This window comes from Pipistrellus kuhlii, unplaced genomic scaffold (assembly GCF_014108245.1).
Source record: "Pipistrellus kuhlii isolate mPipKuh1 unplaced genomic scaffold, mPipKuh1.p scaffold_m20_p_59, whole genome shotgun sequence".
Lineage (NCBI taxonomy): Eukaryota > Metazoa > Chordata > Mammalia > Chiroptera > Vespertilionidae > Pipistrellus > Pipistrellus kuhlii.
In genome coordinates this window covers 1,385,804-1,527,184 of record NW_023425561.1, presented here as the reverse complement: position 1 = coordinate 1,527,184, position 141,381 = coordinate 1,385,804, and the positions used below count along the sequence as shown (strand labels likewise).

Below are 141,381 nucleotides of genomic sequence, written 5' to 3'. Positions count from 1 at the left end.
ACCAGGTCAGGGTGTCCTCTCTAACCAGAGGGCCAGCTGACAATGGCAGCACTAGCCACAGACTCGGCCAGAGGGACGGTGGTCAGCACCCGAGCCAGTGGCTCCGGGCAGCTAGGCCTCTGCAGCAGGCCGCCGACGCTGGCCCTGGCCCTGCACAGCCCCTGAACCCCGAATCCCCCCGACTCAGCAAGCTGGGACTGCTCTGGGCTGGGCTGTGCCGTGGGCACTCAGCCTTAGCAGCAGGAGGACGTTTCCGTGGGGGTGTTCCCGGGCTGGCGGAGGAGGTCAGCGGAAGAGGTGAGGATGTCCCTTCTCTAGCCGGCCCGGGGGGGGAACACGATCCACCCGCCGGCCACCTGTGCTCCCCTCCAGCTTCCCCTTTCTAGCAACGGATCAGCCACCACTCCCTCACCTTCCTGAGAAACTGAAGGTAGTGAGTCCAGCTTAGAAACTAAGCGACTGGCTTAGAAACAAGGGATATTGTGCTGCAGGAGAGTCTAAGAATAGACTCCGACCACCCACCGCTCCTCGGAAGGGCAGGAGTATTTGGAAGCGCTTTCCATTTCTCCAGTCTGAAAGAACAAGGCGGCCTCAGGCACACACACACCTGGGCCACCATCTCCCGGCCAGAGCCCGGTCTCCCTGCCGCCAGACAAGCACACCTGCCCGGAGCTGCGGGCAGAGGTGCAATGGCGCCCTGTTCACATACTCACAAGCCCATTAATCTTCCTCCAGATCGCTGCTGCCATGCAGAGCAGTGAGGCGGGCCGAGTCCAGAGTCGGCTCCAGAGCCAGTCCCTCCAGTTTGCTGGCAGTGTTGGAGGGGTGGGGAGGGGTGGGGAGGGGAGGAGGGGAAGAGGAGGAAGGAGATTATGATTCTGTCTTCAAACCCCGCCCCTAAGTCCAGGGAGGACAGCAGCCGGGTCCCTTTCGGGAGAGCTCCAATCTCCGGGCACCACACCAGCCAGCGGCGCGGGCTCCGGGGAATGCGCACCTCTGACAGGCTGGGGAGCAGAGCCAGCGGGCAGCGGCTGGTCTCCCGCCAACAGCTCTCAATGGCGCGCCTATCAGCACGGGAACAACAGGAGGTGGGCAGCTTAACGGTCTCCGGGGAGAGGCAGGAGGGGAAACAGTGCAAGCCGGGCTAGCATGGGAACAGGCCTCTCTGGCAGGAGGGGCCCGCCAGCTGTCCGCGGCAACATCTGTGTGCAGGGGAGGGACACACTCCCGCACACCGAGCCGCTGCGCCGCGGTGCCCTGGTGCCCAAACCTGCAGTGTGGAGCTCAGTCATGTCTGCACACCGCTGGCTCAGGTCTGACTGCCGCTGGCAGGAGCGGAGGGCACTCTCACTGGCTGTGTGTGCCATCCAGCCAGTGGCCAAGGGCAGAGAAGCCACAGATGGCCCCGCCCACGGGGAGGGGCAGTCCTGTGAGCGCAGCGCCGGAGGCGGCCACTGAGAGGTGCTGTTAGAGAGGACTGTTCGTCCGTCCGCAGGCAGGGCATGGCCGCCCGGTCCTTCCTCTTTCTCCCCAGGTGCTCCCTCTGAAAAGCCTGCAGAGCCCCCTCCCCATGAAAAGAAGTGAAGTGGAGCAGACCCTGGGCCTAACGGAGTCCCACAGGCTCCCAGCCAGCCTGCTCCAAACTAAACCCAAAGCCAGGACAGACACCTAGAACAGCCTGCTCTCTCCCACCCACTCCCAGCCCCTTCACTCCACACCACATGGTTAGGGGTGGGGGGACACCAACAGTCACCCCGCAGGGCACCCAGCACTGGACCAGGAAGTGATGGCTCCATATTCAAAGCACCACTTCTCACTCACACACACACACACACACACACACACGATTTACATATCCATGTGTGTATATGTACACGTGTATGGACATCTCTGTGTGTGTGTATATAAGCAGACATGTAAAACTAATTTCACACCCACATGGCTCCTTTTCCTGTAGCTCCAGCCTCACCCTGGCCCCTTCCCACTCCAGGCAGAAAGTTCTCAGGCCTCCAGGCCTCTGCCATACAGCCTCCTATCCCCCCACCACACCCGCACACTGTCTCCCCCAATCTGCTCACAGCCTCTGAGCAGCAGGAATGCCTGTGAAGTGGAAGCAATGGGGGGGGGGGGGGGGGGTGGAGACAGTGCCAAGGTCCCCAAAGGAGTGCACCTCTAGACCCAGCTCCGCCCAAGCGAGTTATATAACCTTAGCAAGTCACTCGCCCTCCTGGGCCCGGCGTCTCCCCACTGGCAGAGTGCGGGGCTGGAGGGTCTGCCATGTGGATGTGGGCTCTCAGTGCCTCCGTACTCACAGGCCGCCAGACCTGTGTGCCCTGAGAACGGAGCAGGAAGTAGGCACAGCCTCAGGTCCTGAAGACCACATCGTGACTGGTTTATCAGTTCAACCTGCCAAAAAGTCTGGCCCCAGAGTTAGCCTCACCTGACATGCCTGGACACTAGGCTCACCACTGGAAAGTTTCTTCTGCCTGGGGTGAAAAATTACCCGCCATGACTCTCGCGCTGAGCAGCATGACTATCCTGAACCTCGTGTGCCCCGGGGAAGGATCCTTCCTCCCCAGACTTCGATTCCCCAGTTTACAAGCTCCTTGCCCTTCCCAGCTCCCTGCGCCGTGATGTGGCCACAAGGCGCGGGAAAGGCAATGACAGTCCATTTCCAGGAGCCCCGAGGCGCTCGGCCCGCGGGCCGCTCTGAGCGGGCAGCCAGGCCTGTGGCACACCAAGCACCTGCCCCGCCCGAGGCACGGCTCCACAGCCGGCTCCTCGGGGCTCCCGGTGGGAGCTGGGCCTGCGCACCGCCCGCGGCCAGGTGAGCCAGCCGGGAGGAGAAACGGACTTGGCAAGGCCCAGCAGCAGCAGCAGCTCAGCAGTTTCAGTCTCCCGGGGGAGGGGGGAATGGGGTGCGGGCGGGTCCAAGCAGACCAGTCCAACAGGTCCTCTTCCACCGCCCTGCGCGGCGGTGCCTCCTGCGCCAGCTCAGAAACAGGAGAGTCCAAAGTCAGGTGGCGCTTTCACACCCTGAGTCACAAAGGCAGGGAATCAGGAAGGAGAAAATGGTTCTCTCTCTCACTCTTGCCCTTTTCACAAACGTGGTCCCTGGTCTCCTCACAACTGGTGGCCAATTCAGAAAAGCAAGTGACCTCCCTGAGCCGCTCAACACGCACCGGGCCCTCACCCAGCGGCGCCGGGCCGGGACTGCTTCCGGTCCATGGCCGAGCTTCCTCCCGCCAGAACGCCCGCCTCTGACACGCCACACGATCTCCCAACTCAGACAAATCCCCACCACGCAGTGCACTTCTCACCCACCCTCCGGAAGGGGCAGGATGAGGCCGATCCAACAGCAGCCAGAGGCGCCGGGGGTCGGGCAGGAAGAGAACTCGCAAAACCGGGGCTTGGCTTTCTGGCTCTGGCCCCTCTTTGAGAGCCAGCCATGGTTTTCTCAGCCGTGTCTTCTCCTCTGGTTCTTACCCCAGTGACAGCGTAGACCTTCCCCGCACCCTGAAAAGGTCACCCATGTACCTACTGAGACACTGTGACTCACACGGACAAAGCCTGGACAGATACGAGTCAGCATGGACACACTTCCCCAGTGCGGCTGCAAGTGGAGAATGATGCCATGCCACAGTTTATCTTATTCCACAAGTAACTGGAAGGTGACCACACAACGCCCTCTGAAGACTCGGGAAGGAAGGGGCCCAGAGAAGGGTTAAGTACAGTCCAGCCTTCAAAAGAGTCCATTAGCTAGCAGGGGACACGAGCACAAATCCCAGTCCGATGTGGGACCCAATCCAGGAAGTGAAGTTACCATCCACATGTTCTGCCAACTTGCTACCAATCTGCGGCTTCTGCTGTTTTTCAGAGGAGCCATGCACAGGCCGAGGTCTGACGACCCCAGTCCCGCTTCTCGCGAGGACCTGCGTGCGGCCAGGCTGTCTGACCCTGGGGCTTCATGAGTGGGGCTGCCCACCCACAGTGTCGGCCCTGGTGAGAGCTGTGCCATGCTGACACAGAGAAAGCTTAGCCAAGGAGACGCACTGAAGAAGCAATCACTTAGCTTTCCTTATCTCACCAATCTGGAAACCAGGGACAAGCCCAGTATGCAAGCAAAGATGACATGGGAACATAAACACAGTCACAAAAGTTGCTCAGGACTTAAAGTTATGGAAATAAAGTCAGAGAGAGGGGGGAAGAGTTGGAAGAAATTTCTGTTGTTGTTAATTCTCACGCAAGGGTATTTTCCCATTGACTTTTAGAGAGTTGGGGGTTGAGAGAAACATTGAGGTGGGAGAGACACATCAACTGGCTGCCTCCCACATGTGTCCCGACCCGGGCCGGGGATCAAACCTGCAACCCAGGTACATGCCCTTGGCCGGGAACTGAACCCAAGGCCCTTCTCTACGAGGTTTGACACTACAACCACTTAGCCACACCACCCAGGGCTGGGAGGAATTCCTGAAGCTTTGCATCCAGAACCACCATATCTCAACGCTGGCTGTGACCAGGCAGGCACGTTTATGTAGTTCTCCTTAATTCCCTTTCAATCAGGGCTGGAGCTCGGGGCACATGGCTACAAGTTAAACTGTGCCTCACCCACCAGGCTGCCAGCAGTGTCAGAACGCTTCTGGAAGGCAGAAGGAACAACTACCAGTACTCATTCCTGGAAGAGCCTGGGAAGACATAAAATTCTCTAGACAGAAGGTTCCAGGCCATCTTAAAAGAAAGAGTCAGTTAATTCAGAGCCCAGCGATTGAGGCTCAGGTGTCCTCCATTGGGGGGAAAACAATTCTGAAGCTAGCCCCATCTTAAAAATGGGAAAAGCTGGCGAGAGACTTGGTTCAAATATCACCTCGAAAAGAAACCACTTTCTAAAAAAATTTTTAAGTAAGTATAGGGGACTGGGAATTGGTTTGTTTAAAACCCTTCCTGTATAATCGACAGCAGATTAGCTTCACAACTCTTCTGGAATGGGTTTAGCATGAAGCATTGCACAATGCGGGGATATGAATGTGATGCTGGGAGCTCAGCACCTGAACATTTATTGTGAGACTCCTCCTCACACCCAATCATCAGGAAGGCTCACAGCAGTGGCTGCCGTCCTGTCGCCGAGGATCAGTCTGAACACTGTGGCTTTGGCAACTTGCCCTCTCGGCTGTTTCACAAGCAGTTTCTGTAGTTTTAAGAAAGGCAGGGTGTTTGCTTTTAAACACTATCTGAAAAATGGATTTCAAAACAGAGTTCAACCGTTCCACGACAGAAAGGAGGGAAGGAAAACAAACCACAAAAGGAATCGGGTGTACTGGGCAGAGAGGGAGCACACCGGAGGAGCCAGGGAGGAGAATGATGCCCCGATTACTCCTCACCTGCACCAAAATGGCCACCAAAGCTAACCGAGTGCCCCTAACTACTAAGTTAGAAAATAAAGACACAGAACCCTGGCCAGTGTGCTCATCGTTGGAGCTCTGGCCTGTGCACTGAAGGGTCAAGGGCTCGATTCTCAGTCAAGAGCATGTATCTGGGTTGCAGGTGCAACCCCCAGCCCCAGTCAGGGCACATGTGGGAGAAAAATGATCTATGTGTCCCTCTCACGTCAATATTTCACTCTCTATCTTCCTCTCTCCCTCCCATCCCTCTAACCAAGTTTTTAAAAAAATCAATGGAGCCGAAACCGGTTTGGCTCAGCGGTAGGCATCGGTCTGCGGACTGAAAGGTCCCAGGTTCGATTCCGGTCCAGGGCATGTACATTGGTTGTGGGCACATCCCCGGTGGGGGGTGTGCAGGAGGCAGCTGGTCGATGTTTCTCTCTCATCGATGTTTCTAGCTCTCTATCTCTCTCCCTTCCTCTCTGTAAGAAAATCAGATATTTTTTTTAAAAAAATCAATGGAAAAAATGTCCTCGGTGAGAATTGACAAAAAATAAATAAAAGAAGGATATATCGAAATGGCATTAAAGACATAAGACTAGTAAATGGAAATCCTAATAGACATCTTCATCTCTCCAAAATAAACTTACCTGGCTCAAATCTGTTCATTTAAAAACAAAACAACCCCAAGAGCTCCGCACCAATGCCAAGGACTGTCACATCTAATCAATTAGCAGCCGCACCTCCCTGCCGGAGAGGTGGTAATTAAGGGAGCGGCTGGCCTCGCTGGGAATACAGTACAGAGGGCAGAGCCCCCGTGGGCCCAGCCGATTGCACGGCCTTTTCATTAGCAGGAAGCCGCGCTCTGAGGAAGCAGCGGCGGCAGCACACCTGTGTGACAGCAGCTGCCTCCGGAGATAAACGTGCGGATGGGAGGCGGGAGAGGAAGCATCACTCCGAGAAAGCTGTGCTTGTCAGAGTGGTTTATGCGGACCTTGGTTTTCCACGGTAACAAAAAGCTGGGTTCTGAAGTCATTTAGACATGACACGTAACCGCGATCTGGGAGAAATGAACCAGGTTTGAACACAAATACAATCACACAAACTCCCTCGCGCTCTGCGAGGGCAGCAGAGGGCTTAAGTGCATAAATAATGCTTAAACCAAGGGCAGCAGCTCACCCCTTTATCCTTGTAGCTGAAAATGGGCTTGAAATTTTAGGACTTTGTGAATAAATGAAAACTTCTAACAGGATCAAAGAAAAGGCACTGCTGCCAGGGTGAGACGAGCACGGAAATCAAACCATAAACTCATGAGCTCAGTTCACGGAGCCTCCCGAGGCGCCCTCTCCCTAAGAACCAGCACGGCCTCTGGGATGACCACCTGATGGCCAGGGGGACGAGCTTCAGGAGAGAAGGGAGCCCAGTGAAGACCCAACAAAGGCAAACAGGACCGGTGGCAGGCTACACGGCCACGGGGAAGAGACACACAGCAAGACAGTTCCGCTCCAGGACAGCGGGCGGGTCCCAATGCACACGGAGGTGCATCCAGCCTCGGTGCTCCGGGCCCCACAGTCCAGGCAGAGCGAGCAGCCGGCCTCCCGTGTGGCAGGGCCCAGGAGGGCTGTACAGAGAACATTCGTTTCGTTAAGGATAAAGCGTCTCCAGTTAAGATACACAGACAAAAGCTTTCTCTTTTTGTCCTTTTTTTTGTGGGGAAAAGGGAAGTGCTTTTGAAACGAGCTCTGGAATCCCAGCATTTACAGGTGCTACAGCGCAGGACAGTCACCTCCAGCCTCCCAGCTGTCCTCTTCAGGGGCACTAGCTTGTTCGTTACCAATTTTAGGTCTCAGGACGCTTTTCTAAAGGGGTTCTTAAAACTCCAGGTGAAAAGAACTAGCGAAGAGTGAGAGCCAGGATTAGGTAAATTTGTGAGTTCCCACGGCTCTGAATGGTACAGCCAAGGCCCGGGGGGTAAGCCAGAGCAGCAGCACCGCACCTCCACACCTGCGCCACCTGGGCACCGGCCACCGGGGCAGAAAGAACCAGCCGGGCAGAGGAGCCCGTGCCCGACTCTAAAGCCAACGAGGGCGCCGTCTTACCCAGCACCGACTGGGAGCTGATGCTGAAGAGTCAGTCTCTGTCCTACTGTCTGGGCACAACTGAAGCCAGAGCCGAAGTTCACCACAGTCAGGGTTTGGTTTGACACCTACATACATGCCAGACCACTTGGGTTTTTTACCTTAAACAAGTTACTCAACATTTCTGGGACCTGTTTTCCCATCTGTAAAGTGGGGAAACGGTAAGACTACTATTTCACAAAGATTGAATGAGTTAATGAGGTAAAACAGCTAAGCAAGCAGCGGGGGCAAAGTAAGTGCTCAATAAATGTTGGCTATTTCGTTTACAGCTAAAGACACAGCGATAAGCACTCCAGGCACACACCGTGCCCTGGGAGAGAGGATGGGCTGGGTCACTGTCTACCCTTAAAGTACCCAACCACTTAGGGAACGTCATTGCCTGAGCCAAGAGTGAACAAATGCTTTTTGAAAGCAAGAGTCTATCTTCTGTACAGACCAACGGCCGAAGAGAGAAAAAGCACATCAAGTTCAATTCTGGAATTGAAATGAAAGCCACATATGAATTCAAAAAGAAATATGCTTTGTGGGGCTTGCCGAGTGACAGGAAATACGAGTAGAGCTATAATCCGGCAGGTCTATATGTAACTCAAACTGATATAATTGAATCCCTAGATCAGTGTTTCCCAAAGTGTGGTACGCGTACTCCCAGGGTACGGGAAGAGTTTGGTGGGGGTACGCGTTGCACCGGAGTTTGGTGGAGTTATGCACTGTACCGTGCTTAACTGCGCCTAATTCTACGTCCTCATAAGTACGAGGGGTACTCAGCGTTACGGAAATTATAGAAGGGGTACACATATGTTAAAAGTTTGGGGAACACTGCACTAGATTAAACAGTTTCTTTAATGAGTCTGATGAGAAGTGATTCTGAACAAATGAGATCATTTTTATTTTTTTTAAATATATTTTATTGCTTTTGTACAGAGAGGGAGAGAGATAGTTAGAAACATCAATGAGAGAGAGTCATCGATCAGCTGCCTCTTGCACACCCCCCACTGGGGATATGCCCGCAACCAAGGCACATGCCCTTAACCAGAATCGAACCCGGGACCCTTCAGTCCCCAAGCCGACGCTCTATCCAATGAGCCAAACCAGTCTTGGCCAAATGAGATCATTTTTAAAAGATCTGCTTAAAGCTGGTCCAAGTGACTACAAGAGTGAGGCCCAAAGGTACAGGGCTAAGGGAAGCTTTGGTAAGTCAGAGGTACTGCAGAAATCAGAGGATGAGGACAAGCAGAAGGACAAGATGGAGAGTGATAATATATCCGATGTAACTTTACCTGTCTCTTGAAAGATCAAGTTCACACGCTGTCACACACACCCAATCCGCTCCCCTCTCTCAGGAGACAATAATATGTACCCACAGAAGCGTGGGCTTTGGCACGCATTACCAACAAGGCTAGCCAGGAGTGAAGTACAGGAGAAAGAGCAACACAGTGTGTTGGCCCTACAGCCACCGGGGACTGTCGGGGTGCTGGCCTCAGGCAGTGGCTGGAGCCTCCCGGCCCTCCGCTATTGTGGGCACAAGGTTCTTCAAGGTGAGAGGCGAAGCAAGCTCTGCAGTTTTCAACTTTGGAATTGGCCAACAGCCAATTTATAAGCTTAAAAAAAATCTTCTGTCATAATGAAATCCAAGTAAGCCAAATGATCTTTTTAATGGAATAAAAAAAGCCAATACAGTACTCTGTATTGAAGGAGGAAACAAGCCAACTTTGGTCAAAGTCCCTGAGAACCAGCCTCCTCAGCTGGAAGCACTGAGACCGAAGCGGAGTGCCTGCCAGCGGCCTGCAGGGCCCGCCAGGACGCCGGGATTGCAAAACAAAGGCTCCCTATGAGGTCACTGCAAGCAGCCAGCCAATGAGGCCCATCAACCGCACACCTGTCCGCAGAGGGCTCTCCCGGCTGGAAACCTTTACACTCCTATTACAAGGACCGCAAACAGCTTGTTTATGTGGGTTATAGCTACTGTATTATAATTAAAACAGAGAAAATGTTCAACTATTAACTAATCTAAAATACTACTAAACCCATTACAACATCTTAATAATTATTTTTCAACATATCAACTTAATACATATCATCATCATCATCACCAAATCTAAGTTAACCATTTTTTAATCCTCACCAAAGGACATGCTTAGAGAGGAAAGGAGAGGGGGGCGGGGAGGGAGGGAGATCAATGTGAGAGAGAAACATCAATCAGTTGCCTTGGGGGGGGGGGTGAGGACATGAGGGGGGGGCACTGGGGGGATAAGAACACATATGTAATACCTTAATAAAGAAATTTTAAATAAATAAAAATTAAAAATACATTTAAAAAATCAGTTGCCTTCCATACACACCCTGACTGAGAATTGAACCCGCAACCCCAGGTATGTGCCTCGACCAGGAATCAAACTGGCAATTTTTCTCAGTGCCTGGAAAACATCAACTGAACCTCTCTGGCTGGGCAAATCCAAGTTAACTTTTTTTTTTTTAATATATTTTATTGATTTTGTACAGAGAGGAAGGGAGAGAGATAGAGAGTTAGAATCATCGCTGAGAGTCATCGATCAGCTGCCTCTTGCACACCCCCTACAGGGGATATGCCCATAACCAAGGTACATGCCCTTGAGCGAAATCGAACCCGAGACCTTCCAGTCCCCAAGCCGACGCTCTATCCATTGAGCCAAACCAGTTTCGGCCCAAGTTAACTTTTAAAAGGGATTAAAGCTAAAACATGTGGATGAGCCTTGAAAACATTATGCTAAGTAATTGAGCCAGACACAAAACAAGTATTGTATGATTTCATTTACATGAGCTATCTAGAATAGGAAAAATTATACATAAAGTATAATAGAGGCTTCCAGAGGCTGGGGGCAGGGTAGACGGGGAGTGATTATTTAACTGATAGAGAGTTTCTGTTTGGAATGATGAAAAAGTTCTAGAAATAGTAGTGATGGTTACATAACATTGTGAATGTACTTAATGCCACTGGACTAAACTACACTTACAAAATTAGTAAAATAAATTATATGGCCCAGCTCGTGTGGCTCAGTGGTGAATGTCGACTTATGAGCCAGGTCATGGTTTGATTTGGGTCAGGGCACTTCCCCCGGTTGCAGGATCTTTGAACAGAAAAAGCACATCAGTGGAAAAACTGATGAAATCTAAATGAGTTCTGTACTTGGGTTAATAGCATTGCACCAAGAATAATTTTTAGTTTTGATACATGCTCTATGGCGACCTAAGATGTTAACATAGAGGGAAACTGGGCGAAGAATGCACAGGAATTCTTCGGACTATTTTTGCAACTCTTCTAAGTTTAAAATTAACTCAAAATTTAAAAAATAAAATTGTTTTAGCAGTTAAAAGAAAATCCCAAGGCCAATGCTATGTACTCAAAGGAAGAAATGAGCCAAGTTTGGTCAATTCCCTTGGGTCGCTGAGAGCCAGCTCCCTCAGCTGGCCAGGACGGCAAGCCAAGGCAGCAATGGCTGCCTGAGAGCCAGTCCGGACTAAGTAGGGGCTGGGAATTGCAAAATGATTTTTTATGAAATTGCCAAGAAATTGACCAACCAAAGCCAGAGAGAATTAACCATGATTCTTACACTTTTTGCTTCCAGAAACCCTTTGTACTATTAAAAATGACTGAGTCCCCCAAAAACTTTGCTTATATAGACTGCATCCATTAATTATTTAATAAATGGAAATTAATATGACTTACATATGTATCCATTAATTTAAGAGAACATTCATAAACCCATTACATGTAAACCTGAGTGTGTTTTTAAATACAGGGAGCTTATTTTTTTTTAATATATTTTTACTGATTTCAGAGAGGAAGGAAAAGGGAGAAAGAGATAAACATCAATGATGAGAGAGAATCATTGATTGGCTGCCCCCTATACGCCCCCTACTGGAGATCGAGCCCGTAATCCAGGCATGTGCCCTTGGCCAAAATCGAACCCAGAACCCTTCAGTCCACAGGCCAACACTCTATCCACTGAGCCAAGCTAGCCTGAGTCACTTATTTTTAATGAAAAAACTATGTTTTCCCAACCACAACTTCACACACACCAAAGGAAGTCTGCCTAAGGAACTGATCTTATAATGCAATCAAAAACACAATGCCAGACCAAAAAACTAAAATCCAAATATTAACAAACTAAAACAACAGAAACAAAAAAGAGGTAAAATTAATGGAATATGATTTTTTTTTATTTTGTGTGAAATGCCAAAGAAAAAAAGAGGGAAAAAGTGAAAAAATTAAACCAAAAAAATGAGAAAAATTAAAAATAAAGGAATAAAGAGAAAATAAGAAAAAAGGAAAGAAATTCAGGAATAAAGAAAACAGAGAGAGGAGCCGGGTAGCTCAGCTGGTTGTAGCACAGTCCCAGCACACCAGGTTCGATCCCTGTCAGGGCACACACTCAACCAATGAATGCATAAATAAGTGGAACAACAAACTGATGTTTCTCTCTCCGCCTTCCTCCCCCCCCTCCTTTTTTTGAGAAAGGGAAAAGAAACAAATCAACAAACGAGATAAAGCAACAAACACCTTATGAGGCGGGTTATATGTACTAAAAGAGGGAAATTAACATGGGTCAGTCTCAGGCTTATGCAGATTATATGCGGCTGGTAATTATAAACTAGCGCTCTTTATGAGGTCATCACAAGTAACCAACCTAAGAGGAACCATCAACTCGGGTTTTGTCTACAACAGAGGTTTTCTCACTTTTTAGTTTCAAAATAACCTATAACCAAATAACCTATTCTTTTTTAAAATATATTTTATTGATTTTTTTTACAGAGAGGAAGGGAGAAGGATAGAGTTAGAAACGTTGATGAGAGAGAAACATCAAATCAGCTGCCTCCTGCACACCTCCTCCTGGAGATGTGCCCACAACCAAGGTACATGCCCTTGACTGGAACTGAACCTGGGACCTTTCAGTTCTCAGGCCAATGCTTAATCTACTGAGCCAAACCGGTTAGGGCCAAATAACTTATACTTAATAAAGAAACTGTATTATTTCAAGGAAAATGAGCCCTAGACTGTTTGGCTCAGTGGACAGTGTCAGTCATCTAACTGAAGGGTCTCAGGTTCAATTCCGGTCAAGGGCACATGCCCGGGTTGCGAGTTCGATCCCCAGTTGGGGAGTGCAGAAGCCAGCCAGTGATTCTCTCGCATCATTGATGTTTCTATCTCTCTCTCTCTTCCTCTCTGAAATCAATAAAAATATATTTAAAGAAATAAAATGAAATTCATGACAAGAGTTGCATTTTTTACATTCTTGTATACTCCTTAATGTCTGGATTAATGAATGAGAACCAACTTCTCACATCTGCTTCTGCATTCAATGTGTTTCAAAATATTGTTTTCGTTCAAAGGTATGAAGAAAATCTCACTTCACTCAGACCTGTGGTTGAAAAATGGAGTTTAATAGCCACTCAGATACTGCAGGTTTTCTTCTTTGATATTAGACCAAAACTCTTCAAGTGGTCTGTTTATGCTGTTTTTATCCTCACGCGAGGGGAGAAAGGAAGTGAGAAACCATGATAGGCCGCCTCCCGTAGGGGTCCCCCAGAAATAGAACCTGACACCTAGGCATGAGCCCACACCGTGATCTGAACCCCAACATCTTTGGTATAAGGACGGCGCTTTTTTTTTTTTTTCAAAAAAAAAATTTTTTTTAATGCTGGGTTTTCTTATACTGCATTTCTTTTTCTTTCTTTCTTTCTTTCTTTTTTAAATATATTTTATTGATTCTTTACAGAGAGGAAGGGAGAGAGATAGAGAGCTAGAAACATCGGCCAGCTGCCTCTTGCACACCCCCTACTGGGGATGTGCCCGCAACCAACGTAGACGCCCTTGCCTGGAATCGAACCTGGGATCTTTCAGTCCGCAGACCAACGTCCTACCACTGAGCCAAACCCGGCTTCGGCTTCGGCTACAGGACAAAGCTTTGACCAACCAAGCCATCCAGCTGAGGCAACAAGTGGTAGGTCTTTGGGCTTTTAAATAATGTTTTTGTTTGTTTGTTTGTTTGTTTGTTAATCCTCACCTGCGGCTATTTTTTCCCATTGATTTTGAGAGCGAGAAGGGAAGGAGGAAGAGAGAAACCTGGATCGACTGCCTCCTGTATGCCCCCTACTGGAGATCAAACCCGTAATTGGGCCTGTGCCCTGACTGGGAATCAAACTGGCAACCTTTAGGTGCAGGAGGCGAGGCTCAACCTAGTGAGCCACACCAGCCAGGGTAACAGTGGTAGTTTTTCAAGGCTGGTTCAAATGTGCAATCTGAAATTTTATCAGTGACCCTTTGTGTACTTTTACATTAAAATCCATTGGTCATCTTGCGCTCTGAATGGCTCTTTTATCCACTGGCGATTTGGAAAATATTCCGTTGTTGACTCATGCAGAATTTCCAAATATTGGCAATGCATACAACATCAGAAGATCATATTCCATTAATTTTACCACTGATCTCATAAAACAAGTTCTTTGACAAATACAAATTTTCCAAAATTCTGATTTTCACTTGAACACTGGAGTTGTGTCCCTGGCAATGGTGACAGACTCGCTTTGTTCAATTTCAAGAAAATGCATTTCACGAAGCACTCCAGTATGAAGAACTAGAGTTTGTCCATCAGCTGTTCTTTCAAGTAAAAACGATGACCCACGCAGCTGGTTCCGCTCCAACACGCAAGCACGTTTCCCAAGCCGGGCACTGTTCTCCGCGGACCCTGCTTCTCACTCGGACCCCAGAAGCCTTTGCTTGAGGACTGGGATTGCACAGACGTTCCTGATTGTGGTGCTTTCTCCAGGACATTCGGTGAAAACGGCTCGCAGAGCAGGAACAAAGTCCGGGACTCCGGCCGCCAGGAGGTGGTGTCCCTGCCTGGGCATGCCGGGTGCCAGCAGACCCCTCTGCACGGCCGTGCACCCACGGAGCCAGTGGAGAGGAAGTTGTCCCGGGAGAAGCAATCAGAGTCAAAAGATTATCCAACCCTGGGCATACTCATCATCTCTGTGTCTGCCGCTGAGCATTCATGTAATAATGTTTTTTGAAGTGTAGCTGATGCGGATACAAGCTGAGCCATGTCTATAAAGGTGCTCATTTGTAAGGCGAAAGTGAAATTCTGTACACAAAATATTAATCGTCATGTTTGCAGCTAAATCTTTAGTTTGACCAGTCAATGCCCTGAGTTTGCTAACTTTCCATCCAGCAGGCATACAGGAACGTCAGCAGTTCAAGACTTCACTGGTCTTTGGCTACTGGTGCCGTTCCCGCCAAAGCAATGTGGTGACTTATCCTGAGGCTTCAGTGACTTTTTCACCTCTAGGTTGAAAAGCTGGAGCAAGTTTTGGCTCTGAAAGAACTCATGGTGTGTACAGTTAGAATAGTCAATTCCTTTTCCTCCAAACTCTGACTGATGGGTCTTGAACTGGCACTATAATACTACACAATAGAGTGCTGTTGCTTAAGACACAATAAGGTACATTATTAACATCTATAAAGCTGAGAAGAAAACTTTTCCTGTTTTAATTATTATCATCATTTTGCATTTCTTACAGTTTTGCCCCGTCTCTTTGGAGTCATTCCTCCCTTTCACTTGTGTATACGTCCATTTCAGTAAACAGACACTGCAGTTATGTGTGTGAGAAAGCAAGTCTCCTACTCTCCCTTTTTTAAGCCAACAATCCATCCTTAAATATAAGAGAAATATTATAAGCTTTCTTCTACTTCAGAATAAAATAGAATTAAGCACTAATATAACTTGAAAATAAAATTTTAAAAAATTACAAGCTGCCCCAAAAGTGAGTTGTACTTACTTCTGTTGTGTTTTCTCAAAGATGCTGGGAAGATACTGGGATTTCAAAATAATGATTTATTGAACAACTAGAGGCCCAATGCACGAACTTCGTGCGGGCACAGGCCTTCCTTCCCCTGCCTGCGGCACCGCTTCCCGCCGGCAGGCACCCGGGACCTGGGCTTCCCTTTCAGCCCTGACTCCATCCGGAAGGATGTCAGTCTAATTAGCATATTACGCTTTTATTAATATAGATTATTATAGATAATGAGGTTTACAGAAATTATAGCAGACACAACTAAAGAAAGTTAGTAAGGACACAGAAGTACTGAGAACAACCTGAGTTCATCATTGAAAACTTCCACATTTATACCTTAAAGCATTACCTTAAAAATTGTAGAAAACAAGAATACAGAATACATGTTTCATTAGCCAAGAGTGATGATGTCAACACATCATTCAGCCTCTGGAAAACTCCACGGTATACTGGTGAGAGAGTGAGAGTGAAACAAACTGCAAAGACTGCATTGTAACACTGAAAATACATTGTTTAAATTAATCCTCACCCAAAGGTATTTCTTCCAATAATTTTTAGGAGAGTGGAAGGGAGGAGGGGCAGGAAGAGAGAGATGTGAGAGAGACATATAAATTTGCCTTCCGCACACACCCTGACTGGGGCAAGGGATGGAACCTGCAACCCAGGTACATGCCTGCACCTTCGCTAGGAACCAAACCTGTGACCCTTCGGTCTGCAGGCAGATGCTCTAACCATTGAGCAACCTAGCCGAGGCTGTGCTACCAAAATTAACAAGTGCTTCCTCGGATTTCTCCTAAGACAGGGTCTAGATTATGGCATTCCTGATAGGCCAGAGGAAGCGGCTTAGACCCTGTCACCAGGGAAACTGGGAAGCTGTCCCTAATAAGTTGTCAGGCTGCCAAGCCTAGCTTTACTGAGGTAGGTGGCTCTGGAGACATAAAAAGAAAACGTTTCTAAAGAAGTAAATCCTTAACTTTACAGAAATCAGAGCAACAGGAGAATGAAAGGACTGGGTGGTGCTGGGATTCTATACATCAAGGAGATCTCAGACTATCAAAATTCCTCTCCGAGCCACGCCACAAAGAGCACAGAAGCAGGTGAGGCAGAGTGGAACGTGGAGAAGAAAACCTGAGCCGGACAGTAATCATGAAGGAACGGGGTTCAAAGAGGCCAAACAGGAGGAAGAAAAAAAGAAAAGGAAGTGAGACAAGTCAGCGGAGGGTCAAAAGGAAGAGGAAAGCGCAGTGACAGAAACAGTCCCCGAGACGACACTGTTACCTTCCTCCCCGCAACAGTTGCAACGTGAGAAAAACAAGCAAAAGAACGAGCAAGGCAACCTGCTGCTCTGACAAGGCAGAGGCCCTAGAAGAGCAAGTCGGGGAGACAACCAGGAACTGAGGTCTAACCCCGGCCAGAGTCCAAGCCCGCAGACCCACAGGGAGAGCTGGGCGATGGCGGGACCTCCGGCCTCACCCGAAGGCTTTCTAGTCACATCGGGAGCCACCAGCAGCGGCACAGGAACCCGCAGTGAACAAGGAACCTGAAACCCTCAGCGCTCAGGCCCACACGGTCTTCAGAGAAACAGGGTGGACGCTGCCCTTGGGAAGGCCGTGGCGGGAGGAACCCCGCACTTGCTGGCCCTTCCTCACCTCAGGAAGCCCTCGCTCCGGGGTCTGGGTTGGCTTTCCAGCCGCTGATGAGGCAGCACAGAGACACGGCAGGCAGAGGGCAGTGGGTTTCCCTTTAATCAGTATGATGGCCTAATACCGATACATGAAAATAAGTGAACTTTAAAAAAGTGCTCTTAGAAGAACTAAGCCTTCCCAATAACATTCGACTTCTTTTAGATCGCTGGTTGGTAAAAATATATATATAATAATAATAATAATAATAATAATAGAAAATAAATTTAAAACAAACAAACAGAAATGCTAGAAAAAGCACCTTTGGGACCCCAAGAGGCCAAATTCTTTTTTTTCTTCCTTTTTTTTTTCTTCTCTCTTTTCTTTTTTCTATCCCTCTGGCTATAACCTTGGGGCCAGAGGGTACATAAAAAGTCAAGTGAGGCCAATTTTTTTAATCAATTGCAGAGAAATTCCCAGGGCCCAGATCTAAAGTTCTGAGATACTCAGAGGAAATGTAAGCTGCTCATTTAAACAGTGATGATTCCATCCTGCCACGACCTATTGTAGTGCTTTATATCCATTAACTCTCCTAACAGCCACAACGACACCTCAAAGACAGCTGCTGCTGTTCCTCCTCTTTCACCAGGAGCGGGCAGGCCGAGGCCAATGAAGTAAGCCCCAGGTCACAGGGGTCTAACCCAAGATTCCAGCACAGGGCACCACGCTGTACCTGCTCCAACCACAACCAAACCCCCGCCTGCAGCCTCAGTGCTGGGCGCTCCTTTCCCCTCTGCCACAGGCTCCCGCACCCAGAAGCTGTGCGAGCCGAGGGCCCCGTGACCGGAGAAGCAGTAGCTCAAACTCCGTGGGCAAAACAAAGCCCAGGACTTCCAACACCGCTGCGCAACCGGCCCAGGACGGCCACTGGGAGGAAGTGGGGAGTGACAGGGTAGGGGAAGGCCAGCCAACCCCCGAGTCCAAAGGAGATGGTGGAAAAGGGGGCCACCCCCCCAACAGGATTATCAGCAACCCAAAAAAACCTCAGCGAAATGCTGCTGGGGAGAAGATCGCCATAGAGGCCACAGGCGCAGCCGCCCTCCGGCCCAGGGCCCAGGGCCCAGGCGGGAGCGCTCGCAGGCAGCCTCGCTCCTTCATTCCCTGACTTCCAGGCCTGGGCCTTCTGCGGTGAGAGGCGGAAGGGCTGCGGCATTACCTGCAGGTGGATGGGTGCCGAGAAGACCCGTCACATGGCGCCTCAGAGCCCGGTACGCCCTCCCCCTCCCGCTGTTCACACAGGGCCAACATGCGGCTGAGGGCTCCCACCTCCCTCAGGTGCCTGCCCAGCTGTCCCTCCGCCCAGTACCTGTCGCCAACGACCCAAACGGCTCTCCCCGGTCCCTCCCCAGCAGCCCGGACAGGCAGCCCACCGCACCGAGGCAAGGGGGCTGGGGTCTCACTGGATTTAGCAGTCAGATCCCGACCGCCAGGAGTTAAGAGTCCACATTTCCTTCCAGATCAACAAATGGGGAGCCAAGCACAGACCCAGTCCCTCCCTCTGGCCAGGCTGAGGCCCTTTGCCAAGCGGTGAACTGCAAAGGGGCCCAGGAAAAGGAGCTGTACCTTCGAGCTTCCCGAGCTTGCCGGGACCACACTGCCTGCAGGTGGATGGGTGCCGAGCAGGCCCACTCCCGTGGAGCCTCAGCTCGGAGGCCCACGCAGTGTCAGGGGGAGAGGGTGTTTACAGACATGGTCCCCGCTCACGCCTCACTGAGCAGAGCAGAGGAGACAGACCTTCGTATTGCCAACTTCCCAAAGAACAGAGGAAAATAGGCCGAGGCTGCCCCAAACCAGCCTGACTGGTTCCACAGCAAAGCCTCTGGTCTGCTCTGCCTTCCTCATGTGAAAGAGAGAAAGATGGCTTGGAGCCAGCCATTGAACACACACACCCCTCCTCACCGCCCTCCCCACCCCCACTGTCCCACAGGATTCAGCTAGCCACCAACATCCGTGTCCATTTCACCCTCCGCCTACCCAACCTGCCACTACGTAGCTTTTAAGTCTAAAATTAATTGTTTGGTTCAGAAAAAGAAATCCATGGAAGTAGGGGGAAATGAGCACCAACCCAAAGACAGACATCTGTGCGAAGAATTACCCACAGGGACCAAGAAACTTCAGATGCTCTAGACAAAACCCCACAATTCCGATGAAGCGATCAGCCTGATCCCCGAAAGGAGCAGGTCCAGTGGGCAGAGAAGGAGCTGGGTCCCTCCCCCTCGGAGGGAGAGCTGGGAGCCAGGAGGCCCGATTCTCGCTGGCGTTTCAGGATCAGGTGTGCCTCTCAGCGTCTGAGACGGTGGGCAGGGAGGGACATTCTGCTCAGAGCGGGAGCCCGCAGGGTTGACACGGGGACAGAGGGCCTCTTCCCCAGCCCCGGTGGGAAACGGGTGGTTCCTCCCCACCAGGTTTGTAAAGGCTTCTCTTCCCTCTGCGAGACACAGGGGAAAGCGCAGATAACACTTCAGTGACTCACTGGTGTCTGATGAAGGCGGGGAGAAAGCCTGGAAAATCCAAGCTTCAAGTGAAAAATGTACAAACGCTGGAATCTCCCCCCAAGAGAAGCAGACTCGCCACCTAACTGGTTTGTCATTCCGCTGAGCTTCGCGGAAGGAGGAAGGGCCGTGTTTAAACTCCACCCACCTGTCCACATCCCTCTCGATGTGTGTTCTGACAGGACAGGGGCACCCCTGGCAGCACCCCACAGCTAACAGAAAAGGCGCCCTCCCCACCGCGCCTCTCCAAGCGGAGGGCTGAGCCCGTCTCCGCCGGCCACCGGAGGAAGCCGCGCAGGCGGTCGGGGCAGGAAGGCGGCCACCCTCCTCGCCCTCTCCATTTGCTGAGGTAGCTGCCTCCCCGTCCATTAATGGGCTTCAAAGTGCTGCGAGGGGAGTCCATTTGGTGGAGACACAATCATCAGGCCAAAGGTGGCGCCCAGCCCCCCGCCGACTCGTCGGTAATGGCCACAAAGTCTGAAGCGTGGCTGCACTCTAGGCATAAAATATTCATTCAGGACGGCATAATGTATACATGTAGGCAAGGCATGGGAGCTCCTGGGGGAGAGATGCCAGCCAGGTGGCTAAGTGCTCATGAGAGAGAGTGCATGAAGGCATGGCTGAGTCCTGGTCAGATGCCGACGGGGAATTAGGCTGTTCTGGCCAAAGAGAAAGCGGTCTGGTCTGAGCAGCTTCTGATTCTCAGATCTAACCAGGCAAATCTCTCAGGTACACAGATTCTCAATCTCTTCCTCCCTCAGAGGCATCAACGCTGCTTAAGACACGTACAACGAAAAAACCTGTGCGCCCAGCCTCTGGGCTCCATCAGAAAGCCCAGCATCCCTCCGCATGCCTGAGTTTAAGCAGCCACGCTGAATGATTGCCTTGTATCCGTCTGCTTAGCCACTTCCCCAAACCCACAGATCAGAGAGATTATTAGAACTTACTAGCAGTTACCTTCACTGGGGTCAAAGGTCACGGGATGGCAATTCTATGAACTCCAGGGACTCCAAAGCCCTAGTTCTCAGAACACCTGATTGTGAGGGCCAACCATGAAATGAGAACCTACGGCCTGACGTTTACCCGCAGCCCTGACTACAAAGCAGCACCAAGGGGTCAAAGGGCAGAGGGCAGAGGTGGCGCCCAGAGCGGGCTGCGGGGAAATGGGGTCTGACGGAGCTCGCTACTCGATGCCACCAGAACCAAACTATTCAGGCAACGTTCTGCCAGAACCAGCCCTGGGAGCCAGGGGATATGTATTTGAAGTGGTTCCGTTGGTCTTTTCACGATCCTATGCTGGATTTGCTCTCTTCACCCAGATTTCCAAATGCCTCTTCCCAGACTGAGAATGAGCAATGCCCCTCCCTCCCCAGAATGACAGCTCACCTCCCCTGCCCCTGCAGCAGAGGGGGCGCAGGGAAAGGCTCCCGTCTTCTCCCAGGGGCCCCCTCTCGGGGCTCCACAGGCCCAGAGGTGGAGCAGCGGGGCCAGGCAGCCTCCGCAGGTGTTACCGGGAGCTCCAGCAGCGCAGGTCGGCTCTGGAGGCTGGGCCCTCTCCACACCGTCCCGCTCCTGCTGCTGCTGGCTGGGAAGGCAAGCAGTCATCTTGCTGATTGCTCCCACCACTGCCAAGCCTGCAGGCCAGAGGAGCCATTTGGAAAAGTGAACAGAAAGCTCGGCTCACAGACCAAGAATCCCCCAAACTCCCAGCCCAGGAGGCCACAGCCCTCCTGCCAGAGGAAGAGGCTGTGACTGTGAAGCACATCCGAAGTCACATGTCACCACCAGCACGCTAAGGCAGGGCTTGACTTGCTGTTATCTCCTCCTTTCTCTATTAGCAGCAGAGCTGACAGCAAACGGGCACTATTCCTACAACGCAAGGTTTGTTCTCATGCTCTAACATCTTCTCTGTGTGTGTGTTTAATTTGTGTGTTTAATTCAGGTGGGATCAAACAGCTTCTCATCAGCCACAGGTTTAAAGACGGGGAGAGGAAGACAAGAGACTGGAACTTGAGGACAACCAGGGGAGTCTGTTTACCAGTTCCTGGTGAAGCCAGTTTAAATCATTTAAATCTAAATAAGGTGATAGAGGACTGTGGGGGGAAGAAATCAGCCCAACCAAATCCCTTGCTTTCTGGTTCACGGCATTTCGGCTTATTGCAGACTGAGCCCCCTGACTACTTCAGCCAGGACGGCAACGGGACCAGAGAGCGTCCTTGCTCCCCGCGCGGCACGGATTCTGAAGGAGCCACTGCTTCCAGCGGCTCATCTTGTGGCCTCCTTTCTTGCTTTAAACAGTACAGGTACCTGCCTGTGATGGTGGACCCAAGGTTTTCCAAAGTCTGTGCTTTTAATAGGATGAGACTTAACATCAAGTTACCAGTAAGACTGGCTGCCATGAGCAGAAGCCATGAAGCGGCTCAGGAGAACCTAAGACCATACAGAGCAGGAACCGGATGAGTGACTGGGAATTTGGGACAGGATGACAATGTGCGCAGCCACTGCTCCGCACAAGGTTATCGAAGAGCAGCTTCTATTGCCAAAAGGTGCCCTGATTACTGCTATCATACAATCAATGGGTGTGCACCAAGTGCCTACTATGCGCTCAGCACTTACGGAGGAGAAGAAATTAACACACGCATCACAAGAAAAGGCCATGGCAAGAATACCTTTACAGTTTGTAGACTGGCACCAAGGCAGCCAGGTGCCCTCCACTGCAGGGCACAATGCCCCCCACAGCCTCCCTGGGAGCAGGCACTCATCGCCACTCCCCAAATGCCTGAGGGTGCCGTCAGTCACCTGGCCTCCTCCTACCAGCTCCTAATCAACAGCCTGGGAAAGTCCTCTGGTTGAGCAGGGTTTACCTGCTGGACCACGATGGCGAGAGGGAAAGGAATGGAAGAGGCAGCTTCGGGAGGGCCTAGAACAAGTGGTTCCATCAGGAGGGAAACAGCAGGCCAGCGAGGGAGACCAGGGCCAGCAGACCACACTCCTGCTTCCAGACCCGCCCCGTGCAGACCCCACAGCGGCCACGTGGAGATCAGCCATCCCTCTCAACCTCCGCAACCAAAGGGCCCACGGCCGCACAAGGAGAACCAGGGCCAGCCCTCTCCGGAGTTCCCGCCTGCCCGGGGCCAGAGAGTGAGGGCAACCAGAAAAAATGTAGGGAGGGTGAAAAGAGGGAATATTTTTCAGAGAAACATGTTAACATGCAAGAGAATACAGCAAGGGTCCCGATGGCATAAAGGAGGAAACAAGAGGAAAATATAAAGAACGCAATGAGGCAAAGGATGCAAAAAGCACTGCGGCCCCAGGGGAGGGCTCCTTTTTCAAGTTCAGGTTTTTTTCAAAGCCCGCAAGGGAAGGTGTGACAGGCAGGGAGCACTCAGCAAGGGACACCGGAGATGGTGACAGAAAGGGGAGGGGCTCTCAGCGGAGGTGAGATGACACAGAAAAGCCAAGGCCTGGGTGGGAAGCCACAGTCGTGACTGTCAGCACCACGGGGAGAGAGCAGCTCAAGAGACTAGTGTGCAAAATGCCTGCACGGCGGGCTGCAACGCAAGAGAGAGGGTAGGAGCGTATGTGGGGAAATAAATACGTGAAGAAGGCAGGAGACTAATATGGACAGGGAAGGGCGATCCTGATGAAGAGGCACAGTAAGGCAGAGGGGGTGAGAGCAGAGAAACGAAGGCAGCAGGCCAGGAGAACGAGACCAGGAAAAGTGGCAGATCCAGGAGGGAAGAGGCAGGGGGAGGGAGAAAGGCCAGGGCAGTGCTGAGGCAAGGGAGGAGGAGAGCTGAGCAACAGGTTGTGTGCATGGAGTGGCTGAAAGAGCATCTCTCCCCTGCCAGGGGCTGGCAAAGCACTGGCAGCGAGACCCAGGGGGCCTGGAGGTTTAAAAGCCAAACCCCAGGGGAAGGGAGCACCAGGGACCCAAAGACGGGCGGGAGTGATGACTGGAACCCCAAAGGCAACCTGTGGGAAAAGTACGCGCATGACAGCTGCAGGGGAAACGCGGAAGCAACACATGCCAGTGCCAGGCAGGCACGGGGAGCTGCTGGGGAGAAGGAGGGAAAGTGATGAGCGAAGAGTAGGCGAAGGATTTGGAAAGGTGATGAGGGTGGAGCTGGTGGGTTGCAAGCAAGAGGGGGAGCACCATTTGGAGATGGAAGAAGCTGGGCAGAAACAAAACAACTGGGGAACTGGAAGGGGGGGAAAGGGGCCGAGAACACATTCCGGGGCAGGGACCCCGAGGGTGACAACCAGGGGCCGGGAGGACCTGCGCGGGCGGAGGGGACACCAGGCTCGAGAGGCAGAGGAAGAGGTGGAGCACGACCTGCAGCAAATCGCTGGGTGCTACCCGCTGAGCAGAGGGAGGGTGGCTGCTGTGAGCGTGGGTGGAGGGAGACCAGAAGGGCCCCTGAGAAAAAAGGGAAGAGAAGAGGAAGCTGGGGAGGTAACACGGAAGAGCGCGGGAGGGCGGGGAGGGGACGAGGGGGGGTCAGCAGAAAGACAAGTGTGCAGCTTGCAGCCCGGATGAGGTGGGTCCCAGGACGGGGCTCGGAGGGGGATGTGCGGGGCCGGAAGACGGATGACAGGGCAGCTGGGGCTTGCAGGTTGGCAGCAGGGGCATGAGGAGAGCAGAGGGGGGAGAAGGCTCGGCAAGGTGCAGGGGCCCAGCCGGAGAATCCCGGGAGCCCTCGGAGCTCCTTACCTGCTCCGTGTCCCTCTCGTTCAGCGTGGGCAGGGGGGTCCGGGCGCTGGACATGGCGCCGGTACCTCAGGGGAGGGAACCGAGAAGCTTGAAGGGAGGGAAGGGAAGGCGCGGAGCCCGGCCGGGCGGGGCTTCTCACAGCAGAGGCACCCGCCGCATGGGCCCCGGCCGGGGGTGCGGGGAGGCCGGGCAGCGGTTCACGCCAGCCCGGGGATGCGCCGCTCGGGCTAGGCCGCGCCGGCTCCGAGCGGCTCCGGGCCGCACCCCCCCGACCCCCGGCTGGGCTGTGCCGCCTTTCGGCCGGGCCGCGCCGCTCCGCCTACTCTCAGCCGCCGCAGCCGGCCGCCCGCCTCGCTCCTCCCCTGCCCTCAGCGGCACTGCTCCGCGCCCGGCACACAGGCAGCCGCCGCCGGACCTGCTGCTCCCAACATGGCCGCCGCCACCGCCGGCCCTCGGCTCTTTCCGCCGGCGGCAGCCGGAAACATCCGAATCGGCCTGGGACGGGAGGGCGGCCGGCCTCCTGCTCCCGGCCACCGACTACGGGCGGATTCCGGAAACGCCGAAGAAGGCAACCCCCGGGGGCGCGCGCGCCTCCGCGACCCCGAGGACCGGGCTTCGGCTCTGTTTTCGGAAATGCACGAAGCGACTCCGGGTGCCCTGGCCCCGCCCACAGGCCTGGCCCCGCCCACTCCGGCTGGCTCTCGGCAGTTTCCGGAAACACCCGAAGCCGCCCGCGTGCGGAGAGCCGGCCCCGCCCACGCCCCGCCCCGCAGCCGGCGGCGTCGGCCATTTCCGGCAACACCCGAGGCCCGGCGAGCCCCGGGTCATTCCCTCGAGTGGAGCCGAGTCCAACTCTTCGCTTCTTTCCGTCAGTTGTCGGGTATTTTCAGACCTTGAACGGGGAGCGGGGAACTCCTGTGCGTGCTGCTCTTTGACTAAATAGAAAATGAGGCTGTTGGGCGTCCCCGCGATTCTAAAGCAGTTTCCCATCGCGTGTCCGTTTGTGGTGGGGTCAGCTCATAAAACCCGTCTCGGTTGTCACCCAACCTATCAATATGTCTGTCACCTGTCAAGTACAGCATTATTCCATCACCTGTCTCCCTTCCCTTGATCACCCTCCATCTGCTATCCTGGCTTCTCGTCCCAGACCAGCACCCGCTCAGCGTCCTTGGCTCCCAGCTGCGAAAGGCTGCAGAGGTGGCCCAGCCCCGTGGAGAGAAAATGCTGGGTGATCTTGGGAAAATCACATATTGTGTCTGAGTTTAGCCTCCTCGACGTCCCTATATTGACAGAATCACATTCTAAATAACATCTTTGAATTCCAGTTACCTTCCCCCACGCCCCCAAAAAGTCTTTAAATTTTTTCAAAATAGCACAAAACATCACACTATAGTCATATTATCCTGCCAGCTACCTTTTCATTTATTTTTAAAGTACTAGTTATTTTTTAAAGTATATTTTTATTGACTTTTGAGAGGAAGAGAGAGAGAAACATGGACGATGAGAGGATCATTGATCATCTGCCTCCTGCTAGGGATCCTGCTAGGGAGGCCCTGCTAGGGATCAAGCAGGAAACACAGGCATGTGCCCTGCCCAGGAGTCAAACTGTGATCTCCTGGCTCATAGATCTATGCTCAACCAGAGCCACACCACTGGGCTCCAGGTACTTTTTTAAACTCTCCTGCAAAAGTCGAAGGCGGTTTGGCTCAGTGGATAGAGCATCGCCCTGCGGACTGAGAGGTCCCGGGTTCGATTCCGGTCAAGGGTATGTACCTTGGTTGCGGGCACATCCCCAATAGGGGTGTGCAAGAGGCAGCTGGTCGATGATTCTCTCTCATCGATGTTTCTAACTCTCTATCCCTCTCTCTTCCCCTCTGTGAAAAATCAATAAAATATATTAAAAAAAAAAAAAAAAGTCGAAGCCAGTTTGGCTTAGTGCACATGTGTCAAACACAAGGCCCGCGGGCCAAATTCGTCCCGCCAGGCCTTGCAATGTGGCCCGCACCGCACTGTCATCACTGCACTCCGCTGCATTTCCATCACAATGACAGTTTATGATTGTTCAGTAAACCATTCGGCCCGCGATTTAGGCTGGATTTTAGATTTTGGCCCCTTCTCTGATTGAGTTCGACACCCCTAGCTTAGTGGATAGAGCATAGTCCTGCGGACTAAGAGGTCCCAGGTTCGATTCCGGTCAAGGACATGTACCTTGGTTGCTAACTCTCTATCCCTCTCTCTTCCACTCTGTAAAAAATCAATAAAAATATATTTTAAATAAATAAATAAATACTCCTGCAAAGTAAGATAAGGGAGACATTCTCATCTTAATTCACATTTCAGTTCCAAGACAAAGAAACTCCAGGAAAAGAAAATAGAAACGGGTTGAAAATGAGAGTTCCGCGGGATGGCACTAAGAAGGGCACCTGGAGGAGTTCCTTTCTTCTCCTGGGCCTCGTGTTCCCATCCAGAAAGCCGGGAGGCTGCATTCATGATCTGAGCCCCGCTCCCCTTTGGAGAGCCCTGACTCCAACGGAAGTCTGTGTGGCAGCCTGGGCCCCCTCTTCCCTCCCGCTAGACTGGCTCACCGGGGAGGGCCGCAGGCCAGTCTGATTCCTCTGGCTCCAAGCTGCCCCCACCCAGAGGGCTCCAGACATGTTAGAACTTGCCCCCCTTTCCCGGGCGCAAAGGCAGCTTAAGGTGGGCAGAAGCCAGAATCCCCACGGGAGCCAGGTTCAGCCACCGAATTCACAAAGGGGCAGGGATGGGGGGGGGGGGTGCTGGCTGGACCTCTGACCTTTGACTTCCAACTCCGGGCTACAGTGTGTTGAGCTGAGCCCTTGGCCAAGTCAACCAGAGAAAGAGGCAGCGGGCAGCTACCATGGGAGGGTGGTATGAAAGTACTTCCTAAGGCAACAGCTACCCCCTACAGTCTTAGCGAGCGCACCCGGACCCAGGACACTCCCCCTTCCCCGTGCCCACCCAGCCCTTCAGGCTCCCGGCCGTGCGGGAGAAGTTGGGGAGAGATGCAGAGGAGTTGAGAGAGAAGAAAGGGAAGAGGTGAGAACAGAGGCTATTCTACCACCTCCCCCTTCCCCCCAACCCCAAATTCATCTTGAAAAAATCCGTGAGAATGATCTGCCCCCTGGTGGCCAAAGGGAGCGGCACTGCCGATGTCTGGCGAGAAGGGGAAGAGGAAGGGGTTGGAGAGCAGAGGTAGGTGCTCAGGAGTCTCCCTGGCCCACGCTCTGTCTAAGGACACTCTGCTTCCACCATGCTCTGTCACACAGGTTCCCACCCTGCGCTCTGGCCCCCGGCCCGCCTTACCCCATCCCGCCTGTCCCCTCGTCTCCCTCACTCTGCGCACAAGCCTGCCTCAGTGGTCTCTCTGCTTAGCCGCCCTCTGACCTGCCCCACCAGACACGCCAGAACCATCTTCCTAAGTCCAGCTTCGATGGCATGTCTGTCCTGCTGGAGGCTCTCACCGCTCCCTCACGGCACAGGCAGGCTGGCTTCATGGGCCTCTAACCTGTGCAGCCACCCAGAGAAGGGCCCTGAGCTTGATTTAATGCTCACACTCTGCTGTCATTCCGAAGTTTTTACCAAGGGGCCCTGCGTTTTCACTGGCATGGTGCCCCGTACGTTTTGTAGCTGGTCCTGGCAGTCGGAAAAGCCTGTGTGTGCCTTCATCCAAAGCTGGGCACAGTCTGGCCTCAACTAGCGCCCTCTCCACTAGGTGTCACCGGCCACACCTCCCCCAGCTCCTGCCCTGCCGCCAACTCTCCCCACCCCATGCTTTTCAACTGCCAGTCCCCTGCCTCAACTTCCAGGTGTACCCGAGGTCCAGTTCAGTTATTACCTTCTCACATCCGTGACACCACCTACTTCTCCTCAAAGATTGATTACACGTTACCTCAAAATCTGTCCATCCACAAACCTCTACTGAGCGCCTACGACGCGCAAGGCTTTGTCCTAGGCTCTTCAGGTGTAGATAAGTGAGGACCTCTGCTATCAGGGAATTACATCTCAATGTCTCCTCCCCTTACCCCCCCTCTTTTACCCCCCCGCCCCCCCCCTCCCCGCCCACCAGGTGGAGACAGACAACACACATAATAGTAAGAATTCAATGCGGTGGGGAAGTAGAGCTAGCTATAAGGGGGGTCGGCATTGCAGGGCAAGGTGGGTGGAAAGGGAGTCACAGTACTAAGGTGGTCAACGTAGGCCTCACTGAGAAGGTGACCTTTGAGCACAGGCTTGAAAGAGGAAAGGGAGTGAGCTCTGCAGATCAGGGAAGAACATTCCAGAAAGAAGTGACAGCCAGAGCAAAGGCCCTGGGGCGGGAGCAGACCTGGCTGTTTAAAGAATAAGGAGGCTGCCCAGGTGGGCCTGCTCAGTGGTTGATCTATGAACCAGGAGGTCACGGTTGAATTCCTGATTCCCAGTTCAGGGCGCATGCCGCGGGGGGGGGGGGGGGGGGGGGGGGGGAGTGTGCAGGCTGTATTCCCAGTGTGGGACATCCAATCAATGATTCTCTTTCATCATTGATGTGTCTCCCTCTCCCTTCCTCTCTGAAATCAATAAAAATGTATTTGAATAAAGAAAGGAAGACTAAGGAGGCCAATGAGACTGGAGCAGAGTGAGCAGGAGGAGCAGCAGGAGGACAGGGCAGGAAGGCTACGGGGAGCCAAGCGGGGCCCTTGCGGTGCCCTTCCTGGGAGGGAGGGGACCTGCCGGGCTGCTGGGCTGACAGCAGAGTGAAGGGGCCGGAGTGCAGGCAGGAGGCTGTCATGATAAATCAAGTGAGAGACGACAGAGGCTTAGAGAAGGCAGCAGCAGAGGAAGTGGTCGGATTTGAGGTATACAGGGGTACGCAAAAGTACGTTTACAGTGCGAGTACACAGAACACAGAATTTATTCTTGCATTACTATTTATATATATATATATATATATATATATATATATATATATATATATATATTTTTATTGATTTCAGAGAGGAAGGGAGAGAGAGAATCATTGATTGGCTGCCTCCTGCATGCCCCCTACTGGGGATCAAGCCTGCAACCTGGGCATGTGCCCCTGACTGGAATCGAACCCAGGACCCTTCAGTCCACAGGCCGACGCTCTATCCACTGAGCCAAACCAGCTAGGGCCTATTTTTTTAATAAATTCATTTTTAATACATTTTTATTGATTTCAGAGAGAAAGGGAGAAGGAGGAAGAGATAAAACATCAATGATGAGGGAGAATCATTGATCGACTGCCTCCCGCATGCCCCCCACTGGGGATCGAGTCCGCAATCTGGGCCTGTGCCCTGACCAGGAATCGAACCATGACCTCCTGGTTCATAGGTTGACGCCCAACCACTGAGCCACGCCGCCCGAGCTTTTTATTAATTATCATATTATTTTTCATTCAAACGACACAGGGCCAGTGCTCCCGGGCAGCCGTGATGCCCATGGGAGCCGGAGAAGGCAAACGTGTGGGACTCCCCACCCAGCAGGCACAGGGGCCTTCAAGCAGCCACCCCTCCGGGGCGGGCAGGGAGGAAAGTAAAGGGAGGGGAGGGTGCTGGAGGGGAAGACACCCTTATTCTCACGCCTCCGCGACGTGGCAGTTCTTCCCACCCCTCCCAGCCACGGAGCCAGCGGGCAGGCCACTTGGAGGGTGTGAGTGGCCCAGAAACTGGTCTCGGAGGGCAAGGCCCACTGCGGCCCTCTCACTCCTCAGAGCCCCCCGCCCCCCAATCCTGCAGAGTTTTACCTTTCTTCCTCGGTGTCTCTGAATGTCCACCACGCGCTCTGCCACTATTGCCACGAACCACATTGAACCGAGAACATTTTGGAGATGGCAGCGTGTGAAAGAAGCGTGCCCCTTAGAAGTGATGAGCTGGGAATGTTCATTATCGGTGCTCCTGTCCAACCACCCCAGGACAGCCAGGCCGCGAGCTGCCCAAGGACAGGAACTGCCCGTCTCGGCCCCCGCCCTGGTTTTGCTGACACTGAGAGCCGTGCCCGGTGTGGGTGTCAGGGCGGGCACAGGGCGCAGGGCACTGCTGCTACTCAATCTACTAACAAGGAAGGCGCAGCCTAGGGAAGCTCGGGCCCTCGCCAGGGGGTGGGCATCGGGCAGTCAGCCTGAGAGGCGCTGTGTGGGCAGAGGGCCAATACACGGCTTCCACATCTGCTGCTCCTCAGTCGCATGTGTTTTCAGGCAAGCCTCACCTCTGTCGACTTCATCTTCCTGTATTTTATTTTATTATTATTTTTTAAAATATATTTTATTGATTTTTTACAGAAAGGAAGTGAGAGGGATAGAGTTAGAAACATCGATGAGAGAGAATCATCGATCAGCTGCCTCCTGCACACCCCCTACTGGGGATGTGCCTGCAACCAAGGTACATGCCCTTGACTGGAATCGAACCTGGGACCTTTCAGTCCGCAGGCCGTTGCTCTATCCACTGAGCCAAACCGGTCTTGGCCATCTTCCCGTCTCTTATTTTATTTATTTTATTTTTCCCCCCCTAACATTGACAGACTTTATTGGGGAGGTTCCCCCCTGGGATCCCACCTCTTAAATAAAAAAGTGCACAGAAAAGAAGGGACTTAGAAACCTTTGTACAATTTCTACATTCAGGGCCCCCAGGGCAAGAAGGGGGCAATTGCTGAACGGGCTGGAGGGGTAGGGGCAGGGCCCTTGCCACCTGCATGCCCAGATTCACCTTGGACATGAGGGTCATCTGCCCGTCTTTCAAACGCGGACAGTGAGCGCACCGCGCGAGGGAGGGCGGAGCTGCGAGGCTGCAGTGAGTTACACATTAAGGTGCGTACTCGGGGCGGGCAGGCCAGCGCTGGCTGTGGGTGCTGTTGTGACTAGCACCCTCTAGCGGTCTAGCCCGGCTCCCGGGGCCTCATGTTTCTCGGCTACATCCTCCCCGTTTCCCGGAAGGACAACAGTGGACCAGAAGTCAGAGCCCACTCTGTCCCAGCTCTGTCCTGAATGGATCACGTGAGCCATTAGGTAGATCTCCCCCCACCTGGCAGGGTCCCAGGCCCCTTGTCTGTACAATGAGTGGGAGCTGAACCCCTTGCTCTTGGGGGCCTTCTAGAATACAATATATATATATATATATATATATATATTTTTTAATTCATTTTATTTTATTTATTTTTAAGTATATTTTATTGATTTTTCACAGAGAGGAAGGGAGAGGGATAGAGTCAGAACCATCGATGAGAGAGAATCATCCATCAGCTGCCTCTTGCACACCCCACACTGGGGATATGCCAGCAACCCAGGTTACATGCCCTTGACCGGAATTGAACCCGGGACCCTTCAGTCTGCAGACCGATGCTCTATCCACTGAGCCAAACCAGTTTCGGCTAGAATACTATAGATAGAATGTGTGTGTGTGTCTCCCCTGCCCCTCTTCCTCCCCGCAAGATTCCTACGTTGAAACCCTACCCCCCCCCCCCCCCCGCGGTGGGTGATGGTATTAGAAGGCGGGGCCTTTGGGAGGTGATTAGGCCATAGGGCTCCATGTACCCAATGGGCATCATGGGATTCGAACCCTTAGAAAAGCGATTTCACCCTGGCCGGTTTGGCTCAGCGGATAGAGCGTCGGACTGCAGACTGAGGGGTCCCGGGTTCAATTCCATTCAAGGGCACATGCCCAGGTTGTGGGCTCGGTCCCCAGTGGGGGGGGGGATGCAGGAGGCAGCCTATCAATGATTCTCTCTCATCATTGATCTTTCTGTCTCTCTCTCCCTCTCCCTTTCTCTCTGAAATAAATAAAAATGTATATTAAAAAGAAAGGAAGGAAGGAAGGAAGGAAGGAAGGAAGGATGAAGGAAGGAAGGAAGGAAGGAAGGAAGAAGGAAGGAAGGAAGGAAGGCTATTTCCCAGAGCTCTTTGCTCCTTCCCCGTGTGAGGACGCAGCGAGAGGACCGCCTTCTGTAAAGCAGGAAGCGGGCCCTGGCCAGACACCGACGGGCCAGCGCTTTGATCCTGGGCTCCCAGCTCCGGAACAGGAGAAGCACGTTTGTTGTTTGGAAGCCACGGGTCTGTGGTATTTGGTGGCAGCGGCCCGAATGGGCTAAGACTTTCTCCGAAACCCTAACCCGGCAACCACACTCGGCTAGCCCTGCCTCACCCCTGACCTGGACTCGTGCCTGGCACCGAGGGACGACGCCCCGGCCAGCCTGGCTCACGTGTTTCCTGCACAAGAAAGGTCCAGCTGCTCCCAGAGGCCGCTGCCCCCAGCCCCGGGGAGGGCACCTTCACAGCCGGCTCCCTGGGAGGAGGTGCCTTCGGGCCAAGCCACACCCCCGCCCGGTCACGCACGGGCTGTGCAGCCTCCGCTGCCAACTCTCCCGGGTGGGGCCAGGCTGGTTTTGGCTGAGCCCCGTGAGAAGCACAGGAGAAAGCAGAAGGGGCAGCTTCTCATGGGGCGCAGAGGGATCCCCAAAGTCAACGACCATCCCGTGTACTCTCGGAAGCTGGGTTTCCCGTTTCAGCGCGTGCTGGCTTTACTGTAACTCGTGAAAAAAAATGAGGTTTTTTGTTTGTACGTTTCAAGTAAGTGCTCTTTCCAGAGGAAAACGATGTTTTTGGTTTGAAGGTAAGAAAGAGGAGAAAGCCGCTCAGAGGAGGTGACCCTGAGTCTGATGCCAAGGACATGCAAAGGGCCGCCGGGAAGGACTGGCAGGAGTGGGAGGGCCCAGAGCAAGAAAGAACCAGCCTCAGGGGCTCCCATCTGGGGAGGACGTCAGAGAAGCCGGCAGCAGCCTCCGGCTCGGAGCTGGCAGAGGGGAGTTGGTGCCAACTGGTGTCCAGGGCTCCACCTGGCTTCCTGGAGGAGGAGGGCAGGGAGGCACCGATGCGCCAGTCTGCCAAGATGACCCCGCAGCCCTGCAGCTCCCAGGTCTCCGGCCCCGAGGAGAGCAAAACGGGGTGCTTGGGGGGGAGGGGCCTCTACCACTGAGCCAAACCGGTTTCGGCTAATTTTTATTATTATTTTTTTAGATTTGACTGGTGATAGATATGTATTTGTATTTGTTGCCATTTTATTGTACATATTTTTTACCCCTCTTCCTCCTCCTTTTTCTTTCTCTTTTTAAAGAATACCCTTCAACGTTTCATGTAATACTGGTTTAGCGGTGATGTATTCCTTTAGCTTTTTCTTGTCTGTGAAGCTCTTTATCTGACCTTCAATTCTAAATGAGAGCGTTGCCGGGTAGAGTAATCTTGGTTGTAGGTTCTCGCTGTTCATCGCTTTGAATATTTCTTGCCACTCCCTTCTGGCCTGCATGGTTTCTGTTGAGAAATCAGCTGACAGTCCCACGAGTTTTCCCTTGTAGGGCCTCTCTTGTTCGGGGCTGTATGTGCACGGCCGTATCCGCAGCACCTGGAGCAGCGCTGTGGGCAGCTGTGGGCGGGGATCTGCGTGGCCTCTCGCGCCGGAGCCCCGGGCTGCACACAGCTGTCTCCCCCAGTTCTGACCTCAGAGAGCCAGGGCGAGTCTCTGAGGCAAACTGCTCCCCACGAAGAGTGGGTGCCATGGTGGGCAAGAGGACTTGCCTCATGTCAGGGAAAGGAAGTGAGGGGAAATAGGGTCTGGCTAGGAGAAGCACGCCCCCCCGCCTTCCCCCATGCTCTGCCCCTTAGAGGCCCAAGCTCAGGTGGACATCACTGCACCAGCCACTGCTTTTGTAGCCTCCAAATACCAAGCCCAGTCTGAGCCGGGGTCACAGGCCCCGGGGTGAGGCCAGGGTCAGCAGGCAGGGCCCTCCCAGGGGCCCAGGAACCAACTTCTGGAGAAAAGGGGCAGGTGAGCAGCAGGCCTGCCTCCACCCTCAAAGCCCTCAGCTTGGTTCCCAGGCTCTGTCAGCAGGACAGGCGAGAGGAGCACGCTTCCATGTGGGGCGCGGCCACAGCGTTTGCACAGGTTCAAGCCTCGGACTAAGGAGAGGGCACAGTCCTCTCGTGGCCACGTGCAAGTCCCAGCCTGGAGGGCAGAGCCCCGGGCACAATGACAGCCAACAGCTGCGGTTGTGAGCTTGAACCTGTGGTCCAAACACGTGGCCCCACGTGCCTGAGTGCTATAGGCTGCAAGTAAACAAAGCTTGATCCGGTGCAGGTAATTGAGTGGGACTGAAACCCAGGAGAACGTTGTAAACATCTTGGCCACCCCTTCCTTTGCCTCGCGGCATCGGCTGTAAAATAAAGACGCGGCTGGTAGTCCGTGGCGCTGCCGCTAGCTCTCCTTCAGAGAGGACAGCGTCCCACCCAGACCCAGCTTCCTCCTCTCGGCTGTCTTTTCTCCCTCCTCCCCCGCCCCCGCTCAGGCTCACCCCTGGCCGTGCTGGCACGGCACACTCCCACATCTGCAGTGAGCCTCTCTGGTTGGCACTGCCGGGCACAGGGCACGATCGCAGCAGAGCCAGGACCTGGGGGACTCTGCAAATTGGGGTGACGAGGACACTGGACACCACCATCAGTGCGAGGGGACGGGTGCTGCTGCTGAGGTTTGTCACTGTGAGTGACCTTCCTGTCTGCCGCCTGGGCTCTCGGGGGAAGATGGCGGCCTTCCTAAAGCCGACACAGGCCGCACAGTGTGGGAGACAGCAGCTCTGGGGCCGACCAGGCTCCGCACCTCAGACAAGTCCCCTGGGCCATCGGCAGCCTCAGCTTCCTCAGCCATACAACGGGCACCGCGTGGGTGACCAGGCTGCTCACCGGATCCTCATTCGTGTTTGTGGAACCTGAGCCCACGGGTGGTCGCCCCCGTCCCCTCGCTGCTCCTGCTTCTTGGGCGACGTGGGGCCTGAGGATCCTGGGGCTTGGACACGGTGTTGGGGAGCCCAAAAGGCCTGCTCTTCCCCCTCCCCCAGAGGCGGGTGTATCCGTGGGAGGGATATTCTGTGCGAATTCCTCCAGGGAAGGGCCTGGGCGAGGCACCTGGCTCCCAGGAGGGGCAAACAAGACGCACTGGCTGCAGTGGAACTGCCCTCCTGTCACCACAGCTGCAGGCAGCTGCCCCTCCCTGCCTGTGCCCCCTGGGCAGGTCAGCTGGGCATTCCCTTCCCAACAGACCCGGTGGGGGAGACAGAGGGTCTGGAACCCCACCAGAGACGCCCCCCTTTCCCAGCCCCAGCCTCTACCCCCCTCAGGGGTGTGCAGGGCTTTGCAATTTACGAAGGGCCCAGAATGCCATCTCCTTTGAGCTACATAGTAGCTCAGGGATGGGCCAGACCGGTGACCCAAAGGGGGTGCTGCCCAGGCCCAGCCGGCCCCTCCCTAACTGTACCCTCACACACTGGTTTTTCTTCAAGGCGGGGAGGGCTGCTTCTTCCCTCGTCTCAGACCGGCTTTGCCCACAGGCCATGGCTGGCATCCAGAAAGATCTCCTCGATCCAGGAGGGCAACGGGGCCGGGCAGCAGGTGGCCAGCTCCGGAGCTCGAAAGAATACTAGGGGCTGGGAGGGTGGGTGGCAGGAGTCGGGGCAGTGGCACCCTCTTCCCCCCAAGCCGTGGTTGGTTCCCGTCACCCAGCCCTGGGAGGCACTGGTGTTTGCGAGGCTGTCCTGGTGTTCCGGGAGGGGGGGCTCCAGTCCCGGTGGGGGACCCTGAGCCATCAGCCCCACATTCAGAAACCTCCCTCTGTATCCCGGTGGGGTCATGCCCTTGGCTCCGTGCTCTCTTCCTCCTTCTCCCCGGAGCCCAGAGGTGCCCAGGGGCAGGCAGCTCCCAGTCCCTCCGGTCCTGGCCGAACCCCTGCCAGCTGGGATGTGGGGCTGCCGTCACCGTGGCAGCTGCCCCATGCGGAGAACTGTACCCCAGGGACCAGCTTACACTGAAAAAATGTCACAAATACAAGCCAAGAGGGCACTTGACAAACATTTATTGAGCACCTACTATGTGCCAGGCCCTATGCAGGGCTCTAAGGAAACAAAGTCACTGCAAACTAGCCCCTGCCCCGAAGGGGCTCACAGCCTAGTGGGTCAAACCACGAATCACGTCAACAGTGGTGAAGGCGCACTTAGCTCCACGATTCTACAATGAGCTCGTATCTACGTTTTCTCGATTGCGAACATCCAGCAACACAGCCACGTTGTGTAAAAGCACGTCGGCATAATGTAAACAGTCACATGAGTGAAAGGATGAAGAGGAATCAACTGCAATAATTCACATCCCGGCTTCAGAGCCTGATTTCCAGCATCATTCCTTCCTTCCTGTCAGGGAGGACACCAGTTTTGCCAACCTGCGCAAATGGTGGCAGACACCGAGACCCCATGGCCCGCCTGACGCCACACTGTGGGATGGGAACACACAGTGGGTCAGGAATCTTTGCCTGCGGACTTCTCTCCACAATCTCCCCCGCACAAGGCCCCAGACGCCCTGGGGCTCCAGGTGAGTCAGATGGGGAGGAAGGACACGTCCCATGAGTGAGATCACAGTAAGATTCCTCACATCCGGTCTGGATCAAGTGTCACCAGCTCAGCGACTGTGATCGCAGGCCCAGATCCTTCCAAATCAGGTCCTCCCCGATGTGGGGGCTGGCTTTCTGGATGGTCTCAAACCGGGCTGAGTCGGTGCCGTAAGGGGACGCTGCCCTGGGCCCTCGCCACGCCCTCTCCCTGAACACTCAGTACGTATCAGGAGCAGAAGGGGGGCTCCCCCTTTATCCCACGCGCCCCTGAACTCCAAACGGGGCAGTGCTGTGTGGGATCCGGGGGAAGCTCTGGGCCTTTCAATGGGAAAAACCAGTCCTCACATCACTGCCTGTGATGGTGGTTTCGGAGGGGAAGGAATCTGGAGACCCGAGGTGGACTCCTGGTCTGGGGAACGGGAAACAGGACAAAGGCTCGGGTTCAATCAAACCAAAGTGTTCAGCTGAGCAGAGCTGGACTGCTGAAGGCAGGGCTGCATTTAGGACCCGCGGGCCCACCCTCCATTGCGGGCAGGGGAGGGGACGCATCTCTCCCGCTGCGGGCTGGCCACCAGCACTGCCCTTTGAAAAGGTCAGGATAGGACCCTGGGGTGGCTTCTCTCAGACGGGGGCTCACGTCCAGGACAGGGGAGGGAGGGGGGCTTCTCTGTGACTGACACCATGGCAGACCTAGGCCTCTGGACCAGCAAAGCCCTGCCCGGGTCCTGCCCGGACAACCTCTCAGCCCTCCTGCCCTCAAGGTCACCCAGGAGGCCAGCTATCCTCCTAGCAAGCCCCTCCCCCAATGATGGCCCAGACGGAACTCTCTTAATAAAAAAAAATAATTTATTGCCAACAGGAGATGTATGTACCACCAGAAAACAGGAGTGGGAGTGAATGAAGACCAGGTCACTGCTTGGCCTCCTGCAGGGATGGAGCGGGAAGAGGTAATGGAGGCCTCCTGGATGAGTGACTTGAACAGGGGATGGAGAGGCGTCCTCTGAGGTAGTGGGACTCAGCTCAAACCCCGTGGTGCCCTCCTCTTTCTGGTGTAAGGCACTGTGCCAAGGGAGAATGGTGAGCGGCTGAGGGGACGGGAGGTGGGACAGAGGTGTGGGTCAGAGAAGGATCGAGCGTGGTTCTCCCAGGCCCAGTGCCCTACCCACACAGCCTCATCACGCCCCCACTTGCTGTGGGCACTCCTCCGTGCCCCCGCCCCACAGCGGATGCTGCCCCTCCCCGCCTCCCCTGCCTTGGTACTCTTCACCAGGCGCAGCGCTGAAGCTCTGAGAAGCAGAGACATGGCCTCCTCCACTCTCTCCCAGGAATCAGGACCTATACCACCCCCTGCTTCCCGCCACCCCCTGTGGTGCTGATCCAACAAAGCCTCGTGCTGACCAGGGTGTCATCTACTCCCACAGCCCTGGTGCCCTGGGGATGCTTGGACCAATCCTGTAGGCAGCTGACTGCCGGGGACTCCTCCTTCCACGCGGATGACCTGGAGATCCAGCGTCCCGCGAAGGCCGGAAGGGGGACCTGGGCAGGGATGGGAGCAGAGAGCAGGGTCAGGGCCTCCAGACACCCCACCATGAGGATGTTCCTGACGGTCTCCGCACACCCCCCGTTTCCAGAGCTCAGTGCCCGGGGGGCCGGAAGCCCAATTGAGCACATTCTGTTTTGTACTCAGAAGCTGGTCCGTCTCCTGATAAACTAGAAGCTCCTTGAGGACAGGCTGAATCCCGCTCATTCTCTCTTGATCAACAATAACTTGTTAGGCCACCACGCTCTGCCCCGGGGTTCCCGTTGCCAGGGGAACAGCATTGCAGGGAGCAGAGCAAGTGGCTTCTTGGAATTTGTGTTGCAGTGATGAGAACCAATCAGTGAGAATAAATAAGAGGTGCAGTAGGATCTATGCACAGATGCAAAGGAAAAAACGTATGCCAGGGAAGGGGATGGGAGCGTCTCGGGATGCTGACTGTGAGCAGAGATGGACAGGAAGTGAGGGGCCAGCTCAGCGGAGAACTGGGGAGCAGCTCCGGCGGGAGGAACTCAGTGCAGGTGCCGCTGCAGGAACAGGAAGGTCCTGGGTGAGGAGCACGTCACCGGGACAAGACTTGGTGTTCGACAGGGACACTGGCTGCTCCGAGGCCAGGCCCCAGTGGGCAAAGGCAAGAAGCCAGAGACTCGCCAGGAACCAGGCGAGCGACGCTGGGACAGAGGAGCCGCAGTGGCGGTGCTCACAGGAGGAGGGGCTGACATTTGTCGATGGTCTGATGTGGTTTTGAGACAAGAGGATGAAGCAAACGGAAGAATGAGGTGGCCAGTTCCTCAGGGAGAAAAGCCTGAGAAGACCAGATTGACGGGGCGAGGGGGAGGGACTGGGCTCCGCTCTGCATGGGGAGCTGGAGGGAACGCTTAGCCCCAGGGGCTTGTCCCTGGGCAATTCAGAGAGCCGGGACGAGGGGAGAGGCCTGGCCTGGAGGGTCAAGGCCGGAGCTGTGAGCACAAGAATGGCATTTAGAGCTGCGATCCAGGGAGTGGGTCTCCGCCCTGACCCACGGCTGGGGCACTTACTCACCAGCACCGATTGGGCTGGGCACCGGGAAGAGATAGCACACAGTGAGACAGGCAAGCACCCTGACCTGAAGGAGCGGACATTCCACAAAGCAGATGGAAGTGTACGGACAAATGGGACAGTGGCTGGGGGAGGAGTAAGAAGGGCGAGATAAGAGCTTTGTGTAGGCTGCTGGGCAAAATCTAATGGACAACAGAAATGTCCAGTGGGGAGAGATAGGCCCGGTGATGAGTCTAAGGACCGGCCTTTGCAGGAGCGTAGTTACGGGAGAAGGGGGGAAGCAAACGCAGTGGATGTGGCCTGAGGGAGGGAGGGAGGGAGGCAGGGGGTGGGCTCTGGGCCCTGTGGGGGGGCTCAGTGGCAGCACAGCCCGTGTGTGGGGCCTGAGCGAGGTGCCTTACCTCCCCAGCTCAGTCCTCTTTGGTAAAACAGGAGCCGGGCCCTCTGTGGCCTGGGCACCCTCCCACCTTCATCCTAAAGGCCCTCGGAAAGCCCCAGAAAGCCTCTCCTGACTGCTTCACGCTCTGGCCTGACCAGAGAACTTTCCCAACTTCTAAAACCTTGATCTTTAAACTTTTTTTTTTTTAATATATTTTATTGATTTTGTACAGAGAGGAAGGGAGAGAGATAGAGAGTTAGAAACATCGATGAGAGAGATCATCGATCAGCTGCCTCTTGCACACCCCCTACTGGGGATATGCCCGCAACCAAGGTACATGCCCTTGACCGGAATCGAACCCGGGACCCTTCAGTCCCCAAGCCGACGCTCTATCCACTGAGCCAAACCGGTCTCGGCTGATCTTTAAACTTTTGAAAGTGGTGTCTTTATTAAATAAAATCTTCAGCGAACTTTAATACGTAAAACAACTCTGAGGCGAAACTGGTTTGGCTCAGTGGATTGAGCATCGGCCTGCAGACTGAAAGGTCCCAGGTTCGATTTCGGTCAAGGGCATGTACCTTGGTTGCAGGCACATCCCCAGTGGGGGGTGTGCAATAGGCAGCTTGATTGATGTGTCTCTCTCATCGATGTTTCTAACTCTCTATCCCTTTCCCTTTCTCTCTGTAAAAAACCAGTAAAATATATATATTTAAAACAACTCCGAGCAGAGACGTTCGGCTGAAGCCTGTTTCCGAGAATCCAGCCCAGCTCGGAGGTCCTGGGGGAGCCTCTGCTCTGCCCGGGCCAGCATGGCCCTGTGCTCCTCACTGCCTCCACCTGTCCCTCCGGCCGCAGCTGCCGGGACAAGGGCTGCCTCGCACGTGCCGTTTTCCACCGGCTCCGCTGGGGGCTGGGCTGCGGGACACTTGCTGTTGGTCGTTTAGTGTCTTCGGTGGCTTCCAGCCGAGTCCGAACTCCACCGACCCTGCCACTGCGGGGACACCTGCAGCCCCTCCCCCCTCCCCCCTCCCATCACTCACTCCGTTTGTTGAGCCTCCAGTCTTTCCCCACTCACCGCGAAGGGACCCAGGGCTCAGGGGCTCCTTCTCAGCTACCCACCCCTCCGGGGAGGTGGAGCTGGGCACAGCGGGCCTCTGAGAATGAGAGCAGACCGCTGGGCAGAGAGGAGGCGGCCACTGCGCGCCGTGACCCAAGACAACAGGAGACTCAGAGACGTTCAAGTCCAAGCAGTCTCGGGAGGCAGGGCTGGAATGTGACTCAAGCTGAAACCTGAGCCGGTTAAAACCAGACCTACGTGAAGGGACGCCTGCTGGGATGGGGAGGGAGCACGCACACGGCACACGCAGAGCTCTGGGGGAGCCTGAGGATACAACTATTACGAGCGGTCACCGCTGAGGGATGTGGCCGGCCGGCGAGGGGCACGCTTGCTTTTCCTCGAGAGCCATCCCCCTGGGCTCTAACTCCACAGGCACAGCAGACAGGCTGGGACAGGCGCTCCCTGCGTCACTCGCTCCTGCGAGGACCATCCCGAGCCAGAGGTGCTGCGAGCAGGGCCGGCATGGCGGAGCGGAGGAAGCAGGCTCAGCCTCCGCGCTGCTGAGATGTGCTCTGCTCTCACGGGAGCCTGCCTCTGCCTGGTGCCATGACTGCGTTCAGGCGGAACACCGGCCCCCAAGGTGCCCCTGTCCCCACCCCCAGGACGTGTGAACATGGTAAGTTCCAGGCAAAGGAGAAGGCAGGCTGCATGGCCGGAAGGGACGGTGCCAGCCGGCTGACTTTAAGCTACAGATTCAGCGGGACCCTCTGGCGGACTCAGTGTGGTCAGAAGCTCCTTAAGCGGGGAGGGAGGCGGCAGAAGAGTCAGGCCAAAGATGGCATCCCGAGAAAAGGCCTTGAAGATGGAAGAGGAGGGGAAGCAGGCGGCCTCTAGAACCCTGAAAAGGCAAGATGCAGGCTCCCCAAGCCTCCAGAGGAGACGCGGTGACTTTCTCGCCAGGAGCCTCTGGCCTCCAGAACGGAGAAGGAACATCTGTGCTGCTGGAAGCACTGAGCGGGCGGCAGCTGTTACCGCGGCCACAGGGACGGACAGGCCTGGGAAGAAGGACCGTCTGAGACTCCCAGGGAAGGCACTTTGGTAAGGGCCCAGCGAACTGCCTACAGAAGTTTCTCACCACCAGGAGGCTGTGCTACAACACGCGCTCCCTGCTGTCATGGCAACTCACTGAGCTGCTCGGCCCAGAGGTTCTGCCACGCGGTCCCTGGTCTAGTCTGTCAACGGGCCCAGATGGCACCTCAGTCAGGCTCCAGCCCACTTCCGGGAGGACTGGCCTCGTCCAACCTACCGGCCGCTTCCAGGACACGCCAAGGGCCTGGCAGGGAGCTCAGCCAGAGCCAGCCCATCCTTCAGACCCGCCGGCCGGCCCCATCGCCCAGGGCCCAAATGCCGCCTCCAGGGGCCTGGCCTCCCTCGGAGCTCACCTGGAGAGGGGCTCTCCAGCGGGGGGAGGCCTCCTTCGGCCGCCGGCCCCGCCCCGGGGCCCGTGCCGCCCGCGGCCCTCAGCTGGGTGTGGGAGAAGAGCTGCAGGACGAAGCCGGGAGGGAAGCTGCCGTCGGTGAAGTGCCGGACCTCGGGGGGCGCCGTGAAAGCCTCTGTGGGCGAGTCAGGCGACAAGGGGTCTGCAGGGGAGAGAGGGGCACTGAGTCCGGGAGGGCGGGCAGCCTCCCCCACGAGGCCAGAACCGAGGCCTGAGCCCCCGCAGCGAGGTGCGGGAGCCCTGGGACGGCCCGGCCGCCCTCACTGGCTCGGACTGCAGCGCCCCAGCCAGAGCCCCCAATGCCCCGATGGGCTCCCCTTCACCTGAGTCCGAGTCCGGGTCCGGGTCCGGGTCTGGGTTTTTGGTCACGGATCTGCTTCTCTTCTTTCTGGCTGGCTCTTCCTCAGGGGGCTCCTTCCACCTCTGACTCCGAGACTTCTTACTTACTGGCTCTGTGGCAGGGGCGACTGCAAAAAAGGGAATATGCCTGAACCCCGCTGCTGAAGCTCTGTGCCCACTGCCTCTCCACCGCCAGAACACACCCTGTGCCTCCCCACACCCCCAGCCTCACTGGCTCCCCGTGGCTGACCTGGAAGCTCAAGCGGGCGGAGTCCCCGGGGCCGGGTCCTTCTGGGGAGGACGGTGCTGTCCTCCGAGTCGAGGAGAACGACAATCTCTGCTGGCACTCGGGCAGGGTCCGGGGCAGGGTCCGGGTCTGCACGGACATCCTGGGCCGAGTCTGAAGGGGGCACATGCCCGTGAGCGCCACACGCGTGTCCCCACGGGCCTGCTTTTCTCCCGCCCCCACCCCGGCCCAGCTACCTGAGTCGGGTGGGGATGGCTGCTCAGCGCTGACGTCTTGCAAAAGGGCCACCCCCTCGCTCCAGGCCTCCAGGATGTTGCTCTTCTCCGAAGGGCTCAGGTCCAGGGTGTGCGGGTGCTGGTCCAGGATGTGCGCGCGCGCCGTGTCCGCCGAGGGGAACGGGATCTCGGCCCCGCACACCATGCACAGCGCCCGCCCGCTGCCTTCCGGGCTGCTCCCCACCAGGAACTCCTGCTCCCACGTCATCTGCAGCCTGGGCTCCTCACAGCCACCGCCGCCCGCGTCCAGCAGGCAGGGCCTGGGCGGCGGGGTCTTCTCCTGCTGAGCCACTGCGGGAGGAGGAGGGGTGGTGTGATCAGCCAAGGTGCCCATGGCCAATACTAGCCAGGACACAAGTCCCCACACTGGGTGGCATGCTCCTCTGTGAAAAAATAAACAGCCCGGCTGGTGTGGCTCCATGGTTGAGCACAACGGACCAGAGGTCACAGTTCAATTTCCGGGCAGGGCACATGCCCAGGTTGTGGGCTCAATCTCTAGCGGGGGCCGTGCAGGAGGCAGCCAATCAACGACTCTCTTCATCATTGATGTTTCTATCTCTCTCCCTCTCCCTCTCTAAAATCAATAAAAAATTTTTCATCCTAGAAAGAGGAGGAAAAAAATAAAAAATAAAAGAATAAATGGAGCTGGAGCTGTCACCCCAGAGGAACTACCTTGCACATCTTATGCCTCAAATCTTTGGGATGTTAAAAGGGCAAAATAACCTTTGGACCAGGCCTAAAGCTACGTGTCCTAAAGAGTTGACTGCAAGGATAAGAAGAAAGCAGACAAGATGAGCACTGAACTGAAAATTAAAAACACTCTTTAGAACTGGCCCCACTGTTTCGGCTACTGCACCATCAGAAATGCCTTCCTGTACTGACACACTGTCCCTCCCCTTCTCACCAACAGCCCTGCCTGTCTCCTAGGAACACCACAGGGAAGGGCAAGAGTTAGGTAACAACAATACAAGAATACACTGTTTGGCCCTACCCGTTTGGCTTAGTGCAGTGGTCGGCAAACTCATGAGTCCGCAGAGCCAAATATCAACAGGACAACGATTGAAATTTCTTCTGAGAGCCAAAATTTTTAAACTTAACTTCTTCTAACGCCACTTCTTCAAAATAGATTCGCCCAGGCCGTGGTATTTTGAGAAAGAACCACACTTAAAGGGCCAAAGAGCCGCATGTGGCTCGTGAGCCGCAGTTTGCCGATCACGTGTTTAGTGGATAGAGCATCCGCCTGTAGACTGAAGGGTCCCAGGTTCGATTCCGGTCAAGAGTGCATGCCTAGGTTTCGGGCTCGATCCCCAGTATGGGGTATGTAGGAGGCAGCCCATCAAGGATTCTCTCTCATCATTGATGTTTCTCTCTCTCTCTCCCTCTAAAATCAATAAAAATATATTTTTAAAAATAAACTGTTTGTTTTTAAACAAACTAATAGGTCTTCAGTCTCGCACATCCACCCAGAATCCCGTCAGTCTGGCAAATCCCTCCACTCCCTTGGTGGACATGCTCAGAGTCTCACACCTGGAGCCTTCCTGGCTTCCCAGCCCTGGCAGTTATTACATCCACGTCTGGCATCAGGTCACACTTTCTTGAGGTCAAAGAGGGTAATTTAGCATCGTATCCACAGGGCAGGCACACAGGAGATGCTCACGGAGCCTTCGGTCAGTGAATGAGCCACGTGCCTGCTCCTCCACCTGGGAGGCCCCCTCAGAAGGCCGCTCACGCTCCTGAGCCTCTGCAGGGGTCACCTCATCCCCCAGGCTGCCTGGCGCCTGCCCTCCAGGCACAAGGACTTTAGTGCCAGGGCAGGCAGCTCAGGGCTGTGGGAGTGAGTGCACAAGACCCTCATGGGTACAGCTCGTTCCCACCCAAGAGGCCGGGCACCTGGGCGGCATGGGAGAGGTGGCATTTGAAATGAAGGGGAACGGGCTGTATCTCAGAAGATCCAGGTCCAACGTGGGGTTGTACACAACTCCCATCTGACCACGGTAGGAACCTGGACCCTGAGTTGCAATCCTTGCAATCCGGCTTTCTTTCCTACTGCTCGTCCAAAGCAGCTCCCAAGGTCCCCGTGCTGAACCAGCAGGCAGCTCTTAGACCTCATCCGACTGATCACTCCCACCACTGGACCTGTCCCTCAGCTCCCAGGTACCACCTTCCCGTGGCTCCTCTTCCTCAGTCACCTACGCCCGTTCCTCATTTCATGTCCGTCCTCACCATCTCTTTCCAGGGACCTGCACGGCTCCCTCCCCTCTGCCAGGTCGCCAGAGAAACACATTCCCACCGTGGCCCGCCCTGCCAGTCAGAAAGCTGCCGCCAAGCCACCTGGCACTCCTCTGCCCCTCCATTTCCTTCCCCACAGCACACATCGCACCGGGCACACATCGCACCGGGCACGGGGTGTTCCTGGTGCACACTGCAGGCTCCAGGACCCATGGACTGCCGACCCTTCACGCCTGTTATCGACAGCATCACTGTGCCCGCAGAGAGCGGCGCTCAGAACCGTCTGATGAGGGACCGACTCCAGCTCCCACCTGGATCCGTCTACCCGCTTCCTCTCACGCTCTCGTCCCACTGCCCGCCTGCTGGCACTTTCCGTGTTTATACCCCCAGCCAGATCTCCCATGAAATCTAGTCTCGCGTGTCTAACTTCCCACCTGACCTCACCCCTCCCATGTGCCAACCCCAACTCCCACCCTCCCAAGCCTGCAAAAGCTTCCCACCTCAGTTAGCGGGAGGCGCATCCTTCTCCTCGCTCAGGCCCCAAACCTGGAGTTCACCCTCCCCCTCCCACCGCGAACCTCTCCAAGAAGCTTCTTGCCTCAGGTCCTGTGCACTTGCGAGTCCCTCGGCCTGAAAGGCTTCCCCTGCGTCTCTGTGGGGTTCACCCCTTTGGGCCCGGGCTCCAATCTCACCTCCCTAGAGGACGGACCACTCCACATTGCAATAAAACCCCGACCCCCCTCTTTCCCCCTCGCTCTGCTCTAGTGTTCTCGGAACCACCTGACTTACTCATGTCTGTCTGGGTTCGGTCCTTAGGATGTGCGTGCGTATGCTCCAGAAAGGCAGTTTATGGCCCTTAGCATGTCCAGCCTAACAGTGCCTGGCACATCGTAGGTGTCCCATGATCAGCTTCTCTGGGCTCCTAGTTCCTCACCCCTAACCGCCTGGCACGGAGCACCCTGAGTACCAGGAGAAGCAGGGAGACCATCTCTGTTGGACCAAAAGCTCTGAGGATGGTACCTTTATCCCCCACTCATCCTGGAACCCTCCAGATCCCCAGAAGAGGCAGCCATTCCATCATCCCATCCCTCATCCCATCCCGGAGGCAAAGCCAATGGCTTTCCCCTCAGCCTCCCCAGGGCACTTCCCTCCAAAAAGAGGGGTCCGGGTCAGGCCATTTGCATTTCCATGACCAGTGCTTCTCCCATTAAGAGGGCCCTTTGTCTCCCGTCCGGAGGCCTGGAGACTTTGCGGAAAGGGGGGGGGGGGGGTCCCCAGACCTTCCAGAGTCCCCCTCCCTCGGCCAATCTCCTCCCGGGGAGGCTGAGGGCGCCCCCCCCCTCCACTCCCAGGCAAGGACGGGTCCGAAACACGGTGCCGCAAGCACCCCCCCACCCCCGGAGCTGTGGAGCGGGACACCTGTGGCTCCCTGCGGCGGAGGGCCTAGGAGTGGAGGGGGGCGCCGGGGCGCTCCAGGGCCCGTACGGTCCTCCGGGCCGGGGCGGCGGCGCCCGCCTCCATCCTCCGAACCGCTCGGGACCCCCGGGGGCCGCGCCCCGGCCCGGACCCTCGCCTGCCGCCCTGGGCCCATCGCACAGCCGGCCCCGGGCCTGAGTCCGCTCCGCGGGGGCAGACCGGGCCGCGGGCAGCAGGCGGCTCCGGGGGCCGATGGCCGCTGGGCTCGGGGAGGGGGCGCTCGGGCACCGGAAGCCGCAGAGCGCGGCGGGCGCGCGGGGATCGCAGGCTCCAGACCCCGGGCGGCGGGGGGTGGGGGCCGGAGGCCAGGGGTTCCGAGCCCGGGAGGGGGCGGGGCGGCGCGGGCCGGGCGGAGGGGCAGGGCGCCGGGCCCGGACCCCAGTGGGGCCCAGGGGCCGGGGTGCGCGGGGGGCCCCGGGGCGGCGGCGGAAGTGAGTGCCTCCCCCCTCACCTCGCAGCATCGGCTCGGGCCGCGGGATCACGGCCACCACCACGGCCTCGTCCTCGTCCTCCGCCTCCTCGCATTTGAGCGTCACCTCGAAGCAGTCCAGCGCGGCGCCCTCGGCCTTGAGCGCCATGGCGCGGCCGGGCTCCGCAGGACGGCCCGCCGCCCCTCCCCGCCGCCGCCGGGCCCGCGCCGGCCGCGCCCGGGCCTCCCCGCGACCAGGAGCGAAGGGACCCCGGCGGGGAGGGCTCAATCCGGGGCCCCGGCCCCCCGCCGCTCCCTTTTATGGAGCCTCATTGTCGGCGCCCGCCGGCCGCCCGGCGCGCGCCCGCCCCCCGCCCGGCGCGGCCAATCAGGCGCGGCGCCGCCCCGCGCACGCGGCCCGTTAGACCCGGCGCCGCGGGAAGGGTCGGGCGCCGCAGCCCCGGGGCCCCCGGCCCGTCCGCGGAGATGCCGCGCTCCGGGGTGGCGCCGCCGCCGGACGCGTTCCGCGGGCACGAGGGGCACCGGCCTCCGGGGGAAGAAGCCGGGCGGGAAGGAGTGGGGCGGGTGGAGGGGCCCCGGCGTGGGGAGGATGGAGACGGAATGACTTCCCGGCCTGCCAGCTCTTGCTGACCTTGGGCACCTTCTCTGTTTCCCCAGATACGTACTACTTTCTCCGAAAAAACGCGGTGGAACCTTCTGGACCAGGGCACCCCACGAGGAAGAGCCAAGTAGGGTGTGGGCAGCTGCGACCATCTCTCATGTTTAGGATTTCCAGTTATTTTATTTTAAAAAAATATATTTTATTGATTTTTTTTACAGAGAGGAAGGGAGAGAGAGAGAGAGAGAGCTAGAAACGTCGATGAGAGAGAAACATCGACCAGCTGCCAATGTACATGCCCTTGACCGGAATCGAACCCGGGACCCCTCAGTCCGCAGACCGACGCTCTACCACCCAGCCAAACCGGCTTCGGCAGGATTTCCAGTTATTTTAATTATTTTTTGAATTTTTGTAAGAATCTATTTGAGCCAGAAGATACACCTGGAAGCAAGATCTCAAGAAACTGAGACAGCCGAAACCGGTTTGGATCAGTGGATAGAGCATCAGCCTGTGGACTGAAGGGTCCCAGGTTCAATTCTGGTCAAGGGCATGTACCTGGGTTGTGGGCACATCCCCAGTGGAGGGTGTGCAGGAGGCAGTTGGTCTATGTTTCCAGCTCTCTATCACTCACCCTTCCTCTCTGTAAAAAGTCAATAAAATGTATATTAAAAAAAACAAACTGAGATCAGTGCTTCCTATGTAGGATTTCCACCTTTTAGAACATGAGTCTAGGGACTCCCCAAGGTCACAGAAATCCTTAAGGGCCCCAAAACCAGAGCCCCGCGGCCATGGCGGCCATGGCATGACGGCGTTACTGCCCGGCTGAGCGTCTCCCCTGTGACTTAGCGAGCACCTCCCTGTGCCATGGAACCCTCCCTGAGACTTTGGTGGAGAAAATGTCTGATGCTGAAATCAATAAAAATATTTTTAAAAAGTAAATATAGTAATTTCTATGAAGGAAAACAAGGTCTTTTTAAAAAATATGTATTTTATTGATTTTTTTACAGAGAGGAAAGGAGAGAGAGAGAAACATCAATGAGAGAGAAGCATGGATCAGCTGCCTCCTGCACACTCACTCCCTACTGGGCATGTGCCCGCAACCAAGGTACATGCCCTTGACCGGAATCAAAGCTGGGACCTTTCAGTCCACAGGCCGACACTCTAGCCACTGAGCCAAACCGATCAGGGCAGAAAACAAGATCTTTTTTTTTTTTTTTTTTTTTAAATATACAATATTTTATTGATTTTTTTACAGAGAGGAAGGGAGAGGGATAGAGAGAAACATCGATGAGAGAGAGTCATCGATCAGCTGCCTCTTGCACACCCCCTACTGGGGATGTGCCAGCAACCAAGGTACATGCCTTTGACCGGAATTGAACGCCTTCAGTCCGCAAGCTGATGCTCTATCCACTGAGCCAAACCGGTTTCGGCAAAAACAAGGTCTTAATGCAGCAGACATTAGGCACATGTCTCCTAGAGCAGGTGTGGCCAGTATGTGGCCCAGCTGCTATGGTAGGTGGGCTTATTTCTAACTGGATGCTCCTTGACTTACAGTCGCGTTACTTTCCGACAAACCCTGCATACGTTGGAAATGCATTTATTTATTTATTTATTTATTTATTTTTAATATATTTTATTGATTTTGTACAGAGAGGAACGGAGAGAGATAGAGAGTAAGAAACATCGATGAGAGAGTCATCGATCAGCTGCCTCTTGCACACCCCCTACTGGGGATATGCCCGCAACCAAGGTACATGCCCTTGACTGGAATCGAACCCTGGTCCTTTCAGTCCCCAAGCCGACGCTCTATCCATTGAGCCAAACCGGTCCCGGCAATACGTTGGAAATGCATTTAATCCATCTCGCCTATCAAACGTCAGAGCCTAGCCTAGACCAGTGTTTCCCAACCTTCTCTCATGATGAGAATCACCTGGTGGAGTTGTTAAACCACAGATTCCCAGATCCCAACTAAGAAGTGCTAAACTAGAATTTTTGGGAACATATAGGTAAAATTGTATACTTAACTAGTGCTCTAAGACAGATTTTATATACAGAGCACTAAGTTAGGTATGCAATTTTACCTATATGTTCTCAAAAATTCTAGTTTAGCACTTCTTAGTTGGGATTCAGGAATCTGTGTTTTAACAACTCCACCAGGTGATTCTCATCATGAGAGAAGGTTGGGAAACACTGGCCTAGACCACCTTCTACGTGCTCACACACATTAGCCCACTGGTGGGCAGGTGTCTTGAGTGTTATGTCAAGAGCCAATGCCTTCTCCTCGGAAGCTGGAGCCACCGATGGTCGTTTGTAGACATCCTGGGATGGGAGAACACAAAACATCGTGTCCCCAACCACTGGCGACCCCGTGCACTGTAGGGAGTGGGTGGTTTTGTCCGGAAGCCGTGACCCAGGGCCGCTGTCCAGCATCACGGGAGTATCGTGCTGAATATCTCCAGCCCAGGGAAAGACCGAAATCCAAAGTAAGGCCGAAACCAGTTTGGCTCAGTGGATAGAGCGTCAGCCTGCGGACTGAAGGGTCCCAGGTTTGATTCCAGTCAAGGGCATGTACCTTGGTTGCGGGCATATTCCCAGTAGGAGGTGTGCAGGAAACAGCTGGTTGATGTTTCTCTCTCATCGATGTTTCTAGCTCTCTCTCCCTCTCTCTTTCTCTCTGTAAAAAATCAATAAAATATATTTTAAAAAAAATTTTCAAATTAAGGTTTCTACTGAATGCTGCATGTTCACACCACCGGAAAGCTGAGCCATCGTAGGTCGGAATGGCTGTTTTCCACTGCCTCCTCTGATCAGATTTCTTGCCCAGCCCCGTAACCTTGAGACTTTCCAGTTCCTCTCATTAGGCAGTGAATGTTTTCCCACGCCATTGACTTCGGGCTTGGCCATGTGACTTGTTGGCCAGTGGAGTGTGAGCAGCTATGAAATAAGCTATGTCTTCTTGAGGCTTTTGCGTATTTGTGTGGTGTTGCTTGGCTCCTGCTTGTGCATCTCGGTGAGGAGAGAATGCCCCAGGGAATGCTGCTGCTTCAGCCGTGGTCTAGACTCTAGAGTGAGACACACACAAGTCCAGCTGGCCCCGCTGGCCAGGAGAAGCACAGTTGACCCACAGAACTTTGAGCAAGAAATCAATGTTTGCTTTTATTTGTTTTTATAAATGACTGTGTTTCAGGGTTCTTTGTTACGCAGCATTGCCACAGCAAAAAGCTGATTGACACTCGGGATCCTGCATTTTTCCACATCCCCTTTGCTCCTTCTTTGGGAAAATAATTTTATGTGGGTGAGGCAGATCAACCTTCCTAGTTTGCCCAAATGATTGAGGGGTTTCCTGGGACATGCAGCCTTCAGGTTTATGGAGATATAATTTACTTTCTATACACGTCACTCATTTAAAATGTACAACTTAGTTTAAAAAAATATTTTTTTATTGATTTCAGAAAGGAAGGGAGAGGAAGAGAGAGATAGAAACATCAATGATGAGAAAGAATCATTGATTGGCTGCTTCCTGCACACCCCACACTGGGGGTGGAGCCTGCAACTTGGGCATGTGCCCTTGACCGGAATCAAACCTGGGACCCTTCAGTCCACAGGCTGACGCTCTATCCACTGAGCCAAACCAGCTAGGGCACAATTCAAAGTTTTTTAGTATATTCCTAGAGGTGAACAGTAATCACTACAATCTATCCTTCCTAAAAGAAACCCCATACCTATTAGCAGTCACTCCCATTGTGCCCACCCCCCTGGCAAAGCAACCACTAATCTAGTTTCTGACTGTAAATTTCCATATTCTGGACATCTCAGATAAATGGAATCACAATTTGGCCTTTTGTGATTGGTTTCTCTTAGCACAATGTTTCCCAGTTCATCCTTATTGTAACAGGTGTAAGTACTTCACTTATTTTCTTTTGCTTAATCCCAATCCTCACCTGAGGATGTACTTTACAGAGAGAGAGAGAGAGAGAGACAGACAGACAGACAGACAGACAGACAATGACTGGTTGCCTTTGGTGTGAGCATCAACTGGGGATCCAATCCAAAACCCAGGTAGGCCGAAACCAGTTTGGCTCAGTGGATAGAGCGTCGGCCTGCGGATTGAAGGGTCCTGGGTTCGATTCCGGTCAAAGGCATGTACCTTGGTTGCGGGCACATCCCCAGTGGGGGGTGTGCAAGAGGCAGCTGATTGATGTCTCTCTCTCATCGATGTTTCTAAATCTATCTCTCTCTCTTTCTTTCTGTAAAAAATCAATAAAATATATTATAAAACAACAACAACAACAACAGGTAGGTGCCCTGACCAGGAATCAAACCTTCTTTGGTGCATGGGACGACACTCCAGCCAACTGAGTGACACACCATGGCCTTCATTTCTCTTTATTGTCGGACAATATTCAGTTGTTGTAAGTGCCACATTTTATTTATTCACTCCTCAGTGATGGGCATACGGGTGGTTTCCACCTTTTGGCTACCGTGAATAGTGCTGCTATGAACATTTATGTATAAGTCTTTGTTTGGACATCTGTTTTCCATTATTTGGGGTAAATGCCTCAGAGTGGAATTGCTGAGTGATATCGTAATTCTATGTTTAACTGATGGAGGAACTGCCAAACTGTTTTCTGCAGCTGCCACACTGTACACTCCCACCGGCAGTGTGAGAGAGATCCAATTTCTCCACGTCCTTGCCAACACTTGTTATTGTCCATCTTTTCTATTACAGCTCTCCTGGTGGGTGTCCTGTGGTATCTCATGGTGGTTTTGATTTACATTTTCCTAATGACTAAAGATATTGAACATCTTTTTGTGTGTTCTTTCGTGATTTGTAGATCTTCCTTGGAAAAACACCTATTAAATCTTTTTAAAAAAATGTAAGTATATATATATTATTGATTTTTTACAGAGAAGGCTAGAGAGTTAGAAACATCAATGAGAGAGAAACATTGATTAGCTGCCTCTTGCATGCCCCCCACTGGGGATATGCCTGCAACCAAGGCACATACCCTTGGCCGGAATTGAACCTGGGACCCTTCAGTCTGCAGACCAACGCTTTATCCACTGAGCCAAACCAGCTAGGGTAGTCATGTGTGCTTTCAGTGGTGTGAATCTCCCAGCCTTCTCGTTCACGGTGGACATGTCTAAGCAGTTATGGCATTTTTTTCTCATGGACTCTGGATGCCCCCAGGTTGAACGTTTCCAAAGCTCTGCGCTATCGGCATTGCAGTTGTTAAAAAGCCCACGCTCTCTGCCCTAGCTGATTTGGCTCAGTGGATAGAGCGTTGGCCTATGGACTGAAGGGTCCCAGGTTCGATTCCAGCCAAGGGCACATGTGTGGGTTGCGGGCTCATCCCCAGTGGAGGGCGTGCAGGGGGCAGCCGATCCCAGATTCTCTCTCATCATGGATGTTTCTATCTCTCCCTCCCTCTCCCTTCCTCTCTGAAATCAATAAAAATATAATTTAGAAGAAAAGGAAAAAAAAAAGCCCAAGCTCTGGAGACAAACTGTATGGGTTCAACCCCCTACCAGGCTATAACGCTCAATGGTGGTGTTCACGTTACCTCGGGGTCCCTTCCAGATGGGCAAAATGCTGGGCACACATGAGAAAAATGGTGAATGGGGTAGAGGAGGAAGATAGGAATATTCCACGCATCGTCTTGGATTGGATCGGACTTAATAGAGGGCCTGCACAGATCTGACCGTTCAAGAAGCCGACTGTCCGGGAAAGTACATCCCTGCCCACCCTCCCAGCCACGCCTCCCTTCAGGCTCCTCCACACCTGTTCCATGCCGGCTTTGCCAACTTCGTGTAGGTACCACCTGGTTCCTCTTGCCTCCCCTTGTACCCTGGCCTCCTGCTCTGGGGCTTCTCTGATCCCTCAGCATGGGACATGGTGGCAACCTGCTCAGCACTAACAGGTGCAGCCTACGAGTGGGTGGAACTGATGGCTTTGGGGCCGCCCTTGACCCATGGGGACAGGAGCTAATGAGTCAAATGCTTATGCATTTCATCTTCCGCCTTGTTTCCCCTAAGGATACCGAAAGAAGGGGTGAAGGATGCTGACCAGGTATAAGCAACGGCTGTCAACTTTTCCCACTAAGTCAGAATCGAGGGAATCCCAGGTATCCATGTTTGTTACAAGTCCTGCGGGCTATTTCTATGCTAAAAACTTTGCCAACTGCTGAGCCAAGGCATTTTCAGAAAGAATTTCCGTGCTAAGAGGAGCAGGGGTTACAGTTCTGGCTAACCCAAACATCCCCTTGTCTGGCACAGAAAACAGGGTACACCTTGCACCCTCTCCCCATCTTCACGTATGCTCCTCCTCTTCCGCTCTGCTCTCTGTCCTCAGGGTCACCCTGCATGTTACATGAACTTCCCTCGTAGTTTCTAAGTGAGACAACGTCTCTCTCTCTCTCTCTCTCTTTTAAATATATTTTATTGATTTTTTTTTTTTTTTTTTACAGAGAGGAAGGGAGAGAGATAGAGAGCTAGAAACGTCGATGAGAGAAAAACATCGACCAGCTGCCTCTTGCACACCCCCTACCAGGAATGTGCCCGCAACCAATGTACATGCCCTTGACTGGAATCGAACCTGGGACCTTTCAGTCCACAGACCGACGCTCTACCACTGAGCCAAACCGGTTTCGGCGACAACGTCTCTCTTAAGATTCCATCCCTTTCCACAGGAGGAGGTGTCACGGCTGGGCTCCTTCCTGCATCCTGTCCTGGCTTCAGCGGGAAGCACCATCCCGTTCGCTTCCGACCAGCCCTGCAGGCTCTAAGCGATGAACTGCCTCCAGACCGACTGCGAAGGACCCACCAGTTTTAGCTCAGCTCCAAGAGTGAAAGCTGCGGGACCTGCTTGTTCCCTCATTAGGTTTTGTTTTGAGTAAGCACATCTTTCAAAAACCACAAGCAAGTTTCTGAAAGTTATGACGTGTAACATGTGTCTAACAAGACATTGCCCCCCCCCCCTCCTGTGTATGCATGTTTCCCGGTGTTAATTTTAAATCGAGTGTTCGGAGCAGGTGAATAGGGTGTGACATCCCAAGAGGCACAGTCACAGACCAGAAAATAAGTCATTTTCCAAAACTCAGCTAGTAATTGGTGAGATGAAGACTTAACCCCCAGCCTAACTATCTCCAAATCCTGACGCTTAGAAACACGGTCAACTAGGGCCAGGGCTTAGATCTAAGAGGGACTTACCTGTGACCTTCAGATCAGGGAGAAGCAATGGGCTCAAGGGAATCAGCAACTTGGCCAACTGCATGCTGCTCCTGTGGCTTTGTTTTGGTGTCCCACTTCTGACACCAAAACTGTTCAAAGAGAAGTTGAGGCATATAACATTTTAGGAATTTATTTCAGCAAAAATCCATTGGAATTAGGCAGTACCAAAGCAGAAATGGTTAGCGTAATCCCTCTTATCCATGGTCTCACTTTGTGTGGTTTCAGTTATCTGACGTCAACTGTGGTCCAAAATTATTAAATGGAAAATTCCAGAAATAAGTAATTTATGAGTTTTAAATTGCCTCTTTTTCTGAGTAGTGTGATAAAATTTTGCACTGTCCAACTCCACCATACCTGGGATTTGAATCATCCCTTTTGTCCAGTGTATTCATGCTGTACATATAGTACAATAAGATTAAGCCATAGCCGGTTTTGCTCAGTGGATAGAGCATCAGCCTATGGACTGAAGGGTCCCAGGTTCAATACCCGTCAAGAACACATATCCGGGTTTTGGGCTCGATCCCCAGTAGGGGGCGTACAGGAGGCAGCTGATCAATGATTTCTTTCATCATTGGTGTTTCTCTCTCTCCTTCACCCTTCTATCACTTCCTCTCTGAAGTCAATAAATATATATATAAAAAAAGATAGTTTAAGAGAGAGAGAGAGAGAGACTGCATTCACATAACTTTTATAGCAATATATGTTATAATTGTTCTATTTTATTAGTTATTGTTGTTGTTCTCTTAATGTGCCTAATTTCTCAATTAAACTTTATCATGGTGTGTATGTACAAGAAAAGCATAGTATAGGAAGGGGTTGGTCCTCCCCACTGTTTCAGGCATCTGCCTGGAGTGTTGGAACACATTCCTGTGGATGAGGGGGACTACTGCACGGACATGATTGATTGGCTAAGCATAAACCAGTTGGCTGACTGTGATTGGTTGTCCTTAGGTTTCACTTTGGTAGCTACAAGCTTTAGATTTTGGTTAGCTTAGTAGGAACCTGGGCATTAGTGCCATCTCAGTCTTGTGGCTTCCTTATTTAATTGAACAAGTGATGGCTTTAAAAAAAATATTTTATTGATTTTTCACAGAGAGGAAGAGAGAGAGATAGAGAGCTAGAAACATCGATGAGAGAGAAACATCGACCAGCTGCCTCTTGCACACCCCCTACGGGGATGTGCCCGCAACCAAGGTACATGCCCTTGACCGGAATCGAACCCGGAACCTTTCAGTCCGCAGACCGACACTCTACCACTGAGCCAAACCGTTTCCGGCACAAGTGATGGCTTTTATTTAAAATTAAAGAACATGAAAGTCCTTGAATTATTGTTAAAAAGCCATGGTTTATATTGTTTATGGCTACATGGGCAGAGAAATACCAGAACTTGGTGGGAATGATCACCATCTCCGGGAGCATGCATTTGGGGGCGGGGAGGGAGGAATAGAGCAAAGGCTTGCGTAGGAGCTGCATCTGCCTGCGATATTTTATTTCTTAAGAAACGTCATGTAGCCGAAACCGGTTTGGCTCAGCGGTAGAGGGTCGGTCCGCGGACTGAAAGGTCCCAGGTTCGATTCCGGTCAAGGGCATGTACCTTGGTTGCAAGCACATCCCCGGTAGGGAGTGTGCAAGAGGCAGCTGGTCGATGTTTCTCTCTTGACGTTTCTAGCTTTCTATCTCTCTCCCTTCCTCTCTGTAAAAAATCAATAAAATAGCCGAAACTGGTTTGGCTCAGTGGTAGAGCGTCGGTCTGCGGACTGAAAGGTCCCAGGTTCGATTCCGGTCAAGGGCATGTACATTGGTTGCGGGCACATCCCCGGTAGGGGGTGTGCAAGAGGCAGCTGGTCAGTGTTTCTCTCTCATCGACGTTTCTAGCTCTCTATCTCTTTCCCTTCCTCTCTGTAAAAAAATCAATAAAATATATTAAAAAAAAAAAGTCATGTAGCAAATGTGTCAAAATGTTGGAATTTGCTAAAACGGAGACGTCTGAGTACGTATGCGTACACATATAATAGGTTTCTTTTCGGTAATATTTTGATCCTGTTTCTAAGTGTCAGAATTTGGAGATAGGTAGGCTGGGGATTAAGACTTCGTTTCACCAATTACTAGCTGAGTTTTGGACAAATGGCTTCTTTTCCTGTCTGTGACTGTGCCTCTTGGGATGCCACATCCTATTCACCTGCTCTGAACACTCGATTTAAGATTAACACCGGGAAACAGCTTGCCAGTTTTCTCTTTTCTAAAAACAGATATTGTCCTGGCTGGTGTGGCTCAGTTGGCTGAGCATCATCCTGGGCAGCAAGAGGTTGCCAGTTCGATTCCCCGGTCAGGGCACAAGCCTGGGTTGCAGGCTTGATCCCCGGAGCAGGGTGTGCAGGAGGCAGCCAATAGAGGTTTCTCTCTCTCGCTTCCTCTCTCTCAAATCAATAAAAAACACACATTTAGAAAAATAAATATGACACTGGCTGCTTTACTTTCAAACTGGAGTGACTGGGGGCCGAAATTCCTCCACACCCTTTCCCCTCCACACACACATACAGAGTTTGGAGTTGTACAATAGCTTATGCCTGGGATAACCTAGGTTTGGAATTCCTATGGAATTGTTCACCGGATGACTTAATTTGCAATCTACATGCACAGTCCCTTTGACATTCATGGGCTCTGTGGCTAATTGACTTTTGTTCTTCCAGAGAGTTGAGGTCTTCCCTCTGGGAACGCCGAAAGGCTACTTTTCAGAGCCAGTTTCTTGGTTCTGGGCTGCACTGAGAAGTGGGATCCAGAACCCGCGGCTTCTTTAGGTCTAGTTTGTATTTACTCTGCCCTAAGAGCTTCCTTGAGGGACACTACTCACAGCTCCTCCATTCCGCATCTACGCGAGGCCCTTCCGCCCCTGGGGCTGCGGAGGAGCGTGGGAGCAGGGGGGACAGCTCTGATGCCGCGCGGGAGACTGGGGCCTTGCAGGGTGGGGACCCCAAGGAGCCCACGCTGCTGGAGACCGGACAGCGGACTGGGAATCGGAGTCGGAGAACGGAGGGGAAGAGGCAGGGTGCACAAACGAAGGGTTCTGGGTTTGATATGGGCTCCAAAGCTTCCAGCTTGTCACCTCATTCTGTCTCCACCCCCAGATGTATATATTTTATATCCCTTGTCCCTCCTTTCCAGGTTATTAGCGTCAGCCTGGCCTTTCTCTGATCATCATATTCCATCAGGCACCATCTCCTGTGATTCCACCCTCTTCATATGGCTAACCTAGGACCGCAGCAGGCTTTCCTAGACACGTGGTCCGCAAACTGCGGCTCGCGAGCCACATGTGGCTCTTTGGCCCCTTGAGTGTGGCTTTCCCACAAAATACCACGGCCTGGGCGAGTCTATTTTGAAGAAGAGGCGTTAGAAGAAGCTTAAAAAATTTGGCTCTCAAAAGAAATTTCAATCGCTGTCCTGTTGATATTTGGCTCTGTGGACTGATGAGTTTGCCCATCACTGTCCTAGACTAATTAGTTAGAAATTAGTTAAAAGGGTCCCGTCTGGGCTAGGGAATAACGAAGAGATGCCCCTTGAGTAGAAGCAGCTTTCAGTACACGTTTGGCTAATACATAGCTCACTGGCGAGGTGTCCTTTCCGCCTGGCAATGCCAGAGAGCGGGGCTCAGGTGGCCCTTCACCGCCCCTGCCCTCTGGCGCCCCTGGTGTCCAGTGCGGGTACCACGGTGGGTGGCGCCGCTCCAATCTTGGGTTTCCTCTCGGTGGGCCCGCGGCCGCCGCCGTAACGTGATTCCTGATGGTGCGGAGCCTCCCCTCCCGGCCCCTGCGCTCAGGGCGGCCGCCGGGTGCTCTGAACACCGACCACCACCGGCACTCCACGGCCTCCGGGACACACAGGCGCTCCGCGGGGCACCCAGGGCTCCCGCCCCGTTCGTTTCTCTCTCCTCTTCTGCCTCTCCCAGCGGAAACCTGCCTTCACCCGATTGTGATCCAGGCCAGGGAACCCACAGGAACAGGGCAATGCCTAGAGCCCACCATACTTCTATCTAGGGGCTCATGAAAACATCTTTGAAAACTTACTTTGAAATCAGAAGTCCAAAACGAACTCTTAAAGGGTCAAAGAAGATGTGTGCTTTTTCTCACAACGGGAAAAATAAAGCAATTTGCAGGGCTCTCAAAAATTATTAAATCACTTTAAAATATATTTTATCGATTTCAGAGAGGAAGGGAGAGGGAGAGAAAGAAGAAGCAACGATGAGAGAGAATCACTGATCAGCTGCTCCTTGCACACCCCACACTGGGGAATGAGCCCACAACCTGGGCCTGGGCCCTGACTGGGAATCGAACCGTGACCTCCTGGTTCATAGGTTGGCGCTCACCCACTGAGCCAGTTGGGCTCACTTTTTTTTTTAAAGGAAGATGTCCATGGAGGTAAAAGTACCCAGGATCCATGAAGATCAAGATAAGGCCCTGGCTGTCACCGTTTCTCCCTGTCCCACAGCAGACTCAGTAGGTGGAGAGCTTTTAGGGTGTGTGTGTGTGGGAGGGAGGAATGAGCTCCCTCCGGGCTGTTGTATATTTTATTATTATTTTTTAAATATATATTTTATTGATTTTTTTACAGAGAGGAAGGGGCAGAGATAGAGAGCTAAGAAAGGTCCATGAGAGAGAAACATCGACCAGCTGCCTCTTGCACACCCCCTACCAGGGATGTGCCTGCAACCAAGGTACATGCCCTTGACTGGAATCGAACCCGGGACTCTTCAGTCCGCAGACCAATGCTCTACCACTGAGCCAAACCGGTTTCGGCCGGGCTGTTATTTCTTTTTAAACCTTTATATCCCCACCCCAGGGCTAGGCACTCAGGACCGGCTCAGTCAATGTTTTCTGAAGGGGGGGGAGGGGGAGAAAGTGAACGGATGGCTTGGGGTGAGACTCTAGAACCGGATCCCCCCTTTCTTCATATGCAAAGCGAAGCTTCCCTTGGGTGGGCGGCGGTCAGCTGTGAGCGGGAAAGGCTTGGGGGACTGTGGAGCCTGGAGCCGGTCTGGGCTCTGCAGGATGTGGGCAGAGAGAGGCTCGCCGGAGGCCGTTACAAACGGCTCCTGGTGGAGCCTTCTTCTGGTGAAGAATAAAATCACCCGCTCATGCCGAAACCGGTTTGGCTCAGTGGCTAGAGCGTCGGTATGCGGACTGAAAGGTTCCAGGTTCGATTCCGGTCAAGGGCATGTACGTTGGTTGTGGGCACATCCCTGGTAGGCAGCTGGTAGATGTTTCTCTCTCATCGACATTTCTACAATAGCTTTCTAACTTTCTCCCTTCCTCTCTGTAAAAAATCAATAAAACATATTTAAAAAAAATAAAAATAAATAAAATCACCCGCTCAAGGACGTTTACCGAATCAACGAGGGTAGCCCCAAGCGTGTTACCCTCCTAATTAAAAACACACACAAACATACTCAGGCGCCCCGGAGGCCAGGCGTGTGTCTGTCTTACTTTCTCTTTGTGTCCCGGGGCCTGGCACCGAGGGAAAGTGAAGAACATAATGAGCGAAGGAGCCCCCACTCCCCCCTCCTCTGGCACCCCATCAGCAGGGGCCGGGGACCACTGGGAAAAGGGGCTCTGATCACTGGGGAAAGGGGCTCTGATCCCACGCTGGTAAGAGGAAGTGCAGCTCCACCCTGAGAGCGAGGCCAGCAGCAGAGAGTGCATGGCTGCAGGAGACTCAGTTTACCCAAGGTGACGTCTCATAAACACTCAGGGGACCAGGCAGAGAAGAGACATCTCCCGTGGTGACAGACACCTTTAGGCACTTAACCAAGGACTTGTACACATAACCCACGGACACAGACAATAGGGTGGCGAGGGCCTGAGGGGTTTTGGGGTGGGGCTGGGTAGAAGGGGCCAATGGGGAGGGGAGAAGGGGGACACACATATGTAATAGTTTCAATAATATTTTTTTAAAAAAGAAAATTTAAGCACACCCTGGCCGGGTGACGTGGTTGGCTGGGGCATTGCCCATGTACCAAAAGGTTGTGGGTTTGATCCCAGGTTGGGGCACATCCGGGAGGCAACCCATATGTTTCTCTCTCACATCGATGTTTCTCTCTCTCGCCCTCTGCCAGCAGGGACCGCCCCAGCGAAGAGAGGAACCCCCCTCTGGACAGTAAGATCCCGCATGGACTCCCGCCCCGTCCTCTGGCCCTGCAGGGATCGCCTTTGTGTGGGGGACCAGTGCCTGCGACCCCAGCGGGTCCCGAGGAAGAACCCCAGCAGCCACGCCCCCGGCTGCCTCTCCGAATCCCTTCTCTCCGATTCCCGGGGCTGGGGCTGGGGCGTCCCGGGCTCAAAGCCAGCGTCCCCAGCGCCCCCAGCCTTTGCGGCGCGTCCTCGGGGGACCGGCGCCCCGCCCGCCGCGGCGTCCTTCGCCTCCCCGGCCGGGCGCGGGGTCCGGGCTGCACCGAGGGCCTCCTCCCGCACCCCGGGCCAGCGCGCGCCCCCTCCGCCCGGCGTCCATCCCGGCCCCCTCCGCCCGGTGTCCATCCCGGCCCCCTCCGCCCGGCGTCCATCCCGGCCCCCTCCGCCCGGCGTCCATCCCGGCGCCCATCCTGCCGCCCCCTCCGCCCGGCGCCCATCCTGCCGTCCCCTCCGCCCGGCGTCCATCCCGGTCCCCTCCGCCCGGCGTCCATCCCGGTCCCCTCCGCCCGGCGTCCATCCCGGCCCCCTCCGCCCGGTAGAGTGCAGCCGGGGAGAGCGGCTGCGGCTCCCGCGCTCCGCTCCCGGCCGGAGCCTCCGCGCCGCGGTCCCGCCCCGCCGGCTCCGCGGAGGGAGCTGCGCCGCCCGCTCCTCCCATGGAGCAGCCCGCGCCCCGGCGCTCCCGGGCGGCTCCCGCGGGAGGGGGCGCGGCCGCCCCCGCGGCTCCACCCTCTCGGCGGGGCCGCGGCCATCTGGGGCCCCTGCCAGCCGCGTCCGCTCCGGGGCCGCGCCGGGCGTGCGGGAGGCCGTCTCCCCGCGACCCCCGCCGGCGCCGCCCGCGATGCCCCGAGGGTGCAGCGGCCGTGAGCCCAGCCGCGCGGGAAGCGCGTCGCAGCGGCCGCGGCGCCCCTCGCCAGCTCGGTGACCCTTCGGGCGCCGGGACCGGAGCCCCGGAGCCCAGCCCCGGCGGGGCCCGCGCGGGTGGCCAGGTCCGTCTCCTGACGCCCGGGGCGGGCGCCGGCCGCGGAGCCTCGGCCTGACGCGTCGCCTCCCGCCTCTCCCCCCGAGCCCCCCGCGAGCTGGCAGGAGGAAATAGCGCGCGGCCCCTTTAAATTTACCCAGGAGCCCTTAAAGGAGCCCCAGGGGCCCCCAGACAGGAATCCCCACCCCGGTCCAGCCCGCGCCGCCGAGCGAGCAGCCAGCCGTCCGTGCGGCCGCTGCCCCTGCATGCGCCCCGCGCCCCGGCGCCCCGCGCCCCGAGTGCCCGCGCGGGCCGCCGCCGGCGCCGCGCCCCGCCGCCCGGGGGCCCCGCTCCACGGCGCGGCGCATGGAACCCGGCGGGGACCACCGGAGCCGGAGCGGCGGCGGCAGGGGCGGCCCCGGGCCAGCAGCGGCCTCGGCACGGGGCCGACGGCTGCCGCCCGCGGGACTGAGCGGCGGCGCGGAGCCCGAGGACGACGACGGCGGTAAGCGCTGGGGCCGGCGGCGGGGTGGGGGCCCCGGCGTGGGGGATGGGAGGGCAGCGGCTCCGGGCTCCGGGCCCCTCTGCGCCGCCGAACAAAGGGGGGGACACGGGCCGGCGGCCGGGGGCGCCACCTGGCGGGCGCAGGTCGCGGCTGCAGGGCCGGCGGGGGAGCCCCCCGCCCAGCTCCCGGGGTCGGCCCACGGGGCGCGGGCGGATCCCCAGCCCCTTAAAGGGGCCCGTGGCCCCCGCCCTGGAGGCGCGGTCCGAGGGCCCCGAAGGGCCGGGCCGGGCCGGGCCGGGCGCGGCGGGTCGCGCGCTCCGGGCTGTGGATTGGGCCCCCGCCCGCCCTCTGTCTCAGCCTCCCAGGTGGGCTCCCTCATCGCTGTCCCTTAAAAGTGTGCCCGGACTGTGGGTCCCTCTGGGGATTCCCCCGGGTTGAGCGGAGCTGTAGGGGCGGCCCCTCTCCCTTTGCTTAGGGACGGAACCCTTTTTCTTTAACCCCGCGTTCTCCTAGGAGAGAGGGCAGCCTGCGCCTCGGGGGGCCGCCCCTGCCTTCCTCGCCGTGGGCAGTTGTACAGGGATGGGCTCACCCACAAAGGCTGACATGCCCTCCTGTCCGCGGATCTCCCGTCTTTTCAGAAAAATTTGCCACAATTTGTCAGCTGTAGTGGGATCAGCCAGCCAGTCCTCCCCATTTGCTCTCAGAGGGGACCGCTTCCTCACGTCCCTGCTGCAAGGTCAACGCCTTCAGACCCGCGAGGGCTGTCAGGGGCAGGGAGATGGCCCTAACCTCGGAGCTACCCCCTCCCCCAAACTCTCCCCATCCCCTTTTGTTTTTAAAAAATCTCGGCTCCTCCCCTTTTTTCGGCTCTTAAAGGGCCAGTTCGCCGTGGACTATCCTAGATCCAGCGCTGGAAGGATGCTTGAGAGACCAGCTAGCTATCCAGGGCCTCTGCAGACAAAGAGCTTAGGCCCAGAGAGCGACATGGCCTATGAAAGGTCGCAGAGCAAGTTACCAGTGGAGGCAGGACTCGAACTCGGGCCTCTTCCTCGGAAGCCTGTATTTTTTCCTTTGGAGCTATTTAAACAAAACACAGTGGCGACGGGAGCCCTCTCTGATCCTGTCTTTTGTCGTGTCTCTCTCCCCCAACCCCCCAGCCCTGAGATCCTCCATTTGGATAATAACCACACCGGGTCTGTTCAGCTTAAATAAAATCTGGGTCCAAACTGTCGTTAGCGTGGGGGACTGTTCTGGATCTCTGTCTGTCTGGCAAAGGGGAACGTGGCTGGGTTACTGGGCTCATTCCTGGCTGCTCTGGTGCCCGCCCTCTGACTGCTGGGCAGTGGCCAGCTCGCTGCCAGAGCAAATAACAAATCACTAGGAAGACTGAACGGGCTGAAGCTCCCCGTGGGCGGGGGCCGCTCCTTGCTGCAGAATTTTCAGTAGCCACGCTGGTGGCCCTCCTGCCGCCCCTTTCAACGTCTCCAGGGAAGCCAGGGTCCTTTCCCTGGAGGTGCTGGCAGCTTTGTCATGGGGATCGCTTCTGCGGCTGCCTCTGGGGGGAACTGACAATGCTCAGCACCCCTGAAACGGGACACGTGGGAAGACGCTCCGTGGGTGGGGCCCTCCTGGCCGGGGCCTCTGGCGGGTGGGTCCGGTGCGCAGCCCTGGACACAGACAGATGCCCCCTTTGTTCTCGCCCGGCTGCCCGCTCTGCTCAGCTGTAACCGCCCAGCCTGCTGCTCTCCTGGCTTCACCCCTGCAGCTCCCGTGTCCAAAAAGGGTGCTTAAGGCGCCGGCTGCTTCCCTGGGCTTCACCTTATTTTAAAAAAAGTCAAAGCTAGTCCCTCATAGCGCCCTGCATCCTTTTGTTCTTGATCCTCTCTTAAAGGGCCCTCACCCTCTCTAAAGGGCCCCTGCTTTGACTCCCTGCTCTCCCATATTCCTGTTGTTCCTGCCCCTGAACGACCCCTCCCTCCTCCTCCTCTTGGGCTACAGAACACCAAAGCCTGTCTCCCTTTCCCCCTCCTCAGGGCAAGATCTTCATCTGGAAGGGGGGACCTTGGGGACCTGGGGGAGCGCCCCCCTACCCTCCTCCAGGTCCAGGGGACCACCATCTTCAGGCAGGAAATACTCAGACCACAGCGAGGCCCGGGCCTCCAGGCCCGGCAAGAGCCGCATCCCAGGCCGCGACCACAGGCGGTACTACCATGACCACTGGCGGCTGGAGTACCTGATGGACTTCAACCCCGCCCGGCACGGCATGGTGTGCATGGTGTGCGGCAGCTCCCTGGCCACGCTCAAGCTCAGCACCATCAAGCGGCACATCCGCCAAAAGCACCCCTACTCCCTGCACTGGAGCCCCCGGGAGAAGGAAGTGATCAGCAACAGCTGGGATGCTCACTTGGGGCTGGGAGCCTGTGGCGAGGCTGAGGGCCTGGGGGTCCAGGGGCCTGAGGAGGAGGAGGAGGAAGAAGAGGAAGAGGAAGAAGAGGGGTCTCACCTCCAAGCTTGCCCGTCCAAGGGCCCAGGTAATGTGGGCAGGGGCCGGGGGGCAGGTGGGGCCAACCCCGGCTTCTCGGCCAGCTGCCTGGCTTCCTTTGGGCGGGGCCTGCTCACCGCCCTTAGTGCACAGTCTCGGGGGGGGGGGGGGGGGGGGGAGATAGTGGGACCGGGGAGCCTCCAGCACCCCGACAGCTGTGACTTTGGGTGGCGTTTGGAGGATTAAGGGGAGTGGGGGCTGGGGCTAGGCAGGGGAAGGGCTGGGAACTGAGGGTGCACAGTGGAGTCCAGAGAAGGTGCTCGCATCTGGGTCCGGGGGAGGAGTGGGTGGGCCTCGGGGTTTGTGTGCAGGAGGCTTAGAAGCGGGGGGACTGAAGACATGAGGGGAGAAGAGGACAGCAGCGTGGCCAGGGCTCAGAGTCCGTGAGAAGAGGCTCGCGGAGGACCTGGCTGTGGTGGGGGCTCCCCGGAGGGCAGCATCTCAGTTCCTTCCCTCCCTCCAACCTTCCAGGCAAAGCCCCAGCTGGCGGGGCCGGCAGGCGCCCGCGACGAGGGGGCCCAGGGGCAGCCCGGGCTCGGCGCCAGCGCCACGCGGCCTCCCGGAGGGCCAGGGGCAGCAGGGGGCTGGGGGCTCGGCGCCTGGAGCGGAGGCTGAAGGAGTCCCTGCAGAACTGGTTCCGGGCAGAGTGTCTCATGGACTATGACCCTCGGGGGAACCGGCTGGTGTGCATGGCATGTGGCCGGGCACTGCCCAGCCTGCATCTGGATGACATCCGTGCCCACGTGCTGGAGGTGCACCCCAGCTCCCTGGGGCTCAGCGGCCCCCAGCGCAGCGCCCTGCTGCAGGCCTGGGGTGGCCAAGCCGAGACCCTGTCTGAGCTCACTCAGCCCCCACCAGGTGCGAGGACCGTCCAGGGCCCAGGTGGCCCTGCAGAGTGGGTCTGTTCCTCTTCTCCCCCCTCTCTCTCCCCCTCCCTGCACACACTGGCTCGCCCTCTAGCTTGGGCCTGGGGTGAGGAACAGGGCCCCCTTCTGCGTGGGGGAGGACAACCTAGCCAGCAGGCTGAGCCCCTCTCCCTCACCCCTTCCCCAACAGACGATGACCTCGTCCCCCAGGACCTGACCAGAAAAAGCCGGGACCCGGCCCCCGCTGCTGGAGCCCCCTCCTCTCGGGATCCCAGTCCCCCAGACGTAAAGGAAGAGGCTGGCGGGGTCCCTGAGGGGCCCGGGCCCGCAGACCAGAAGGAGGAGCTGGAGGAGGGCGAGAGGGTGGGGGGCCCAGGCCGGGGCCCGCGGGGCCGCGACCACCGCCGCCACTACCAGGAGCGCTGGCGGCTGGAGTACCTCATGGAGCTGGACGGCGGCCGGCGCGGCCTGGTGTGCATGGTGTGCGGGGGCGCGCTGGCCTCGCTCAAGATGAGCACCATCAAGCGGCACATCCGCCAGCGCCACCCGGGCTCCACGCGCCTCAGCGGGCCCGTCAAGGCCCTCATCGCCCAGGAGTGGAGCGAGAAGGCCGCCCACCTGCTGGCCCTGGGGCTGCCCTGCCCCGAGCCCCCCCAGGCCCCCGCCGCCCCCGGCGCAGCCGCGGCCTCCGAGGCGGGGGGAGGGGGCCCGGAGGCGGAGCCGGAGGAGGAGGCGTGGTGGGGTGAGCTGGGAGCGCAGGGCAGGCGGAGGGGGAGCCGGGAGGCCGGGCTGGGCCCAGGGGGCAGCGAGAGGAAGCCGGAGGAGAGGTCGGGGAGGAGGGGGCCGGGGAGCAGAGGTGGGGGCTGTGCAGCGGAGACGCAGGGCGCTCCAATGCGGTCTCCGTCCTTTCCCAGGCGCCGCCCCGCCTTCTCCCGGGGAGCCGTCGGAGCGGCCCGCCGAGGGAGAGGACGACGAGGAGGACGGCCAGGAGCCCGGGGGGCTGGCCTTCCCGCCGCTGCCCCCGCAGCCGCCGCCGCCCCCGCCCCCACCACCACCCCCGCCGCCGCCGCCGCCGCCGCCTCCCCGCAGCCGGGAGCAGCGGCGCAACTACCAGCCGCGCTGGCGGGGCGAGTACCTGATGGACTACGACGGCAGCCGGCGCGGCCTGGTGTGCATGGTGTGCGGCGGCGCGCTGGCCACGCTCAAGGTCAGCACCATCAAGCGGCACATCCTGCAGGTGCACCCCTTCTCCATGGACTTCACGCCCGAGGAGCGCCAGACCATCCTGGAGGCCTACGAGGAGGCGGCGCTGCGCTGCTACGGCCACGAGGGCTTCGGGCCGCCCGCGCCGGCGCCGCGCGAGGGCGGCGCGGACCTCAAGGCGGGCGCCGTGTGCCGGGCGTGACGGGCCGCGGGCCGGGCGGGGCGGCCTTGCCTGGGAGGCGCCGCCGCTGCCCCCCGCTGGCCGGGCCGGGCGGAGGTTGGGGGTCGGCGGGGCGCCGCGGAGTCCCCGGTGCTAGACGGACCCCGCGCCCCGGCCCTCCCCGCACGGGGCCCCGCGTTTCCCGAGGAGCCCCCGCCGCCTCCGGGCTCCGGCACGAGAGCCCGCAGCCCCGCCCGGCCCGGCGGTGCTGTGCGGGGCCAGGAGGGGGCGCCGGCGGTCAGTATTAGGACCCGAGACGGGGCTGCGGGGAGGCCAGGGGGCTGGCGCTCCGTCCCTGGCCGGAGCCCCGGAGGCCGGGGCGCAGACGCAGGCCGCTCCGGAGGCGGGGCCCGGGCAGCCCGGCGGGGAAGGGGCGTCGCACCCGGGCTGGCGGTTTTCGTGGGCGGGAAGGAGGTGGCTGGGCCCCCGGACTGCGGGCTGCGTGGGCACCGCCCGCCTCCCGCGCCCTCCGCGCCGCCGGAGGAGACCCCCAAAGGGATTAGCACTTTTTCCTTTGCGCCCCTCCTGCTCTGGGCTCCGCGCACCCCGCAGCTCAGGCGCTGCTGCTCTCCCGCTCCCGCCCGGCTCCTTTGTACGCGGCGGGCGCGCCGCCGGCCTCGGGGCCCAGGCCTGGGGCCGGCCTCGGCCTTCGTCGGCCCCGCCGGGGAGGGGCCCCGTGATCTCCCAGGCAGGTCCGAGAGGGATGTGTAGATTCATTCTCCTGTGGAGAACGGGTGGCCCCCAAATCAGGCCCTTTTTGCTCTTTGTATTTTATTTGGAAACTGTATTTAATGCTTTTATAGGGGAGGGGAGGGGCGGGGAGAGAGCTGTCCCAGTCACCTTTGCGTGCAAATGTCTTATTTATTAAGGAGTGTCAGAGATAAGCTGCGAGGCGGTGGAGAAGGACTTAAGGGGTGAGGGCAGAGGGGATGAGGGTCCCACCCGGGGACTCCGGCCCCGTGCCTGCTCTTCACACGGGCCGGTTCTTCGGCCGTAAGGCTGAGTGTGGGGAGGCCAGGCTGCCTCCGTGGCGGGAACAGCAAAGAGGAGCCCTTCCCCCATCCCGGCCCCGCCAGGCCAGAGCCCAGGGTTCAAGTGCCGCAGGCCCGGTCCCCTCGACTCTTCCTGATTTGGGAATTGGATTTTATACCACGGATTTTATAGCATTTTTATATAATTCAAGATTGTCCGAGTTGGAAAGACCTTGGAGAGTAACTAGTATCTGCCTCCACCCCTTTCACGGAGAGGTAAAAGGAAGCCCGGAGACTGAGTTGTCACGCAGCCAGCTAGGGACAGGACACACACTAGGATAAAACACGTCCAGTTCAGTTTCTTTGCACTACATGACGCTGCCTCCCGATCTCTGGTAAGTTAGGAGAAGGCTCCCACCTGACCGGCCGCAGGACGGCATGCTGGGCGCTGCAGGCTGTGCCCGGGCAGTTAGCTGTGACCTGGGGGGCGGCACACTGCCCCGAGTGACTCTCAGGCCGCAGGCCCAGCAGGAAGGCATGGGCAGCAGCCGTCCATCCGAACCTAAGCGGGTTTGACTGCTGCCTGGCCCCAGGCCTCCCGCCAGGGCCAGGGCCAGGGCCCTGCCATTGTGCGCATGGCTCTCAGTTGACTGGAGAGTGAATAGTGTTTGAACCCTCAGGGTTTTTGAGACAGTATTACAAGCTTGAGACCAGGGATTATGGATGGCACCAGGCTGGGCACTGCCGTTCTTTTCTTTTCCTTCACACAAGCCGTTTTCAAACCTACAATTAGTATTCTGCCACTTTTGCTACTCTGCCTGTTCAAAAACAGTAGGCATATTGGGGCAACCTATTCTATTGTAGCCACCAGGCCAGCATTGCATTGGAGCGAACGGAAACAAGTTCCTGGGCCCACCTCACTGCGCCCACCACTGGGGGGTGGGGGGCAGTGATCCGTTTTAATAAGCCCTCAGCCATCACAAACGCTCACTTCAGTGCTGACCACCAGTGGCAGGTGCCAGTGGGTGATGCCCGTGTCGGCTGGAGCTGTGGCCTCATTGCCCAGGGGCCAGGCTGTCCCTCTAGGTGTGTGCCTCCTTGTCTCGGGAGTCTGACGTGAACAGGTGACATTTCTTCATGAGCTTTTTGTTAATGGTATGCTTGCTATATGGCCAATATGTACCGTAAATGTTAACTCTGAATACACATTTATGTACTATGTTAGTGACATTCATTATCCAAGCATTTGTATGCATATTTGTCAAGTTTGCATCAGTTACTATTTTTTTAAGTTTCAGCCTGTTTTGTAAGGTATGTTGAGTAAACTTAAAAAAAAGAAATCCAGCTTAAGGGGCATGGCAGCCTTGGTTTTGGAGGAGAGTCCCAGGTGACAAGTGTTTCGGCAAAGACCCGATGAATTTAGTTTTTGTTTTCCATGGCGATGGACGGAGTCGTCATGGCCATGTGTGATTTGGAAGCTGCTTCCTGTGTTGTAGGCGGGACCCTCCTCAGTTGGTGTGAGACTGAACGGGGCAGCAGACCCCTGGCCCCTTCCACTCCTCATCTTGCTCCTGAGGCTCACCTCTTAGAGGGGCTCCTACATCCTTTCAGAAACCAAACGCACGTCCTGGCTGTCCTGTGGAAGTTCTGCAGTCTGGGGCACCGATACTGGTATCAACTCTCAGTTGCTTTTAAAAGCCGCAAAGTGGAGTGGGGGTGGGGGCCAGTGGAAGACTTGTTTGGTTCTTTCTTTATTCAAACTGTGTATAAAGAATAAAGTTAGCAGAATGACACCAGACTTTTCAATTTTTATTAATACCACATCAATTTAAAGTTTCACAGGAACCAAGATTCAAGCTCCTTAGGTGCTACTGTATTTTATGTTGCACGCACACACACGCACAGTTTCATGAATTTTTCATCTATGGGCTTTTCTTAAAATAAAATAAAGTTCCTGTGTGGCACAAGACCTGCCCAAGTAGCTAAGCACAGCATTACCAAAGGAAGCGGGCGCAGGTCCCAGGGTGGACAGGCCGGAGGGGAGGCCCGGAGGTCACGGTGCAGGCTTCCCGGGAGGCTGCGGGGGGCGGAGGATGCACATTCTACACCATGACCGGAAATCAGCTCAAGTGTCAAAGGGCTGAGACATAGAATGCAGTAAGGCAAGGATGCCTGTGACCATCTAAGCTCCTAAGTAATTGCCCCCAAAAGCAGCCGCTCTCCTTCCGCCACCTCAGCCTACATGCAGTGCTTTGGGGCCGTCACACATCGTGGCCCTCACGCTGAAGTCACCAGGCAGGTTCCCTCTGGGTTGTCATGAGTTACAACCTGAAGGAACTCACAGGTGTCATTCAAATCTACAGAATTTCCATGTTGGAAGGGGAGGCGGACGCTTAATCTCAAATGGGAATCCAAGGTCCCCCGTTGCCCTTCGCCCGATGCTCTGTGTCTTTTAACTGCACAGAGCCCATCAACACACCCAACCCTGCCGTGCCTGGCCTGGCTTCCTGGAAAACTCTCCAAAGGGGAGCCTGGCCCAGACACAGGCGCTAGGACATCCTGTGTGCCTGGGAGAGAAAGGAGCCCTCGGCACAGCACACCCAGAAGCCCGCCTCCGTTAACACGGCCTGTGCACCTCCCTGTGCTCATCTGTGGTCTCTGCCGGACACAGCACCTCCGCCCACCGCGGGCTGTGGCTTCAGGGCCCAGCGCTGAGCACAGGCCAGAGGCAGCCGTGAAGGGGAGGCTGGGGAAAGATGAGGAGAAAGCCTGTTTCCGTAGTGTGCCTCTGGGCATCCCCTCCACGGACTGAGATAGGATCACAACAACTCAACAACCCAGGAGCCCACATGCAGATTTTTTCCGCTAACAAGTTTACAGCAGTATACAGCAGTTACAGACATTTGTTTCAGGATAAGAAAAGTACAACCATATTTATTAAACTTGAGGCGAGGTGGGTAGGAAGGGGGAGGAAAGCACATTCAGGAATAAGCTCTCAGACTAAAGCTTGGAACTAGTGTCCCGAAGGACCCCACACCACCTTCCGATGGCGGAGCCTCTCCTTCCTGTCGGCGGCAGGCAGTGCGGGCTCCCGCTCCAATCCCACCGGCTGGTTCGGTTTTCGGCTACCAGATGGCATCTGGTAACCGGGAATTGTTACCATCACCTATAAGTTACTCAGAGCTGAAAGTTTTATCTATAAGCGGAGGAGGAATATGAAGGGTAGCTGCTCACATTGTGGGGCGTAAAGAGGGGGTCAAGGGCTGCAAAACCCCCCACAAGCTCGTGGGAAGGAATCCCACTCTTATCCCCAGATAATTTCTCAAGTTAACCATTTCTTAGCTTAAAAATAAGGGAAAAATTATGATGGGCAGCTATGTAAGAAAATTACATAGCTCTGAAAATTAAATAGAACCCAAGAGGGGTGTTTTATATTTTTCTCCTTTACCCTCCCATCTTTCCCCTTTCAAGCTATATCACCATTAAGGCTCCACCATCATTAAGGCATTGATTTGCCTATTCAAATGAATCTGTCTTTATTCTTTTTTTTTATGTTCTAAGATATCAGTTCATTTTTTAGTCCAATAATTCTTGTGCTTGATTCTGCAGGTAAAGGGAAAGGAGGGGGAAACACCAAATTGCAAAAACAAAAACCAAAAAAAGCTTGGAATGCAGGCTCAAGCTGACACTGAGCACTTTCCTTCATAGTACAAGTAACAACAGTATAGCTATTAAATGGTGTTTTAGTAACTGTGGCATTTCTGGTTTCCATGTACTTATTCTGCCTTTTTCTTTGCGATTCCAGGTAGTTTTGCTTGGATCCTGTTGAGGGGAGGAAAAAGGTAAAAGGAGACATCAGTTCTAGGCTCTAACAGTGACGCTGGCGGGCAGTCCTAGACTTGCTGGGCAGTGTGAAAACCCTCCCGTTTCCGGAGACTGCCTCTGGATGAAGAGCCTGGTGTGGGTCAAGTGAGGGGTCTGCCGAGATCCGTTTCCTGCTGCTGCCACCAAGCCGGCTGCCTGCCGCCTGTTTCCCTGCCAGGACCTGCCGGGTCCTCATGGGCTCCAGAGGAAGAAAGGAGAACCTGGGCTAACAGCTGCTGACTGCACACTCCCAGCCCATTCCTCTGGAAATGCCCACTCACCACTGGTGCCATAAAAGAAGCCGCACTCAGAGGCAAGGAGACAGTAAAATACTACAGGAGCTGGCACCACTCCCCAATTCCCCACAGGACACCAAAGCTGCCTTTATTTTGTTTGCTAAGTGTCCCCATGACCAAGGCCATTCACACCTCCCAGCCATGCCAAAGCCTTTCCCCACCAGTGTTACATCCCGGGGCAGGGGCCCAGTCAGCCAAAACTGCCAATTCCAGACATTAGGTTCAAAGCCAAGTAAGCAAGGATTGCCTTCCAAATCAGGAGTGAACAGCAACTAGATACATGTCTGTGTTAACTGTCCTTGCCTGATGTTAGCTCCCATGGACACCTAACAAGAGCAGGTAAAGGCCCTGGCATCAAGCCAGAGCTGTCTGGACATAACCAGTTTCCTCTTATTAAAGCTGGAAAATGTACTAAAATCTGGTGTGCGAAAGGAACTGACACAAACAGTAGGTTTAACTGTTTTGTTTCCTTTTTTTATTATTTAAATAAACGTTTTTATTGATTTTTAGGGGAAGAGGGAAAGAGCTATCGGCTGCCTCCTACACCCTCCACGGGGATGGCGACTGAACCTGGGCGTGCTGACCAGCCAGGGCTGAAGTTTTGTTTCTTTTTCTTTTTAAAAAAATATATTTTATTGATTTTTCACAGAGAGGAAGATAAAGGGATAGAGAGTTAGAAACATCGAGGAGAGAGAATCATCGACCAGCTGCCTCCTGCACACTCTCTACTGGGGATGTGCCCGCAACCAAGGTACAAGCCCTTGACCGGACCTGGGACCTTTCAGTCCGCAGGCCGACGCTCTATCCACGGTTTCGGCTGAAGTTTTTTTTAAAAATATATATTTTATTAATTTTTTTACAGAGAGGAAGGGAGAGAGATAGAGAGCTAGAAACATTGATGAGAGAGAAACATCGACCAGCTGCCTCCTGCACACCCCCTGACGGAAATGTGCCCGCAACCAACGTACATGGCCCCGACCAGAATCAAACCTGGGACCCCTCAGTCCGCAGACCGACGCTCTACCACTGAGCCAAACCGGGTTTTGCCTCGGCTGAAGTTTTGTTTCTTAAAAAATATGAAGAGCCCTAACCGGTTTGGCTCAGTGGATAGAGCAGCCGCCTGTGGACTGACGGGTCCCAGGTCGGTTCCAGTCAAGGGCTCATGCCTGGGTTGTGAGCTCATTTCAATGTGCAGGAGGCAGCTAATCAATGATTCCTTCCCATCATTGATGTTTCTATCTCCTTCTTCCTCTCCATCTCTGAAATCAATTTAAAAAATGTATATTAAAAAAAATATATGAAGAGCCTGGCTGGAGTGGCTCAATAGGTTGAGAGTTGTCTTGTGTTTCTCTCCCTACAGATCCCCCCTCTCTCCTTCTTAAAAAAAAATAAAATAAAAAATAAAACATATCCTCAGGTGAGGATTTTTTTAAAAAAGAGAGATGAAATAATTTCTTATAAAATCAAACTATTAACCAAGGTGCCCCTCCCCCGGGTGAAAAACTGGCATCAACATTTTACACAGGGGACGAAGTCATTGGGGTGGGGAGCACACGCTATGAGGAATGTGGAACCCAAGCATACTTACTTCTCAACAATCGACTTGGTCTGATCACGCACGATGCCAACGTAGTGATCAATCTGGGTCTTTAAGGAAAGAAAAGTGACTTAGTTGTGGCAACACAAAGATTAACAATTTTCCTGAAGGCAATGATCTTTTGTCTAAGGATAACTATTTTTTAAAAACACTACTGAATATTCTGGAAAACAAAAATATTGCCCAGCTTTTACGAGCATTTTTAAAACTCCAGATTTCAGATTTTAAATTAAACCATAAACATCCCATACTTAGGAGTGAAAATCACTAATTTCTTCAGGAGTCTTACTTGCTAGGTGTTTTCTTTAGAGAAACTGAACTTATAATAGCATTTTCTGAATACTAGATAATGTGTATATAATCTATTTCCTATAATCATAAATGTATTTTGGCTCCTGGGTAAAACTAATTCATTTAATACCAAAATACCAAAAAGTCTGCTGATGGATGACTTAATCCATAAATAACAACCTCATAAATCTATTATATTCTTTAGGCACCATTCCACAATGCAAACACCTGCTCATACTGATGGAGTCCCATATTAGCCTTAATATTTTCTTTTTAGATATGAGCTTTTATTTATTTAAATGTTTCCAACGTATTTTAACAGATAATGCGGCTATGTGATAAAAACACAAAAGGCACACAACTAAGCATAAAAAGTAAGTCTTCCTTTCCTTATCTCTCCTAGACAGTTTGTCTACTTAGAAAACCACTGTTACCAGTTTCTTATAGGTACCTGACTTATAAAGTTAGATTGCAGAATAGAAGAGATTGCTCTGAACTTTCCATATCTAAAAAATGAACTAAAACTACCGTGTTTCCCCAAAAATAAGACATCCTCTGAAAATAAGACCTAGTGCATGGAAAGATAAGACATCCCCTGAAAATAAGACCTAGCACAACTTTGGGAGAAAAATTAATATAAGACTGTCTTATTTTCGGGGAAACAGGGTAGTCACACATCAAATGGCTTATCTGACCTGAAGCAGGCCATAGCTTACCTTGTACTTCTCATAGACAATGGGAACACTGAAAATGAGCAGGTCAGCTGTAAGACAGAATCATGGGACACGGCACATGTAAGTGTGAGAGTCACAAAGTCTCAGGACTCAAGTAACACACAGATTTTTCCTCAAAAGATATAGGGAAGCGCAGATCTTCAATATGAGAAGTGTCTAGATATCTCAGTTAAGGACAGTTAGATACAGTACATTGATTTTTATAAATTTAAGATCCCCATATTCAAATCAAATCTAGATGATGCTCCTTTGCTTCTAGCTGTTCTGATATTTAAAATTAGGACCAAACTAATAAACCTTCAGCCACACAATATCTGGGTTCAAGGACTCCATGCATGTTAAAGGCGGGGCCATTCGGAAGCAACGGAGCCATGCTGGGCCTTCTCTTGGCTCTTAACTCTTACCAATGACTTCAAAGAGCACGAGACATTCTCCGAGCCACCTTACCCAGGATCAGGAGGGTGATTCCATTGAAAACGGCACCCACATAGGTCATCAGCCACATGAAGACAGCCAGCTGCGAAGGATTAAGCGGGAATAGTTATGACACTAACTTCAGATTAGCCAATGCCCTTTTCCTCTAGTCTAGCTAATTGAGTCTACATAAACTTAGTGATGTATGCAATAAATAATTTCAAAATAGAGGCTACCCCATTTGCACTATACATTGTAGGGGGGGATAAAAGAATTCTGCAGTTCTCTTAGGCCCCAAGACTGTCAATGCATTTCTGATTACATTATTCTGTTAGTTCTCCAGGTTCACGAGATACCTTCTCCATTGACTCCTCTCTCCATTTTTACAGGCTGATGGAGAAAAGCATACAATTGTTTTTATCTGTGGAAACCTGTTTATTGTTTTTCCTCTGAAGCATAACCTAGTCTCTGGTTTCCCCCAGACTCACCACCAAAAGCTTCAAGGTTAGCGGAACGAACCTTCAAGGAGTCAACCAGGTCTTCCACCAGAAAGAGACGGATGATGAGCTTCAGGGCCCTGTTGACGTGCACCATAGCAGCGTTCACGTAATTATGGAAAGCTTCTGAGGACAGAGTGATGTCTACATCCAGGTAGGATCTTCCAGAAGAAGAAACAACAGTCATACATTGGACACGGAAGGAGAAGACCTCTTTCTGTGAGCACAGCAGTCCTTTAGAGTGTGAAATTCCCCCACGGACGCACTTCAGAAATCTCTGGGACACACTTTGCTGTCCCGGACGGGGTGGGGGCACCACTGCCATTTAGTGGCAGAGGCAAAGATGACAGAAGTGAGCAACAGCCCACAAGGTGTTTTCCTCACAGCTAAACATATCTTGAATTTTTTAAAATTGTATTTTGTTTTCTAAACTTTGCTAAGTCCCCCCCCTCCCCCGCCCCATTTTGGAAAAGCACATATGTATTGGAGATCATACATGTAGGTGCAAGTATCTGATGTTTTGTTATTATTGTTTTTTTGTGTACTCATTTCCAAGCAATTATATATTGGCTGGAACACATATTATCTTATTATACATGGCTATTTTGTTATTTCTTTATATTATAATTAGGATCTATTTTTAAAATTTTGTTTATAAATATATTATTTATAAATTTCATTTCAAATGATAAAGGAGGCATTATAACATATTAGTTAAAAAAACATAAAGGAGGGGAGTAGTGAGTTTGATATGGTGAAAACCACAGAAAAAGAGAGACCTGGTGCTGTTCCCAGAGGCACTACAGAACCGAGAAGGAAACATGTGCTTATAACTGTCATTCCCTGAGGACTCTGAGTGCCTGTGAGAGCCGCTCTGAGGTGCTGGGCATCAGGAAAGACAAGCCTGCTTTGCCTTAGAGAGCCTACAGTCTGGTGGGGAAAGCAGAGTAACAGGCATGTTTTTCTTTCCTATTTATTAAAAAAAAATTACCACCAAATATGAAATTATAAAAATTAGTAGTTGTAATTAATGCAACTTGGTAAAACACATTTTACAAATCCACAACAGTGTCATGCAAGAGACATGACACCTGAGCTTATGCAAAATAAAATGTATTTACCCCTTCATTTAACAACTATTGATTTGTTAAAGCTAATTTGCAATAACTTTTCAAATGCCACATATAGTTTAAATTATTCCTTCTAGTTTCACCAAGAGAAAACACAAGGACCAGAGCCACAGCCGGACATCTATTCTGTCACAGTTCTGAGCGGTCACAACAGGGTTTCTTTCTCTGTGAGAAAAAGGTTTTTAAAACATTGCATTTGCTAATGTTATCAACCCAGTCAAAAAAGCTAGCAACTGGATTTCAGAAATGCATGACCTACATTCATCAAAACTTGCCCCTGGTATTAAAAAAACTAAAGGAAAGATAAGCAGAGGGCTGCGTGCCCTGAGACCCCGGCCAGGGCCCGCCTGCCTGGTGCAGACCCTCACACCACAGATAACCCCTCGTGCTGAGCCCTTAGCAGCCAGCCTGAGGGAGGCGGCAGGTCAAACCTGTCCAGTTTTATTGTACAGGACTCTCCCTTGCATCACACACCTTTAAATGGAGTCAGGTTTTTAATGATATATATAAAGAATAAATCTATATAACAAAAAAGGGAAGAAGGAAACCAGCATAAAACCAAGGGTAACACACCAAATTCTGATCATCACTCAACACCAAGCTTTCAAATTCGTTTTAAGACTTGACTGTATGCTGTTGGCCCCGTCTCACAGGGCGCGTCCCCCGTCTCACAAAGCGAGTCCCCCGTCTCACAGGGCGCGTCCCCAGTCTCACAGGGCACGTCCCCAGTCTCACAGGGCGCGTCTCCCAGAGCGCGTCCTCACGCTGCCTTTCCCGCTCAGGATCTCAGACAGTCCTCTTTGGTCTTAAAGTGTGAGACTCCAGCTTGTCAAGAAGTCCTTGGCCATTTCTTATAGTGGTTGCATGGTGTCTAGGTGATGTTTCGTGTCACCGATTGGACCCTATAATTCCTGATTGTTCATCAGGTCTTATTTTTACACCTGCCTGGTGCAGACCCTCACACCACAGATAACCCCTTTACTAAATATTTTATTTAGTAAAGTGAAGCCCTTTACTAAACTGTAAAGTGTTCCTTGTGATCCTTCAACTCACTTGAATGGATGTCCTTCTTCTGACTTCTGCACAGCCTGGATGACAGACCTGTAGACCCTGAAGCTGATGGTGACAGAGAGAAGAGCCAGGATGAGGTAAGAAACCACACTGATGACGCTGAAAGCGGCCAGGGAGAGCAGCACGATCAGCGTGGTGCCGAAGACAAACCCCGTCTTCTTCACGTCTCGCCAGAAAATCAGATCGTGCACTGCCGAAAGAAAGGGAAGGTAAGTCACACGCCATACCCAGAACGCTGGCCAGGCGTGCCCTGGCTGCATCCTGCTCGCCCGAGAAGCCGGACCAGCAGCCAATTGCAGGTGCCCCTCCCTCAGAGACACGTCAGGGTGAGGATTCACACTGCAAAAGGTCCCTCTGGTTTCTGCACACGTTTATAAAAACGTAGGACCTTATTTTTTAGAGGTGGCTCTTGAAGTGCAATGGGGTAAAGTATCATTTACCTCAAATGTTTCAGCAGAAAGGATGGTAGAGCAAGTGTGGTAAAATCTTGATAACTGTTGTCTAAATGAAGCAAACAGTGCCTACAGTTTAATTCAGTCAATAGGCTATAAAACCAAAACCAAAGTGCAACTTATAAATTGGGCTGGGGCAGAGAGTGGTGAATAAAAATATATCAAGCTCTATTAGTGTTAATTAAAATTAAACACCAGTCTCTGTTCATCTGAAGAGTACTCAGGAAGGATTGTGGGTAGGGGACCATATAATCATCTAAAAAGCAATACTTTTGAGAGTAAGTGGGGCCACTATTAGTAATTGTTAGGAAATGGGTAAAATAAAGCAAGGCTGTCCCAAGCAAGTGGGACTTATGGCCGGGGACATTTAAACTGGAAACTGAAGAACCTCAAAAACCTCGGGTAACTGCTGGCAATTGCCTCCCATCCAGCAATGATACTACACTTGGATGCCAATCCGTGAAGGCTCACTTCAACATTAATAACTACTTCACTTTCCTCTGTGCTATTCTTTGCTTATACAAAAAAGAGCAAGGGCTTTGGAGTTGGAGAACGTGAGTCCTGGTAATTTTAGTTATATACCCTAATTAACCTTTCTAAACCTTTGTTTTCTCATCTATTTCAAAGTTGTTTTAAGTAATATGGCTAAAGCATGTAGAAAGCTTAGCATTGTAAATGACACACAGTAACCACTCAAATGTGAACTATAATCAAAATATGGAAGACTTTGATTGAGGGTAAGGTTTCAGCTGACCCCCTGGCACCCAGTCCTTCCCCATATTCAGCTTCAATCCTCTTCTCTGAAATGAACCTTAGCTGGAGCCACGGGAACCTAACTTGAAACTAAGAAAACACCAAAGACAAACTCACGGTATAGCAGAAATAATCACTGGTTCCAAGACTCCAGTTACGGGATGTGACTATCGGGAGGAAGTAGGGATTAGGATCGCTGAGGGGAAGTTGAGAGTCCCAGCAGTGATGTTGCAAAGGAAAAAGAAAAACGGGAGGCAGCTCAGGCTCACTTGACTGAGCAGGAAAGCTGAACAGACAGAATGCTACCTACTTATGAGAGCAATTCCTATAGCCAGAGTCCAAGTAATCTATGTCATTTTCCATTATCTACAGGAACAGTTTCAACACACAACGCTTAGCGATGGAACACACTGATACCATGTGCCTCCTGACGTAATGTACTGAGCAGCACACATCACTTGTATGGTGTTCTTGCCAAAAACATAAAAACTGAATCTGATGAGAAAACACTAGACAAACACAGACTGAGAAAGGGTCTACGAAACAACTAGCCTGTATTCTTAAAAAATATCCATGGTGTGACAGACAGGAGACTGACCACACATAAATGCAAAGTGAGACAGACGGACACTGGCTACCAGGGTGAAAGCTGTGAAAAACACCCCGGGGACAAGTGACACAATGTGGATGTGAACTATATAACTGATAAAAGTACTGTGCATGTTATAATACATTTCCTAAACGTGATAAGAATCTAAGTGTACCACAAAACAAAGAAAAATTATCATTCAAAAGAAACACACTCCAAAGTGTTTAGGGCAGTAGTTCCCAACCTTTTTTTTTTTTTGGCATGTCCCATCTAAAGCATCTCTAAAATCCTGATGCGCCTCTGTGACCTCTAATTCCCATTATTCAAAAAGTGAACTCCTATTCACGGAGGAAGGTTAAGAGGCCATTAACTTGGTCTAAACAAGCTTCCAAAGAACACGGCATCCATGAAAGAGAAAAATAAAAGTACGAAAGGACAGTTGAAGTCCTGAGGAAGAAATCACTAAGAAATTGTTTAAAACATTGTAATGTGAAGTGATATGGAAAATAGCAAATAAAGTTTCAAAACATAGAGAACTGAAATGCACAAATGTCACAATATATATTTATATACTGTATATGAGGCCCCATAAGAAATGCAAAAAATTCACTATTAATAACTCATTCTCAAATTGCTCCCCTTAAAAGTCAAACTGCACCCCTGTGGGGCATGCGCTCCATGTTGGGAACCACTGATTTAGGGACAAAGGGGCAGGGTGTTTGCAACCAGCTCTTAAATAAATGGTCAGGAAAAACCATGAATCTGTAGAGAAGAGATAAAGCAAAAGTGACTAAATGTTAACATTGGTTAACTAGACCAAGGGTTTATGGGAGTTTTTTTGTACGATGCATGCTAGTCTTTAAATGTGAAATATGTGAAAGAAAGAATAAGAAAAAGAAACTCTTAGAGATAGGCTGGGCCCAGAGAGAACACCACCCTGTATCCGAGAAGGGAAAGCGACAGCCTCTGAAGGCAATAAATCTCCCTTTGTGCAAACCAGAAAAAGCACCCTATCTTCATGGCTTGACTGCCACCTGCTGGAAAATTGTCATAAGGAACCCAAACCTACAATGTTAACACATGTGAATGGTGCTCCCTGGAGGTGTGCAGGACACAGCTTGGATGACATGTCTGGATCACGGAGCACTTTCACAGAGCAAGGAAAAGGCCGTGGGTTTTACCTCCGATGAAATGCAGTCACTAAGAATGTCAAGCAGGGGCTAACATGTTAACAAGAGAAACCCCCTTACTGCCGTAAAGAGAACACGGACTGGCATGGGGCAGGCGTGAACGCAGAGAGGCTCCCGAGGGGGCTAACCTGGAGGCCCAAGTGAGAGATGACGGTCATTCAGATAAGGACGGAGATGAGTGGACAGATTTGAGCTATATTTTTGAGGTAGAACAGGCAGATTGATAGACTGGATGCAGAAGGAGATGAAATATGAATGACACGTAGGCTTGGGGCCTGAGCAAATGGATGGATGTGGCGTCATTTGCGCAGAGGGAGACAGAGTACAGAGTATGTTCATTTGGGATGGATGCCTAGGGATATCCATTAGTGAAGAGGTGGTCAGATCCGCCAGTGTGGAGTACACAGGCAAGTCTGAACTGGAGATACGAAGTGGATGAGGCTACCTAGTACTGATTGGGAAGAAGGCCCGATTCTGAGGCCCACTGGTAGACCTGAAGATTGGAAGAGGGACTTCTTTCTGAATGCTTCTATTTTTTCAGTAAGAAAGAGCTGAGATCTCTGGCTGGTGGGGTCAGGGGAGCAAAGAAGGTTTACAGAGAGGAAAAGATATAAAATGGTTATTTCAGAAAAGCGAGAAAGTGTCGTAAAGCTCTTAGAAGAAAACAGTATATCTTTGTGACCTTAGGCAATGGCTTCTCAGATACGATACCAAAAGCACAAATGACCAAAACAAAAAACAAAAAAGAAATTGGGCTATATCAAAATTAAAAACCTCTGCTGTCAATGGTACCAAGAAAGTGACAAGCCGTCGGCCTGCAGACTGAAAGGTCCCGGGTTCGATTCCGGGCAAGGGCATGTACCTTGGTTGCGGGCACATCCCCGATGGAGAGTGTGCAAGAGACAGCTGATTGATGATTCTCTCATCGATGTTTCTAGCTCTCTATCCCTCTCTCTTTCTCTCTGTGAAAAATCAATATTAAAAAAAAAAAAAAGAGAGCCGAAACCGGTTTGGCTCAGTGGATAGAGCGTCAGTCTGCGGACTGAAAGGTCCCAGGTTCGATTCCAGTCAAGGGCATGTACCTTGGTTTCGGGCACATCCCCAGTGGGGGGTGTGCAGGAGGCAGCTGGTCAATCTTTCTCTCTCATCAATGTTTCTAGCTCTCTCTTCCTCTCTGTAAAAAAAATCAATAAAATATATTTAATAAATAAAAATAAAATAAAGATGCAATAATAGAAAATAGCAAATGGATAAAAAAAATAAAAAGTTGAGCATATTAAAAAAAATAAAATAAAAAAAGAGAGAGACAAAATATGCATAAAATAACAGTATATTTGCAAATAATATATCTGGTAAAGTATTTGTATCCAGATATATAAAGAATTATATATAACTCAATAAAAAAATTAGTCTAATTGAAAAATGAACAAAGGATCTGAAGAGACATTTCTCCAAAGATACACAAATAGCCAATAAGTACATTAAGGATGCTCAACATCATCAGTCATTAGGGAAAAGCAAATCAATACCACACTGAACCCCCTAGGATGGCTATAATAAAGAATTACAATAACAAATATTGGCAAGAATGTGGGAAACTGGAGCCTACCTTCCTATTGGGAATGAAAAATGGTTAGCCACTTTGGATAACAATTTGACAGCTCCTCAAAGAGTTAAACATAGTTATTATATGGCCCAGCAATTCCACTCTTAGGCAAATGCCCAAGAGAAATGAAAACATACAACACAAAAAATTGCACACACTAATGTTCACAGAAACATTATTCATAGTAGCCCCAAAGTGGAAACAATCCGAACACCAAGAACTGATGAATGCACAAATAATGGTAGTATATCCACACAACGGGGTTTTATTTGGCAATAAAAAGGAATGAAGTTCTGACGCTATAAGCTTGAAGACATGAGGCTAAATAAAAAAGCCAATTACAGAAGCCACATGTTATATGATTTAATTTATATAAAAACCAGGAATAAGCAAATCTATAGAGAAAAAGAGTAGATTATTAGTTGGTTATGGCTGTGGTGATGGCGGAAAATGGGGAGTGGCCACTAATAGGAATGGGGTAAGTGGTGGGGGACTAAAATGCTCTAAAATTGAATAGTGCTAATGATAAAAAACATTTAGCTGTACACTTTAAATGGGTGAATTGGTAGTATGTAAACTATAGCTCAATAAATGTGTTAAAAAATAGATAAACTTGCAATTATAGTCAGGGGTTAGTAATAATTAATACAGAGAGTAGCCAGAAAATCAATTAGGATATAGAAGACTTGAACACTATTATCCAATTTGACATAGAATATTCCACACAACAACAGAATATACATTTTTTTCAAGTACATTTGGAACATTTACCATGATAAATCAAATCCTGGACCATGAAACAGCCCCAATAAATTTGAAAGGATTCAAGTTACTTGCTATATGTTTTCTGACATTAAGGACAGAAACAGAAAGATCCGGGGAAAACCCCTAATATTTGTAAATTAAACAACACTTCTAAACAATCAATGAATCAGAAAAGAAAAATCAACAGAAAAACCAGAAAGTATTTTGAAATGAGTGAAAATAAAAATTTGTCGGATCCAGCTAAAACAGTACATAGTATAAAAGTGCCTGTAATAAGAAAAAATGACAAATCAGCAATCTCATTTTCAACCTAAAAGCTAAAAAAAGAACAACTTGAACCAAGGAAATGGAAGGAATTAGTAAAAATCAGAGCAGAAATCAATGAAACAGATAACAGGAAAACACAGAGAAAAACCAACGAGGCCCTGGCAGGTAACTCAGTAGGTTAGCGTGTTATCTAGGTGGGCCAAGGTTTTGTGTTCAATCTCTGGGCAGAGCAGATTCATAAATCAACCAATAAATGCAAAAATAAGTGACAATAGATCTCTCCCTCTCCAATAAAAAACAAAATTAATAAAATCAAAGTTAGTTCTTTGAGAATAACAACAAAATAGATAAAACTCTAGCTAGACTGACTAAGAAAAAGTGAAATACACAAATTGCCAATATCAAGAATGAGAGAAATGACATCACTACAGATTCTACAGACATTACAAGGATAAGAGAATATTTTTTAAAATGCTATGCCAGCCTGGCTGGAGTGGCTGTGGATGAGCATCAACCTATGAACCAGGAGGTCATGGTTTGATTACCCGTTAGAGCGCATGCCTGGGTGTGGCTCAATCCCCAATGGCGGGCATGCAGGAGGCAACCAATCAATGATTCTCTCTCATCACTGATGTTTTTCTCTCTCTGAAATCAATATAAAGATATTGAAATAAAAAAATAAATAAATGGATAAACTGGGCTTTGTGTAGTGTGGCCAGTTATAGCATTGTCCTGTACATTGAGAGGTGGCAGGTTTGATTCCTAGTTAGGACATGTATCTGGGTTGCTGGTTTGATCCTGGTCAGGGCACATAAAGGATGTTTCTCTCTCACACTGATGTTTCTCCCTCCCTCCCTCCAATCAATAATAAAAAAAATATATATATATATCCTCAGGTGAGAAAAAAACAAAAGAAAAAGCAAGTCTGGTTTAACATTCATAAATCATTCAATATAATTCATCCTGTCAACAAACTGAAAAAGAATAACTATATAATCATCTTAAAAGATATAGGAAAGGTATTTAACAAAAATCCAATATTCCTTCAGATAAAATCTCTCAGCAAACTAGGTTAGAGAAGGAAATATCCTCAACTTGATAAAGGGAACCTAGAGCTAACATCCTATATAATAAAAAGCGTAATATGCAAATAGACTGAACAGCTGAACAACCAAAGGGTAATATGCTAATGATATGCTAAGGCTGCTCAATAGCTTGCTATGACATGCATTGACCACCAAGAGGCAGACAGTTGACTGGTTGACCAGTCGCTATGATGTGCACTGACCATCAGGGGGCATATGCTCTGACCAGTAGGTTTGCTTGCTGCTGGGGACTGGTTGATCAGGACTGAGTGAGATGGGCCGGACACGCCCTGGAACTCTCTCAGGGTCCCTCCCCAGACTGATCATGCATGGGTGGGGTCCCTCAGCTTGGTCTGCGCCCTCTCACAACCTGAGGCCCCTCCGGGGATGTTGAAGCCGGTTTTAGTCGGATCTGACAGGCCACGTCCCTTGGGAGGGCTCCAGATGCAGGGCTCACTGCTGAGGCAGCACGAGCCTCTCCTGATCCGGACTGACTGGGCGTGCCAGGGCAGGCTGGCAGGCACAGTGGGGCGGGGATGAGCGGGAGCAGAAGGTAGGAGCTGCAGGTGACACTGGACTGCGGGTTTCAGCCTGATCCCTGCAGGCCACCCAGAGGGACCCCACTGTGCACAATTTTGTGCACTGGGCCTCTAGTATTTAATAAAAGAAGACAAGGATTTCTCTCCTAGGACTTCTACTTAATATTGCATTAAAGGATCTAGTCAGTACTGGGGAATAAACCTTCCTTTAATATGTAAAAAAAAAAGTTCTAGTCAATACAGTAAGTCAATAAAAATATGACACCCAAACTGAAAAGAAAGAAAGCAGTAAAACTGTCATTAGTCACAGATGGCATGACTGCCTATGCAGAAGATCTGATGGAATCTATATGAAAGCTATAGAATGAGGTTAGCAAGGTTGCAGAATATAAGGTCAATATACAAAATCAATTATATTTCTACATATTGGCATTAACCACCCAGAAATTGAGTTACTAAAAATACCATTTAAAATAGCATGGAAACACTGAGGCATAGATTCTAGCTAAAGTTATGTAAGACCTATACACTCAAATCTATAAAACATGCTGAGAAACTAATAAAGTCCTAAATTAATAGGATGTTATAATATTTTCATGGGTTAAAAAATAAAAATTGCTAAGATATTAATTGTCCCAAGCTTATCTATAACTCGATGTAATTCCAATCAGAATTTTTGTAGTCTTTTTGGTGGTGGTTGTAAAAAATGGACAAAGTGATTCTAAAATTCCTATGGAAATGCAAAAGACTTACTTTGTGTTTCAATGTTTCAAGTCTTGTGCTGTACTAATTATGCCTCTTATTTTCTTAGATTCCATTTCAATACATAGCACAGCCCCTTTTTATAACTTATGTCAGCAAAACCAATAACTTCTCAGCTATCTTATTTTGCTAATGGCAGATGAAGTATCAAAGAATTCACCAGAGTGTTTCTATTGCTGGTAGAATTATGAGTGATTCCTTCCTTTTATTTTTTGAATCTTCTATAATGTGACCTTATTACTTTTATTTTTAAAACTTTTAGGGGGGAGAAGTAGGTGCTGAGAGATGGTGAGATATTTGACTTTGAGTGTGGGCACATGGTGCAATATACAGATCTTATAACAGAACCCCACACCTAAAACCTATATGATCATGTTGACCAATACCACACCAATAATAAAAATAAATAAAAACTTTAAAGGGTGTCTATCTCTTACCCTTAATAAAAGATGCCCACTGCAGTACCCTTCTTACACCAAAAGAGGGCACTAACACACCCAATGGAAATCTCAAGGTTAAGGGAAAAGATACTGGTTCCTGCCATTTTAGAGAAAACAGGAGCGAACCTTGATGCTCTGTCCATTTTTTTATTACTGAATTTTGGGGGAGCCCTTGATTTGACTCCAACTTCAGTTGTTCCCAAAGGCCAATTGTCTTTTTAAAAATATTTCTACTGATTTCAGAGAGAGAAAGGGAGGAGAGGGATAGAAACATCAACGATGAGAGAATCATCAATCAGCAGCCTCCTGAAGCCCCCTGGGCAGGTGCCCTGACCAGGAGTCGATGGGGACCTTTGTTCACAGGTCCATGCTCAAGCACTGAGTCACGCAGGCAGGGCTGAAGTTTTGTCTGGATGCGAGTATTCCAAATCCTCCAATTTTGTTTTCAAGATGGCTTTGTATTTGCCAGGTTCTATGTGTTTCTATAGATATTTTAGAATAAGCCTGTCGATTTCTAAAGAAAAATTCCTCATGGACTTTGAATTGCCTTGAATCTATAGATGAAAATTGGGCAGGACTAGATGTTAACAATATTGAGTCTTCCAGTCCATGAACACAGTGCTGTATAGCTCTCCTCTTAGGCAGTTCTTTAGCCTCTCTCTGCAGTTCCACCAGGGGGTGGGGCGGGCTGGGGGAAGGGATGGAGGCCCCAGTCAGCCAGTGGGGGCAACAGCAGATTCGGGGGGGGGGGGGTACCCAGCCCGTAGGCGGCAGCCACCAGGGACCCTTCCAGTGCTGGAATTCCATGCACTGGGCCTCTAGCAACAAATAAAACACTGAGCTTTGTGTGTTAACCTAATATCCTGAAACCTTGCTAAATTCACTTATTATTCTTAGTCGCTTTGTACAATAGATTCCTTAGGATTTTCTATGTAAACAATCACGTGTCATCTGTAAATTAAGACAATTTAACAATTTCTTTTCCAGATTTTATTCCTTTCATTTCTATTTTTTATTATAATTCAATGGGTAGGACTTTCAGTGTGATATTGGAAACAAATGGCCAGAGTGAGCACCCTTGCCTTACCCAATCTTAGGATGAAATATTCAATATTTTGGCATTAAATACATCAGTTGTACTTTTCAATAGATGCCATTTAGCCCTAGCCAGTTTGGCTCTGTGGTTACAATGTTGGCAGGTGGAATCAAGGGTCTTGGGTTTAATTCTATACCTTGGTTGCAGGCTCTATCCCTGAGCAGGAGACAACCAATTGATGTGGGTCTCTCATATCTCTCTCTCTGAAAATCAATGGGGGAAAATATCCTTTGGTAAGGATTAACAAAACAAAACAAAAAAAAGATGCAATTTATTAGATTGAGATTACCTTCTATTCCTAAATTTGCTAAAAAACAAAACAAAAACAACAAAATCCCCCAAAACCAAACAAACACCAGCCTTTTTTTAAACCAGATAAGGATGTTTTTCACGTGCCTTTTCTGTATTAATGAAATAATCACATAGTTTTTATTCTTGTTATGTTAATGTGGTAAATTATGTTTATTATTAGATTTCCAATCTTAAAACAAGCTAGTATTCCTGGAACAAACTTAGCCATGATATATTAGCCTTTTGGTATACTGTTGGACTTGATTTGCTAATAATGTTTTAAGAATATTTCATCTTATGTTCACGAGGGATATTAGTCTATAAATTTTTTTGTAATATCTTTGTCCAGTTTTGGTGTTACTATATACTAGCCAGAGTTGGAAAGTGCTCTTTTTCCTTACATGCCTGGAATAATCTAGTAAAACCTCTGGGCCTTGCCAAAACCGGTTTGGCTCAGTGGTAGAGCGTCAGTCTGCGGACTGAAAGGTCCCGGGTTCGATTCCAGTCAAGGGCATGTACCTTGGTTGCGGGTACATCCTCAGTAGGGGATGTGCAAGAGGCAGCTGATCGATGATTCTCTCTCATCAATGTTTCTAACTCTCTATCCCTCTCTCTTCCTCTCTGTAAAGAAATCAATAAAATATATTAAAAAAGAAAGCATCTTTGCTTACTTTCAAAATATTTGGGAATTTTCCTAGGTATCTTATTATCCTGTTTTAATATTTAAGTTCATTATGGTCTTAAAACATATTTGATATTGCCGAGACCGGTTTGGCTCAGTGGATAGAGAGTCGGTCTGCGGACTGAGGGGTCCCAGGTTCGATTCCGGTCCAGGGCATGTATCTTGGTTGTGGGCACATCCCCGGTGGGGGTGTGCAGGAGGCGGCTGGTCGGTGATTCTCTCTCATAGATGTTTCTAACTCTCTATCCCTCTCTCTTCCTCTTTGTAAAAAAGCCAATAAAATATATTAAAAAATCAAAAACAAAAACAAAAACACACAAACTTATTTGGTATTATATTAATCCTTTAAATTTACTGAGTTGTTTTATGGCCTAGCATACTATCTATATTGGTGAGAGTATACCTTGTACACCTGGAAAAGGACTAGAGACTGATACATCTTACTGAAGTAGCTTATATTTGAAAAGATTTATTCATGAAGACAATTTTATTATTATTATTATTATTATTATTATTATTATTATTTAGTAAGACAATTTTAAAAGATTTTCAATTCTGAAACCCACAAAAGAAGATCTGTCATGTTCTTGGTCTCATTATACTGGTCTTCCTTAATTATCATCTAAAAATATTTACTAATCAGCTCTAACCAGTTTGGCTCAGTGGATACAGCGTCAGCCTGTGGACTGAAAGGTCCCAGGTTTGATTCCGTCAAGGGCATATACTTTGGTTACAGGCACATCCCCAGTACGAGGTGTGCAGGAGGCAGCTGATTGATGTCTCTCTCTCGTCGATGTTTCCGACTCTCTATCCCTCTCCCTTCCTCTCTATAAAAATCAATAAAATATATACTTTAAATAAATAAATAAATAAATAATATCTATTAATCATAGAATTTGGTCAGTGACAAATATCCTAAATTTCCATTGCCCCTTTCCCCTCTCACACTGGGTTAAATAACTCAGTTGAGAATTACTTAGTAGTTAAAAACAACTTTAAATACTACAACACCATAAAGTAAAGCAAAATAATTATCACCATATTAACAAGGAAGATGCTGAACCAGTTAGGCCAGTTGTCTAAGGTACACGAAAGCAGGAACTTGCCAGAATTAGACACTGGAGTTCTTATAGTCTAATTATCATATGCCTCATCATTTAAAAAAACTGCTGTGAGAATTGTAACAACTCATGAAGAAACCTAAGATATACCAGAGTCAGAGAACCATATTACTGAAGTGATATTATAAAGATCATCTACTTCAATATCCTCACTTTTCAGATTGTTCAATGTCACACTTGTAGACACAGTAAAAGGAGAATCTGGCACTCCTAAATCCCAGTTCAATAATCTTCAATTACTCAAGAATACCAGCTATCCTTCACTGTCATTTCAAATTCTTGAGTTTATAAAAAATCTTCGATGTTTTCATTGATAATTATGAACAATGCATTCATTTAATTAACAATTAATTAATTACCTGGCCAGCTCCTATACTTGGTGCTAAATGAGTATTTACTATGTCATAGGCAGTTACTTGCATTTTCATATTTAATCTTCAAATATTATAAATTACTACCTCTATTTTAAGGAGAAAAATTTATTTTAAAAAGTATGTTTTTATTGATTTTTTAGAGAGAGGGGAAGGGTAAAGGGTAGAGATAGAAACACGGATGACAGAGAAACATCAATTGGCTGCCCCTGCACACCCCATACTGAGGTAGAACCAGTAGCCTCAGTTCCTGACACTCAAACACTTAGCCACACCAACTGGGCAAGGATTAAACTTTAGGAAGATCAAGCTGTCTGCCATGTTCCTTAGGAAAGAAATGCCTTATAACAGGTAAATGGCGCCCTTCTGCTACGGCAGCCATGGCTCTGTGGTACCCCATGGCTATGGCCCTCAACAAGGGCCACAAAGTGACCACGAATGCAAGGAGGCCGAGGCACAGCCAGGATCACGGGCACCTCACCAAACACACCAAAGTAGTGCACGTTGGTGAGGGACAAGGTCCAAGAGTTGTGTGGTTTGCTCCTCAGGAAGGGCGGCCCAGGAGGAGGAGCTGAGCGGAGTTCCGGCCGCAAGAAGAAGGGGAAACCAGCTGCTGAGGTCTGAGCCCCCTCCCCACTCTGTGCATGAACACCTTACAGAAAAAAAGGAAGAGGTATAATCACAGTAAGTTCACACCAACAACAACCTCATTTTTGTCTTATATAACTCTCTGTATGATTTCATTTGAAAAAGGAAGTATAGAACTTGGCATCAGATTAGAGGATGATGTTCCTTTTGGAGGGCCTTAGATATCTTTTTTTCTTACACTTTCCAAGACTCCAGAAAAGACAGCATTTTAACTGAAGGCTAGGAAAGTGATCATTTAAATAAACAGAAGATTAGGGGAAAGGCTTCTAGTACCATATAATGAGTTTGGCCTGAACAATACTAAGTAAGGTCCAAAGCAGAAGAATACGTACTAAGCTGTCTTAAGTATTACTCACAAAATAGTACTACAATACAGGTTACCTACTTTCAGAGCATAAACTCTCTATGGTATAAAATCAAGTTAATTAAAAGTTTCATTTACTGTCTATCCCAGCAGGAATTCTTTTATCTTTGATTGCCAAATAGATTGCACAAAGCCCATAGCAAAATACTCAAGGGCTAAGTAGTGTTATTATTATGGAGATTTAAATAAGCCTTGTAAGTAAATAGGAGCCTAAAGATATTCTTTTTAAAATAAATATTTTTGTACTGATTTCAGAGAGGGAGAGGGTGAGGGAGAGATAGATAAAAACATCAATGATGAGAATCACTGATAGGCTACCTCCTGTATGGTTCCCACTGGGGACCAAACTAGCAATCCAGGCATGTGGTCTGACCAGGAACCGGAACTGTAAACATCTGGTTCAAAGGTCTATGCTCAACCACTGAGCCACACTGGCTGAGTATAAAGAGATTCTTTTCTAAAAAAATACATATATATATTTAGAGAGGAAGGAAGAGGGAGAGAGAGCTAAGCAATCAATGATGAAAGAGAAGCATTGATCGGCTGCCTCCTTCCTGCACACCCCACACTGAGAATTGAGCCCCTAACCTGGGCATGTGCCCTGACTAGAAATTGAACCATGACCTCCTGGTTCATAGGTTGACCCGCAATCACCAGCCATGCCTTCTGGGCAAGAGATTCCTTTTTTTGGGGGGCAAGAGTTTCTTAAAAGCAGTGTTCACCCTAGGGTCAACCAATTAGGAAAGGAGAACATAGGAAAAATTGGAATAAAATTTTTTTTTTAGAATATTAACTTTAATAATAGGTCTGCTTTGGGAAATATTTATATAAGAAAACCAAGCAAACATTTAAAAAAAAAACTCACAAAAAAACAGCCCTTCCTCTCCCATGTTCAGTGTGTTTCTATCCTAGCCATTATCTGGTGATATAAATCAGAGACTAAGAAAAATGGCACTGTGATAAAGTCATCATAGCAGAATTAACCACATGCAGTATTTCAAATAGAAAGGGTTACCTGAGAAGTCTGTCAGAAGTCTTGCTAGGACATGCTCGTTTACCAGTTCAGTCTTGTTAAGGCTGGAAATAACATCTATAACAGGGGGCTTTTCAGAAACCCCAAGGTCAGATCCAGTCTTGACATCGATGTGTTCTAGGACATAGTGCGATCCCTGCGGCTGAGAATATTCTGGAACAAATGTGAAAGTCTGCCTGAGTATTTCTTCAGAAGGAGATTCTATTCTATCTTGTAACTTCTCCCCCTGCCTTTCACTCAGCTCTTTAAGGGCTTGGATTGTGAGCTGTTCCTGCTCCAAGTCCAGAGATGCCATTGAAGTCCCGTGGGCGGGGAAAACGTCCGAAAGTTCACTGCCACTTGTTCCTCTGTTTTGTTCAGAGTGTCTGCTTTTTAGGACTTTAATTTCAGAACCACCTGACTCACTTGCAGGCAAGACTGCTACAGGAAAAGTTGTTGTGAAATCCATAGTCTTCTCTTCTGTTGCTTCAAATCCATTTCCTTCCTCTCTATCTCCTATCCCTTTCTCCCTGGTTTCTGTAAAGGCTGCTATCAGGTCCTCTGGGGAAGAATCATCTATATATGTAATATTTTTTTCATGTAATGACTCCAAATAGGCAGAGGCTGTCACATTTAGTGAGAATTCTGTCTCATTAAAATTATCTGAAGATGCTGCTAAAGGAAGTTTTGGGTCCTCGGTTATAACCACCTTTTCAGCAGGAGTAATTTCACTCATTCTATCTGACTGCTTCACATCTCCTGACATGACACTCATATCATGTACTTGGGAACATGCCACCATACCAGCTGGACTCCTTTTAAGAAAATCAGGCTGAACTTTTGGCTCAGAGTCATTGATGGACCCTTCAAAGTTTTCGGATGTTTTGCTTTCCCTATTATAACTGTGAATTTTTTGGACATCTCTTTCATCTGCTTTTACAATAGCACTTGAAGTGGAGACAGGTTTTTCAGTCTGAATTTTGCTACTTTCAAATGCAACCTCAGCTGTGATGTCTTCTATTACTGTGTCATCGGACTCACCAGAACTATCCGCCTCCACCCCTTCTCCCACCGGAGTGCTCGGCCAGCTCGGTTCGCCTCTCAGGTGGCCATCAGGTCCAAACCCTGTCACTGTGGCCGCGCCAGAACCCAGCGAGACACACGTCTCAGATGGAGACACAGGTGACTCTGAAAGTGTGTCATCTTGTTTCTGCACATTGCCGCGTACACCTCTGCTATTGGCCTCTGTTACGGAACTGAGACAGTCTGGTACAGATTTTCTAATGACAGCATTTTCTTGTGAGAGAGATGATTCTGCCCCGTCACATGTTGATTTACTGATGGGAGTGCTCCCACTAACAGAACATACAGAAGTTTTCTGATGAGTGTTAGCTTTAAGATTTATAACTGGAATTTTTGAATTATATTCACTCATGTCAGGTCCTGCAGCTTTTATGATGTAGTCAGATTTGTCACTCTGCTGTTTCACTTGGGGAACCAAATCCCAAGTCAGTACCTCATTAGTGAAGTTATGCATATCGCTCACACATCTAGACACCTCTTCCAGTGCTGCAGTTGTGTGTGAAAACTGTCTAGTGAGCAATGCAGAGGTTGGGTAACACCCTGCCTCTTTCGTTCTCAGTGGAAATACTTTGTCATTAGACTCTGCAATGTCTGCAGGTGATTCTCTATCAGTGTGCATTGTCCAACTACCAAAATCATTTGTGCTCTCCTTATATGCATCTTTAAATTCTTTGTCAAATGCCGCTTTGTCAATAATTACTTCAAATGGGGATTCAGGGGAATCCTTTTCAGTACCACCACCTCCTGAAACTTTGCACGGGGACAAGGAGTATGTACAACTGCCTTCTGCCTTAGGCTGCTCGGCGGGCGGTTTCTGGGCAGTTAGCAAACTGAACTTGTCACCAGCATCCACGGCAGTTTTGTCGTCCCTACTCGGTATCTCATTTGGGTTCTTGGACTCTTGATCCTTATTTATTTGCTCTTCCATCTGGACAACTTTCTTTGAGAGAAAAGCAGGACGATCTGGGAAACGGGCTGGAATGGAAGGATGGTTACAGTGACCTCCTTCTGCAACAGAAACTGGGGAGTTGGCTGCGTCTTCACTGGTCCCCCGAGGCTTTTCCGTCGTTTTCACATCTGGAAGAGCCAAGCAGCCTTTCCCCTTTCCTTCTTTGGCTAAAACAGGCTGGCTGCCTAACTCTCTGCTTTGCTCTCCATGGAGTACTGTAAGGTCAGTGTTATATGTTTCTGAAGATGCAAAAGAGGAGGAAGTCCTAATTTCTGAAGGTGGCTCATCAGAGCAGAGAGAGCTCAATCCCTCTATGATTGAAATTTGAAAGAAAAGAATTGTTTACCAAGTACAATTACACATTAGCTAGTCAGGCCAAGCAGCATGCGTTTTATTTTTTTAAAATACATATATACACACAGGATGTATATATACACACACAAATATTTAACAAAAACAATGCCAACGGTTATCCTATAAAACATGCATAAAATTGCCAACGGTGAAACAGAAAAGCCACATCATGCTGCAAATTGCAAATGACAAAAAAATTCATGATCAATACTTCTCAGTCTGTTTTTTTCCATTGTAAAGGGAAAGCATAAAAAGAGATGAGACTGGAACACCTGGGAAAGTTTCCCTCCTTTGTTTTGGTAGAGCTATTTCATAGAAATTAATGCAATCCATACAAAATAACTTGATGTTATGAAGCACTGACATACTCATCTGTAAACTGAACAATTCAGAAGACACTGCTTCTATAAACCCACTGCTACAGTCTGAGAATGTGAGAACAGACAGTGGCCAGAGTTCTTTTTGATTTTTAGGCGATACAGTGAATCCCCTGAGCCTAAAAATCAGACTAGAATTATCCTGTTCTATCCACTGGGAGACTGGTCCCATGTACAGATGGCCTCAATTTTAAGCTAAAGGTACTGAAAAAGCTTGCCTGTTCAAAAAACCTAGCACCAATTTGCCAATGCAACTAAAACTGAAATATGCAAATTGATCTCTTAAGAGATAACTCTAGAAATCCTTTTAAGACAGAAAATATCATTCTAAAAAGTATACATTAAGGCTTACTAGTTATTAATACCAGTGTAACCGCTGATTTAGCACACTGCTTTCCAACTGCCCAACCTAGCAAGTTTCTACTGGGGAAAAGACGAAAAACAACTGTTCCGAGCGAGGGCAGGCACTGTCTTGGAACATTCTTCCATGTTGTTGGATCTTTAGAGTTGGAACAAAATTGGTCTTAAGTCATTCCATATGAATGAATCAAAGGTTCAGGCGAGACCTAAATAGACTCAGGGTAGCAAAGCCTTGAGTGAGTAATAGGGAAGATGTGAAAGAGAAAAACCCTTGGGATTACCCTTATTCAGCTTATATTCTTTTTCATGTGAGAAGCTAAATAATTAGACAAAAGAAAAATTATTACCTTATTCAAAACTGAGGCCCGACGCATGAAATTCATGCGAGGAGCTCAGCCCTGCGGCCCCGCCCACTGGTTGTTCAGGAAGAACGGTCCAGCTTCTGGTCTAATTAGCATATTAGCTCTTCATTATGTAGGATAACTTTATAAACTCAAAAATAAATAAGAATATCTTACTGCAATAAATAAATTCCATTATTATAAAAGTGTTCCTAAATGCCAGCTAACATTCCTCTATTTCAAGACATCACTGAAATGTGATGTAATACAATTGGGCCTTCAGAATAGTATGACTGAAATTTGGGTACAAGCATTCTACTCTATGACTCAGTGGCTCAATGGCTGAGCATTGACTTATGAACCAGGAGGTCACAGTTCAATTCCTGGTCAGGGCTAATGTGCAGGTTGTGGGTTTAATCCCCAGTATGGGGCATCTCTCATCATTGATGTTTCTAACTCACTCTCTCCAGGAAAAAAAAGGACATATATATGTATATACATATATATAATTTTAAAGAGAAGTGTGGTGGTACAGAAAATATTTGAAATAAGCTGCAATTTAAATTTAGTTTCAATGTCGTAAATAAACATGGTCACACCTATCATTATAAAGTATGATATTCAGCTAGACTGGATTAAGGATATAAAAGAACTCAGCATTATAGGTTAAAAGGTTCAAAACCCTGAAATTTGAAAAACTATTTAAAAACAAAAAAAAAAACAAAACTATAGGCTGCATTTAAGACAGAAATATTCCACAATATGAGCTATGTATTGTTACTGAATTTACTATTCCTATTTCTGTCAGGAAGCATTCAATGTACTAAATCTGGATTCAAGTAAAACGGGAACCCCTCCCTCCAAACAGGAACACACTGAGGTGTGTGAAACCGCCTCCGTCAGAATGCTCAGCCTACCTGCTCTATAGAGATGGAGATTTCAGAAGGTTCAGGCCTGTCATCTTACAGGCCGAAGTGAGCAAAATGAATTAGTAATAACTCAACAAAAATTTGAGTGCCTGTCATGCACCAGACACTTTTAGAAACTAGGTTAAAAGCAGTTGAACAAAACAGAAAATATATTTGTCTTTGTAGAGCTTACAATACAGAGCAGGAGACAAACAATAAGCAGAACCAGTAAGTAAAATGAGGATGACTGGGGGTGGCCTTGATAAAATGAAAGCAATTTATATTGATTGCTAACCAAAGAATACACACTTTGCCAGGGGTGCAGGGCTGGCAAGCATGGTAGAAGCATTCTATGCTTTGTCAGAACACAAATTTGTCAGTTTCCCAAGCCTTGCTTCAAAAATTTTGAGTGAAGTGTATAATAATCTGAAATAAAGTTAGATTAGGTCAGAATTCTTACTCTCACAATACCAACAAACAAGTCCTATACTGAACGTCATGACTGCCTGACAGACGGCAAGCATTTCTGTGGTGGTGGCTGCTGATCCTAACTTTTTACTAGCTGGGTTGGCTTGGTGGACTGAAGGGTCAGGCGCATGCAGGAAGAAGCCGATCAATGATTTTTTTTTCTCATCATTGATGTTTTTGTCTTTCCCTCTCTCTTCCTCTCTGAAATCAACGAGAACATATTTAAAAACAACAACAATCCTAACTTTTGAGAGTGGAAGGGAGGGAGGGAGGGAGACAGACAGAGAGAGAAAATCAAGACACATCGATTGATTGCATCCTGCATGAGCCCTGACAGGGGCTGAGCCTTCAATTGAGGTACTTGCCCTTGACCTGACCAGAATCCAATCTGCGACCCTTCAGTCTGTAGGCCGATGCTCTATCCATGGAGTCAAACCAGCCAGGGTGATTGCAAGCATTTTACCAAAAATTCTATAATATGAAAAAACATTTCCTTGGCTAGTTAAAACCCTAACAAACTTGGACAACCTGAGTTGTACCAAGACGATGAGAAAAATGGGCTGGAAGTAAAGAGTTTATTAAGAAATGAAAACATTAAATAGAATGAAGGTCAGAATGTAATAAGCCTTTTAGAACAGCTACCATAAACAAAGACTCTTCCAATTAGTCAGTATGGCACTTAATAAGTCACTGATGGTGTGCAAGTCTGTCCTGATAAAATGGCAGAAATCTCTAGGGAGTTTGAAAATGGTTAGTTTTTAACACTATACATTGTGAGACTGCCTGATGAAATAACTCCGGGTTATCTTACATCTCAGAAAATGTCCACTACCCTTTCCTCTTTCAAAAGATAGGCCTTCACATGTAACACAAGAGACTGTCAACGTTACTCAGAACAAATGTCTGTCAAAAAATTCCCCCATCATGAATTTATTCTAGTTATTTGTTATAACGAGATTTAATGTGCACATTCATCTTCAAAAATGCTAATCACTTAAAATTATGGCACTACTCTATTAACAAACAAGGGTTACACATCTACTAGAAGGAATCAACATATGGTAAGAGATACAAATGTCATAACTCTATAATGATCATAGAATGTCCCCAAAATGACCCAGTACTGAGCTCCTTGGTTACCCTTATCTTCTTAAACTCTAAATTCTCACGTCTCCATTTCTGAAATAAGAGTAGGAAATTAAGCTGGCATCAGTCATAGACTAAATTTCTAGACCACTCCCAGGCCAAAAATGCAAGATTCTTTTATCACACTTACTAATCATGTAGCCTTAGCAAATTGCTTAATCTCATCTAAACAGGGGGGGATATTTAAAGCACTCTAACTCAAGAACTGCTGTCAGGGTTAAATGAGTCAATACAAGTGAAGTGCTTAGAACAGTATTTATCAAATTCTCAATAAATGTTCTCAAACAGCACATTCTAAAATAATAATAATAATAAAAAAATCTCCTGACATAGAGACTCCAGACCAGCTGTCTTTTAAACATATATATAATTGATTTTTACAGAGAGGAAGGGAAAGGGATAGAGTTAGAAACATCAATGAAAGAGAAAATGATCAGTTGCCTCCTGCACACCCCCTACTGGGGATTTGCCCACAACCAAGTACATGCCCTTGACCAGAATCGAACCTGGAACCCTTCAGTCTGCAGGCTGATACTCTATCCACTGAGCCAAACTGGTTAGACCAGCTGCCTTTTTATTAGGGGAGAGAAAAAGACATATTATCAAATCATAACTCCTTCAACCTGCTATATAATACAGAAAATCCTCATTCTGGGCTTTAGACACATTCTCTCCTACCATTCACAAATTTTTAAAAAAAAGGAATTTAAAGAACTTTCATCTTTACCAAATTTTAGGTGATGCAACTTCTAAATCAGTTAGTACAAACCAAATACCTTTGACATTCCAAGAACTGCTAGGTTCTATGTGGATAAAGACATTTAAAGCAGCCCAATTAAAAAAAAAAAAAAAGTTTCCTGAACAAAATGTTTCATGAACAAAACGTTTCATCAAATGATCTTTATCACTATCAAGGTCAAAGTAAATTTAAGTTCAATGTCCGACTAGCTGAACAATTTAATAACCTAGCACAAAACTAGCCTTTGACACCATTTTTCACAGTCCCTTTCAAACTGCAGAGCAACAACTGGCCTGCACTAGTACATCACTGGTCTAATCTCTGACTCACTGACTCAGAGATTCCATCAGAGGATAAAGCTCAGGAATCTGCATGACAAGTTTCCCAGATAATGAACTTGGTTTGAGAACCACACCTTGACTGTATTTTATTAGCTTCTAAAAGAGCAGAAAGAATGAGCTGCATATCAGAACTCTAGTCCTGTCAAAACCCATAGATGACACCGACACTCTCACTCCTCACCAGCCCTCTTTGTCCAGGAGCACAACTTGCAGGTTAGTAGGGGATGGAACAGGTATTGTCCTTGGTGCTGCTTTAAATGTATCTATACTAGAGGCCCAGTGCACGAATTCATGCACAGGTGGGCCCTTTGGCCTGGCCAGTGATGGAGGCCTATCAGGGGCCAGCTGGCTGGGGGAAGGGACCACAGGAGGTTGAGTGGCCGGCCCCCCAGATTGGGGCTGATGGGGGGGCTGGCCAGAGAGAGGGGCTGTGGGAGATTGGCCGGCCAGCCAGCCCGGGGGGGGGGGGGGGGGGAGAGAACGGGGACCACAGAAAGTTGGCTATGGGAGTGCACTGACCACCAGGGGGCAGGTCCTGCATTGAGTGTCTGCCCCCTGGTGGTCAGTGTACATCATAGCGACTGGGTCATTCTGGTCATTCAGTCATAATGGTTGGTTAGGTATGTATGTATATGTATATATATATATATATATATATATATATATATATATACACACACACACACACACACACACACACATATATTGATTTTTACAGAGAGGAAGGGTAAGGGATAGAGAGTTAGAAACATCAATGAGAGAAACAATGATATATATATTAATTGTACTTTATAATTTTAAATTATATATTAATTATAAAGTACAGTAACTTGAAATTTTGCTTGGAATAAGAAGAGTGCCATTTAGCTAGAAAATACAGTATGAGAACTGAAGAATTTTTCCTCTTCTGTGCCCAGAGTATTTTATCTTACAGAATAAGTGGGAGTTAAAAATGATATTATGAAAAAACTTCCAAGTAAATGCTTTATAACATCAAGTAAATTATTCAAATTAAATAAAACCATATACATTTACAATTCAAAATATGTTCTCTTTACTGTTTCTTGTTCCCCAAACTTAGTTCTCCCAAAAAAGAATGAGTAGCTTAGAAGTCTGTTACAATTGCCATTTGGTTACTAGTTACTCCCCCCTCTCCTTAGGCATTCATTACTTTTAATTAAAAGGACTCCTGTAACTTGGAAAAACATACCGTCAATGAAGAAAAACTGCCAGCCTCTAAGTAGCCACTTAGTTACTTTTTCAACAAACATCTATATGCACAGTCATACAAGGGAGGCTTGAAATATTCAGGTATAGGTTTTCCTACACTTGAATTTTCTCATGTTCACAAAACAAGACAAATTTTCGTGCAAAACAACACCAGCAACTTTCAGCCACAGCAGCATCAAAATAGGAAGTTAGCCAGCAGACACTTTGCAGCCAAGCTAGATCCTAAACAAAAAGTCTCTTTTGTACAAAGAAAAATGTTTTGCTTTTGTTAAAAAAAAAAAAAGGCTGTAACTGGCAAAATTTCCCCCGCACTGCTTGCTTCTAAGTTCAGTGTATAACTTCCTATTCCAGATGCCTACTGTGCTACTCAAATTGATTATAAATGTTGATTACTGCAAATGCACTTCCAATTCTGTATGTAGATTTAAAAAAAAATCCTTTCCAATCTTTTTACCTACTTTTCTTCCAATGTTTCCTAAATAAAATCATAGTAAGTCTACATTTTTATCAAAGGTTTCAAAAGTAGAAACCAAATTTCAGTTTTACTTTGTGTCTGATTAAAGGAATACATCCCTCAAATGATACTAAATTGCCTAACTAAAAGCAATATGGTTAAAATAGTAATTTTTGCTTCTTCTGCTCTTATGATTTTAACATTAACCTCAAAATGACATTTCTAAAAATACCTGTAAACCCTAAAATACAACTAATATACTTTATCATCTTTACATTAGGTAGTGGTTATGGGCATGGGCTTTGAATCCTAGGTCTGTCCCTTACAGTGTGACCTTGAGCAAGTCATTTCACCATTTTAAACTCCAGTTTCCTCAATTGGTAAAAGAACTAGTATCTTTCTTTACTCCATAAAATTGGCTATGAAGATTAAATGAGATAATCCATATAAAGTACTGCGCCCTGGCCTCCTAATATTTTAGTTTATCTGAACATCGTCCTGATACGCTAATAAGGTTTTGGGTTTGATCCTGGTCATGACACAGATAAAAATCAACCAATGAATGCATGAATAAGTGGAACAAAATCAATGTGTGTCTGTCTGTCTCTCCTTTCCCCTCTCTAAAATCAATCAATTAAAAAAATAATAATAAAGTACTGAACATCATATAAGCTCAATAAAAATTAGCCACATACTACATCTATACATCTGTTAATATCTTTATTTTACAGAACAGGAAAACATTATAAAAACTTACTCCCCTATTTGGAAATGCTCAGAGATTAGGCTGAAATTTAATTCTTTAATGAGAAAAAAGGAGTCAATAAGCAAAGACCTACTCAGGAGGATTATTCCACTGACATTCTCATCACAAATCTATTAGCTTTCAAAAACTAAACTGCTAGTTTAAGTAGCGGTATACCTCAAAGTAATACAACTTAATGAATATTACGTGATTTCTTTTTGAAATATTAAAGTGCCTTTCTTTAATGGTCCAAATTAATAAGTTTTTGGTACATGCATCTCATTGAAGCCCAATAATGATAAGTACTTATTTCAGGATTAAAAATGTCATTCTTAAATATGAAAATGTCTCATTTAATTATTGCTACATATTGCTTAATATGGTTTAGATATACATACAAGTGAGGCACAATTCTCCAAGGCATTAGGCTCAGGATAGGGAAGCCAGAGTCATGTTAGTTGGGTTAGTGCCAGTGATGGACGCAAGGTCCCTGTTGGGGGCAGCAGCTACTCAAAGGCTTTCATTGGGTGGACGAGTCTCAACTATTCTTCCAGGAATTTTAATCAAGTACATGATCAACTTCCTCTCCCCTTATTTTTTAAAATTGTTATTGTTAAAAGTACTACATATGTTCCCCCTTTTCCTGTTGACCTCTTCTAGCCCACTCTTCCTTATTTTTATTTTATTTTATTATTTTTTATAAGATAGTAATGTTTATTGTTCTTCCCTTATTTTTAAATTTTATTTTTATTTATTGATTTGAGAGTAAGAAAAAAATAAATTTTGTTGTTCCACTTATGTATTTGTTGGTTGATTTTTATATGTGCCCTGACCAGGAATTGAACCCTCAACCTTGGCTTATCAGGATGAACTCTAACTAATGGAGCTACCCAGCCATGGTTTCCCTTATTTTTATTAAGGTACACTAGAAGCACCAGTCTTGGCTATGCTACAGCACACCTAGTAGCTTGCCAAGGCGTTACCTCAAACAACTGAACAGGCTGATCTTTAGGCCTGCCAATGAAGTAGAGTACTAACTGGGTTACTTTTCCATTATGCGAGCAAGGAGAACATGTGCGTGTGCGTGTGTCTGTGTTTTGCAAAAGAAAGTGCATAATAGAGGCTGGACTGGAACACTTTCAGGGCTCTGACATTTTTAACTGACTTTGTACAATACCCTTTTAGCAATAGCACTATCCTGAATCTGCACTGGTCAAAATCCCCCCCCCCCCCCGGCCCTCCACATCCCCATCCAAGGACATGCTTATTGATTTCAAAGTAACTCTTTGTATGTGTAATTTTTTCTAACAGGGATTAAAATAACGTTTAAATCTCACCATCCTATACATCAGGTATGCTGTGCTTAGGTTGCACTGTTACACTACTTAGCATATCAACTATCGTTTCTACATTAAAAAAGTGACTGAAAGTTATAGCTACAAAGAATATCTTTTAAAAGATCTGAAATATTTACAGTAGAGAAATACAATTATTTGTTCTATTTACATTGTGTTTTTACTGATTTATTTTCTGCAGTGGAATAAATATAGTATTTACCTAAATTATTTAATTTCCGAGGGGGGGGAAAAACCCTTAAAAAATATCATTCTGGCCGAAACCGGTTTGGCTCAATGGATAGAGCGTTTGGCATGGGGACTGAAAGGTCCTGGGTTCGATTTCAGTCAGGGGCATGTACCTTGGTTGCGGGCACATCCCCAGTAGGGGGTGTGCAAGAGGCAGCTGATTGATGACTCTCATCGATGTTTCCAACTCTCTATCTCTCTCCTTTCCTCTCTGTACAAAATCAATAAAATATATTTTAAAAAAATCATTCTGGTTGGGTTCCAGATGTCAAGAATCTCTTGGTAGGTTTCAGTTACTTTTTAACACTCAGAAAATACCTATTTTTTTAAAATGTAATTTGACCCACAAGGTATCAAAATAGGGAGGCAAATTATAAAGGGTTTAGGCTCTAATGTTAGCAGCCTTTAAAAGCAACAAATTATCACTTAAAAGCAACAAGTCATGTTTCTTATGAAGCAGATTAAACTCTGAAAACATATTTTGTGGGGTTCATGTTACTTCATTGTGTTTTTATTCTTTTAAGGCCAGTCTTCCTAACAAGCCAGCATCCAGACTCTGCTCTAGAGAATTCAGCAGGGACAATAAACTGCAAAGGTTTCTTAGATCTATCCAGTGAGTTTAATTACCTTTGTTTAATAAGGGTTTTCCACTGACCTATATTTGATGTCAGGTACAACAGCACAAACAAAACAGCACTTTATTATTAGTGCAAATCAACAAAGCACCAACACTCTTCCAGCTTTCCTAGCAGTGCTATTACCTCCACAACCTACAGCTATCTCACTCAGGTTCCTTCCTTATTGGTTGGCAGATCTAAAAAAAAAAAAAAAAAAAAAAAAAAAAAAAAAAAAAAAGCCACAGCTTAATCTGTAGGAAAACAAGCCTTGCTTGCCAAAAAGTCAACTGACTTGTTCAATGTTTCTAGGCGATTTGGAACTCGCCTAGGTCTTTGGACAAATCTCAGAGACGTTCACACTAAAAAACTCGAGCTATACTAGTTCAGTGGAAGCACACTTACACCGTTTTTTGTTTTTGTCCCCCCCTCCCCCCCCCCAAAAAAAATCCAATACCTCTCCAAAGCAGTTACATAACTGCAAATGGGTAAGTTAAGTGCAGTCTGGGGGTGGATTGTTTTCTGAGCCATAATTCTATCTGTGCCAAATTCTATGGCGAGTTTTTAATTTAAAAAAATACTCAATACCAGAACTCAAGCTTGGGCTATGTTCAAGGGTCCACCTAGCCTCATTCTACTTTACTAACCTTTACAGAAAACCCATCGGGAACTGCTAAACAGTATAAAGAACTGGCTTGTAACTAGTTTTTATTTTAAGAGATTGGGGGTAATCAACATGTGCCATATATCCCCAGTTACAGCCTCTTTCTCAACATTTTTCTTTTATGAATGTACAGAAAAAAAATGACAGACTTGCCTTGTGAGGTCGAAAATAGAGATACAGGCTGAGAGGAAGAGGAAGAAACAAAGGAATCTGAAAGAAAATATACAGCGTGAGAATTTGACCACCTCACACAGGAATTTTAACTTTTATTTGGCCAAGCATCGTAACTTCATTGGGTTTGAGCAAGAGAGAAAACCCAAGTCTCTTCATTTCCAATTACTGTTTTCACTCACCTGAAAACAAAATCTTATTTCATTTTGAGATGCATTTCTAAAAGTTAATTCATTTTTTTTTGGGGGGGGGGGGGGACAGGCGGGGAGAATCAAATAGTCCCCCTCCGCAGGAAGAAAAGAGGTTCTGCTCGTTTGTTAAGCAAGTACAACCTCAAGAAAGATGATGCTCCCTGCGACTCTTTGTGGGAAAGGAAAAATAGGTATCTGATTATTAACTGATATTTGCTTTTAACCATTTTAAACTGCATTTTGTGAAGTCAATCACAAAAACATGAGCATTTAAACATACATAGCTGGTAAATATGCAAAGTTGACCCTAAATACTTAAAAACAAACAAACAAACAAAAAAAAAACAGAATTCACAGGGAAAATAGGACTACATGAGAAATCTTTATCTTTTAAAGTTATACTCCTCTACATTTGGCAACATGTATCAAAAATGTAAAGGTACCCCCCCGCCATGTTCTTTAATGTCTAGAAAATTTAACCTACAGATATATCTACATATATGTACAAAGACATGTGTATGAGGATATTCATAAGAGCATTGGTTATAAGTACTAGAAATAATCTAAATGACCATCAATAGAAAACTACGGAATACTTGCTATTGTGAAAAAGAATGAGGTTCAGGTATAGATGCTGATATATATCTCAATACATTAAATTTAAAAAGCAAAGTGCAGGCCCCACCAGTGTGGCTCAGTGGTTCAGGACTGACCTATGAGACAGGAGGTTGTGGTTCAATTCCTGGTAAAAGCACATGCCACGTCGGTAGGGGGAGTGCAGGAGGCAGCCAATTGATGATTCCCTCTCATCATTGAAGTTTCTCTCTCTCTCCCTCTCCCTTCCTCTCTGAAATAAATTAAATATTTTTTAAATGGCTAAAACTTCTGCTCTCATTCAAAAATATCCAAAGGCCTACTTTGTGCCAGGTCCTGTTCAGGCATTAGGTATAGAACAGTGAAAACAACAGCACTAATCTTCACTCTGATGGAATTTACACTCTGGTGCGGAAGACAGACAAAGTCAGTCAAATACAGTAAGATAGATTATGACAAGTAATAACAAAAATAAAACAGGGAGGCCTGTAAGGTGCTTTGTGCCTTTAAATAATTTGGCCAGGAAAGACCTACAGAAGCGAGGGAGGGAAGAGCGGGAGGGTTGTGTGGGAGAGCACCTGTGCAGGGTGAGCAGCGCACAGGGCTCTGAAGTAGAGGGTATTGGGTGTGAAGAAAGCACGGAGATCAGTGTGACTGAACCTGGATGATCGAGGAGGAGGGGTTGGGGCCAGATAATACAGGGCGACATGCGCCCACTAAGGACTTTGGCATTCACTCTATGATGGCAAGCCAATGGAGCATGTGCCCCTGAGCGACATGATCCGACTTAAAATTCTCACAGATTTACACCAGCGGCTGTGCTGAGACTAGACTGAAGAGAGGCAAGGGAGAAAGTGTGGAGATGTTGCAATAATCCAGGAGAGCTGTAACAGCGCTGGGCGGTAGCAATGGAAGCGGAGAAAACTAGCCAGACACCAGACATATTTTGAAGGTAGAATCTGTAGGACTTGCTGACAGCTGTATGTAGGAAAGAAAGTCCAGGATGACTCCAGGCTTTTTGAATAGGGCAAAAAAGGTAGATAAAAATTACCATTTGTTGAGATGGAAAAGGCTGTGAGAGAAACAGACTAAAAAGGAAAGATCAGTTCAGTTTAGACATAGTAAGCTTGAGATACCTATGAGATGTGGAGGCTGAAGAGAAAGATTTGGAAGTCATCAATGGTACTTGAAACCACAAGATGGATGTCATAAATGAGACAAATGAAAGCAGGTAGAAAAAAGTTATAAGTGAGTCCTAAAAGACTCTAAATTTTAAATGTTGTGAAGATAAAGAATTAGCATTATAAAATCCCAATAAGAAGAAAATCTAGACTCAAAGATTAGTGTTTGCCAAGGGATGGGGGAAGAGACAAATGGAGAATGACAGCTAATAGGTATGGGCCTTCTTTTGGAGTGATAAAAATTTTGAAATAAGACAGTGATGATGGTTGCATATATATTTGTATATATACTAAAAAACATGGTGTTTATGTTATGTGAATTTATGTGTCAAAATAACAACAACAAAAAAAACACCCTTAAACACACTACAAAACAGCTAGCAAAGGAGACATAGGAGCAGCAGCTAGTTAAAGACATGGAGGACACATTGAAAAAGGCATTTCAAAGAGGAGGGAGTGATGAATTTGACCAAAAGCTGCTGAAAGAGCATTTAAGATGAGGACTGAGAAGTGACCGCTGATTTAACAATTGAAAGTAGCTGGTGAAGCTGAGGAAAGTTTCTGTAGGACAGCAGAGCAAAAAGGCACCGCTTAGAAACCATGGACCAGAAATTAACGCAAAGTTAAAACTGGTAACTTAATTCAAAAGGGTGAGAGAACCACTTTTTATCACATTTCAAATTTTAAAGAGAGGTTATTATGTATATTTGCAAGAGAACTGAATTAGGCCCTCAAACCCTTAGTTTTATCCTACCCTCAACTTCACAGCCACGAACCTTTGTGTATATCATTTCTCATCTGTAAAATGAGGTTTATATCACTACCTGACTAACTCACAGATAAACATTACACAAGTCTTTCTATTGAATGTAGCCTTTAGAGGGGTTGTCTGGGTTTTATTTGCCTTCCTATCTCCCATGGCACCTAACAAAGAGCTTTAATGTTTGCTTGAATTAAGTTAATATATGGGCACAATTTACTAGTAAACCATAATGCAATACACAAATATATAATACAACAAATAAAAATTAAATATTTCTACTTCCTATGTAAAATGAAGGCAATGCTCACTGTTGAAATGCTTTCAAGTAACAGGACAAAAAGAGCTTTGTATTAGTTTACCCTTCAATATACCCTCAAGGGCAAACTGCAAATGAGAAACGTCAAAAAGCTCACATGTCCCTTCTTGGTTAGGTTATGATGATGTCCTTAGAGGGAGAAAAAGAAATGAGTTAATTTTTATAGGGAGAAAACAGATTAAGAATATTTACTTGAAATTTTAAAAGACCACAAGAGTGGGCTACCTGCTGACAACCCCCCCCCCCCCATAATGTAAAATACAAATCTTATAGTACACTACTTAAAGAGATTCTCTCACCAAAACCGGTTTGGCTCAGTGGTGGAGCATTGGTCTGTGGACTGAGGGGTCCCAGGTTCGATTCCGGCCGGGGGCATGTGCATTGGTTGCAGGCACATCCCCAGTGGGGGGGGTGCAGGAGGCAGCTGGTCGATGTTTCTCTTATCGACGTTTCTAGCTCTCTATCTCTCTCCCTTCCTCCTCTCTGTGAAATATCAATAAAAAAATAAAGAGATTCTCTCTGAAACTGCAAGATCACAGATTAACATGTCTTACATAAGTCAAAGAAATGTAGACATGTAGTAAAAGACTTCAATGATGCAATCTCAAGCAACACTAATTATGGATACACTTATTTAACATACTTTTCCTACAAGGGCTTTAGAAAGTTTTACTATGGAATTTACATATTTGCCACAAGTCTGTATAGTTAGGCAATAAAAAATTATAAGCTAAGTTTGAACACAAACTATAAGCTAAGTACACACAATAAATATGCATGGTTAGCGCTAGCTGGTGTGGCTCAGTAGATAAAGCATCAGCCTTTGGACTGAAGGGTCCCGGGTCAAAGGCACATGCCTGGGTTGTGGGCTCAGTCCTCAGATAGGAGGCAGCTGATCAGTGATTCTCTCTCATCATTTATGTTTCTGACTCCCTCTCCCTTTCTCTCTGAAATCAATAAAGATATATTAAAAAGTTAACTAATTAGAAATAATAAAATAGTACTTCTACTCTCTATCCCTTTATAAAAATAAGCATAGTTAATCAATTCTAGAATTACGGATAATCTAAAAATAAATGCCTTTCTACAGAACAACCTCTTGGCTCAAACAAAACTGGAAACCTTAACTTTCCCTTTCTCTTCAATGACATGTCACCATTTCCTTCAACACCAAACTTAATTTACAAGTTCTTCTTCTTCTTCTTCTTTTTTTTTTTTTTTTTACAGGTTTTTTACATAGGATTAAACAGGTGACTCCTATATCAGGAAGAATATATCATTTTCTCACCACAGAATACAATAAAAGTAATTATATTAGGCCTATTTTGTTTTCAGACCATCTCTAAAATAATAAAAACACTAATGCTCTGACTTCAATTTCAGGTTAAGGTATGCCTGTTAAATATATATATCAACTGGTTTGTTTGATCAGAGTGGTTAAATTACTTGTGAATTTGACTCTAAAAAGCATCATAAGAAACCTTTTACTACTGAGGAATAAAAACCTTCCAAGTAAACAGGCATTTTGTAAACTAACTGACATGACCATTCTGGCTGTCTCCTGTACTCTTACTTCCACTGATAGGCGTTTCATAAGTATCATAACTACACTTGTTCTGGTCAGAATGCTGTAGCTAATATTTAAGCATAGATGCCAAGCCATCTATGAAACATCTTGTCTTTCTCTGTCCCCATCTACCACTTTAAAAAAAAAAAGTATTTTTATTGATTTCAGAGATAGGAAGGGAGAATAACTGATTGCCTGCCTCCTGCGCTTCCCCCCTCATGGGGATGGAGCTTGCAACCCAAGAATGTGCCCTTGACTGGAATCGAACCCAGGACCCTTCAGTCCGCAGGCTGACGCTCTATCCACTGAGCCAAACTAGCTAGGACCAACCACCACTTTAACAGACCAGCCGAGAGAAAGAAAGGGTAGCAGCTTTAAGACATCAATGTGAGGGGTCGAAAGCTGAAAGAACTCACTTTTAGAAAGAAAAAGGTACTAAGATCTTCCTTTATTATGAGGAAGATTATGATTTCTCACTTGTAATTCAATTGCTATTTTGCACCTAGGTGCAAAAGTTTGCAATATGCAAAAAAATGTACAAAATATTAGGTATTGTAATTCAATAAAAGGATTTAAGGGTTTGCACTGGGCCATGTAGTTAAAGAGTCAGGCTACACCCAGATGTCTCTGGGACTGAAGTCTGTGTTTATTTCCAATGACAGTGCCACCAATGATTTGGCATGAATACAATACAGATAACGTCAGTGTTGAACAGGTAGTCAGTCAGATTCCTTTTTAGCTAAGGGTTCAGACTGAAAATACAAATTATATACTTACATTTGACTGACTTGTTAGAACAAAGTGTGAAAATGATGCCATCAAAAGTACAGAGAACAACCAAGTTTCATGAGTGAAAGAAGATTTAAAACATAAACTTTAAAAAAAATTGTCCAAGCTGTTTTTGCTTTGAGCTAATTTCCAAGAACAGATACAGGAAATGCAGCTTTATTTTGGCACCATGATTTTCACAGCAATAATACAACTCTCACCCTGAAAAGAACTCTAAATATGTAAATCTCCTTTACCTCAACTTCAAATTTCTGCCTTGAAATCTTCTCTTTCCTCCAAAGGCAGAAATCTGGGAAGCCAATTCTGGCCCCTGACCTCCTTCTACAAGCACACTACATTGCCAGCTGCACTGTACCTCAGGCACTGGACCAGAGTGCCGCCGCTCACGCATTCTCTACCTTTAGGTAAAACTATTATTTCTAAAATCATTACCCAACAGGTCAGACAGGGCAACACTGTTTCCTAAAGGACACCAAGTGACCATTTACTCTTTTATTTTTTGAAAGTCTCTAAAACCGACAGGAGCTTGGTGAAATAACTTGAAGGTTGTTGACATCAACACACGTAGATTTTTAAACAACCCAGGAAGATTTTTCTTAGTATTCGTTTAAATGAGTTACATTTTGGAATAACAAAGTCCATCTTATTTTCACTGTGCAGAGGCTTGAGACATTTCCTTTGAGAGATGGCGGAAACATTCTGCAACAGGGAAAAGCGGCTGCAATGACATGATAACGATGCATGGCAGCATCTTACAGTGGGACCCCAAAACGGTACTAATGATTCTCAGACAACATCAATACACATTTCCAATGGACAGGAATTTAAGATAGGGAATCTATCGAGTTTATTTTTCAGGTGAACAGAACATTTTAAATCAAGAAAAATCAAAAGGTACGAACAAAAGGGCCAGCGATGGAGACAGTCAGCAATGACAAGTCGCTAAGTTATAGGGACGCTGCTGTTCACCTGGGAGCCGGAATGCCTGATGGTGTAAAGGAAACAAGGGAGCTAAATGTGCTGCCTCATCCCTTCAGCTGGACAGCTGATCTTGACCTTGCAGAAGCTTCCGCTGCTACTGCTTCTACTGAAATGGTCCTACCCACACTGGAAAATTCAACAGGGCACCAGAGCTCTCACGTGGGAGATCCACGGTTCAAGAAACACGCAGAGAATATATCTAGAGCCGAGATCAGAAATGTTGAGTTCCCTATAGCCATCAACCCAAGATTCTGACAAAGGAGATAAGAAAGCATTTTTGAATCTCTCAAAAATCCTTTAAGTAACTAAATAGAGAACATCATCTGTAATATACATATATGTTATATATATGTATATGTGTGTGTGTGTGTGCATATATATATATATATATATATATATATATATATATATTTTTTTTTTTTTTTTCCTTTCCCTCCTTCGAAGGCCGAGTTCCTTTACCACCTGCTGGGCTGCGTCCTCCCTCCTCCAGAAGACATCTGCACTGCGGATCTCGGCCCGAGGGGAGCCTGCCAGCCAGCTCCCACCAGCGGGCAGATGCGTGTACAATGGAAGCGAAAAGCATCCCGCAGCATCCCTCCGCCTTTCACAGAGGGAAGACGGGGCTCCCCCAGGTTTGTCTGACTGTCTCCCCTCCCCCTTTTCTGCGGCAGACACCCCCTTTTGTTACGCCGCCGCCGCCGTCAACAGAGCCCACAGAAAGCATGAAATGAAAAATACGCGGCCGGCCGGCCTGACTGCATTGATCACCTTCAGGACCAGAAGCGGCTGCGGCGCGGCCCTGCCCCCACCCGCGCCGGGGAGCGGGTGGCGCCGCGGGTGCAGCGCGGATCCATCTTGGACCCGAGGCAGCGCCCTCCCCGGGCTGCCCGCGCCGCTCTCATCCCCTCCCGCTGCCCGAGCCCCGAGGAGAATCCGGGCATTTAGGCGGGGCGTCTCAGCGACAGGCGATCAAAGGCGGTGAAAACGGCATAGAAAACGGCTCCCCTGTGTCCACTCAACTTCCTCATCCTCCCCCACGGGCAACCAAAAAAAAAAAAAATAAAATAAAATTTTTTTGGATGACTCCCAGGAATGTCTGATTATGTCAACACCTGCTGCAAACCTGCAATGCAACCCTGCACCACCGCCCCCTGCCAGCCTCCCTCACCGTTTCTCCGACCACCAGCCTGCCCTCCTCCCCTGCTCCTCCATCCTCCGCTCCGTCGCCCGGCCCGGCGGGCGGCTCCCCGAGCTGGGTCCCCGCACCTGGCCGGGGCCCACGCCCCCTCCCTGGAGCGGCTCCCGCCCGCACCCTGTTTTCCTCACACCCGTTATCTCCTCACGCCCGCGCCCGGCTCCCCTCCCCCCGGGGCCGCGGCCACACGCCGGGAGGGTGGGCGCTCTGCCTGCCCGAGCCCCCCTCCCCCCGCTCCCGAGGGCGGGCGGGCCCCCCGGCGCCTCACCCGCACAGGAGGAGCCGCAGCTCTTCGTCCCCAGGGCGGGGCAGGCTCCCGGGCCGCCGGCCCCGCCGGGCGCGGAGGGCTCGGCCCCGGAGGACGTCGAGGAGACGGACGGGGACTGAGTGGCCGCCGACAGGTCCGCCATGGCTGCGCGAGGGCGAGAGAGGGGTGAAGTGAGACGTGGGGCGGAGGAGAGGGAGGGGGCAAGAAGATAATAGGACAGGGGGGGCTCTGCGGAATCCTCTCGCGCCTCCGGCTCCGAGGACAGACTCCGACAGACTGACTGACTCGGCCGGGCACGGCGAGAGGGCGGGAGCGCGAGCGCGCAGGCGCACACAGGGCCCTCGGGCGGGCGGCGGCCGCGTCGAGGTGCCCAGCGACGCAAGACGCAGGCGCAAGAATGGTCCCTGCGCGTTCTTCTCGCCACGCCCCTCGGGGGCGGGGAAGGAGAGCAACCGCAAAGGGGCGTGGCCATGCGCCAAGCCCTGCCCACCACCGAGACTGAAGCGGGCGGGGGTCTGCGAATTAGCGTTCCTTCATAAGTGTGGATGTTTTAGGGTCGGCAGATGATGTGTTTTAACCACACACGTTTCTCTTCGCTTTCATCAGGGGGAATCTCTTCCCCATCAACTCCAGAGTTCTCCCTCGTCTTTTGTCCGACGCCAAATAAAATGTGCAAACCACGGTGTGGGGTAGGCCCACTCTGCAAGGCGCTTTATGAATTTTTCCGGATGTGTCATGATATGGGAGACGGCACGGTCTCCCATTTGGTAGGCGGAGGAAGATGCTGTACAGAATGAAAAACGATTACTCATTCCAATCACATGGCAATGCAGCTGCAGAACCTGCTTCAAATTCTTCTCTCATTACTCTAGACCGCCTTGGGTCTTAAGATCGTCCTTTCCTGCGAATAGTCTATCAGGTAAAGCAGGCAAATGTTGACGGATAAAAACTGAGCTACTGAGAAAAAGAAGAGCCAGGAGATAGCATCCTGGCTGTAGTTAGAGGCGATGGTAAAATGAGGTGCTAAAAATTGAGACTATGGTACAAAATACACGATTGAATTTTATTCATAGGGATCATTAGCAGAAAATGTATGTGAAACCAAATACCTAGCTCATATTAGATTTTGTTGATTTTTTTTTTCTTGCTTCACTTCACTTGGTCTGCAAAATTCAAAGCCTTCTCCCTACATTTGGTCAAAATATTTGAAATGTGCAAACTTCCTTTACAAAGGGGAACATAGACTGGAAATAATAAAAATCAAGGCACTAGGCTCTGCTATTGCTAAAGCAGCAATTGGTGACTCACAGGGCAATAGCAGGATCAGCAGATCCTGTAAAGATGCTGCCTCACGAAGGTCAAGGTGCCCAGCCAGGTGGCCACTGAAAGGAAAAGCAATCTGACCAGTGGAAACGTTCGGGAACAGTGGACTACATCCGCCCTTGACAGTTTTTAAGGTCAGGTAAAGCCCCGACAGGCGAAAAGCTCCTGGCTGTTGCAACACTCTGAAAAAAGGCACAGAAGCACATTTCCCAAAATAACTTTGTGGCAAACATCTTACTCTGGCACCTACGGCATCAGTCGATAATGCAGCACTCTGTCCTTCAGATGGCAAGAGGAAATACCAGCCAACGAGTGACCAAGCCCATCCCAATAAGTGGATCAAGTTTAAAAATTTACAACAGTAGCTGCTCAATAGGAAATGAATGATCCTGGTCCCTAACCCTGACAGCAATTGCTAGAATCTGGAGTCCTGGCCAGAAAGGAAATCCATTTCCATGATATCTAGAAGCAGAGAAAAGAAGCTAAAAATCAAGACACTGAAGTGGTCTTGGTGGTCTCTTCAGACCTTTCAAATTTTTTAATAAAAGCGAAAATATATGAATATATATATAATATATGAATGAGACATTTATGCCAGGTCCAATTCTTGAAGCTGCCTTTCCTTCCTGATCTCTCTTACTTTACCAGCAAACTTCCCAGTAAGCAAGACTGACTTGGGATGTTATTATACTTGTACACATGATTTGTCCCACAAATGTTTACTGATCACCTGCTGTGTATGGGGCACTGTCCTGGGAAGTCTGGAGGTATTTTTTTTTTTTTTAAAGTTTATCCTGTCTTCAATGAGCTTATAAGCTAGTTGGGGCTAGGACATATTCACATAAAGTTAAAAAAATACAAATTAAATAGCAACCCCAAACAACACAAAACTATCCTGCCATAATTAGAAGGCAAATGAATTGTATGAATTTAAGAGGATAGGGAATCACTATGGAATTACAGTGGTTTGGGGAGGTTTTATGAAGAAGCCCAAAGTCAGACAGGTCTGGAGTGGTAAAGGGGTCATTGAATGCAGGGGAAAAATGGTGTGAAGCAAATACATAGGAAGACCTCCTTCTGGGCAGACCAATCACAGAACCCTCCTCCCAGCCCAGCCCATGATGCACTTCAGTGCTGGCTTGATTAGCAGAAGAAACTGAGATATGGTCCCCTCTAACCTCTCCCCTTCACAGCTGCCTAGGCCACCTGAAGTGGCTGGAGGCTCAGTTGTGTGTTGATATAGAAGGTGTTTTGAGTGTGGTTCACCCAAGTTGGCTAGAGCCGAGGGTTTGTGCTGGGATAAGAGGAAGAGAAAATGGAAAAGATACTTTGGGGTCAGAGTGTGGAGAAACTATAATATAGAACTAAAGAACTGACACTTTGTCTTAAGACTAATGGGGATTCCGTGGAAGTTTTCAGGCAGGGAAGGGCGCCCATGGGATTTTTATTTTTTTATATATATATATTTTTCTATTTTTTTATATTTTAAAATATTTTTTTATTAATGTCAGAAGAGGGAGAGTGGGAGAGAGAGATAGAAACATCAATGATGTGATGAGAGAGAATTATCGATCGGCTGCATTGTCTGCTTCACACTCCCACTGGAATCGAACCCAGGGCCTCTCAGTCCGCAGGCTGACGCTCTAGCCACTGAGCCAAACCGGTTAGGGCCCCCTGGAATTTTTAAAGTGCTCCCTGCAGCGGAGTCGTTCCTCAGAACTTCTGCTGAGTGGTTTTTAATGCTGAGGCCCTGAGCTGGGCCTCCTCTTCCTTGGCCCTATCCTTACAGCACTGGTATTTCACAGCTCGTTTACCTCTCGGCTTCTAGGCCATCTCAGTACCCCATTTTGTTTCTTGTCTTTTAGGAAAAAAAGTATATATTTTCATTAAACATTTAAAAAACATATTCACCTGTCATATATATGTTCATACACACATACATGCCCACACATATTTTTCAAAAGTATATACAATACACTAGGACGTTTCTTCTATACAAACCCCTCCCCACCCATCAGGCTCTCCGTCTACATACATGTAGGTAACTGCTAGGAGCTTTCCAAGCAAATCTGTATATTATCCACCCTTTTTCATTCAAACGAGAGCATGCTGTACACCCTTGGGAATCTCGCTTCCTTTCCTTAAGAGTACATTCTAGTGCTCTTTCCTTCTGGCTTTCTGAAGAGCTAGGCAGCTGTGCTGTTAGTTGAAATAACAACAAGGAAGCAGCTGGCAGGTCTTGAGCTTTTGTTACCAGGTGAAGGGCAGATATTCAGCTTTATAATACCCTGTCAGTTGGGGTTGACTATTTTCCTTTTATAAACTAGGACACCAAGTCATTACCTCATATTATACACGAACGAAGGAAGGAACGCATATTCAAATGACACCAAAGGACGCAAGTAGTCCCATTTGTCCCTCCGAGTGCCCATACTGTTGCTTAAACATGGATTTTGCAAGTAGGTGGAAGGACAGAAGGCTGAACGGTGTCCTGGCGCAGTCACAGCGGGAGACTATTTAGTTGGCTGTTTACCGCCTAAGACCGAGTCTCTGGAAGACAGGACTGTTTCCGATGGCCCTGCAGCGTCACTGCCGGGCACTGTGCCAGGCACGGAATGAGCGCCTTGGAACCTGAGTCACGGTGGGTATCACCGCAGAAAACAATCTTGCAATTTTTGTGCTTCATAAAAATACCCGAGTAGCCTGAATATTTATGACTTTGTTTGGCTTTTCCAGTATGCTGATTACACCAATTTTTGAGCGCTAACTAGGCATCAGTCACAATTGCCAAACACATCTCATTTAACTCATAATACTGTTAGTTGAGTAAGCTAATCATTTGACAATGATGAAATGAGTTCAAAGAAGTTAAGTAACTCAAGTTTGCCCAGCGAGTGAGTCTCAGAGTCTGAATTCAAAGCCAGGTCAAAGCCAATGGCCTTCCCCATTCAAACATGCCTACCTGTCACCTACTTATAGAAAGCCACAGAGAAGCCCAGCCTCTGCTCATACCACATGACTCAATTCAGCATGAGATGGTTGAAGGCAGCGGTGATCAGTAACACCAATATTCAGCATTTTGAATATCCACTGTTTTGATGACCCTGAAGAGTTGAGAAGGAAACAGCAACAATAACAACAAAACATGTTTCTCGTTAAACAATACCTATAATTTGTACTGTGTTATTCCACATGTCCAAAGCTTCTACAAGCTATGTATGGGGAAGGCTGATGCTGCTAACGCTGACCTTGATAATGTTACATTGGGACAGATGTTACATCAGTATTTGCTGGTAATTTCCTGAAGGATGGACTTCAGAGTATCTCTGTTGGTAGTCCTTATAAAATAATAGGGTATTTTGTTCAAATGCAAAAGTAGATACTTTATATTATAGTAATAAGAAAGTGAGTGTATGGTGTTAAGTGTAACATATACCTTCTTCTTCTTCTTCTTCTTCTTCCTCTTTTTTTTTTTTTTTATCATATTCCTTCTTTATTCATCCATTCAATAAACATTTGAGTTTTGCCAGATGGTGTAGTTCAGTGATTGAATCTATGAACTATCGATAGGAGGTTATGGTTTGATTCACGGTTGTGGCATGTGCCCAGGTTGTGGGCTTGATCCCTAGTGTTGGATATGCAGGAGGCAGCCAATCAATGATTCTCATCTTCTTTCCTCTCTGAAATTAAATCTATCAATCTATCTTTGAGTTTTTATTACCTACCTGGCACTGTTGAGGCATAGGAATATAGCATTGAACAAAAGAGACAACATATTGTCTGTTTAGAACATACATTCTAATGGAAAAAGATAAACAAAAAGAAAAGTGGTTAGATGGTGCATCATCAGGTAAGAAGTCTTATGGTAAGAAGACTTATGGAGAGAGATGGGGAAAGGGAATAGAAAATGCAGTTTTAGCCGAAACTGGGTTGGCTCAGTGGATAGAGCATCGGTCTGCTGACTGAAAGGTTCCAGGTTCGATTCTTGTCAAGGGCATGTACATTGGCTGCGGGCACATGTGGGATAGAGCATCGGTCTGCTGACTGAAAGGTTCCAGGTTCGATTCTTGTCAAGGGCATGTACATTGGCTGCAGGCACATCCCCAGTGGGGGGTATGCAGGAGGCAGCTGGTCGATGTGTCTCTCTCATTGATGTTTCTAGCTCTCTATCCCTCTATGTGAAAAAAAAAAGTCTTATGGAGAGATATTGGGAAAAAGAATAGAGAATGCAGTTTTAAATTCTTACACTGTGTAATGCAATTGTGACATCATTGGCTTTTAACCCAGCTCTCTCTGAGCCTGCCAGATAATGCCCTGGATTTGTCTGTCATCCTGCAAGTCCTGCCTTCTGCACTGGGTGAAACCCAGTAAACACTTTCGCTGATGTTCATGTCTAGTTCCTTCTGGACCCAGTTGGTCCAGATCTAATCTAGACCCTTAAAATCTACAATCTGGAGGAAGATATTCAAATAATATTGAGAGTTTGGGGAGAATCAAAAGGGCCAGGAGAAAATAAATCAAAAGAGGACCTTTTTAGGTAAGATTAGGTAGAATTATCTTTACCTCTTCACCTCTGATCTAATCACTATTTGTTAACAGCTTAAGGACTTGGCAGGGCCTGGAAGTAGCTAGATAGGTTATAATAATAGTTCAGAGGCAGAAGAAAAAAAGTGAATAATTTTCTTAACTGAATGAGGCCATGGTGATGCCAAGAGGTGGTGGTGTGATGGATGCTTCAAGCCTCTCGTAAGCTTCACCAGCTACTTAATCCCAAGAGAACTGCGCCTACCTCAATAAATTCAAAATAACAAACTATCCAATTGTGGCTATGAACATTTCCTCAATCCTACGTGAAGTGTGAATAAAAGCATTTTCGGAGAATCTTGTTTTTTGTATTGATTTACCATACAGTTTACGAATGTGTATGCAAAGCAGCTTCAAAAAAAGCTCCTGTAAACTTGAGGTTAACAAAAGATGGCCGTGGCTTAGGCTCGACAAAGCTGGTGGAAGGGTTTCACCGCTTATATTAGCTATGAGTGGCGATGGTGCACCATCGGGCTTGGCCGGGGACGGGAATATGGGTAAAGCTAATAATGGCGGTAATGAAATCACAGCCTCTTTCCCTTGTGAAGTCAAAATCGTTGAAAAATCGGTGTCGCTCACGTCACACAGGGTTAAGGCCTTCTTTCGGTCCTTAGGGCAGAGTGCCGCCCATCTGTGGCCCCGAGCAGCGTTAAACACCAAAACCGTCTCAAACGCAGGGCGGACAGGGGATCGATGTCGGTTATCCAAGGGCTGGGTTCCGGGCCTGAGTCACTGGCGGGCTCCCGCCCCGGCCGGCCCTAACCTCCCCGCAAGGCCTGCTGGGAGTTGTAGTTCAGTTGTCGAAAAGCCCAGAGAAGCCCATTCCCTCCCCCCGGCTTCCGCTTCCTCCCTGCCCGGGATGAGTGCGCAGAACCCGGAGCCCTGGCGGGGACCCAGAGGGCACAGGACTACAATTCCCAACGGACCGCGGGCCCCAGTGCGCAGTCCTAGGTAGACGGCGGCGCGCTTCGCTCTCCCGCGCAGGCGCACACGCGTCGGGCGGTGGCGGGAGTCGGCCGCGTGCGCTTTCCCGCTCCAGCCGGCCCAGGGCTCGCCGCGCCCGCAGCCTCCGGTCGGGCCTCGCCCACCCGCCCTCTGCTCGCTCCCTCGCGGCTCCGCGCTCGCCTCCTTCCTCCTCAGTTTCTTCCAGAGCCCAGGCCCCGCCTGTTTCCCGCCCCCAAGGCCAAGGCCAAGTTTGTTCCCGCCCAAGCCCTTCCCTCTCTGAGCCCTGCTGCTTCTGCTACAGGCGGAGGCTCCATGTTGTCTCCTCATCGAGCGGTAGCGGCTGCCTCGGGAGGAGCAGGTGAGGCGCCGAACCCCCTCCCTCACTCCCCCCCTCCGGGCCCACTTTATGGCCACCCCCGCTGCCCTTCCTGCTACAACTTGAAGGAGACCGCCCGTCCGCGCCGCCGTCCTTCCTAGTCCCGGGGCGGGGACCGCACGGCCCTGAATTCGGAGCCGGGGGGGCTGCTCGCTGGGCCCGGTCGGTCGGTCGGTCGGTCAGGCGGCGTCTTCCTGGGCCCCAGGCTGGGAGCGGCCGCCTTCGGGGGTCGGGCCCTGCGCCGGGGAGGCCGCTAGGGCTCTGGGCCGTGGCTGCGGGCCCCCCCTCCCCGCACCCCTGGGCGGTGTCCGAGGCTGCAGCCCGGCTCGGGCCAGAGCCCGGCGCCCCAGGGCTGCAGCCCTTTCCTGCCCGGCGCTCCGCACCCTCGGGGCCCGGAGCCTGGGCGGGGGCTCCGGCCCGGGGAGCGGGAAGGCAGCGGCTGGTATTGCTGCTCAGCTTTTTCAAAAGACCTTGGAGGACGGCTTTATTTTTATCCTAACGACCTTGACACACAACAAGAAGTGCTCAGAAAGCTGATTTGGGACCCACCCGTCCATGACCGTAAAGGAGATAAAAGGATGTAGCCTAAACTATTTGTTAGGAAGATCTCTCTGGACGTTCGGTACTTGCACGTTGTTCTTTGGCTTTCCTGAAGACAAGAAAGGAAAAGAAAAAAAAAAAAGTTAACGTATTAAGTGAAAACCAAATAGCAGCAACCCTAAGTCACGGGTACGACTGCACCTGTCATTTACCTGGCTTGATGCTTAACGTGTGAGCTGTTGACATGGCCAGAAGTTTCACTTGCGAAATCGAAAGGCCGGGGAAGAAAATGCCATGGGGGAATCCTTTAGCAAATAAACCCCAGCCCTCTCGTGTGAAGACGGAGTTGGGTGGGATGTTGTGTGAAAGGGAGGAGAGAACTAACGGGCCGAACGCGATTCCACATTTTGACTTACCTTGGGAGAAGCAAAACGCACATAGTTTTTAATCTGCAAGTACTGCACATTGCAATGTGCCGAAATTCTAAAATGAGTATTTCCCCTCAAACCCCATCCAAACTAGCTTGTACTGTGGCCTAGAAACCCCTGTTGTTTCTGCCTTAACCACCTACAAATGAAACCCTTGGATGAAAAGTTCTCTGCATAATGAATGAAGCATGACTAGGATAGCACCTTGTTTTACTAGCTAGGGTTTATGTTCTTGGAGTAAACATGCAGTTAAGAAAAGTAATAATAAATAGAGGATAAATGTGATGAGGTGTACTAGCATCATTTTCTTAGTTTTCACTAAATAGGTTTTTATTTTTTTTAATTTAAAAAAATATTTTTATTGATTTTTTACAGAGAGGAAGGGAGAGAGATAGAGAGCTAGAAATGTCGATGAGAGAGAAACATCGACCAGCTGCCTCCTGCACACCCCCCACCAGGGATATGCCCGCAACCAATATACATGCCCTTGACCGGAATCGAACCCGGGACCTTTCAGTCCGCAGATTGACGCTCTACCACTGAGCCAAACCAGATTTGGCACTAAGTAGGTTTTTAGAATAGGTTTTTTTTTTTTTTTTTTAAATTGGCACTTTTTCAATATGATTTCTAACTCATAGAATAAAGAATATAGTCATGCAAATTATTTAAAATAAAATAGAGAATTGTAAGAAGCAAGAAACAGAAAATTTATTCTACCTCTCCTGTTCCCTAGGGGTCATTATTAACAGTTTAGTCACATATTGTTATTTATTTTGGGGGTCACATATTTTAAGGTTCCTATGAAGTACCGTAGAGGACTCTAGGTCGTATGAACTTGTTTGAAAACTGGTTTAGGATTTACCTTTAATGACTAGGCGTACCTGTTAAAGTTTTACAGCCTTATTTTTTCATTTTGAGAAATTGTTCAAATAACAGCTACATTTTAGTCTCAATTCTAAAACATTCCCCCAAGTTATCTTTGACATTTTAGAAGTATATTCTCTAAGAAGGGGGGAAAGCTTTTATCTAAAAGAAAAATCTTTTAGTTGCCATTGCGTTGCAATTCTCAGCACTGCTGCACATTAGAATAACCTGGGGTTTTTAAAACCTGTGGGTGCTTGAGACCCACCCACAGACTCTGATTTAACTCATTGAGTGGTTAGGCAACAGTTAAGAAAAATCCACATCTAATTTTCATACTAATTTATAATAAAATTTCCCTAAAGGTGGTTGCTTATGTTTGAATTGGTTTGTTACTATATAAGAAGTATAATTTATAATTCAATATTTGTATTAGAAGTTGATGCTCTTCATTGCAAATTTCTAAAAAAATGTTTTGTTGTTGGTATTTTGATGGTTAGAACACGTCAGGTCTGTTTCACAGCTAAGGAATGTTACAAATCAGGAAACAGGCTTTATTGGTATAATAGGCAAATAAGGAAATGATTAACTATTCTTATGCCTTGAAATGATAAGAAATTTCAGGCCAATAAATACTGCCAAATAAGAAAGCCTTACTAAACTGGAGCACATAATTAAAACCTGCAGGTAATGAGAATGATTTTAGTGATGGTCTCATATTTAGGGAGAAGTCAAATAAGATGACTATTAACTCATTCTCTACAAAAAAGATCCCCTGCCTCCCCCTGTAGTACATACAGCCTAGCATCATTTTTAGATTCAGTTGAGTCTCTGCATTTCTGAATCTTCAATATTGTTTAGTCATAATTGATCTTCATAAATCATGAAGCACTACTAAATTCTTAATTGACAAAGAAAATGATTTTGTTCAGCATTCTGTGCAAAAGTAAAATACAAAGGTTTTTTTTTCATATGAACTGAGAAAAGGCTTCTTCCAAAATCCTTTAGGATGTAAAATTTCCCCGGATACTGTATAGTTGGGTTTAAGTAGTGTTTTCACTGAAACAGCCTTAAAAATTTATGTGTATCTACCGTCATCCTCCTACCTTGAGACAAAGTAGAGCACATAAAACTATTATTCGCCATCACCACAAAGGAACCACACCCAGCAGCTCTAGAGTTGGCTGAGGGCTTAGTACTTTCTCTTATGATGTTTTCTCTGGCCTGGTCTGTGATTTGGGAGCTTTAAAAACTGCCCGCAAGAACAAGGCATGAAAACGGTATGCTTCTGTGTGTGAGTGTGTTGCTTTTTCACTTTAGCGAATGGATTTCAAAAGGAGAGTGGAAAACTCGGGTCATAACTTTACCCTGAGTCATGTACTGTGCCAGTGAAATGTTTCCAACTATAGTTAATTTGCTTTCTGGAACTCACTGGACAGTAAGGACGAGCACTGAGGCTGGCTCCACCCTACTGGTCCTGCCTGATTTTGTAGGGAAAACCAAGACAGAATCACCTGGTTTATTCAGGCGGTTACATTCAGTGCACACCTGGGCCCCGCACTCTGGTCTTTCCTGATAGTCGAGAAGGCCTTTCTCCTGTACATATTGCCTCACTAGAATAACAACCTTTGCCAAAGTAGGAGCTTAAACCAGGGAAGGAAGATATGAGAGGGTTTGATGGTATGTTGCATATAGGAAGATAGGAAAAAGGTGGTCTGAACCATGGAGATTGGAGAGAAGTAGATTAACTGGGGATTCATTTTGAAGATACTGAAAGTAGGTTTTGAAAATGCTAGTATTGGGAGGGTTTCTAGAGCTTAAATCTTGACTAATTTTTCTGTTAAGACAGACTAGACATGCCCAGAATCACACAGGTTGTTTGTGGTAGAACTGGATCAGGATCTTGTGTCCTGACTCTTACGCCCGTATATTTCTACATATCACCCCTCAGAGGCGATAGTGCAATATCCAGGCGAGTCTGTCCCTTCGGCAGTTGTGCATTTGGACCTGAATGCAGGGTAGAAATGAATGAGGTGGTATCACCAACGGAGGAGGGAGTGAATGAGAACTTCGGAAAAGATTGAAGCGGAGCCTTGGTGTATCATAGGCTGAAAAGAAGAAAAAGCAGTGAAAGGAGGTGATCAAGAGGTTGGAAGAGAACTAGGAGGAATGCACAGTGCACCGAGTCTGTAGGTTTAGGTTTAGAAGTGGGAGGCAGTTGTGTTTTGTCACAGAGATAGGATTGAATGAGAATCAAGAAAGGGCTGTCAAATTTGGCAGGAGAGGTCATAAATGAAAGGAGAGATTGAGAGGAAAATCAGATAGCAAGGTGCTAAGGGGAATGGTTCTATGTGTAAATGAAGACATACCTTCAGGAGTTTGACAGTGAAAGAAAGACAACGGGGAAGGGAAGAAACGGATCTTCACTGAGGCGCAGTATCGGGGTTAGTGTGCACAGCACTAGGAAACTTATTCTCCCGTGTTAGGCACTGAGGCTGATGCCTCCTCCTTTCTCCGCAGGGCTTCCAGTCTGGGCTGTAAATCAGAATTACAATACAATAATTGTAATGAGTAGAATAACTATGTACAAGGTTTCAGTGGAAGTGAGAAAGTGGGTCTACTTATCAGGTCCCTAAAATGTGTCAAACTCTGGTATTTGAGATGGGTATAGGCTTTTGAATATATGGAGCTATAAGTGGTTAAAATTTATCCATAGTCACATTGTGACTAAGTGGTGGAGTTTATTTATTCCACAAATGTTTATTGGATGTTTACTTTGTGTGGACACTGTTCCAGGATATTGGGGAATTATAGCACTGAACAAGAGACAAACATTCTTACCCTCATGGAGCTTACATTCTGGAGGGGAGAAAGGAGGGATGTAAGCCCTGCCTGCTTTCTCATCCCGTCCAGGTGAAGTGTCCTCTGGAGGACAGGCTGGGGAGGACCAGGACAGAGGGAGGTGAAGTGAGTGCTGAAGGATGGACAGGTGTGTGTGTGTGTGTGTGTGTGTGTGTGTGTGTGTGCGTGCGTGTGCGCGCGCATGCAGTGAAGGGGGAAGAGGTTTCAGGCAGTGAGAACAAATGGTTGAGTAGGTTGAACTGGAGTTTTAGGAATTGGGATAGGACCTGAATCCTAATGTTCTCCCAGTGGAAAGACCAACAAGAATACATTTGCCTGGGAGGATGAGGAGAATAAGAATTAGAGGAACTAAGGCAGCGGAGGGGTGGGGTTTGTTTTGAGTTGTCCATAAAATGTTTTTGAAGCCTTTACATAGTTGCTGTCATGACATGTTCATGTGTTGTAATGAAGGAGTTCCGCCCTAAGGGACTGAGGTAATGTCATCAAAGAGACACCCGGGCCCTCTCTTTCGGGGACGGAGACTTGAGGCATTCCCCGTGGTCCAGCGTTTGACATGCCGCGGAGCTGTCCTGCAAGACAGCCTCTCACATCACAGAACGGCTGTCACAAAAACACCTTTACACTGAAGGTGGGGAAAGCACCAGATCTCCGTGTGGTGGTGCCCAATCCGACGTAGAGGATTTCACGCTGTGAGACCTAAAGTGTAACGAGGTGGTCTAAGAAGAAAACACTTGTCAGCGGGGCCTGCGGTGGATCCACATGTGTAAATGTGTCCAGGACAGGATCCAGAGTGCTTTCCTTCTTGAGGAGCAGAAAACCATGTGAAAGTATTGAAGGCACAGCCGAAACCGGTTTGGCTCAGTGGATAGAGCTTTGGCCTGCGGACTGAAGGGTCCCAGGTTCGATTCTGGTCAAGGGCATGTACCTTGGTTGCGAGCACATCCCCAGTAGGGGGTGTGCAGGAGGCAGTTGATGGATGTTCCTCTCTCATGGATGCTAGCTCTCTATTCTTCTCCCTTCCTCTCTGTAAAAAATCAATAAGATATATTTAAAAAAAAAGTATTGAAGGTACAAGCAGAGTCAGAAAGCTAAATGAAGCTTTTTTTTTTTTTTTTGTAATAAAAGCAATTAAAAGTAAAAAAAAAAAAAAAAAGTCAAAGCCCTCAAAAAACAAAAACCACTTGGGGATGGTGACTTGGATGATCAACGTCATAGGCAAGAACTGTTGGAAGATAGCTTAGCCTCAGTCTTAGGGAACAGGCCCTAAAATTTGGATGAAGGGTTCAAGGGATTGGGGAGTCTGGGTTGTGAGGATAAGTCAGCAAAGGACATTCACACGATACCTGGGAAGAGTAGAAGTTTTTCTTGGCAGATCGGTAATGGAGTCCCACTGTCCTAGAAAGTCGGAGGGACAGACGGTGGAAAGTGAGCAGCTCTATCTGTTTACATTGCAGTTTGGGTACCATTCAAGCCAAAGGAACCAGATCCTTTAAAAATCCAGTTGCCCAGCAGACTGTTTGAAGAGAAGTGCAGGATCATCCCCCTCGGTAGCCTGCTTCTCCTTTTCCCTGTGCTAATGGCAGAGAGGAAGACACGAGGGAAGGCTGTATCACCTGTTTGTTTTTAAACTTGTCAGTGGTCTCCGACTTCTCTTGAAAAGCAACTCACTGTGCATAACTGCACACATTTTGTCACTGGATTATTCTATCCTGTCCGCAGCCCATGCATCCTTATCTTCCATGCCCCTTGCTCTGTTAGTACCACCTGCGTCCTTAGGGTTGCAGCTCTCAATGGTACTACGGTACATATTCATTCTTTTTTACGATTGCTTATTGTGAGTTTGCCATATACCATTCACATTGCTCAGTAAACTTTAATAGTGAAGTAGGTGAAATGGAAAGTATCATGAACTTAATTGTGAAGTCCTGGGTAATTGTATTGGTTTCTAGGTTGGGCTAAATCTGATTGAGCCTCCAGATAAGTGATTTAAGCAAGGTACATTTTAAGTCTTCTTTCACATAAAAGTGAGCCAGCATTGCCGAAACCGGTTTGGCTCAGTGGATAGAGCATCAATTCTGCGGACTGAAAGGTCCCAGGTTCGATTCCGGTCAAGGGCATGTACATTGGTTGTGGGCACATCCCCAGTAGGGGGTGTGCAAGAGGCAACAGGTCGATGTTTCTCATCGACGTTTCTAGCTCTCTATCTCTCTCCCTTCCTCTCTGTAAAAAATCAATTAAAAAAAAAAAAAAAAAGTGAGCCAGCATGGCAGTTCTATTACATGAAGTCCTAGGTCCTCTCTCTCTCTTTCTCTCTTTAACCTTCTAGGGTCTTTGTCTTGCAGATATGGTCCGCCCCTGGTCCTGCCTCTTGCTGCCCCAATATTCCTAGGGTGTTGCCCTCACGTGCCTGGTCCAGGATGACTCACTCTCACTTTTCCATCTAGCCAGCAGGAAGGGATAAATGCATGACCTGGAAGTTGCTATTTCATTTCCAGTCAGAATTTAGTCACATGATGACACCCTAGCTACAAGGTTGGTTTGGAAATGTGTTTCCAAAGATGTATTAATTAGGCAGTTAATATGCCCAGCTAAAAATCGATTACTTCGCAGGAGGGGAAAACAAATATTGGGTGAGCTATCTCAGGGACTTTGGTACTGCTTTATCCATAAGGTCTGAGTAAATTGTTCTTCATTCTTTTTTTAAAATATATTTTATTGATTTTCTACAGAGAGGAAGGGCAGGTGCCAGTGAGCCCAGGGTGCGTGGGATGATGCTCAGCTGCCTGAGCCACACCAGCCGGGCTGTGTATTTGTCTTTTTCTTATGGATTTCTGTATTGATTCTGGATATGAGTTCTTTGGATATAGATATTGTGATATTTTCTCCTATTCTATGGTTTGCATTTTTACTTTTTAAAAAAAAATATTTTAATGATTTTTCACAGAGAGGAAGGGAGAGAGACCGAGAGCCAGAAACATCAATGAGAGAGAAACATTGATCAGCTGCCTCCTGCACACCCCCCACTAGAAATATATGCCCGCAACCAATGTACATGCCCCTGACCGGAATCGAACCCGGGACCCTTCAGTCCAAAGACCGACGCTCTATCCACTGAGCCAAACTGGCCTCGGCTGCAGTTTTACTCTTAATGGTATTTTTTTAATAAAAAATTCTTGATTTTAATGAAGGTCTAATTTGTCATTTTTTTATTTTTATGGTTAGTGCTTTTGTACCTTAAGTTTTTGCTTTTTCCTTGTTCAAAAATACGTATTTAAAAATATGTTGGAACTAATGTTTTTCTCTGTAACAACACAGGTGATGCCATGGAGAGTGGGAAGCCTGGCCCAGTGCAGGTGGTTTTGGTTCAGAAAGACCAGCATTCCTTTGAGTTAGAGGAGAAGGCCTTGGCCAGCATCCTCTTGCAGGACCACATTCGAGACCTTGATGTAGTGGTGGTGTCAGTGGCTGGGGCCTTCCGAAAGGGCAAGTCGTTCTTCCTGGACTTTCTGCTCCGCTACTTATATTTCCAGGTAATTATCTCCTTTCCGATCAGAAAATGAGAATTTATGTTTAAAAGCACAAAGGAGGTTCACGTGTTATTCTCGATGTTTAAAAATGCTCAAAATGGTAGGTTTAATGGAAATGTCTTATTTCTGCTGTAGAAAGAAGGTGGCCATTCAAATTGGTTAGGTGATTCAGAAGAACCATTAACAGGATTTTCATGGAGAGGGGGCTCTGACCCAGAAACTAACGGGATTCAGATCTGGAATGAAGTTTTCACTGTGGAAAAGCCAGATGGGAAGAAGGTAAGGACGAAAAAGGCTTTCACGATAATAAAACAACAAAATTAGAACTTTAATGCATATTTAAAATTAAAAATATTTTTATTGGAATGATAAGTTTATAGTTTAAAAATAATGCATGAATATAGTTTAAAAGATCAAATAGTAATATAAGGATTCTAACAAGAAATAGTAAGCTACAGCCCTGACCGGTTTGGTTCAGTGGATGGAGTATCAGCCTGCGGACTGAAGGGTCCCAGGTTCAATTCCATCAAAGGCATGTACCTTGGTTGCAGGCACATCCCCAGTAGTGGTGTTCAGGAGGCAGCTAATTGATGTTTCTCTTTCATCGATGTTTCTAGCTCTCTATCCCTCTCCTTTCCTCTCTGTAAAAAAAAAAAAAAAAAAAAAAAAAAAAAAAAACCACAATAAAATATATTGAGAAAAAAATAGTGAGCTACAGCCCTAGCTGGTTTGGCTTAGTGGATAGAGCTTTGGCCTGCAGAGCCAAAGGTCCATGGTTTGATTCCGGCCAATGGCAGGTTGCAGACTCCTCCCTATCCTGGGCCCTGGTCAGCACCCACAGGAGGCCACCAATCGATGTGTTTCTTTCACATTGATATTTCTCTGTCTTTCCCTTTGTCTTCCACTATTTCTAAAAATCGAAGAGAAAAATATCCTCTGGTGAGGATTAAAAAATAATAGTAAGCTACAGTTGTAGAACCTATCCCCAAATTTGTTTGTAAGGGTTAGGAGAGCAAGTCATGTGTTTCTTAAAGTGGAAGAGGGGATTTTGAAGTAACACTGTTTTTTTTAAATGAACTTTAACCTGTTTTTTTTTTTTTTAAATTTTTAAATTTTTACAGAGAGGAAGAGAGTTATAGAGAGCTAGAAACATCGATGAGAGAGAGCCACCCGTCAGTTGCCTCCTGCACCCTCCCCCACAGTGGGGATGTGTCCACAACCAATGTACATGCCCCTGGGACCCCTCAGTCTGCAGACCAATGCTCTAACCACTGAGCCAAACCGGTTTTGGCTAACTATACTTTTCTGATGGAACCTATAAGCAGCCACTTAAGCCTCACTTAAATGTTACCTGTCCTTCTCAAGTTCCCCTTTACATTTTCCCCTTCTCACTCTAACATATTTTGTTTGTATTTTCCTTTTTATTTAGGTTGCAGTTGTTTTGATGGACACCCAGGGGGCATTTGACAGCCAGTCCACTGTGAAAGATTGTGCTACCATCTTTGCTCTAAGCACCATGACTAGTTCTGTTCAGGTAAAACCACTCGACTAGGAAAACACGTTTGTAGAGGAAATAAAACAAAGGGGTTACATGTAGTTTAAGTTGTTGTTATGTTATCAGAATTTCTATGGTGATACATATTCTTTATAGACCACAGATATCAGTAACCTCTTAATAGGCTCAAGAAGGAACCTAAACTATTTTTCTACTTTGATCATAAATTTATGTAAAAACCTGAAAGTGGAAATTGAAATGACGTCATATAGGAAATGTAGATTTGTTAAGAACTTAAGAAAACTGTATTTTAAACTGTAAATGAAGAATTATGTTATTTCAACCATATAAGCATAGTTTTCCAAAGGACAGATAATATTACTGTTTGAACAGACTTCATATTTTTATATGCAGACTTTTAAATGTACAAAGCAGTGTGTTAGGCTTTATTTGAGCTTGTTTGAAATTAGCTAAAGTAGTATCAATTTGGGTGTTTGTTTTCTAGATTTATAACTTGTCTCAGAACATTCAGGAAGATGATCTTCAACAACTACAGGTATATATTCCTCATTTAAACATCATATACAATATATCTTTTAAAAGTTTTAAGACAGAAAAATTTTACTTCAATAGTTCTAGCAAAACATTGAAATATGGAGGAAGGTTTTGTTCATCATTATCCCACACTCTGTGTCTGTCGTGAAGTGGGCAGGGAAGGCCTTGATGAGCTGAGCAGGGAACTACAGGAAGTGGCCCTTAGGTTCTGTAGACATGTCTGGGGAAAGTGGTGTAGGAGAGGGGACAGCAAGAAGAAAGATGTGAGGTGGAGTGTGTTTGGCAGGATCAAGAAATAGCAATTAGTATCTCTTTAAAAACAAAATTAGAAAAATAATTCCTAAACTTGGGCTTTTAATATTACTACTAGGAATTACTCATGCTTTACCATCAGTGGTTCTACGCCAGTGCCACGACTCGGTGGTTGAGAGCTGTTCTGTAAACATTGTACTTGAGCCCGCCGGCCTGGCTCAGAGGTTGAGCGTTTTAGACCAGGAGGTCATGATGAAGAATAGCACAGACGCCACCCTCTCCCGGGGTGCCTGCACGGTCCCTGGCCACAGAAATACTGTTCGTAATTTGCCTTACAAGCCATAACTCTTCTTTTTTTTTTTAAAGCTCTTCACAGAATATGGTCGTCTGGCAATGGATGAAATTTTCCAAAAACCCTTCCAGGTAGAATGTTCACTATAAATGTCATTCAAATCTCTATTTTAGTTCAGAGATCAGCAGACTATAGCTCACAGGCAAGTTCTGGCCAGCTGCCTATTTTATGTGATCTATGAGTTAGGAATGGTTTTTACGTTTTTAAATGGTTGAAAAAAATCAAAAGAGGTATACTATTCCATGATGTGTAAATTATCTGAAATTTAGATGTCAGTGTCTGTAGGTAAGGTTTTATCTAGAACACAGCCATACTTATTTGTATTGTCCATGGCTGCCTGTGCTCCAGTGGCCTAAAATATTTACTCTGGCATTTACAGAATAAGTTTACTGACCCTTGTTTTAGCTATTTATGTCATGAGGAGGGAATGCATAGTAACCCGAGTAAGATTAGAGGAGTTTTAAGTATTATTTAGCTTTCCTTTCCTTTCTAATGGGGAAAGTAGATCTGATGTATGACTAGCTAGTGTCATATTGTTTTCTCTCTTGGCCTTTATTACACTCCCCATCCTTGCCTTTGGCATTCATGTTTATAAGGTTTCAAAGACATCACAGAATAGATCAGTCCTTCAGCACGTTTTCTTGTCTCCGTTGAAGAAGCCGGCATTGTGCAAAGGAGTACTTAAATTGTTATTTTGAAAATGCATTTATGCAACATTATAATGTGCACTTCTCTTTTCCTAAATAGACACTGATGTTTTTGGTTCGAGATTGGAGTTTCCCTTATGAATACAGCTATGGACTACAGGGAGGAATGTCATTTTTGGATAAGCGTCTACAGGTAAGTAGAAATATAATACGGGAATTACCAAAAACCAGTAGTAACTTTCTTATTTGCCTTAGCTATTGTATTTCAAGCAGGTTACAGAAAATTACGTTAAGTTTGTTAAATACTTATGCATGTTAACACACACTAATGTTATTCATGTTTTAGATGAAAGCACCTGGGTACACATGCACAGGGACTGTGGGCAAAAGAACTCTGGACCAAAGCCCAGCTTTGTTTTTTTTAAATGTTTTTATCGATTTTATTTTATTATTTTTTAAAATATATTTTATTGATTTTTTACAGAGAGGAAAAGAGAGGGATAGAGAACTAGGAACATCAATGAGAGAGAAACATCAACCAGCTGCCTCCTGCACACCCCCGACTGGGGATGTGCCCGCAACCAAGGTACATGCCCTTGACCCGAATCGAACCTGGGACCTTTCATTCCGCAGGCCGACGCTCTGTCCACTGAGCCAATCCAGTTTCGGCAAGCCCCAGCTTTGATTGTAATTCCATTCCACACTTTTGGTCAGGTTCTACAAGTGTCTACATTCAGAACTTCAGTCTGTTTTTCTTATTCAAAATTCTTATGTGTTGTTGTTTTTTAAAAATATGTATTTTTATTGATCTAAGAGGAATGGAGAAGGAGAGAGAAATAGATGATGAGAGAGAATCATTGATAGACTGCCTCTGTACGCCCCACACTAGGGATCAAGCCCACAACCCAGGCATGTGCCCTGAGTGGGAATCAAATCGAGACCTCCTGGTTCATAGGTGGATGCTCAACCACTGAGCCACACCATCTGGGCAATTCTTATTTGTTTTAAGATGAATATAAAAGGCGTAGTTAGCCTTTTCTCCAGAATTAAAACACAGGAGGATCTAACCAGATAGTAATTTTATCTGGTTAGATCCTCCTTCATGCCCACAAACCTGTTGTTCTCCCTAAGTATCGTGTAATACTCTTTTTTAAAAGAAACTCTTTACTACCTATTCTTTGGTAGCTATAGGAGTCATGCTATGGTTAATTAAATATGTGCATTTATTGCTTCTTAGGGTTCTGTGTTTTATTTTTTCTTTAATATATTTTATTGATTTTTTACAGAGAGGAAGGTAGAGAGATAGAGAGCTAGAAACGTCGATGAGAGAGAATCATCGACCAGCTGCCTCTTGCACACCCCCTACCAGGGATGTGCCCGCAACCAACGTACATGCCCCTGACCGGAATCGAACCTGGGACCTTTCAGTCCGCAGACGGACGCTCTACCGCTGAGCCAAACCGGTTTCGGCTGGGTTCTGTGTTTTCTTACTGGAAAAAATATAGGCCACTAGGACCCATCAGAGTTGGAAGTCTTCTTTCCTTTGTGCTGTGAAGAGAAACACATGGTCTTTGTAAATTGTGCGTCTTCGTTGGCAGGTGAAAGAACATCAGCATGAAGAAATTCAGAATGTCCGAAATCACATTCACTCGTGTTTCTCGAGCGTCTCCTGTTTTCTTCTGCCGCATCCAGGACTCCAGGTGGCCACAAGCCCTGAGTTTGATGGGAAATTGAAAGGTGTGTTACAAATGATGTTATTTTAAACGTGTGATTTGATCTTTGGAATTAAATAGTGACCAGAAAATGTCAATTAAGAATCTGGTGTTACCCTAGCCTTAAAAAAATGAAATTTCTTGCCCTGGTCAGTTGCTCAGTGGTTAGAACATTGGCCCTCAGGCAAAGAGTCTTGGGTTTGTTTTCTAGTCAAGGGCATGTACCAAGGTTGCAGACTTGATCCCAGGCTCTAGTCAGGATGCATGTGGGAGGCAACCAATCTGTGTTTCTCTCACATCAATGTTTCTCTCTCTCTCCCCCTCTTCCCTCCCTTTCATTCTCTCTAAAAAAAAAAAAAAAAAAAAAAAAAAAAAAAAAAATCATTGGAAAAATATCCTCTGGTGAGATTTAAAAAATTGAAATTTCTTGAAAGGCTAGGGCAGTGGTTGGCAAACTGCGGCTCTTTGGCCCTTTGAGTTTTTAGCAAAGGCCAGCTTAGGAGAACCCTAATTAAGTTAATAACAATGTACCTATCTATATAGATTAAGCTTAAAAGTTTTGGCTCTCAAAAGAAATTTCAATCATTGTCCTGTTGATGTTTGGCTCTGTTTGCCGACCACTGGGCTAGGGAGTAGACCTGAACCTCCCAGAATGAAAACCAGGGCAAGATGTTCTGCATATTCTCTCCTCGACTAGGGAAGACTTAATACTGCAGAAGGCAAGCGAGGCACATAAGAACCAACTGCTGTTGTCAGAGCCGGAAATGTCAGACACCTGCCCTGGGACCCGGCCCTCCACTAGGGCTAGCTCACGTTAAATGATTAGCCCTGAAGACTGTGTTTGTGCTTTCCTTGGCTGAAGCCTGTTTGGCTTATGGTTTCCTTCTTCATGGTCCTGTGTACAGATATCGCCAGTGAATTCAAAGAGCAGTTACAGATACTGATACCGTATATACTAAACCCAGCGAACTTAATGGAAAAGGAGATCAATGGCTCAAAAGTCACCTGTCGGGGGCTGTTGGAGTATTTTAAGGTAATTGTGGGTTTTATTAATTAAAATGTTTGGCTTTTGGTAAAACTGGTCTAGGTTTAAGCTAACTTGAATTTCAGCATTTTAAAGCTTAGGGAAGAGTCATGGGGGAAATGATGAGAGGCTTTTTCAGATTTCAGTGTCCTTCCAGGAATGGGCCACTGGGTGTCAGTATCAGTTTAAGAACCAAATGAATGTTCTTTGCACTCTCTTAGCGGAGTGATGACTGGCTAAAGGAAGATGGTTCCTCCAGGAAGATGGTGTGGACAGGAGGTGGTTAGGAAGTTGCTGTGAGTAGGAGACGGCACCTAGATGTGACATGGCTACCTCAAGGCGGATGGTCACTCTGCCCACAGGTAGTGGTGAGGCCAGTGTGCATGGGGAGTCTGGCGGGAATCTTAGCCTTGGTAGGCTCGTGAACTAAAAAATGCTAACATGCACAAGGTGTGATGTGTTTTTGCTAATTCCTGGGTGTTGATCTAGGTCTTTAGGAAAATTCAGTTGTTTGGTTACTGTTTCTACAATTTCAAGTATGATTAGTTATGACAGAATAACATTTTTGGTAATTATTTTTATGTTTATATTTTCAGGCATATATTAAAATTTACCAAGGAGAAGATCTGCCTCACCCCAAATCCATGCTCCAGGTACGCAGTGATTGGACAGCCCAAGTGATAGCTTCGATTTCGTGCGTTTATCCGGATCCAGGAAGCAGTCCTTTAAGAAGACAGTGCTGTTGCTCTCCTTTCCCATTATGCTGAGCTCTTAATTTCCAGCACATTCCAGCAGTATGGTTGCCCTCTGGCTTTCTTATCTGTGTTCGTGGTGGTTCAGCTTGAATAGCACGGCCTCTCACTGGGCCTGGTCTTCCCAGCAAACATAGTGTGAAATCGCTGTCTTATCCCAGGGAGACATCCCCAGCCGTGTGGACAGGCCATTTTTCTCTTTTTAAAAAAATATATATTTTATTGATTTTTACAGAGAGGAAGGGAGAGAGACAGAGAGCTAGAAACATCGATGAGAGAGAAATATCGACCAGCTGTCTCTTGCACACCCCCTACTGGGGATGTGCCCGCAACCAACGTACATGCCCCTGACCGGAATCGAACCTGGGACCCTTCAGTCCGCAGACCGACGCTCTACCACTGAGCCAAACCGGTTTCAGCCCATTTTTCTCTTATCTGCTGTCTGCTTTCCTAGAACATGCCCTAATGTGTCTGCTTACTGATGAGTCTACATTTAATTTCCAATGAGTTTTGTTTTCAACATTTTGGTATTTTCAAAGTGTCGTTTTGTTAAAACATGATTCTGTGTTTCATGTACTGAACATAAGGCCATTTATTGCCAAATGCTTACTCCTTTTGGTAGAAAAAATATTTTCACTTTAGGAAGCTAGAATTTGGGATTGACATTATAAAGATAATTTGTTTCTTTCTTTTAAAAAATAAATATATTTTTATCGATTTCTAAGAGGAAGGTCGGGAGAGAGAGAAACGTCGATGATGAGAGAGAATCATGAATTGGCCACCTTCTGCATGCATTCTCTCCCCCGCCCCCTCCCAGAGATTGAGCCAGTAACCTGGGCATATGCCCTGACTAGGAATGAAACCATGACCTCCAGGTTCATAGGTCAACGTTCAACCACTGAGCCAAGCTGGCTGGGCTGTTTCCTTCTTTTTTGACTTACATCTGTTTTTTAACATTTAAAATTAAAGCAAAGGGCCCTGGCTAGGTAGCTCAGTTAGAGCATCATCCTGATACACCAAGGTTTTGGGTTCGCTCTCCCATCAGGGCACATACAAGAATCAGTGAATTCGTATATAAGTGGAACAACACATTGATGTTTTTCACTCTCTTCCTTTCTCTAAAATCAGTAAGTAAAAATCGAAGCAAAGGACATGATTTTTGAGAGGTTTAATTTGTGATAAAGATTCTTCCGTATGGAAACATTTTTGGCAGAAAAGATGTATTTTATTTAATAAACTGGGCTATTTGGAAATTTAAAAAATAGCAGAAGCATAAGAAAGAACAGTGACTTAGGTGTGAGGAAAATTTTACGTGGTTATTTGTAGGAGAATGTTTAAAGAGGAAGGACTTACAGCTGGTGTTTTCCTTTCTTAAAAGGCCACTGCGGAAGCCAACAATTTAGCAGCTGCAGCCTCTGCCAAGGACATTTATTACAACAACATGGAGGAGGTATGTGGGGCGAACGTCTTACTCTGAAATATCTATAACCTGGACATGGTAGCTGACTTTAAAAGCCCAGCTTGACCCTTTGACTGTTTTAAGACACTGAGGCAACGCAGCTGCTCTCAGGCCACCTGGAGGTGAGGGCCCGCTGCCAGCTTCCAGCCACGGCTGCGCCGTCACTGCTCTCACCGGGCAGTGTGGCCGGAGCCGCAGTGTCCTTCGGGGCAGCCAGCTGAGCTGTTGCTCTGGGTCAGCATGGAAAGTTAATCTCTCACACCAAAATACTGGAAGCTTTTCAGCGTTTTCACTTTATAAATTTTACTTGTCACCTGTTTTAAAGGGGTCTTCACCACATTGCCTCTTTATTTTTTAGGTGTGTGGGGGAGAGAAACCTTATTTGTCCCCAGACATTCTAGAGGAGAAGCACTGTGAATTCAGACAGCTTGCTCTGGACCACTTTAAGAAGACGAAGAAGATGGGCGGGAAGGAGTTCAGCCTTCGCTACCAGCAGGAGCTGGAGGGGGAAATCAAGGAACTGTACGAGAACTTCTGCAAGCACAACGGCAGCAAGAACATCTTCAGCACCTTCCGGACCCCCGCCGTGCTCTTCACGGGCATCGTGGCTCTGTACATCGCGTCGGGCCTCACTGGCTTCATTGGCCTGGAGGTGGTGGCCCAGCTGTTCAACTGCATCGTTGGCCTGCTGTTAATCGCGCTGCTCACCTGGGGGTACATCAGGTATTCGGGGCAGTACCGCGAGCTGGGCGGAGCCATCGATTCCGGAGCAGCATATGTGTTGGAGCAGGTAAGTGCTGCCGCTGGGCGTGGGGGGCTGACAATGGACAGATACTGCGTTTCTGCTGTAAAATATTTCCATTTGGAAAGCTTCCTGGGGAAAGAAGGCATGAGAACGTTTCCTTGACTTTTTTTTCTGATGAGCATTTTGTTTATTATCCTTTTTTAGAATATTATTGTTTAATTTTGATATTTTGTTTTCATGACTAATGATTACCCTTCAGGGCAAAACATTTTTCAACTTAGACATAATTGTGTTCCTTTCGGGAAACTTTTAACTACATGCTCGTCAGACACAATTCCTGTGTGATTCTTTCCCTCATCCAAGATTAATTTGCTTTATTAAAAATCAAGAGCTTTGCCGGGACCGGTTTGGCTCAGTCCCGGGTTCGATTCCGGTCAAGGGCATGTACCTTGGTTGTGGGCACATCCCCTGTGGGGGGTGTGCAAGAGGCGGCTGGTCGATGTTTCATCGACATTTCTAACTCTCTATCCCTCTCAATTCCTCTCTGTGTAAAATCAATAAAATATATATTTAAAAAAAAAATCAAGAGCTTTGAAAAATCTGAACTCAACAAAAACATTTTTGTTTTGTTTTGAATCTTATTAATGGGTGGCATTATTCCCCCTTAAAATCTTCCAAAAAGCCAATGGCTTTTGACATTGACATGATCTCCAGGTTTATACAATACTGTAGATCCTCGAGACTGATTTCTTTTTCTGAGTTGCTTGAACAGATCAGTTAAGTTAGAGGCTTGTGAAGGGAAACAAATTATTTTTACAATGCCAATCCCAAACTCGAGCTTCCTGAGTGAAAATATTTTTTCTACTAAAGGAATAGACATTTGGTAAGCCTCTAATAACAGTAACAAAGCAGAGTCAGCTAACTCCTGGGAGCAGCTGCTGTCTCAGGCTCCCACATTTTCCTTCCCCCATTTTCTGTAATGTACTGATGATGTAGACAGATGTTTTTGAAAGTTGATCTCCAAGGACATATTCCCTTAATGCTGGGCTGTATGTTGTTAACTCACGTGTTGCCTCATGGACTCTTGCAGGCTTCTTCTCACATTGGCAATTCCACCCAGGCTGCTGTGAGGGATGCCGTTGTTGGGAGACACTCAATGGATAAAAAAGCGCAATAGCGTCCTGGCAAGAGGATCCAACAGGAACCCAACAGCCCCTTCTGATTTCTGCGTTTCCGCTGTAGCCACAGGAACAGGCCCAGAGGAATGGAGATGTGGGACCACCCGGGAAGAGCTGACACGTGGCACCAATAAATGAACAGACAGACCTTTCCTGTGGTTGCAAACTCTTCAACGCACTTCCATTTCTGTTGGAAGCGTTTCTTTTCCTTGCTGATGATCTAGACCCAAGCTTGTGTCTGTTCTCTTATTACTCTCTGCTTTGTGCACTTTATGGGGGAAAGTTAAAGGAGAATATGGAAATGCAGTTTTAAGTCCTTTATGCGCCACTTAGTGCCTTTTAAAATGGAAATCGTGCGTTTGCAGGCATGATAGGGAGGAGGGACTGAGGAAGCCTCGGGAAAGATTCTGTTTGGGGCGAAATCTGTCAGTTCTTTTATACCTACTCTATTGAGAAGGGTTCCTTTTTAAAAAAGTTTACAAAACTGGCAAAAGCTTTAGAACTAAAGGCTGAAATGATGCCATTACATAAAGTCTTAAAATGTTAGAGGATCCTGTCTGCCACACAGTGTGGAAAACCATCATGTTTACCGTTCACTGCAATGTAAGTCTTTTCCTTGACAGGCTGTCAGTGTGGTTCCTTTTGCCTTTATTCCTGTACCTTCTTTCTAGAAAAGAGCAAACATGCCTTGGAAAGCCAGAGGCTCATAATTAAAGGAATGAACTTGATAATTTAAAAAAAAAAGCTAGAGTTTAAATGAACCATGTGACCTCTGATAAGTCACTTGAACTTGTGCCTTGGCCAGATTCACTGTTGGCAGGTTTATGTTGGTACTAGAGGCCCAGTGCATCAAATTTGTGCTCTGGGGGTGTCCCTCAGCGTGGCCTGTGACCTCAATCAGTCCAGGACTCCTTAATGCTCCACCTGTAGGGAGAGGCTCCCGCCACTGACGCTGTGCTTGCCAGCTGAGAGCCGGGCTTCTGGCTCCCCAATTGGGAGTGCACTGACCATCAGGGCAGCTTCTGCGTGGAGTGTCTGCCCCCCCGGTGTTCAGTGTGTGTCATAGCAACCGGTAGTTCTGCCGTTCGGTCAATATGCATATTAGGGCTTTATTATATTGGTATATGCACTACCCTCACACAGTTGTCATTTGAGAGGTTTTATTTTTGAAAGTTCGCATAAGAACAAAACTATTATTAATTAGAGGAAACACCGTACCAAACATGGCCTTTAAGTGATGTCCTATTGCATATGGCTTAGCAGTAAACCAGGCCTTATGTCCTATGCACTGTTTAATACTTTTAATAATGGAGCTGAAACTGTCCGTTTTATTTAGTCTGTTTTATTTAGAATTCTTTATCTAACTTGACTTGTCTGGTAGCTTTAAAATAGCGTTGGCTTAATAAGGACCAAAGCTCCATACAAATATGGACCATACCCAGAAGTATCTAATAATAATTCTTTATATACCTTGATTGTGTGATAAAATTTTTTATCTGTAGTTGCCTTTTTCTTTGGTTTATAATGGTGAATTATTATGGATTTTAAGCCTAAAATTTGCCTGCAAATATTTATATAAACATTCAGGTTTGTGAGCCTTAATTCTTAAGATAATTTAATTTTTGTGGGAGGGTGGTAAGGAAGGCTTAGGAAAAATCTGAGAAAATTTTTTATGTATGAAGTATGAGTGGAAGGTGGCAAAACAAAGTTTCTTCTGGCATATAATCTATTAAAGATTTTTTTGACTACTTTAACACTTAACCATTTAAGTATTTTTATAAAGCCTGAATTCCAAGCATTTTATATATTTTTTCATATTTACATACCATCTTGCCCTGAAGTTTTTGCTATTTTATTTACTTGCTGTTAGATTTAAAAAAAATTCCAGATTGTTCTAAAAACTGTTTCCTTGCTTATCAGTGATGCTTAGTTTTGAATGTTAAATTGAAAAGTTAGTGCATTTTCATGGGGCCTCATCTTCCTGCAGGCTCCTCCTCCTCAGCGAAAGGCCTTACAGATACTAACTTAAAACAAACCTACAGAATCACTGTAGTTCAGATTGAAACATCAATGTGATGGGTGATGTTTCACTAGAACTAAATTCCTGATATTGGGTTTAATAAACCTACTATTTACATGTTTTACTTTTTGCTAAAAAAAAAAAAAAAGAAAAGAAAACCTCACTGCATTTTATAAGCATATTTATAGATTTCAGAATAATTGTCTAGATTGGTCCTACTCCTTTTAGTGGTGAGAAAAGGAAGATGTGTCTAAAACTTATTTTAATTCTAAAGTATTAGATTTTTAAAAATAAACACAATAATGTATGATTTAATGAAATCTTAGGATTGATTTACAGTTTAAATTCACCATTTTTGATTTGATCTTAAAGAAGGAATAACTACCAAGAGGGAAACCTTGTTTTTTGGGTCTTTATTAGTTGACATGTTCTGCCTCTGAAAAGTGCTTATGAAGTTTTCTCAGTGAGGATTCTTACGAGTTTCTTTGGCTTCTTTTAATGGTGAACTGATGACTTTATAGCACCTTTTCCGATAAAAGATGCATTCTCATCGCTGGCCTGAATAGTCTTGGGGAGATTGATAACCAGGTTGAAAAGAACCTCGTAACTCCCTCAGCCTTGAGTTTGCGGGTCAGGGACATCCGGAGTCAGGTTGCTTGCTTAGTGTTCGCTGCTCTGCCCCCCTGGCGGCCTCTGCACACAGCGCTGCTGTTCACACATTCCTGACTGTAACAGACATGGAGGTGTTCAGTTTTTCTCTTAAAAGAACTCATTTCGGGTGAAATTAAATGTTAAGGTTTTTTGTTGTTTTTTAATACTTCCAGTAAACTTAGAGTAAAAATAATAGAATAAAAGTTTTGATTCTTTCATGGAGAAGGCTTTCTAGGTTGGTTTGTAGACAAACGGCAGACTGTCGTGTTCTTTGTGATAATGACACTTCTTCAGACTCATCCCTTGCTAGCAGTCTCCTGAGAAGCCTGTTCCACAGAGGGCTCTGTAATAACACTGG

At 48.5% G+C, this 141,381-nt stretch overlaps 5 protein-coding genes and 1 long non-coding RNA gene across 19 annotated transcripts in view; 2 read left to right on the top strand and 4 right to left on the bottom strand.

Moving 5' to 3' along the window:
* MARK2 (microtubule affinity regulating kinase 2) overlaps nucleotides 1–24,879 on the bottom strand; it is a 53,801-nt gene extending 28,922 nt beyond the window's left edge. For 3 of the 10 annotated variants that reach the window (XM_036417379.2, XM_036417383.2, XM_036417377.2), the window contains exon 1: nucleotides 24,232–24,878. In XM_036417379.2, the coding sequence (XP_036273272.1) occupies nucleotides 24,232–24,285 (54 nt within the window). In that variant the 5' untranslated portion in view covers nucleotides 24,286–24,878. Of the gene's footprint in view, nucleotides 1–24,231 lie in introns of all 10 variants that reach the window. The other 7 variants (XM_036417380.2, XM_036417384.2, XM_036417386.2 and 4 more) reach the window with 3 other exon arrangements.
* A 12,606-nt stretch (nucleotides 24,880–37,485) lies between these two features.
* SPINDOC (spindlin interactor and repressor of chromatin binding) lies at nucleotides 37,486–47,504 on the bottom strand. The gene is given in 7 exon segments (XM_036417209.2): nucleotides 37,486–38,142; nucleotides 38,144–38,195; nucleotides 42,113–42,310; nucleotides 42,492–42,635; nucleotides 42,758–42,907; nucleotides 42,991–43,320; nucleotides 47,186–47,504. Coding segments are annotated over 7 exon segments (1,149 nt in total). The 5' UTR covers nucleotides 47,313–47,504; the 3' UTR covers nucleotides 37,486–37,994.
* A 14,265-nt stretch (nucleotides 47,505–61,769) lies between these two features.
* Nucleotides 61,770–72,076, top strand: ZFTA (zinc finger translocation associated). Of its 3 annotated transcripts, none has more exons than XM_045574067.1 (5): nucleotides 61,803–62,634; nucleotides 64,668–65,165; nucleotides 65,648–66,034; nucleotides 66,230–66,784; nucleotides 66,957–72,076. In XM_045574067.1, exons 1-5 carry the CDS (start codon nucleotides 62,496–62,498, stop codon nucleotides 67,445–67,447), a joined length of 2,070 nt encoding a protein of 689 aa, XP_045430023.1. In that variant the 5' UTR covers nucleotides 61,803–62,495; the 3' UTR covers nucleotides 67,448–72,076. The 3 variants fall into 3 exon arrangements, with proteins under 3 accessions (XP_036273101.1, XP_045430023.1, XP_036273100.1); XM_036417207.2 differs by having other exon boundaries at nucleotides 61,818–62,634; nucleotides 66,233–66,784; XM_036417208.2 differs by lacking the exon at nucleotides 65,648–66,034 and having other exon boundaries at nucleotides 61,770–62,634; nucleotides 66,233–66,784.
* RTN3 (reticulon 3) lies at nucleotides 70,241–113,027 on the bottom strand. 3 transcript variants are annotated; one of them, XM_045574068.1, is made up of 8 exons: nucleotides 112,736–113,027; nucleotides 92,367–92,537; nucleotides 78,313–78,520; nucleotides 76,152–76,290; nucleotides 75,666–75,735; nucleotides 75,201–75,247; nucleotides 74,185–74,243; nucleotides 70,241–72,258 (listed from the first exon to the last, which is right to left on the bottom strand). In XM_045574068.1, the coding sequence occupies exons 1-8, from the start codon at nucleotides 112,875–112,877 to the stop codon at nucleotides 72,213–72,215; spliced, it is 882 nt and encodes a 293-aa protein (XP_045430024.1). In that variant the 5' UTR covers nucleotides 112,878–113,027; the 3' UTR covers nucleotides 70,241–72,212. The 3 variants fall into 3 exon arrangements, with proteins under 3 accessions (XP_045430024.1, XP_045430025.1, XP_036273098.1); XM_045574069.1 differs by lacking the exon at nucleotides 92,367–92,537 and adding an exon at nucleotides 104,873–104,929 and having other exon boundaries at nucleotides 112,736–113,025; XM_036417205.2 differs by lacking the exon at nucleotides 92,367–92,537 and having other exon boundaries at nucleotides 112,736–113,024.
* LOC123651473 lies at nucleotides 76,847–77,912 on the bottom strand. The gene is made up of 2 exons (XR_006740216.1): nucleotides 77,371–77,912; nucleotides 76,847–77,329 (listed from the first exon to the last, which is right to left on the bottom strand). It is a non-coding gene; the product is annotated as an uncharacterized LOC123651473 (long non-coding RNA).
* Nucleotides 113,028–119,631: 6,604 nt separating the features above from the next.
* ATL3 (atlastin GTPase 3) lies at nucleotides 119,632–140,564 on the top strand. Its single transcript, XM_036417407.2, has 13 exons — nucleotides 119,632–119,945; nucleotides 127,970–128,184; nucleotides 128,317–128,460; nucleotides 129,611–129,715; nucleotides 130,182–130,232; nucleotides 130,850–130,906; nucleotides 131,583–131,675; nucleotides 133,081–133,219; nucleotides 134,100–134,227; nucleotides 134,815–134,871; nucleotides 136,349–136,420; nucleotides 136,788–137,219; nucleotides 138,265–140,564. Exons 1-13 carry the CDS (start codon nucleotides 119,900–119,902, stop codon nucleotides 138,349–138,351), a joined length of 1,626 nt encoding a protein of 541 aa, XP_036273300.1. The 5' UTR covers nucleotides 119,632–119,899; the 3' UTR covers nucleotides 138,352–140,564.
* The last annotated feature ends 817 nt before the right edge of the window (nucleotides 140,565–141,381 follow it).

What these genes read in the sequence shown, in the direction of transcription:
- ZFTA (XM_045574067.1), top strand. Translation starts at nt 62,496, where the DNA reads ATGGAACCCGGCGGGGACCACCGGAGCCGGAGCGGCGGCGGCAGGGGC. An exon ending in GCCCGAGGACGACGACGGCG is followed by an intron (nt 62,635 to 64,667) that starts GTAAGCGCTGGG and finishes CCCCCTCCTCAG; the next exon opens with GGCAAGATCTTCATCTGGAA. An exon ending in TTGCCCGTCCAAGGGCCCAG is followed by an intron (nt 65,166 to 65,647) that starts GTAATGTGGGCA and finishes CCAACCTTCCAG; the next exon opens with GCAAAGCCCCAGCTGGCGGG.
- RTN3 (XM_045574068.1), bottom strand. Translation starts at nt 112,877, where the DNA reads ATGGCGGACCTGTCGGCGGCCACTCAGTCCCCGTCCGTCTCCTCGACG. An exon ending in CTGCGGCTCCTCCTGTGCGG is followed by an intron (nt 92,538 to 112,735) that starts GTGAGGCGCCGG and finishes CATTTGTTCCAG; the next exon opens with AATATTCTCAGCCGCAGGGA. An exon ending in ACCTGGTTGACTCCTTGAAG is followed by an intron (nt 75,736 to 76,151) that starts GTTCGTTCCGCT and finishes AATCCTTCGCAG; the next exon opens with CTGGCTGTCTTCATGTGGCT.
- ATL3 (XM_036417407.2), top strand. Translation starts at nt 119,900, where the DNA reads ATGTTGTCTCCTCATCGAGCGGTAGCGGCTGCCTCGGGAGGAGCAG. An exon ending in TCCGCTACTTATATTTCCAG is followed by an intron (nt 128,185 to 128,316) that starts GTAATTATCTCC and finishes TTTCTGCTGTAG; the next exon opens with AAAGAAGGTGGCCATTCAAA. An exon ending in AAAAGCCAGATGGGAAGAAG is followed by an intron (nt 128,461 to 129,610) that starts GTAAGGACGAAA and finishes CTTTTTATTTAG; the next exon opens with GTTGCAGTTGTTTTGATGGA.